The sequence below is a fragment of the Medicago sativa genome, chromosome 6 (assembly GCF_051527215.1).
Source record: "Medicago sativa cultivar Bolivia chromosome 6, Bolivia_mono, whole genome shotgun sequence".
Classification (NCBI taxonomy): domain Eukaryota; kingdom Viridiplantae; phylum Streptophyta; class Magnoliopsida; order Fabales; family Fabaceae; genus Medicago; species Medicago sativa.
In genome coordinates, this window is record NC_140754.1 from 39,912,641 (window position 1) to 40,056,819 (window position 144,179).

Sequence of the window (144,179 nt, forward strand, 5' to 3'; positions counted from 1 at the left end):
TGTCAGGCATGATTTTATAACTTTTCAAGCTAAGATTGGTATTAAGGAACTTGGGAACGATGCTTATTTTAAAAACATAGAGTTTTACATTATCAAAAAAATTGAAAAGGGTACGTCGTAAGCTTACTTAAGACGTACAAATTCAGGACCAACTCATTGTGGGCAAGTTTGGGGCGAGTTGTAAAATCTTTTTCAAAATATAGAGACTCGTCCTGTGGTTCTGTAATACTTTTATAAATTCGGTTTTGAAATGATGATTCTTTTAAGACATGTAACTATTCGCTCCAGGATCCCGTATACCAAAGTTTAAGAAGAAATTTTTTTTCTTAAAGCAATATGTTAGAAAACATATCGTTATCATTTAACAAGCAACGGTATTGGAAGGTATGCTCACGTTATGGAAACAACAATGTCCGTATGAAACCAATATCATACGGGATACATGAATTTGTGATTAAGAGTGTTCAATACAAGTGCAAATGGATTTAGTAAGAAGTGTCAAGAGTAAGTAAACCACAAAACGGGTTACTAGGTTGTCAGATGAATCGACATTGCTGATTTCACTTCTCCATGTCAAGTTATATGAGTTACCCTTTGATTTGGGTGCAACGAGAATGCAATGAGATCAGAAGATTTCCTAAGGCTCTGATAAGAGATAAGTGATTCGTGGAATCATCAGGAAGAGTAATGTAAGTAGATGTGTCTCAAGGTACAGTAAGTAAGATGATTTATGAACTATATGTTTACACAATAAGATGTTTTAAATGCAAGTGGGCATTGCAGGGCAAACCTGGTTTCCGGTAGGACTCCAGTTAAAAGGTAAATCCTGAGTGTTCAAGTTAACGATAAGTTATTCATATGAATGATTTAAGTTAAGTGGATAAGATATAAATCTTAGTCAGTAAGTTTACGGGTGGCAAGGTAAGTTCCAAATCACAATGTTCTGAGGTAACTCTAAATTGTGAGAAGGATACCAAGATTAAGAAGGCTATCTACATATGTATGTGAACTAAGAAACAAGACGAAGTACACGCTTTGATGAGAAAATTATGCAATGGACCCTTTGAGGATGTATGGCTTAGATCAAAGATGGTAAGATTTTGTTTTAATGATTGGTAAGTGATCTCTAAATTTCGAGGACGAAATTTTTGTTAAGGGGGGTAGAATGTAATATCCCGCCTGTCAGTATCAGATTTTTACCGGTTAAACGCGTCAGAGGACTAATGTTACTGAAAGTAAGTTAATGGAAATATATTTTTTGTTATGTCAGCTTAATACGGATAAAGTATCGGTGTCGTATTAAACACGTCTAAGGCAAAGGAAAAATGGTAAATGCACGGGAAAGGATATTTATTTGGTAAAGGCACCAAATATCTCATTATTCCTATCTTCTTTGTCTCTCTAAGTTGAAGAAATATTTCTCTCTTCCTTCTCTCTTCTTCTCCACTCCTCCTTCCTTTCTTCTCTCTACCAAACCTTTCCAAAACTTCTCCCTTCCTTGGCAAGCTTTGAGATTGTGTTTCCTCTTGATCTCCTTAGCTAAGAGAAGTTTGTTTTTGGTTTATTTCTCTACTTCTCATCTCAAGAAGAGATTCCAAGAGTTAGGGTTTTGGATTGAGCAAGAAGTTACAGCTTATGTTATGGTACTCTCAAGATCAAGGAACAAGTAGAAGCTTTATTTGAGCTTGTTTTCTAACTCTATCTTCACAAGGGAGAAATCATGAGATTAGGGTTTTGGTGAAAGAAGCTTTGGAATGGATTAGAGATGGGCTAGCAAAGATTATGATGCTATGGATTGCAAGAAAATAACAAGATTGAGAAGGTTTGAACAAAGAAAGCAAGTGGATCAAAACTAGGGTTTTGAAAGATGGAAAGTGGAATGATACTTGGAACTTGGAGATGCCACAAGAAACTTTCTAGGTGAGTTCCATAGATAGTACTCCCCACCTTTGGGATTATGTTTTATGCCTTGTAGAATAACATGAAATTCTAGGGTTAAAGTATGTGATTAGTTGCCCCTTTTCTTGCCATGCTTACTAAATGTGTTAATACTTGCCATATAAATGTTTTACAAGTTTTCTATGACCTTTAGAGTCATAACATGCATGGAGGCATTTGGTTTTGAGGTTTTTGGGTCAAAAATACCAATTATGCAGGTGCTGGACTGTCACAACTCGCCACGGCGAGTAAATAGCTCGCTAGGCGAGCTAGAAGGCAGAACAGGGGGTCCTGCTCGCCCCCAACTCGCCATGGCGAGCAGCTGCTCGCCTCCCACATGAAGTTACTCACCTAGGCCAGCAAGTGGTGCCATCTGGTACTGCTTGCTCGTTTCAGGCAGACTCGGTGTTTTCGTATCGGGTTTTCTTGTGCAGTCTTTTATAAAAGTAAACCCCTCAAACCAATGTCTTTAATGATGAACTTTCAAAAGAATTTTCTCAAGAATGAGGCAAGTATTCATCATGCTTAGTATTTCTTGGTACATGAGAGATTGTCATGATACGATACGTTTAAGGGTAGCAAATTATTCCTTAATCAAGGGAAAACTAAAACCTCGACATAGTAGTCGAGAACTAGCATGTTTAGCAAGAATCCCTAGAATGATAAGACGCGAAGTATGGTTCTTCGCCCATGAACAAGAATGATGTAGCAAGTATGTTAATTTGTGTATAGGATAGTTATCTCTCCACTATGATTATGTATGTACAAACATGAACAAGTATGAATTTACCGCTAATCGGATCGATCAAGGTCCCGAGGTAAACATGTAAGCATGATAAGTTTAACTTTCATGAACGACAAGACCATGACTAATAATGTAGGTGACATGTCTCTTGTTATCCACGTCAGGGGGATACAAGGGGTTCTCATGATGAGAACGATTCAAGCCGCAAGGGACCCGCATGTCACTGAGTAATCAAAATGTAGGTGTTCGTGTCTCTTGCTATCCACGCAAGGTTGGGATACAAGAGGTTCTCGACTCAAGGGGAACGATTCAAGCCGTAAGGGACCTGCACGACACCGAGGGAGTCCGATGTACGTACATCGGTCATGTATGGGATTGTTCTCGGGGTTAGTCCACCCGGGGCTCTCTGTAAAATGAATCAAGATAATGATTGTTTGTTCAACGCTAACTTAATGAATGAACTTATGTACGACCATGTATATCATGATTATGATTATGTTATGTTTATGCAAGAATGATTAAATGTATGATCAAGTTAAGAGCAAGAGCATTAGATTGCTATAAGACAAGTACAAATCATGTATAGAACAAGTAAAGAACATGATACTGATGATGATCTTAGGTTTCCCCTAATCGTCCGGTTTAGATTCGTGTCATGACATGTTATGCTCAGGCCTCGATACGTAGAGTGTATTCTTGGCAATGCGGTCCTAGATTTCCCCCTCGGCCGCCATGACACGTATAAGAAGTGAAGCCTATAACAAGTAAGATAAACCTATGACGGGTCTAGCATGCACTACCATCTTGGAAAACATGACCGCACACGTGTAATCAACCGTCAGGTTGTATTGTAGACACGTGGTGACCGTAGGTTTCCCCTGAGGTTACCTATAGCCTAGGATTTAGGGGAACTCACTGAGACATTATGTCTCATCCCAATCCTTATTTGTTTCAGATAAACAGGTTGGATGTCAAGGTAGTAGCCGGATGGATGTTGCAACAAGTGATCGTTCGTACCCGCAGCAGGATATTATGGATAATCAAGAACGTATTTGAATTACTTTAGAAAAGATGAGTTGTAATATTATTGTACGAACGCATGATGTTGTATAATTATTCATTCGAAGTTTTAGTGTTGTAAATTTTTTATGTATCCAGTACTAAACTAACGCACATGCTAGACTTTCTAGATACGTCTAGTATGTGTGTTACATCTCATGTACCTTTAATGCATCCCACAATACATCTCCCACTCCTACTGTTGTGATAAAACAATCAGCAGATGTTGAGAATGTTATCATAACAGAACCCCCAACTTCCTCAGACAACCAACCTCAAGCAATAGCTAAAATTTCATCCGAAGCTACTCAATCTACATTTTCCCCAACCAACACTAAAATCATCGTTCCTACAATGAACATATAACCTTTAACTAAAAATAAGCAACTCTCCAACCAAACCTTGGATCTGGTCTTAGTCAGAAATGGAGATGCTGACTCTGATTGTGATTATGACTCAACCAAACATTATCTTCAAACCAACCCTCACTTTCTTTCAAAACAAACTCCTTTTAAGAAAACTTTTGACATACACCTCCTCATCAACACCCTGCCCTAGACGGAGTCTTCAATAATACCTATACCAAGGTTAAGGAAATCTACTCTGAAGTATGATAGTAGTCTATTCAGAAGATCATACTACAAAATTGACTCAACTTGCCTATAGGAATATAGAAAAGAATCTCTATAAGTAGCTTCAGAATGTTAGAAAGGTTATGGACAGAACATATCTTAAAAGGAATGTCTTTAGACAATTGGAGTCTCCAAGACAACCTCTGGTAGATGACTTACCAGAGTTCTTCTCTCTTCCTCCTATAGCTAAAAGATTTGCCTTGCAACCGGAAGATCTTATTAATTTAAGAAAAATTGTTGAATATCCTGCAATAGAAGTTATGACGATTGAACTGGCAGAACAAAAGGCCACGCAAGTAGCTATGAAAGCTGAGCTGGTTAATCTTACTGCCAGTAATGCAGACTTGCATACACATGTAACAACAATAGTCTACAGACAAGTCAAGATGGAAGGTTGATTAGAAGACACCAATGTCAAGTTCGATGCCATCCTTCAATTGTTGAGAACTAAGCCTTAGGATTTTTCTATTTTTATTATTTTTCTCTTTATGCTTTGTACTTTCAATCTTATACTTTGGCTATTTAAGATTTTAATATATCTATTTATGTGTTTCTACATTATTTTGTGCATTCATTACTTTTTATTGATAACAAAAGGGGGTTGAAATATAAGTATTTAAGCTATGAGTCTTTAAGTAAAATCTCTAAAAGACTAAGGAACTAATGCAAACTAACTCAGTCTAATTAACTCTAATATGCTAAGTTTTCATATATTTTGATAAAAGTTAAGTATTCTTTGATACACAGTATACTATGATACATTTTAATCTGTTAAATTGTTAATTAGATTAACATCAATTGTTTTTAAATACTTGTGTTTGTCATCATCAAAATGAGAGAGATTGTTAGAACAAAATTGATTTGTACAATTCCTCTAAGGTTATGATGATAACAAATCATTAAAGAACAATTGGATATGCTAATACATGTTCAAGTGTTCAGGACCATAGATTGAAATTTAACAAGTCGGAACATGTATAAATTGCACCATAAGCACCAGAGAAGCTCAAAGACTATGGTAGAAGATTTGAAGAAAGGTCAATCAGAGGTCAACGCCTTGTATCAAAATAAAGGATGCTACTCAGAAGCTGAAGACTATCATCAAACTTTAAAGTTCATCGGTCTTAAAAGACCTCATGAGACTTGGAAGAGCTTCAGACTAAGAAGATCTTGAGGGACCTAGACTCCACGTTGGATTTTTCCTCTTTTGTAGCTGCCTCTATCAAAGTGTGATAGCACAGTTTGTCTTTTTCTGACTGCATGTATAAACAAACAAAGAACTTTAAGGACAACAAAAATGAATGGATAATTTCAGTTAATGCAAAGGAATTTCAAATGTCTAATCAAAAGAACTATCTATATCAGGAAAAGGGACAATGTTCTTAATTTGAATCTTCTCAACGACTCTTAATGTGCTAGCATTTGTTCTCCAACGTCTATCAAATCGTTGCTTATATAAGGAGCTGAAGACTTGACGAATAATAACAAGACTCTGCTAGTTTTACTATTCCATTACTCTTCCAAAATCAAATAGCGCAAAAGAACACTTAAGAATTTCTTATCAAAGTTTGTATCTTTGAAATTCTAAGTCTTAAGAGTATGTTTAGTTTTTTATTGTTTATACCTCTGATTGTATATCAAGTGTAAGAAAAAACATTGTTTATTTGTCAATATTTTCTCTTGCCTGTGTGCTTGAGTATTGGAAGTCTGTTTTAGTTGTGATTGAGTATTGTAAGTATTGTGCTTGTTTGCTTTAGCATTTGGAAGTCTCTTGGAAGTGTCCTTGAGCAATTAAAATCTAGTGAGATTATAGTGAAATCCCTTGGATGTGCAAGGGGACTGGACTACTCCTGCTTTGTAGGATAAACCAATATAAATTGCTCAGTGTCTGCTCTCTCTCTCTCTCTCTCTCTCTCTCTCTCTCTCTCTCTCTCTCTCTCTCTCTCTCTATATATATATATATATATATCGATCCATCTATCTATCTCTATCTATCTATCTTATCTTTGTGTTTGATATTTTCTATTGCATACAAACTCTGACCAGTTCTTAAACACTTAGAAAGTTTTTTTTTTTTGTTTAAAAAAAGCCAACACAATTTAACCCCTCCCCTTCTTGTGTTTTTCTCACCTCCCCCCCTCTCTTCTTGTGTTTTTCTCACCTTCTGGTGCATGTCAGAAACAACAAAAATATAGCAGAAAATTCTTCAAATGTAAACAGGTTAAAAGATGCAATGTCTATTTCTTGACGTCAAATGTATGTAAAAAAACCTTGTAGTCAACCTTCTTCAATGATTTGAGACAAATATTGGGGAAAAATTATATTGTAGGCATTTTTGTGGATGAGGTGAAAAAGTTGTTGAAGGAATAGTGAGGTAGAAGTAGGTCTGCTAGTTTTACGAAAATAATTTATTTGCAACGGTAGTTAACTACCATTTCAGAGGAGGCGAACTGCAATTAACTACCTTTGTGATTTTTTGAACGGTAGTTAGCTGTAGTAGGGGAACAACAAATTTTTGTTAATTTTTCAACATTGAGGGTCAAACTAAAAGGTAAAAAGGTTTCCACCCGTAACAGAAAAAGTTAAACAATTGGGGTTCAATTATGATTTTTAATCAGGGTTTGAATAATGATTTTTAATATAGTGCTTTGTCCCTATAAACTCTATTCTATGTTGGTTTATTGTAGCTCTTTTTGTAAATAAAAGCTACGATAGGTATATGATTTTTCTGCTTTCAAATATATGTATTGAGACTGTTATTTATCTAATAAAACTTTAATATATCATAAATTGTATGTAATTATTATATATAGTGTAGAAGCTATTATAAATGTATAACCACAATCTCTAAGAAGTTACAAATGATTAATTATCTCTAAGTTACAACTTAGTCAACATAAACATCAAAATCTTCTTAGGTAATATGAAATATTCCTCAAACAAATATTCATCTGTCTTATTGGTCGTCTCTGCCTTTTTGCCCAAAACAAGCGATAAAAGAACTTATACAAACAAAAATATAGCATGATACACTTCCATATTTTGGGAACTTCCTTCACCTGAAGAGAAAAAAATATATTCATTATAAATAACGCAGGTAATGCTTAGTAGGCATTATATTGGAATTTTTATTCAAAATAAATCTTAAAACACGAACATGTAAAACAAGCTCACTACTAAATCTTTAAACCATAAACACTAAGGGCCAACTTGATGGACATGATATGATATTGAGTTAGATAGAGACATTATATGATATGAACACAGTAAACATTAATCATATTATGTGTCTGATCTGATGTGCATATGATAACAAACAAGATATCATTATTTTATCATAATTAAAATATAAAATTACTCGTAATCAATTAATAATTTTAAAATGGCAAGAAATTAATTATAACAACAAACACAATATATCATTATTTTAAAAACAACATAATATCATGATCATAAATAAGGAATGAGAAACATAGAGCAAGCCATAAGAGAGCTACATCAAATGATTACACATCAAATGCAAGAAACATAGAGCAAGCCAATAGCCGACACCAAGTAATAGTTGTTACAACTTGCAACAGCCAACAACAGTAGCTCAATGTTGATGCTAAGGTGGGACTAAAATTGTATTAGACCATAGGTATAGAAAATGCTACAATAAGATGATGTAGAAGCAAAAATGAACCCTGTCACCTAATTGTAAGATCTAAACAGCCGCACAAAACTTCCACGGTCATGATGGTGAGCATAATACCACTATAATCCACTAGAGACCGAAAAATTAATAAAGAATAATAACCCAAAGTAAGCATGAACCAACTAAAAGCTAAAGGATCCAAAACTACAACAAAACAAGGTGATTCCAAAACATTGGGACCAAGGTTATCAAAATCGGGACTTTACTTCAAGTCGAACGGGAGTAGCAAGATCGGGACTCGTAAAATCGCAATCAAAATCGAAGGATTTTACTCAAGGACTTTAGTAGAATCGATATAGGATAGCAAAGTCGGGACTCGTAAAATCGCAATCAAAATCGAGGATTCTACCAAAACAAAAATAATGTTAAATATATGTTATAAATTGCATATAGTCATAAATGACTAAAGTTCAAAGTCCATAAAATACATATATATAGATGACTCAAAGCCTAGATGCAAATATTCTTTAGTAGTCATAATAATGTTACATAACCTAACAATGCTTAATAATCCCGTGTAACAATTGAGGAAGTGAAAGAATGAATTTTTTTGGCCTTCTGGGTATTTATAGAACTGGGTCATGGATTCAAATCGGGTCAATTTACGAACCGGGTCAAAAATTGACCCTTATCAAAAAATGTACAAAATCCTTCAAAATCCATCAAAATCGTGCGATTTTGAATGGATTTCACGATTTTGTGCGACTTTGTGCGATTTTGATAGGATTTTGCCTGTTTTTGGGACTTTGCTATGGATTTGAGTCGTTGAAGCTACGCAAAGTCGCAAAAACCAGGATTTTAGGACTTAAGTCGCGTTTTTGATAACAATGATTGGGACTACCTAAGATAAATAGATTCACCAAAATGTACATAAAATGCAAGAGTCTAGAAAGGCTTATATATTTACACAACAACAGTTCAGGTTCCAACATCAATGATAAAAAATTAAAAAAATATTGTAGTGTATAGTATAATCATTCACTACTAGCACATATAATTAGCACATGAAACTCACCATATCGAAAAAATATCATATAACTCTTAGGTCAAGCATGAACTGACACCATTCTTCCTTAATTTCTTCTAGTTTATCTTTAGAGTATGTTAAGAACCGGAAATCTTCAAAATACTGCATATATAGTATAAGATCAAAATGTGACTAAATTAAATTTAATTATATATATATATATATATTAAATATTAAACGTACCATCTCTCGAATCTCATCCAGATTTGAAGTGATAATCTCTTTCATAAACCTCATCACAAAGTACCCACCATCTTTACCATTTTGTTGGCGAGGACACTACAAAAGTAAAATATGTATTTATATCAATGAAATTATTTATATTCATACACAAAATTTTGGAGGTAGTTATATTATTAAACCTGTACTCGGATCCATGAAATGTTGTTAAATCTATGCTTTTGTATTTGAGCTTCACTTGAAAAGCGAAATACTTTCAGACATCTACAAAATATAAATGAATATTTAGAATAATCGTACACAAGCAGTCACACACACACAATTTTAATAAATCAATATACTTACGTATCAAATATTCCCTTCATTGTTGGGTAATTGCTATAATCATTATGTAATGGATCTAAATAATATATGATTTCTGACATGGCATCAATGACAATCAAAACCCAATGTCCCCTACAGAAATGTCCGATTAGATTATCATCAACAAAAAGTTAGAAAAATGTTCGAAAACAAAATTTTAACGAAAATCTTACCCAAACGTATGAATGTAAAATGGTAGAATAAACAACTTATGCATATCTTTGTATTTCATAAATTCCTGAATCATGTATTGTTTGACCAATTCTGGATCTGTTTCAATTAACACCAAGGATATGCGATGGGGAGATAAGAAGGAGAATTTCCTTGTTAAATCACGCTGGTACACCCATTTTTCATATAAGTGTCTACAATGAAGCAATAATATTAGATTCTATTAAATGTTTCCTTCATACAAGTAAAATAAATTATTCAGACATTTTAAAGTTATTTGGAGTACCTGATATATATGCAAATAACAGAGCCACCTATTCCTGCATCTTCGAAAAGCTCATTAATTTGCTCTTTAATCACTTCCTCTTCATAATACCTACCGAAAATACTTTCGTCCATAGGTATCTTACACGTATCTGTGTTCTTCATTGCAATTTCTACAAGTAACCAAAGCATAAACACAGCTTGAGACATAGGTGGACGACCCTTTCTAAGGGAAGGCTTTTGAAGTTTGGATATTGAAAGAATTTGTTTTGGTGTTGTGAATGGGTTATTGTTTGGTGCACCCTTCAAACGACTGTGTACTCTATGCGGCAGCTTATAAGAGAAAAAACAATTGCAGAGAGGAACTAGGTTAACTTTTACAATCTCTCATAATGTGGTAATGGGCTAGGCCCATTGGTCTAACCTAACAAACTTAACAAGATTAGTTTTTTTTTTTTTTTTTGCTAATGAAGCACTATAGGAATAAAATATCACATAGACCTTTAAATTAATGTTGGGTCTTTTCTCTTGCTACCACTTTTATTTTTATTTTTATCTCTATAAACTAACCAACCATCGCCTCACCGTTTTTCTCCTAATCCTCTCTAAAATCCAAAAGATTTTCAGCCAGATGTATATCGACATCAGGTGGAGCTCTCGTCGCTTCACGACGGCACCACCTCTCCATCCCATCGAATCCAAATTTTCTGTTTTCAACCCTTGTCATTGCTGAAGGGTGGATTTGTTATAATGTTCGTCTTTGTTGCCTTCTGGGTTTATGTTGCGAGGTTCATCACCGATTTCTGTCCGAGCAGCTGTCGTCTTGAGTGGCGGTTGCGTGCTTGGTTTTGAACGAGTATCGGTTTCAGATTTGTAGAGATTCATGATTCAAGACGCATCTGGAACTTAGGTTCTGGATTGTGTAGTTCCGGTTCTATTTCAAAACCCTTATAAGTGTGCTTAATTCTATTTCTCAGATATGGGTCGCTGTGTACGGGTCCCTTGGGCTCGAAAGTGCTGAAAATGCTTGCTGCGATCTGACGTAGGAGTTGTTGGTACATGAATCTTGTCCGTGTTGGCGGTCAGTTTAGAAACCATCCCTTAAAAAGATATGCTCTTGCTTGTCTCTGGCTACTTGGCTCGTTCAATGCTTGTGGTCGTTTATACATCATCTTTTTTTGCAATTTGGTTTTGAGTCCCGCGTTGGGCTTGCTGGTTTGTGCTTGGTGTATATTTTTCTACAAGGCATTTGGGTTCATCACTGGATTTAGGTCTATTTGGCTAGGTTATACCATTTTTTGAATTCTTGGTTATATTACCCTATCTGGATTGATTTGTGGTTGCTGGGTTAGGTCTATGTCCTCCAGCTTTGCTTGTACTTCTTTTTATTTGATATATTTTGTTTGCTTAAAAAATATACATTTATTTTATTTTTTTTAAAAAGACAAAATGAGATATATTAATAACGAAAAAATATTCTTTCCAGCACAAGACGTACCAGAAATAGAAAAACTAAGTACAAGCATTACAAAATCGAGGTTAAGGACAAATCACTCTTAACCTATAGAAAAAGAAAAATCTCATGAAACTCTTAACCAATACCCAAACAAGAAAAAAGACAAAACCACCGAAAAGATAACAGCTTGATTTTGTCCAAAAGCTTGTCTATACACTTTTATTGATTTTTAAAAAATTTGTTGTTCCTTTCTTTCTAAATTTCCTAGTTACACGAAAACCATGTAAACTACATGATTTAACATCGCATTCTGTATCTGCCTGTAAATGAATAAACTGAACAAAATGATCCAAAATACTAACCCAGCCCTACCTCCATCCACACCATAGTGTCATTGAAATAGATAAACATGGTTAATTTGGCCAGTTGTAATTTGAAAGTAACAAACAATTTTCTATACTCGTACTCAAATTTTCATAAAAAACATCGTTCATATTTTTCAAATGCTAGCGCAATAAAAAGAGCGGAAAGACGGGCATGTGCGTGCCCGTCCTTTCCCTATTCCTCGTAATGACAATGGTGAATACCACTCTTAGACTTGAAACCATTATGACCCCTAGATGTGGACTCAAGTGTTTTAATGTCATTCAAACGTTATCTGTAACAAGATAACAATAAAGTCATTTAATGGGCAGTTGAAGAATCATGCTGATGGACATAGGTGCTCTAGATGGGATTTCCTCCTCCTGCATAATAGGAGTTATATCTTTAGGCCTCTTGGTGAAATATGACTATAAAATTGCAAGGCCATGCCGAATTAAGTTGGTATGAGATATTGGACTTATTTGTTACCCATTATATTTTGGGATCAAGAAATATAAATATTGAATTATGCAAGGGTGACAGAATCTATGTGTTGTATTCAATACAGATATAAAGGGAAAAGGGGTAATTATACACATGAACATTATAATGGAAAATGTTTCGTCAGATCACTTGAAATTCTTGTCACTTGGATAACAGAGATGTGTGGGTAGAAACAGCTCCCTGTTTATAATATTAAGTATAGATTTAATATAACTGCCAACCCTTACAAGAACTTATGGGGTCCTACACATAAGGACAATGGACTTATAATATGGGGTGCAATTAGCATATGAAGTTAATTAGTTAGCAAAGGCAAATGAGTTAATGGACTTACAAAAGCCCAAATTGTGCATGTTTGACTTGCAAAGCACACAAGTAGTTCTATAAATAGAACCATTGTGCTGAAGCAATGACAAACTACTTTACAAAAATGCTAAAACCACAAACTAAACCCTAGTTCTCTCTGAAACTCTGATTGCTTGGCTAGCACGGGGAACTAGAGGATAGTTGTTCGTGTGGACGAGTAGAGGCGTTGCTACATTACATTTCTATGATTTTTTTTTTCACTTCAAGAGATAACAATTATATCACTGATTCATGTTAATTTTGTAATGATCCAAGGAAAGAAAATTAGAAAAATTAATTTTCGTTTCCTTTATGATCATGATTTCCCAATTACGAAACGAGAAATCAGATTGTTTTTTTTACTACTTTATGTTTTAATTTGATTAAACATATTAAATTTAAATAATAAAGAGAAATTAAAATTTGCATCGCACCATGTTTCTGTTTTGGATGTTCGATTTGTTTGAAGCTTAAGAATCGATATTGGTGAAGCGTCAATATATCGTTCATCCATATAGAGTGAAACATGTTGATTGATCTTATATATGTAGGATATGTATAATCTCTTTTTCGATCTTTGTTCTCCTAGGACTTCTTTTTTCAATCATCACAACCAAAGATATTCACGTCAATGCATATATTCACAAATCATTATGGAGACGATAACTAACTACTTTATTACTTGTTACGATTTGGTGCACTTGCCAATTTGTCCATCACTCAACCCTTTCTTCTGCTCCAAACCTATCACGGGCCTTCTAAGACCATGGTAGCCCCACCAAGACGTACATAAAAAGCGCCTCCATGCTACTTGAACCTTCCAAACCTGTCTTGTCCAAACTTTCCTGGTGTGATCACTTTTCGACTTCGTGACCTCACCGTTGACCATCCACCCACATCCCCCATGTATATATCACCTTGAGTGGACCTATTCCTCTCCTGGATGGACTCTCTTTGGGCGATGATGAACTCCGGTGTGACTGCCCTAGTGATAGCCTAAGATTATCGCCTCGCTCTACCTCTCTCTCTCTCTCTCTATCTCTCTCTCTCTCTCTCTCTCTCTCTCTCTCTCTCTCTCTCTCTCTCTCTCTCTCTCATGTTTTGATTAGTTTTACATTAACGATGCATACATATTAAACTCTTAAATCTATGCTATATATAAATAAAATACATGGGTTTGGGTTGGCTTTTTCATTACCTATTCTACCCTCCATTTAAACTATTTTAAATACTATTTTATCCTTTAATAATATTGTTTTAAATTTTAATTAAAACAATTAAATCCCATTAAAATAAGAAATATCGCACTACAAAAGGAACAATTTTATTTACACAATATATGAAGGAGATAGGGATTTTGGACTGAATTTTATAATTCCAATTATACCCTTAATAAAATTTTACTATATTAATGTTATATTTGCTGGTGGTATTAAAAAAGATAAGTATTTATATTATATTTGTTAAATCATTGTTGTCATTATAAAAGATAATTATAGTTTTTTGGGTTTGTTACAATTTAAAAGTCACAAATATTTTTATTTTATAATTCTAACCAGATTCAAAATTTCATATAAAACACCGTTCATAATTTACTCGTGTTAGCGCAATAAATAAAATGAAAAGAATGACTTGTGAGTGCCCGTCATTTAGATAATATTTTTATTGTACGAGGAGATCATGTTGAAAGTGTTAGATAATAGTTTATTTTTTTGACAAAAGATAATAGTTTATTATTAGGTTTATTTGGTTGTGCTGAATATTTTTTAGGGGTGTGGTTATGGTGCATAAGGAAAATCCTTATGCACCATGCATAAGGATTGCATAAGTCCAGCCCATTAACCTGTAGCCCAACAGAATTACTTCCTACACCCCCCACAAAAGGCAACATTTGGAGAATATTTGCATTGAGGCTTCTCATTGATAAGAGTGGGTAGATCGCATCTTTGTTGAGAAGAGACATACGAACCAGTAGCTTTCGGCTTTGGCTTGGGACCGGCTTCACTGCTACGACCATGAAGATCTTCTCCCATGGAAGGAACCACAATTTGTTTTGTGCAAGGAAGCAACGCATCTGCACATTTCTGCCAGTTTTACCATGTTGTCAAGCTCAACAATAAGAATCATCAACTACTTCTTCAGAAGTTGCTGTTTTACCATTTTCAACACTGCACTTAGTGATGAATCGAATTATGTTAAATTCAATATACTGAAAATTTATTGAACACATTCAATCCAAAATGCAAATAACAAACAATAGTAAAACCAAGATGCTAAGTTTGATGCTACCGAGCCTGGAAACTACCTAGCATTTTTTTCTTTCTTTCTTCAAAGTGATTTGTATGGAACTATTGTACAAATATAAATATGATGCAAAATCTTTTAAAATGTCTGCGAAACCATTGCTAATTTGCTATGACCACGATGGTAACATTAAAAATAGTTTTTTTTTTTTGAGTGAACATTAAAAATAGTTTAATAACATGAAATAGTTTAATAACATAAAAATAGTTTAATTACTGAAACCATAAGTATGGTTTAATGGTTTTGATTGTCATGTATGTGAAACCAAGATAATTGTGTAATGGTTTTTAATGAAATTATTATTGTTAGATGGTTTTGAATAATGATTAAGATGTTATACACTGAAATTATTACTGAAACCATAATTATGATTTAATGGTTTTGATAGTCTTCTATGAGAAACCAAAATAATTGTCTAATGGTTTTGCTATGGGTATGGTTTCTGTGAGTTGTACTTTGAAACCATTTTGCTGTGGAAATGGTTTCTGTGAGTTGTACTCCAAAACCATTTTACTGTGAGAATGGTTTCCAGCAAGAACAACATGAACAATATTTTTCAGCAATTCATTTTTTGATCAAAGGACCAAAGGACCTCAAATGTCAAAATATCATTCTCATTTCAATTATGAAACTTTATAAAAAAAAAAAATTGAGGGATGATAATTTATAGACAGCACAAATAAATCAAATAAAAATTTAAATTCAAATTTAAAACAAAACTCCGAAGTCAAATATGGTTACAAATCTATAAATAGCATCAATTATTCATACGAGAACTTAAATCAGAACTATAGTTTACACAAAAAGTTTGAAAAAGTAGATACTAATGAACAAATTCAATAAACCACTAAGAAACCTTTCAGAATATAAGCTTGAAGAAGCAAAGGATTAAGCTGAATCGCTCTATCACAATCCTTAATCACGTGCTTATGCAGCTCCAATTGACTGTAACAGAAAGCTCTGTTGCTTGCTGAAAAACAAGCATAAGAACAAAATTAAATAACGAATTAGCATAATTAACAACGATTAACAAAAAAAATTAATCGGATAGGGATGAAGATTGAACCAGATGTCTTGGGTAGTGGTGGATTGAGAAATGAGAGAATCGAGGATTCGAATTGCCTTGGACCAGTCTTTGGTGCTGCAGAGCTTCGCTAGCTCGGTTCGTTGCGAAGTTGCAGGTATCGCCATTGATGAAGACGATGAACGGATTGGAGTTTGTTACGATTGGTTTGGTTCAGCGGAGTTTGTTACGATTGGTTTGGTTCAGAGGTTCACCAGGATGAAGGTTCATCTCTTTTGTTCATTTGTTTTTTTGTTCTGTACAGTGTGATGCAAAACAATGGGAAAGAGCTGAAGCACAAGATTATAACACGTGTCCCTGATCTGATGGTTGTGATTAAATTATGCATGGTGCATAAGTTATGGCTTATTCACCATAACTTTTGCCATTTTTTAGTAGTTGTCTAACTTGCTGCTTTATTATTATCTTTGTAACCCTAATTTTCAGTGGCGGAGCCCTTCATAGGCCCACCCGAATAAATTTAAAAATCAACGATTATAGGTCTATTTTGCAAGATTTTTTATAATTTTGTGTCGGTTTTAGGTTTCAGTTGATCCAAATTCCCGCAAAGTGATGTAGTGGCCCACCCGAAAAATTTAAATAATTCAATTATAGGTCTATTTTGTGAGATTTTATACAATTTTATGTCGGTTTTAGGTTTCGGTTGATCCCAATTCCTGCAAAATGGTGTAGTGGCCCACCAAAAAATTTAAATAATTCAATTATAGATCTATTTTGCGATACTTTAAACAATTTTTCAACGGTTAATTTTAGTGACCCACCCCAACTTTTTTTCTGGCTCCGCCACTGCTTATTTTCAATCAAACTTTCTAGAAACCCGAACCCTATATTCTTGTCTTTCTCCTCTTTTGCTATCTATTTTGTTAACACAAGTAATCCCGAGTACGTGAATTAAAAAAACAAGCTCCATAGATATACTTTCACATACAATTACTATTTTATCTTCTCTTTTTTTTTCTGTTCATCTTCAGCAAAGTTATATGGCAATAACCATGAAAACGATGGCGTGTGGGGGAGTATCAGTTTTACGGTGTTTTTACATAGTTTTAATGGCAGCGGCACTACTTATAGGAGTTAGTGATGCAAAAGAGAGTGCATTTTTATCAGATGAACCACCATGCGATGAATTTTACATGGTTAAAGAAGGGGAAACCTTATTACTCCCTCCGTCCCAATTTAATTGACCTACTTTGGTTTTTCACACAGATTAAGAAAAGTGTATAAATAAAGGGGAAAGTGGAATATATTGTATTGGGAATGATAAAAGTAGTATTATTTAGTGATATATTGTATTGGGAATGATGAAAGTTGTATTGAAAATTGAAATGGGTCAGTTATTTTGGGACACTTTATTTAGAAAATGGGTCAGTTATTCCGGGACGGAGGGAGTATAGTATAGCCAGGGACGGACCCACGTGTATGATACTGTGGGCCTGGGCCCTCACTACTTAATTTTTTTTTTAAAAAAAATACCCCATATTCTCCTAATAATTCAATGGAAGTGTAGTCAACAAGAATAGTGGCCCACACTTACAATTTCCAAATCCCAAATTGAAACAAAAGCACACGACATAGAGAAGAAAAAACCCTCATTTTATCTCTTGCTTGCTACTGCATCTCTTGCTAGCTACTGCATCGATCTCCTTGAACACAACATAATCCACATGGTTTCAAAGACATAGGTACAAGCTCTTCTCATTTTATCTCTTTTTAGAAATTGAAATTGGAAATCCCTATTGCTCAACCTTTGTTTCTAGGTTTTGTTAATCCCTCTTTTGATTGGTCTTTCTGGGTTGTTGAATAGAATCTTTATAACCTCTATTAATCACTAAAGTAAGTTATTGTGAAATTTTAGGTTATAATGTTTATGTTAAATGTAATGTATTGGTTGTTAAATAGGGGTTTTTGTATTAGTTCATGTCATGTGTTGTGCGTGTAATTTTAGTTACAGGAGCAAACTTTATTGCTTTAAAACAATGGATTATTAGTTAATATAAGGATAAATATTTTATATACAAAAGTTTTGGTAGTGCTTTTGCTTATTTGAGTTTCTTGTTTCTATTTGCAGTAGTTAGCAATGGAAACGTTTTACAAAAGGAAGCCACCTTCCCCTTCGGAGGAATCGTCATCGAGCACTTGATGAATGTAGAAGTATAAAATTGGGTCCATCCTTGGAAAAAAAGTTTTTGGAATTTGATTTGGAAATGCTTCCTAGTGATCCTGGTTTAAGGCCAAAAATGGCAGATTATCATCCAAGTGATAGAGAAGAAATTAGGAGATATTATTTGCAAAAGGGTCCTTGTCAACCAAAAGAGATGAATTTTCCACTAAGAAAATGTGGGGAGCACTTTCGTAAGTTTAATCCGGATTGGTATTCAAAATTTGGCAATTGGTTGGAATATAGTCAAATGGAGGATGCAACATATTGCTTATATTGTTATCTTATGAGATCAGATGTTGAAGAACATAAAGGAAGTGGTGATGCCTTTATAACACAAGGTTTTACAAACTGGAAAAATAGTGACAGGTTTAGAGTTCATGTGGGAAGTTCAAATAGCTTTCATAATCAAGCATGGTTAAATTGTCAAGCTCTAATGAAAGAAAAGCAACATATTGAAGGTGTCTTGTGCAAACAGTCCCATCAAGTTAGAGAGGAATACCGAATTCATTTGACTGCCGTACTTGATTGCATTAGGTTTTTATTACGCCAAGGTGTAGCTTTCCGTGGTAATGATGAGGCGTTGTCATCAAGCAACAAGGGTAATTTTCTTGAACTTTTGGATTTTCTTGTTAACCACAATGAAATTATTTATAAAGTTTGGAAGAAAGCTCGTGGAAATTTAAAGTTAACAGCTCCTAAAATTCAAAAAGATATTGTTGAAGCTGCTGCTAAGGAAACCACTAAAGCTATACTTGATGATCTCGGAGATGATTTGTTTGCTATTTTGATTGATGAATCTCGGGATGTCTCAGTTAAGGAGCAAATGGTTGTGGTTTTACGTTATGTTAATAAGAAAGGGCAAGTTATTGAGCGTTTTCTTGGTATTGTTCGTGTTACCAATACAAGTGCTCTATTATTGAAATCTTCTTTGGAATCATTATTAGCAAAACATGGGTTAAGTTTGTCCAGAGTTCGTGGACAAGGCTATGATGGAGCAAGCAACATGAAAGGTAAATATAATGGCCTCATAAGCTTGATATTGAAAGAGAATTGTTCTGCGTTCTACATTCATTGTTTCGCCCATCAACTTCAATTAGCTCTGGTGACATTAGCGAAAAAGCATACTGAAATTGCATCATTTTTTAATTTCGTTGCTAGTTTGTCTAATGTTGTTGGAGGATCATCTAAGCGTCAAGATTTTCTTCGTAAAAGTCAAATTGCAAGGGTGGAAAAAGCATTGCAACAAGGAGACATCTCTAATGGACGTGGCAAGAATCAAGAATCTACAATTAAGAAGGTGGGAGATACTAGATGGAGCTCACATTATGGTACCTTACTTAGTATAGTTTCTCTATTCCCTTCCATAATTGATGTGCTCGACATGATTGAGGATGATGGACCAAGTTTAGAGCAACAAGGAGATGCAGTGCTTTTAATGAAGTATATGCAATCTTTTGAATTTATTTTCATCTTGCACTTGATGAAAAAAGTTTTAGGGATTACTCATCACTTATCTCAAGCATTACAAAGAAGTTATCAAGATATTGTAAATGCAATGAAATTAGTCAAAATGTCTAAACAAAGGTTACAAGCTATAAGGGATGATGGTTGGGATTCTTTGCTCAATGAGGTTTCATTATTTTGTGAACAACATGATGTTGTCATTCTAAATATGGATGATGCCTATATAACATACAAAAAGTCAAAGCGCAACTTGCCAAAAGTCTCTAATTTACATCGCTTTCAAGTTCAAGTGTTCTATGAAGTGATTGATCGCCAACTTCAAGAGTTGAATAATCGTTTTACGGAAGTGAGTACAGAATTGCTACTTTGTATAGCTTGTTTAAGCCCGAGAGATTCCTTTTCAGCATTTGATAAGGAGAGGTTGAATCGTTTAGCTCAATTTTACCCGTTAGAATTTTCTCCAGTGGAATTATTGGCACTAGATGATGAGCTTGATACCTATTTTGTAGATGTATGCTCTGATAGTGATTTTTTAGAATTAGAGGGGATTGGTGATCTTTCTTTAAAGCTGGTGGAGACCGGAATGTATCCATTGGTATATTTGCTTTTAAAGTTGTCTTTGATATTACCTGTTGCAACCGCCAGTGCTGAAAGAACTTTCTCTGCTATGAGTATTATCAAGAATCGGATGCGAAATCGCATGGGAGACGAATGGTTAAATAATTGTTTGGTTACTTATATTGAGGGTGATATTTTAGTTGGCATTGAAAATGAGAAAATTATTCAACGTTTCCAAAATATGAACAACCGTAGAGGAAAATTATGATCTATATGTAAGCTTTGGTTTGTTTCTTCTTGGCGAGGTCTTGGCCTAGTCCCCCTCCTTTTTTGTACTTGTTTTTTGTTGAATATATTTTGGTGATGTCTCTCTATTGGCCTACACTCCTAAAAATTCCTGGGTCCGTCCCTTAGTATAGCGGAGAAGTGTGATGATCAATCTATCTTGTTCTCCAATCCAGATGTCCATGATTCGGAAGATATCGTTCCTGGTGTCATACTTAGAATAAACCCTAAGTGGTGAACACTTTGATACATATGGAGTTTGATTGGGTATGTACCGTTTATCTAATTTTGGTTACGGTACCCAACCAAACTCGTAGGTAGCTATGAATTTTCAACATGATTAAGAATATTTTAGATATTTTTTAAGCAAATTTGGCTTATTCTATCAGTAACATTTTCTTCATAACTCCATTAATGAGTGTAGGGTTTTAACCTAATGATTTAATGTTGTTGACATTTAGAAGTGAATGAATTAATTACATGACGTGTGCTTCACCTCAATTTATATCCTGAGAATAATTCTTTTTTCTTCCCTCAAAAAAAAATAATCTTTTTTCTGTTCCTTTCTTAATTCTGGAATTGGATCACCTCCTGCACCATATCTGTCCGAGAGTTTCTTTTTTGACAAGGAATACTTCCAATTGACACATGGAAATGACCTTAATACCCCTGGCGGTATTAACAACCGCTGGTAAACACGCCGGTTGTTAACTACCGCTGAGTGTCAGCGGTTGTTAACAACCGCTAAGTTCTGTATGTTAAGAACGCAAACAGCTTCCAGTTTCTGGTTCAACTTCAAAACAACACAAAACCAACCCAAAACCAACTTCACCCCAACTTCAATTGCATGGATTTGAGGCAAATCTCTTCAAGTAATTAACAAGTAAGTACCTTTCTTCCTATTTACATGTAATGTAGGCTGTTTAGATTGTTAGTTTTCATAATTTTAGCAAAATGTTTAGGGTTTAGGTTAGGTTTAGGTTAGGTATGAAAATTGGAAATTATGATAGAATTAGATGTTGTTTAGGCTTGGTTATGATGGCATTGTTGTTTAGAGTAGGTTTATGTTCAATGTAGTTGAATTTGATGTTGAAATAACACTAATTGTGCTAGTATTTTAAAATGCACTTATGGTGTTTGATGAAATGCCTAAGTGAAATAATCTTGCTTTTTTTGTGATTTTTTTTCTTCCAAATATGTTAAATTTAATAATGTATATATGTATCTGGTATTATGGTTATGAATTGCGATTAGTATTGGTGTTGGTTATGAGTTGTTTATGAGTTGGCTATGAATTGAGATTAGCGTAAGTGTTGGTTATTAGTGTTGGTTATTAGTTATTTTTATAAAGAACTTAAAACTACTCTGAGTAATGCATGTATATGTACAATGTTCTGTTACGGATTCAATATATTATTAACTATGTGTATGTGTAAATATGAGATGTTTTAAAATATGTGTATGTGTACTTGTAAATTTTCTTTGAAGTACATGCATTCTCTAAATTGATAGAACTAATATTAATATATGTTTTTTAAAATTTGTTTTGTACAGATATGGCTAGGGATACGGATGAGCAGCAGCGGGTTATTAGAGAGGATAGGATGCGGAGAGGTAAAGAGACGAGTACCGCTAGTGCTCGGAGAGAAAGGAGGGCTGATGACCCGTATGTCCCTAAGCCTCGGAAGCGCAGGGACCCGAGGATTCATGGAGAGGGCTCACAGTCACAGGCACATGTGGATGACTCCTCCCAGGTGGTTGATCCGACACCAGCGCATGATTATGCTGGGTATGCGGATGAGGGTTTTGCTGGATATGATCGGATGGAGGAGGAGAGGATGTTTTATCAGCCGCCGCCGGAGGCCGAGGCACAGGATGAGGAGATGGGAGATGATGAGCGGGTGCCAGAGGATGTAGTGGCAGATTATATGGAGGCACATAATGTTATTCCCGAGGGTGAGCCTGAGCGTCAGCCTCGGCCACGACGAGGTGGTCGTGCTCGGCGGATACCACCCTATCCTGCTGGAGAAGCTCCCTTTCCTGGAGGACCTCAGACCTTGGCATTGTTGTCCGACTACGCGAGACACGTGGCGAACCCTCTTTGGGTGAACCACAATAATGTAAGTGTTTAAATTGTTTAAAATTCTTTAAATGTTTAATTAATTAATATAACGTAGTGTAAGTGATTTAATTAATTAATATAATGTAGCTTAAGTTGTTTAATTAATTAATATAACGTAGCGTAAGTGATTTAATTAATTAAAATTAGGTAGCGTAAGTTGTTTAATTAATTAATATAACGTAGCGTAAGTGATTTAATTAATTAATATAATGTAGCGTAAGTTGTTTAATTAATTAATATAACGTAGCGTAAGTTGTTTAATTAATTAATATAACGTAGCGTAAGTGATTTAATTAATTAAAATTAGGTAGCGTAAGTTGTTTAATTAATTAATATAACGTAGCGTAAGTGATTTAATTAATTAATATAACGTAACGTAAGTTGTTTAATTAATTAATATAACGTAGCGTAAGTTGATGGTAATATTTATCTTAATTTCTTTATGAATTTATTTTATAAATTTTATTATCATGTTAGACTATTTTATAATGTTTTAGATTTATTGAATATTTAACTCGAATAATTTATTTTGTTAGACTATTATTTATTTTGTTAGACTATTATTTATAATGTTAGACTATTATTTATTTTGTTGCAGGGATGGATTTTGGAGCATTTGCCAGGTCCTTACCCAAGGAGGCGTAACCCGGATTGGGACCCGCGGACACCATGTGTTGGGAGATGGCTCACTACCAAAGGCCATACGAGTGTGCACCATTACCGATCACGCATGGATCGCATGGAGGTGGATGACGTCAGGTTTTCTACCTATGGTGATCGCAGAGACGTCCACCCATTTCAGATGTTGTGCACTTACTCTGGATGGCTCATGTGCGGGAAGGAGAGGGTGTACCGTCATTTGCCTGAGCGGTGAAGAGGCAGTTCACCTTTGTGCAGGACATTCCCAGACATCCTTCAGCTGTCCCTCAGGTGCCTACACAGATGCTGACTACCGTGTTGATGGACACTACTGCATGGTTAGTAGGTGGTTGGGTAGATGGGTGTCAGACACCATGACATCATGTTCCTGGCTACATGGCTTGGTATGCCACAGTCTCTCACCCTCGCATTCTCCCACCTAATGAGGGATCCCCTCCCAGGCCGGCGAATGTGGAGCAGCTGATTGAGGAGGAGCATGCCAAGGAGATGCCTGACACACTGACCATCGTCCGAGATGTGGCTCACATAGCCCAAGATATTGCGGCCAGGCATGGCGAGATGACCAAAGAGGAGGTTGTCCAGGAGGTCCTGCGGATAGTTAGTGCTACTGAGCCCGTCCTTACTTATCAGATTTCCAGGCGGCGCAGGGGGCAGCAGAGGCAGGGTAGGCAGGGCTGATTAGTATTAGGATTTTTTTTGTATTTTTTTGACTATGATGATCATGATGTGTTATTATGACATGTTCGATACATTTTCCTATTTATATGACATATACGTACGTTTGTTAGTTTTATATTATTTCTTGCGTTTTAATTTTACCATGTTCCTGTTAAATATTGGATGAATATGTTTAGGTATTATTAGATGAAAATTTTAGAAGAATTTTCAATTGGTTATTTGATAAAAATTTTAGATGAAAATGAAAGTTAAAATTGGTTAGGAAGATGGAAATGAACTCCTGGAAAATGGGCAAGCACGTAGCGGCAGTTAACAACCGCTACATTCAGCTTCGGCGGTAGTTAACAACCGCTGGGTACCAGCGGCAGTTAACAACCGGCGTATTTACCAGCGGCAATTAACAACCGATGGGGGCATTAAGGTCATTTCCATGTGTCAATTGGAAGTATTCCTTGTCAGAAAAGCAACCTTCTATCTGTCCTGCCATCTTCCAGCCCATAATCCAACGGCTGAGAGACAAAGTAAATAAAAAAACAAAAAAAACAATTTTAAAGAAGAGAGAGAAACAAAAGGTGTGTTCTTTCTCTAAAAAAAAAAAAAAGGCGTGATCTTCTTCCTTTGCCTTGAGTACCATGACGGCTGTGTTTTCATTTTTCAAAGTTTGCCACACAAATTTGTATCCATATTCCATAGAACATATATCTTTAAAATTTCCTTTTAGAAACTTATGCCACAATAACTCCGTTTATCACCACCAATGGATTAGATTAAATAAAAAATCTTAAAATGATAGAAATTTTGAGAAATCTGTAATTGAATTGAATTGAATAGAGGGAAAAGATGAAGAATAAGTCGTTGTTTTATCATTAAAGAGCCTTCTGCGTTTTTTTCCCTGCAACACGAAATGCTCTCTGTTTTAACGAGCAAGATATTTTGCATGCGCTTAGCATAATTTGTTTCTCCACAGAAGGATAAGGATCTGATTGCTGGCATGCCGCCGTCATCGTCAAAACTCGCCTTCCACCATCGTGCAAAGGCCACCATCTCGTTGTCGTTGTGCGTGGTCACTGGATAATTAATTGAATATAGCTTTGTTGATTGTCAAAAAATTGAATATAGCTCTGTATTATATTTTATTTTTATTTTTATTTTTATTTTTCTCATTTTAACGGTTGGATTGATCGAACGGTGGAAAATGGCGCAGGAGAGATGGCTGGAGAGATTAAGCTGGAGAGAATCCGGATCCCTTAATTCTTATGTTATGGCTAGATCATGTGGTCCGTCAAAAAAAAAAATAGATCATGTGGTAAAGTTAGAGATTACATGGTTACTATTTGGCATTTGCAGTTTTGTTATTTAATGAATGTCATGAAGATTGTTATTTAAACATCAAAGTATCTTTTGGATCATCATCATACTTCTATAATTAGAATTAACATTCAAGTTTTGGATCATCAAATCACACATAAAGGTTTTAGAGATCTTTGCAGTGACATCACAAACACAATTGTAGCCCCATCGGCCGTATTTTCCCATCTTTTGATGCAGTAATAAGGTTCGTGGGCACTCGCAATCTAGAACCATGGTTATTGCATACTTACTTTTGGAATTTTCGAGAGGTCAAATTCATCAATTCACTCTTTTCAAGTTATGCACATTCTATTGTACAAACGTTCTATGAATTCTCAGCGAACAGAAAAATTAACAGCACAATATTTCATTTTTCATTGTAAATGGTCAAAGGGACCTTGGTCTGCTAGGTTATGGTTTTTTCGCTTTTTTCTTCAATTGATATATTTTGGTTGTGAAAAATAAATAACATTTATAAATGAGGGCCACGATTAACGGCTCTATGTATCACCGAAATTTCACATCGAAGACACATCTGTTGTACAATATGTGTCGGTGTACAAGATACTTCTCAAGATCAGAATGTGTGTTGTTTGATCTTGATCAACAATTGGTTTTGATGATTGATTGATTGCAAGAAATTAAAATCTGAATTAAATTCTAACAATACTAACAAGTATTTCAATAAACTTGAGTAAATTTATATTTCAATCCTTGAAGTTGTAAAGTACGTCAACCTCTCAAATTTAAGAAATATCAAATTAGTCTCTTAAATTAAAGAATCTCGATCAATTAAGTTTTTCCATCAAAATATATATTTGCTATATATTCATCAAATTCAATAAAAGAACTACATATCACTTAGTGTTCATGAGCTTGTAATCGTGCATTGGCACCTTAAAAATGTGTTAGCAACATAACTTTCAATTGGCTAAGCTATGATATATTTACAGAATGAATATTCAACATAATATTATATCCTAAGTAACTTAGAGAGTAAAGTGAAATATATTTACAGTGTAAATATGATTATTTACTTTATATTTATATATCAACAAGAGTTAGTTGAACTTGAAGGACATTTTATGGTGTGTTTATATTTACCTTATAATATTGCATTTGAACTTTTCTTCAAAAAAAAAATATTGCATTCGAACTTATATAATCAAGAGAAATGATATTTGTACAACCATTTTCTAACAACTTTTGTGACAACTTTCTCTTTCATATTCACAATATATTTTTACTTTCTCTCTCTATTGCTTTGGTTTTCGTGTAAATACATAATTTTCTTTGTAAAATCATGGTTGTCAATGTGGTTGTCAATTAAATTGATGTTCAAATAACATTTCTCTATAATCAATTCTTCAAAAATGTAAGAAGTGTTGTTTTCTAGTTAAAACTTGTTTTTTTTTTTTTTTGCTTCTTTAATCGGTGTCTAGGATAACGGTTAGCATGACCCTTATTTTAATTGAGAGATATCTTTAAAAACATATAATTTAGGTGGATTTAATTGAAAGATTTCAATTAACTTAAATTTATTCTTAACCATTAAATTAAATGAAGACCACAGTATTAGTATACTATCTGAACACTATATTTTTAACACTATCCACCACCAACCTCTCAAAGTCAAAATCCAGCTACCACCATGGTTTCCCTTCCATTAGCTTGAATCACCATTTTGCAAAACAAGAATATCTCTGATTCATCATTTCTAGCATTTGAACCTTGGATTTGTTCCCCTTTGCTGGAATTTTCTCACTTTCATAAAACAGAATTGCATATCTTCCTCGAGAAAAGTTATCTCCAAGACAAAGTTTGATTCGTTTCTGTTCTCATACCTGCGAAATGGCTGATGTTTTACTTGGAACCATGATTCAAAACCTTGGATCGTTTGTTCGACAGGAGCTTTCAACCTTTTTGGGTGTTGGAGGATTGACTGAGAAGCTATCTAGTAATCTCACTGCAATTCGGGCTGTCCTCAAAGATGCTGAAGAGAAGCAAGTAACAAGTCATGCTGTAAAAGATTGGCTGCAGAAGTTAACTGATGCATCGCATATTCTTGATGATATATTAGACGAATGTTCGATAAGAATAAGATCCAAAGCACATGGAGACGACAAATGGATCACTCGTTTCCATCCTAAGAAGATTTTGGCTCGCCGAGGTATTGGAAAGAGGATGAAAGAGGTTGCTAAAAAGATTGATGTTATTGCTGAAGACCGGATCAAGTTTGGATTACATGTGGGAGTCATGGAGCGTCTACCAGAAGATATGGAGTGGCGCCAAACTACTTCTGTCATCACTGAATCTGATGTATATGGAAGAGACAAAGATAAAGAACAAATTGTTGAGTATCTTCTAAGGGATGCAAGTAACAATGAAGATCTCTCTGTCTATTCAATTGTCGGCCACGGTGGATATGGAAAAACAACACTTGCTCAGCTGATCTACAACGATGAAAGCGTAACCACCCATTTTGACTTGAAAATATGGGTTTGTGTTTCCGATGATTTCAGTATAAAGAAAATCCTACATTCTATCATAGAATCTGAAACAGGACAAAATCCTAATCTCATGTCTTTGGAATCGATGCAAAAAAAAGTTCAAGAAGTTTTGCAAAGCAAAAGGTATTTACTTGTACTAGATGATGTGTGGAATGAAGACCGTGTTAAATGGGACAAGTTCAAGTTTTTGTTGCAATGTGGCATTACAAGGAAAGGGTCATCAATTTTAGTCACAACACGACTTGAGATTGTTGCATCCATCATGGGAACTCACCCTGCTCATCATTTGGTTGGTTTATATGATGAAGACATTTGGTCTTTGTTTAAACTACATGCTTTTGGACCTAATGGGGAAGAGCGTGCAGAGCTTGCAGCAATAGGCAAGGAGATAGTGAGAAAATGTGTGGGTTCACCTCTTGCTGCCAAGGTTTTGGGAAGCCTTTTGCGCTTTAAAAGTGAGGAACATCAATGGCTTTCTGTAAAGGAAAATGAGCTTTGGAATTTATCTGAGGATAACCCTATCATGTGTGCTTTGAAACTAAGCTACTTTAATTTGAAATTGTCCTTGAGGCCATGTTTTACTTTTTGTGCTGTTTTTCCTAGGGATTTTCAAATGGTGAAGGAAAGTCTCATTCAACTTTGGATGGCTAATGGACTTGTTACATCTAGAGGAAACTTACAGATGGAGCATGTTGGTAATGAGGTATGGAATGAATTATACCAAAGATCATTTTTTCAAGAAGTTAAATCAGATGTGGTAGGTAACATAACATTCAAAATGCATGATTTAGTCCATGATTTATCTCAGTCCATTATGGGAGAAGAATGTGTGGCTTCTGAGGTTTCAAGCTTGACCGACTTGTCAATTAGAACTCACCATATAAGTTGCTTTGATACTAAAGGAAAATTTGACTACAACATGATTCCCTTCAAAAAAGTTGAATCCTTGCGAACCTTCCTTGAGTTCAAACCAACCTGCAAAATTTCATATGTGTTTCCATCGATCACTCCTCTCCGAGCTTTACGTACAAGTTCTTTTCAACTCTCAGGATTGAAGAACATGATTCATTTGAGGTACTTGGAACTTTACGAAAGTAAGATCACAACCTTGCCTGAATCTGTTTGCAGGCTGCAGAAATTGCAAACCTTAAAACTTGAACGTTGTGATTCTCTTTCTAGTTTTCCAAAAAAATTGACACAATTGAAAGACCTTAGACATCTTATCATTAAAGATTGTAAGTCATTAGTATCAAGTCCATTTAAAATCAGGGAGTTAACTTGTCTGAAAACATTGACCATTTTCATTGTTTGCTCGGAAATTGGGTTTCGTTTATCTGAGCTGCAGAACTTACAATTAGGAGGAAAACTACACATCAGAGGCCTTCAGAATGTGTCAAACGAAGAGGATGCTAAAGAAGCTAATTTGATTGGAAAGAAAGACTTAAATCACTTATATTTGTCATGGGGTGATTATCCTAATTCACAAGTTAGACGTGTTGATGCTGAGCAAGTACTGGAAGCTCTTGAGCCCCATTCAGGTCTTAAGAGATTTGGGATGAAGGATTACGAGGGAATAAATTTGCCTCCTTGGATGAGAAATACTTCTCTTCTAAAAAGCTTAGTTTGTATTATTCTCTATGATTGTAAAAACTGCAAGCAACTTCCCCCACTTGGTAAATTACCATGTTTAACTACTCTCTTTTTATCTGGAATGAGAAATTTAAAGTACATTGAAGATGGCTTATATGAACCTGCAGCCGAGAAGGCTTTTACGTCATTGAAAAAATTGACGTTGCGTAACTTACCAAATTTAGAGAGGGTGTTGGAAGCCGAAGGAGTGGAGATGCTACCCCAACTTTCATTCTTAAGTATAGAATGTGTCCCGAAACTTGCATTGTCGTCCCTCCCATCTGTTGAGTTTCTTTTTGTTACCGGAGGAAATGAAGAGTTATTGAAGTCCATTTTTAACAACAATTGCAATGAATATGCGACTTCGTCCCCACAAGGAATTGCTGGTAATAATATTTATAATCTTAAGTTACTTTACATATCAGACTTTGCCACACTCAAGGAGTTACCTGATGAACTCGGCACTCTAAGTACCTTAGAAGTTCTTCACATTCAATGTTGTGATGAAATTGAGTCATTTTCAGAGCACTTGTTGCAATGTTTGGGTTCTCTTCGGACTTTGTGCATTCATTCATGCCATGGATTTAAGTCTCTGTCTGAGGTTACAAGACACCTAACTTGTCTCGAGGGACTTGAAATTATTGACTGCCCACGGTTCATTTTTCCACATAACATGAACAGTCTAACTTCCCTTCATCGACTAAAAGTCTCGGGACAAAATGCCAACATACTAGATGGCATAGAAGGCAACCTCTCGGTGAAAAATTTGTCTCTAACTAATTTTCCTTCTCTGACATCCTTGCCAGACTGGTTGGGTGCCATGACTTCTCTTCAAAGATTAAAAATCAGTGGGTTTCCGAAGTTAAGGTCACTTCCAGACAGCTTTCAGCAACTCCGAAACTTGCAAAGGTTAAGTATTGTTAGTTGCTCTATGTTGGAGAAGCGATGCAAGAGAGGAATAGGAGAAGATTGGGATAAGATAGCTCACATACCTGAAGTTGAATTGGAATCTAAATTTGATGCAAAACCAACATTTTGTGGTAATATAATTTACTCCCTTTTCTCCCTTTCTCTTTTTTGCGCTACTGTGTTTGGTTGATCTTTTCACCAAATGTGCAATGATTTTTGGCATATATATTGAACAATGGGTGCAGAGAATATCATATCAACATGGAAGATGGGGAAGCATACCTCGAGTGAATTTGACCAGATGATTGATATTCTCTAAGTGAAGAGCATATATCTTCATCTTTCTGTGTAAGAATCTCATCCTATATATATGCAGAACAACTTTGGTCATCAACTTAATAACTTAAGTACCGTAATAGGACTTAATCATGCCTCCCTTCCTATTAAAGGAAACACTTCTATGTTTTATGCTTCAGTTGTTTGGTTATGAATCTGAAATTCCAACTACATTTTGAAGATGTGTCCTATTTATTCTTGTAATTACAAATATGTGTGCGCACTTTTTCAGATTTTGTATCAATGATACCAGTTTTTAATAGCCTACAGAAAAGTGGAAGTTGTTAAGTTCTGTTAGTTTCTTGGTTAGAATTTTCTTTGGCAGATAGTTAACTTGATTTGGTATTATATTATGATTGAGTTGGATATGGAATTTCTTCAACAGTCCAACTGTTCAATTTATATGAGCGACGAAATTTCTTTATGGGGTTTTTAATTGTTCCTTAGACTTCTTCCTTCATTCCCTTCCTTTGCATCTTTGTTTGACATTCTAAATTTTAAATCTGAGTCTTTTTTTTTTACTAATCTTGAGTCAAAGTTAGATCTTCAACAGCAGTTGCACGATGCAGAAGTTCCAGTCTATATAAACGAAGCAGTTTCTAATGCTACAAACAGTCATAATAATTATCATCGGGCAAACAAGAAGATTACAAAAAATCACAACCAGCAATTCTCACAAGCAAAACGAAAACCAAAGAGAAATTTGCTTGGAACAAACAGGTGCAGTTACTCGTGATCAACACGGAAAGGTAATAGCAGCAACTACGTGGCGAGAAGAAGCTAACAAGATATCAATCCTCGAAGTTCTAAAGGACGCCAGTCTCTCAAATTTATGAAATATTAAATTAGTATCTTCAATTAAAGAATTCCAATCAGTTATGTTTTTCCATCAAAATATATATTTGCTACATATTCATCAAAACAATTAAAAGAACTACATATCACTTGAATGTGCTACAAACGTTCATAAGCTCGTAATCATGCAATTGATGAGGTAGGAGATGGAGTACAAAAGAAGTTACATTGAGCTCATGAGAAATTTTGTCAAAAGGCACCTTAAAACTGTGTTAAAAACATAACTTCCAATAAGGTGTATTGTGTATATATCAAAACATCAAAAATGATAATTTCTACAAGTGTTTTAGAACCATTAATCCAAAACCAATACCTAAAAAAGTTGCAATTGAAACACCAAAAATGCCAGTAAGGATTCCAGGAACAACTAAAGATTCCCAGCCTTTAGCCTTAGCCATTCCACAAGCTGTTGTAGGGCCTCCAATATTAGCATTTGATGCTAAAAGTAATAGCTTCAAATCAAGCTTAAATAACTTTCCTAATCCAAGAACAATAAGAAGATGGATAGTTACTTGAACCAGTGCAAACATGAATATACTTGGGGCAGTTTGGATAACATTCAATATGCTTCCACTAGCTCCAACGACCACAAAAAATACCTGCAAACGAAATGGATCGTATGTTAAACATCTTAGGTCACATGATCCTTAAATTTTTACAAGAGTACCATACCAATCGGTACATATGGTGTCGTGTGATCCATGTAATTAATTAGAAGGTGTAACTTCTTAGAAAGAAGTTATAATTTAGAGTGCTTTGAAAGAGAGTAAAGTTTTGTATATAGTAAATTTGGTCCTTCAATATGTCTTTTGTTTGTAAATTTGGTCCTCAAATATTAATTTCATTACTTAATTTGGTCCCGCTTGTGTCTTCGATTAGTTAATTTAGTTCATAATACACACACATCGGGATGATTATGTAATTTCAATGCTGACATAAAGCGACCACTCAAAATAGAATCAACAAAGTTTTTCTGTTACCTGTATCAAGACCAAGGCAACAGTATGACCAGCAGGTATAAGGGGACTAATCAGCTTCGGTGCAAGAGTGGCTAAAACGACGATGATTGCAGTTACTCCTGGAAGAGTTCCTCCTTGTATACCATATAATTTTGTGAAGTATGTGGCAGCTCTACATATTAAAAATGATGTAGCAACTGCAGTAGCTGTCTGCAGCACTGGCATATTGCCCTGATTTTCTGACTTTATAAGCATTTCTTCATCTGTCAACATTACTCGTTAAATCAAGCTAAAATTTCCATTCAAGATGAACAAACACACAATTTTTCAAAGACATATATAGTCAAAAAAAATGAATGACTTCATTCATCGTAACCATAGTTTTAAATTGCAGTCTGCAGTCGCAATTGCAGCAGCAATATGGGTTTCAGATGTCTCTGCAACCACTATTGTGGCCACATTTGCCCACGTCTTGCCTTAATAACAAATTTTGCAGCGTAACTGCAACTGCGCCCTCAATTTAGAACTATAATGATGATTCCATCGGTTTCCCATTAAATTATTCAATCTTATAACTTTTCTTTAATTCTATCACATTTCATAACTAATACTGGAAACAATCAACATATGTAGATGTTAGTGTATTCATTATATCAATCCGGTAATAAAAAAACTATTCATTCCAAAAATTCTGGCCCAAACACAGAAAATGCAACAAGAAACAGCTTAAAAATTGGAATACTGATATAGTAAAAATAGTACCAGTGGTTGGTGGTGCAGTCTCTGCGGGTATATTAGAAGCCAATGCAAACAACACCATGAAATAAACAGCACAGATAACATTATCTGCTGCCACTCCTGCAGCTAAAACTGATGCTGACAAACCAAGCGCCTCTGAAATGGCAACATAATTAACAGCTACACAACAATCAACAAGGAAGAGTCAAAGGAAATTCATTCAAGTTTTACCGTTGTAAAATCCATCAACATGTTTCAAATAATATACCAAGAAACCAAAACTAGCTAGCGACTCATCATGTTAATTGAAAAGATATACAAAACCCAATTTTTAATTGCATCAAGTATTCATTCAATGGTATATATATGCTTCATCCCTATGCAATTTTTAATGGAATCAAGTATTCATTCAACGTTATCGACATTGTGTCCGACTAGCCCCTTCCACTAGACTCGACTCCTGTTAGTGACTGCAGGGAGTTTAGATCCCCTAATTTTGAAGCAAAGAGTTTATTGAAGAAAGTTTGCTGCATATATTTTGTCTTTTGCTTAACCAAGCTAGTGTTTTGTCACAAACATATTGGTTATTATAGACATGTAATATATGAAGAAACCTCTGGATGTATCTAGCATTTAAATTTGTCTTAAAGTTGCAGATATAGTTCAAAATTGCGGTCTGCAACTGCAATTTAAAGATTTTAGAGATCTTAACAACCACCGTTGTGGCCACACCGACCTCATTTGCTGCATAATTTAGCCAGAATGTCAAGGTTCACAGTGTAACTGCTACCGAGACCACAACTGTAATTTAGAACTACGGTTATAGATATACAATAGTACATTAGTTCTATAACTATGCAGAAGATAAAGTCAAACAAAATATAAATCAAAAGTACTGTTTAATTCGAGTTGATTATTGTTATAATAAATACAACAGTGAATTCAAATATACATTATTTTAAGAAGTTCACCATAATTAAGCATGGAGCAACTTCTTTAAGCACTTACATCCACCAATATAGCTACCCATTAGAGCTGCTGCAACTTTCCAGTTATCAGGACCAAGAGATCTCATAGGCACTATAAGAAATGCCACTAGAGTACCAATTATAGTGGCAACTGCAATCCACAACATCAAAATCAGTTTCACAAGACATGTTAAAAATCTCATACAGTACCTTCATAAACTATGAAACACTGACACAGAAACAGACACCACGACACTAGTAATAATTTGAGAAAATTAAATAATTAAATGCAATTGCACGTGTCGGTGTCAGACATCAACGCATGTTGGACACCAAACACGCTTTCAATCGTAATTCAGCCATTTTGTATAGATAAATAGAATCACCTGACCCAAGTAAGAAAGCCACTAGAAGCGTTCCAGTTGAACGAACTACTTGTAGTAAATTTGCTCCAAACAATAGCAATGGAATAGTAAGAGGTAACAGAAACTCCAAGACAATTGAATATGCAGGTGCATCATGTGGAAGAATTCCAAGATTACTTGCAGCAAGTCCGACTAATGTGCTCACTAAAGCGGCACTCACCATGCTCCCAATTTTAGTCTTCTCCGACCTTGTATTTCACAACAACAAATACATGAATTTCAAGCGCATCTAAATCTCTATTTACAGAACAAACTAACACTATTATAGTGGGTAAATACTATAGTGGCATAGTGGTGCCACTTTATATAGTTGTACAAATTTAAAAGTTACTTCATGCTGCAATGCACGTTGCAACAAGCACAATGACTGCAATCGCAAGGACAACAACTGAATCCGCGGCCGCAGTTTAAAACTAATTGAATCATACCCTTATGCTTTGTTTGGGAAAAAATAGTGGATAGCTGATAAACTATCTTATAGCGAATGACTTATAAGCTGACTTATAGCTGATAGCAGATAAGCTATCTGATTGAATTTGCAGTGTTTGATAAAATTAACGGTTGAAGTAGCTTTTTTTCTACAGAGGTTGAAGTAGCTGAAATGTTATAAGCTACTTGAATTAGTTTATCACAAACTGTTATAAGTTCTTGAGAGTGTGACAGTTACCAAACAGATATTTTTTAGTCAAATGAACTTATTACAAACATAAGTTATAAGTTATAAGCTAAAAAACAGAATATTTATTGAAACATTATTATCCTATTTCTCAACAAACCATAAAGAAATGGAATTAGGAAAATCAATGAGACCAAATTACAGAAAATGAATAGATAAAAGAGAGAAATGAATGAATGAATAAAATTACCAAATCCCAAAAGCACCAATGCTGAAGATAGCAGACCAAACACCCCAATGATCATCAGGAGATATGATAGGATATCTCAGCTGTGACTTCACTGCAACAACACTTCGACTTATACGAGGTTCCTTTGACAGGTACGAGGTAATTGTCGTGGTCGTGTGTTGAGGTTGTAGTCCGAGGTTCGGACATGAATTGAGGATGTTGGAGAATCTAGCATGGAGAGAATGTCGGAATGATACGTGGCGTGATGGGATTGGTTTTGATGGAGAAAGAACAGTGACAGGTGGGTGTTTGAGGAGAGACATTGGTGTCTGTGAGTGTGAGTGGTGATTATGAAATGATAGAAGTTGAACGAAATCTGATCATGTATTTATAGGATGTCTGCATTTTCAAAAAGAAACAAAAAGAGTATATTTTAACATGTGCATTGCACGTGATAATGGGGAAAAAATATATATTTGGGTTTTCCGTCTCGATTCTCGGAGGGATGAGACTCTGATAATTAGAAGTTCGATCTAAAAGGTAATTAAAATCGAATCAATAAGTGTTTTACCTAAGAATCTAATTTGGTTTCTTACAAACAAAATCATACTAAGAAAAGTTTTCCATCATTTGAATACATTTACTTGATTTGGTGGAAATAGTTTTTTTTAGGGAAATTAGTCACTTTAGTCCCTGAATCGGAAGGGATTCGTCACTTTAGTCCATGAATGCAGATAAATTGCAAAATAGTCCCTGAATGTAGACTTTGTTAGTCAATTTAGTCCCTGAATGCAAACTTCGTTAGTCAATTTAGTCCCTGAATGTAGACTCCGTTAGTCACTTTAGTCCTTGAAATTGACCATGCAGGGACTGTTTTGCAATTTCTCTTCATTCAGGGACTAAAGTGACGAATCATCTCCCATTCAGGGACTAAAGTGACTAATTCCCCTTTTTTTTAAGGAGAGTTGGAATATATGTTAAACAAATATTTTTTAGAAAAGGTTGGGTAAAAAAAAAATTTCAGAAAAGGATGTGAAAGTTTAAGTCAAAATGGATAAATTGGAAAATTTAGGTCAAAGAATATTAAAATTGACATAAATTTAATTAATTTATTGACAAAAAATTTTTTGGACATTAATCAAAATATTGATGTACATTCATTTTTATCCAACTTTGTATCATAAAAAATCAAGAATAAAGATTGGTAGACATCCATAATATGTACACCTCTTTATACTACTTTCGAAAAGTTCAGTTAACCAAATATATGATTTGTGACCACATTTTTTCAGTTGCGAGACCATTATTTATAAGCTGAAAAATGTGGTCACGCAACAAAATGTGCGTGACCACTATTTTTCCACTTAGTTAACCAAATAAATTCTGGAAAAATAGTGGTCACGCAACTAAAAAAAATTTGGTCACATAGACCATACATTCGGTTAACTGAAATCTTTAGGAATGATACAAAGGGGTGTATTCATTAAGGGCGTCTACCTATCATTGTAGACATGTAAAAAAATCTGAAAACAGATGTTGTAGAACATGTAAAAAAAATCCCCTAAAATAACATAAAATAAATAAATATATATATATAGAAAGAAAGATACAAAAACGAACATAGAGTTAAAGCTCTTTTCAGCTAGAAAAAGATAAACGGATAAAAACAAAGTAACATTTTTGTAAAGGAGTAAAAGAAGCAACATTCTACGTTATTATGAATTTATGATCGTCAAACTAACGCAGGAGTTTATTACAATTAAGGAAAACAAGGCTCTGCAAGTTTCTGAAACGTTGAAGTTATTTTGTTAAATTAAAAAATAGTAATAGTAAAAGGCTAGTACACAAACTCTTTGAAGAATTTAATCGGTATACTCACCAAGTTCAATTCAATGAGAAACCACCTGTTTCAATGTCCCACTACTAATTAATCAAACATTTTTTTTAGAAATATTTGAAATGTGATTAATGTTATGAAAACTCACACACACAAGTAGATGATTATGAGAGTTCTAACCTGGGTCACAACATTCAAACAAACAATTTTGATATTTATTTGTCACTTGAGTTGAGTTATTTGTCACTTGAGTTGAGTTGGGACTTATAAATTACTTGAGTTGATATTAATCGAACTTCTAATTACTTTCATAATTGTTGGTAGATGATAATAAACTTTCGTTGGATGCTAACGTAAGATTGTTTCCCATTGATAGTACATGTCCTTTAAAAACAATTAAAATTAGCTTGAGAACGAAGGTGTCCAAACACATACACATTTGATAACTTAGAAAACTTGACAACTTGAAATTTTAATATAACTTCAACACTCGTCACCACACCTAGTGTGGATTCTAGATCCAATTTCTATATGAGGAGTGATATTTGTACAACCATATGTGACAACTTTGATGACAACTTTTATTTGCTCTCTTCCTATTAGTCCAAAACAATAGAGAGAGAAAAAAGAAAAGGGAGATTAAGAATATAATGTGAGTATGAGAGAGAAAGTTGTCAAAAAGTTGTCATAAAGTAGATGTACAAATATCATTTCCCTTTCCATATTGTAATCCTTAACCTAATTGACCTAATATCATGCCAAATAGATCTTTCCTAAAAGCTAGTTCATAAAATAGGTGAGTGGATAGAGTGTCACATCATCATCACAATTCTAGCTTAAGCCACATTGTGGTTGGTCAATTTCACATGACATTGACACCCCAATGTCACCCAAGCGCTACCCGAATAATAGAGAGTAGGAAGTTTTTCTAAAAGTGTCGCGTCTTTACAATTCTAGCTTAAAATTAGTTTTTTTTTTTTTTTTGTGGTGGTCGGGATTTGAACCCTGGACCTTGCATATTTTATGCATTGTCCAAACCAATTGAGCTAAGCTCACGAAGACAAATGTATAGATAGATTGCACAATCCAAAAACATCGACAACGTGGAACTCAAATACTTTATATAAAAGCCTACTCAATCTAGATTAATTTTAATATTTTTATGGTTTTCTAGACTACAGTTAAATCTAATTTCCTAAATTTACCATTTTCTTAACAAAAATTTCAAACATGAAAACTGAATTAAAAAAAAAAATGAATTGTTCTTAACTGTTATTTGAAATGTCAATTTGAGAAAAGAAAACTGAACACAAACTGGCCACCACTGAACTCTTAGCTCAGTTAAATCCTTGCACTTGTTTTTACAATCAGAAAACAATAGTCCATTCCATTAAGAATTAAGATTCCAGTTTCCACCTCAAATTAGAGAAAACTTGACCAATACATAATGTTAAGGTAAAACATATTTCCCAAGCAGTTAAAATCTTGGCTTTAGATCTAAATTGGAAAAAATAACCATAGCTCAATGAAATATATAAACTACAATTTAATTTAATGGTGTTACAAACAACTGAATCACATTCAATTTATATGCCACAGAATATTCCCCTGATTATACAGATTTTACTATAACATTATTGATTCAAGATATATTGTCACTCAGCTTCTGTTTCTTGATCTTCGAGTTATCCTCGTCTAAAGACTTCAACTTGTTCTTTATTGCAGCTATTTTTGCACTTCGACTCGTCTGTCCCATGCCACCACCGGTGAGATGCAACTTGTGCCCTTCACTTACTGCTTTTGTAGAGCTATCTGCCTTTTCCAGGGCGTACCTCTCACCCGCTAGGCGAACAACCAATGGCCGGCTGCAAGCTAACCTCCCGTGCATTTTCTCCTTGGCCAATATTGCTTCCTGCATTCTCACTTTAAGAATGGAAATCAGAAATTGCTTGAATGTGAAATCAACAAAAGTATGCTATCAACGTACCTCATTTATTTCTATGGACGGATAAAAAAAAAACGTACCTCTTTTGTGCTGTACTGGATGAAAGCGAAACCGCGTGGCTCCCCACGTTTTGGGCCACGTGTGTGCCACAAGAAGTCCTCAGACACGATCTTTCCATAAGGAGAAAACATTTTGAGCAGAGCAGCTCTGGAAAATGATGGAAACAGAGAAAGAGGATAAGAATATGCATATAGTACAAGGAAAAGAAACCGAACAGGTGTGCCACAAAATCTAGGTTTTTGATGTATTCGTGACCATGATTGAGGTCGAACCAGTCATATCATGATGCAATTGCAATTGTTACGCGATTTTAAAAACTTGATTCCTGCGACCGTTTGTCATGGCAATAGTTATTGCAAGTTTGGATTTCTGATCTGAGGAACTCAAACCTATATTTGAATCTCTCTTGGCTGATCAAGTCAAACATAAGTTCGAGTATTTAAGCTGTTTCAATTGAAATCCAAACATGCTTTAAGAAATCGAGAAACAAAAAGTGTTAATTTAAAAAACAGCACTTAATACATTGGTAACTTAAAAAGCCTATACTTTTCAATGCACACTTTCCATCTTTGATTCCTTAACAAGCCTTCACAAGTAATATTAGCGTTTGCCAAAAATATATAAAAAAATAAGCCATGTTGAGGAGTCAGCGAGTCTCACTCTGTAATTTTGAGATCGAGATTGCCAACGTAGAGTCTATTTTCACACTTATCATCAACAGAACCATTAGGATCCTGCATTCAGTAATACATCAAAATAAGTTCCACAATACATTGAGATGGGAAATATCAATATCCACTGGATCAATTTAGATACTGCCATGTTAAGTTAATGCTATCAATTTCTAAATATGAATTTATCTATGGGATGAAATTTACTCTCGTGATGTTGCTGTATTGTTAATGATGGTATTCTGTCATTCTTTTTGCAAACATTTTCCAGTCCAAATCCAATATAGGTTTTTCTACGTATACTTTTGAAAGAATTCACAGAAATACAAAGATATACACACAACACTTAGACAAGGAAAATCATATTGACAGATCAAAAACAGCACAAAAGTGTGCCCACTCGGACACGTAAACTATTCATAGTATTAGACGGGATCTCTTTACTGGTCGTAAAGAGAAGGATGACAAAATTCCTAACACTAAAAATTGAAATCAAACATCATATTGACAAAATATATAGTTAAAGTAAAGTTGTCAACTGCGAATTGTGGAAAGAAGCGGTTTGTTCAAGTTTTGCTTTACTACAATGCCACAGTGCGGAAATAGCCACCAACACTTTGTAGTTTACCCTACAAGTAAACCAGCAAGTTGGTCCCTGTCTTTGTAAGAAATTCTCAAATTAGTCCCTGACTTTATTAATATTTCAAATTAGTCCTTGTCTTTGTCAAAAGTATTTCAATTAGGTCACTCGTCATGGACAAAACATAAAGACAAAGACCTAATTGAGAAACTTTTGACAAAGACAGATTAATTTGAGAATTGCTTACAAAGACAAGGACTAATTTGATAGCTTACAAAGACAGAATTCCTAACATAGTGCATTGTGGAACAATAGCGATTTGTTCAAATTACGCTACACTATAACACTACTCGAGCTTCTATTTGACAGCACTAAGGTAAAGAGATTGAACATACCATGACAGAAAACCAGGCGAGTGAAACTTCAAGTAAAACTCTGAAGCATCAAATAAGCATCACCCTGTAAATGAAAGATCAATCATAAAAATCAAGTCTTTACATCTTATTCAAAGAGGTTACATACATACAGCCAAAAAATGCAGTATCACAGTGTACAATCCTAAGTTGCACCGACACATCTGATGAAAATAGTGTCATACCAGACACGTGTTGGTGTCTGCCTGACACCAACATGACACATGTTACATTCAACCACTTCAATTTTTTGAATTATTACCAGAGTCCATGTGTCAGTGTCGCCGTGTATGTGTATGTGTCAGTGCTTGATTCCTGTACAACTATATCACATAGCCAACAAAAGATCATCATTCAAATTCACAAGATCACAAAATCAAACCACATTCACCAAAAATAAATAAAAAATAAAAAACAAATTACTTGACTTTAACTTATTGATAATAAAAAAAAAAAAAAAAATTGGAAGTGATCAAATTTTCAATTTTGCAAAATAAGTTTTTTATTTCAAGAACAATATCACACCCAAAATAAAATTTCAAAACAAAAAAAAAAATTTCATTTAAACCCAATACAATTAAACAAAATGAGAAACTACACAAAGAATTCACAAATAATTACCGAATTTAAGAAGATTGAAGAATTGAAACGTTGGTTGGCTGAACAAAGGAATTAGGGTTTTACTTTCTTTTCTGTTCTGTTTTGTTCTGTGTGTGTTTGTGTTTGTCTCGCGCAAACGAAAGGACAAAGAAACAAAACAAGGATAAGTTCAACTTTGTCTTTGATATTTCAACGGTTGAGATTTGTCATTTGATACCAGTTAGGGAGTTTTAAGGATTAAGTATCATTAAAAAAAAAATAGGGTTAATTAAGTTTTTAGTCTCTATAAATAGTCTCTATAAATATTTATAGTTTTTTTTTGACAAAATTTACATTTTTGTTTTTAGTCCTATAAAATAAAATCACACTTTTTAGTCTCTGCGACATTTTTCTTAAGCATTTTAGGGACCAAAAATCTTGATGAAATTTTTTTATAAGGACTAAAAATGTTAATGGAAAAATTTTATAGGGACTAAAAATACTGATGGAAAATTTTATAAGGATTAAAAAGTGTGATTTTATTTTATAGGGACTAAAAACAAAATTCTAAATATTTACGGTGTTCATTTACTTAATTAACCAAAAAAATATCATCATCATTTTTTTATATCTATTTTTAAGTTAACTAAATTCTGAATATTTACAGTTAACCAAAAAAATATCATCACCATTTTTTTATATCTATTTTTAAGTTAACTTAGATATAATTTTGTATTTTTGAATGAAATTTTGCGTGATTGTTTATATATTATAATAATTTTTTAAAAATTATTTGAATTTTTTACAAAATATGAATCAAATATAAATGTTTATGACGCTTAAATATTTATATATCTATTTTTTGTAGAGATTGTTATATTATTCTTCACATTTATACAAAATTTCACTTAAAAATATGAAGGCTACACATGAGTTGAAGACCAATAACACGTAGACAGGTGATGAGTCACAGATAGTATTAATTATTGCCTTATTTAGTTTAGTTTTATTTTAGATTTGATTTTATTTTATTGCATTTTATTTTAGTTTAGAATATTTTACTTCAAATTGTCTTTTATTTTATTTTAGGAATAAATATATGGTGGAAGGTGCCTTGGAGCAAAAGAAAGAGGACTGAAGCAAAATACAGCGCAAGAATACGAAGATACGGGGCAAAAATATATTCCCCCAACTCAGAAGCTTGGCACGGCCCGTGCCAACATGTGGCACGGCCGTGCCCGTCCCAGAAACCACTTTTGCTGCTTTTTCTTCAAGGCCAAGTTACCCTGTTGCGGCTTTACCGTTTTATCCTTTTAGTTGCTTAGTTTCTAAGTCAATTGTAAAGCTATAAATAGAGTAGCTCTCCACCATAAACAATCATGCTTTACTTTGTTTATTTCAATTGCTATTTTAATAAAAGTCTTTATTTTCCCTTTTACTTTCCTTGCAATTTATTTTACCGTATTTCTCTCTTCTTCCTCCATGTCTACGATGAACATGAGTGAGTAGACTTCTTAGTCTTAGGATTGTTGGGGAGTCTAATGACTCAATCCTAAACAAAACATGTCTAAACCCTAATTTCTATGTAACCCTAATTTCTAATCTAGATTCACCGTCTTAACGTGGATTAACAATTATCAAACTGTGGAAGCGAAAGCGGAGGGTTTGATAATCGTTAATCCATCATCCCAAACATCAATTCATAAAGCGAGAGCGGAGTCTTGATGTTGGAACAAGTGAATCTAGACAATAATTGCAAAACAGTGAAATAGTCTTTGCAATTATTGAGACAAAAAGTAGTTTCAATCCTCTATGCATCTTCTAGTAATCATGTCAGTGAAATAGGCTTGGTTGCTAGAAGTAAACTCTCACCGGACTTTCATCGGAAAGGTGAGGGGCTAAGGGAAACCGGTCTTTAGAAATTAGTGTGTAAATCATGAAATTAGATGTTTAGGTTTTGTCTAGTGAAGGATTAGTTATTAAGATGAACCAATGATCCTAAGGCCCTTTATTATTATTGTTTTTACCTTCAGCAATCAAACTCTCCCTTATCAACTTTCTCTCCTCTAATCATTCATTAAAAGTTAATTAAGTTGAACAACTCCCTAGCGGAACGATACTCTACTTACTACTATTACTTCGATAGGCCGTGCACTTGCGGTTTGGCTCTATCAAGTTTTTGGCGCCGTTGCCGGGGAGTTAACTAATTTAATTAGCTTTTTCTTAGTGATTAGAATTCTATCTTCTTCTCTTTCTTTTTCTGTTTTTATTTTTATTTTTCTGTTATCACTAACTTCTTGGGTTCTCAAATTCTTATGCGAAAAACCAGAAATCGAGTTGTAATAATCAACGAGATCGAAAGGTATTTGCATAGACGAAGGAGAGACGCACAAAATAACACCGCCATGGCCAATCGCACTCTCAAAGAGTACGCAACGCCGTCTACGGCTGAGCCACAAGCTGTTATTGTGTACCCAACGGTTGAGGATGACAATTTCGAAATAAAGCCTGCCCTACTTAACTTGGTGCAGCAAAACCAATTCTCGGGATCCCCCACTGAGGATCCCAATCTTCACATCTCTGTTTTCCTACGAATTAGTGGAACCATGAAGGAGAACCAAGAAGCCGTAAGACTTCATCTCTTTCCCTTTTCCTTAAGGGATAGAGCTAGCGCTTGGTTCCATTCCCTCGAAGTCGGTTCCATTACTTCATGGGATCAGATGAGGCAAGCATTCCTTGCCCGCTTCTTCCCACCATCTAAAACCGCTAAACTTAGAGACCAAATCACGCGGTTCAACCAAAAAGATGGGGAATCTCTCTATGAGGCGTGGGAGCGTTTCAAAGAAATGCTAAGACTTTGTCCCCACCATGGCCTAGAGAAGTGGCTTATAGTCCACACTTTTTATAATGGCTTGTCTTATACCACTAAGATGTCTGTTGATGCAGCTGCAGGTGGAGCACTTATGAACAAGAATTACACGGAGGCGTATGCCTTGATCGAAGACATGGCTCAAAATCACTACAAGTGGACCGACGAGAGAGCCATCACTAGTTCTTCACCCTCCAAAAAGGAGGCAGGTATACACGAAGTCTCTAACTATGACCACCTTGCTTCTAAAATTGATACACTAACTGAAAAACTCGAAAAACTCAACGTTAGTGCTATCAATTCTGCTTCTACTCTTTCTTGTGAAATATGTGGTATAACTGGTCATGCTGGTGTTGATTGCCAACTAGGTAGTGCTATTAACGGTGTTGAGCAAATGAATTATGCTCAATACAACCAAGGGATGAGACAAAATCAAAATTTTTACAAAAACCAAAATCCCTATGGACAAGTAGCACCACCCGGTTATGCAAACAACCAAAGATTCACTCAGAAGTCCAATTTGGAAATTTTGTTGGAAAATTCTATTGCCAACCAAAACAAACAACTTCAAGAACTTAAAAACCAAACTGGATTTCTGAATGACTCTCTTTCCAAGCTCAATACCAAGGTTGATTCTATTGCTACTCACTCTAAAATGCTTGAAACTCAAATCGCTCAAATAGCCCAACAAGTGGCTACCTCTTCCCAAACACCGGGAGTCTTTCCTGGTCAAACCGAAGCCAATCCCAAAGCCCAAGTTAATGTCATATCTTTTGGGGGTAGTAAGTTAGGCGAAGCTTTTGCTAAGGTTAAAAACATTGGGAAAGAAAGTGTCAAGCCTTTAGGTGATAAAATTGTGATAGAAGAAGCAAAACCGCTTGAAGAAAACAAAACTCCATCCCCCTTAAATCTTGATAAGCTTAAACTAGAGGGTAAGTTTGAAAAATTTGTTAACATACTTAGGAAGATTTGCATTAAACTTCCCTTTGCTGAAGCTTTGTCTAGGATGCCTCTATATGCCAAGTTTTTAAAGGAAATTTTTTCAAAGAAAAGGGCTATAGAGCATAATGAGACAATAGCCTTGGCCAAGGAAACTAGTGCAATCATCCAAGAAGCACCCCCTAAGCTTAGAGATCCAGGTAGCTTTGCCATACCATGTGAAATTGGGAATGAATCCATAAACAAAGCCTTATGTGACTTAGGAGCTAGTGTTAGTTTGCTGCCTTTGTCTCTTCTTAAAAGGATAGGGATAGGAGAGTTGAAACCTACCGAGATGGAATTAAAAATAGCTGATCGTTCTACCATGAAACTTGTAGGATTTGTCGAGGACATACCTGTTAAGATAGAGGGGATATACATCCCCACTGATTTTGTAGTCGTTGACATTGAAGAGGACGATGACGTCCCTATAATCCTAGGTAGACCTTTCCTTGCAACTGCAGGAGCTCTCATTGATGTTAAACTTGGTAGGATAGTCTTTCAAGTGAGTGATAAGATGGTAGGATTTGAGTTGGAAAACGTTATGAAAGGTCCCGCTCTTTACTCTTGTTGCATGCTTAACGATCATGTTGTAAAAGAACGTTTTATAGCGTCATCTACACAATATGATACCTTTGATCCATTCTAAGGACTCTTTCTAACCGTCAAGCTAATGACATTAAAAGAGCGCTTCGTGGGAGGCAACCCACGCATTTTACTGCTTTTGTTTTGTTTTTCTTTGTTTTAAGATGTTTTGTAGGTAATTGTCCGAGTTGATTCGAAAAGATGGAAAAATTTTGAAGCCCCAGGACCAGAAAGGTGGCACGGCCCGTGCTAAGTATGGCACGGCCGTGCCAAGTTTTTAAAACAAATTTTGAATATTGAAGTCAGGAAGATGGCACGGCCCGTGCCAAGGATGGCACGGCCGTGCCCGTGTTCTAGCCAATATAAACATAATTTTTCTTCTTCTTCTCCATTCATTCTCAAACCACAAACCTCTCTCTACCTTCAAACTTCCCTCTAAACCTCCATAACCTTCAAACCTTCAAAACTCCCTATCTCACTCAAATCTTAACCAAACCACTTAATTCTTTCACCAATCAACCACAAACTTCATCCAAAACAAGAACCACCAATCAAAAACACCCTTCATCCATTCAAACCCATAATTCACCAAAACCCTAATCTTTAAAAACCTAACCCAAACACCACAAAACCTTAACCAATCTCCATATCCAAACCAACAAACCTTCCCTAAGCATCAACCCCAAACCTAAACCAATCCTTTCCACCAAAAATCTTCCCAAACCCTAAAACTTCAAAACCAATTCCAACAAGGGTCAATGGCTTCAAGAAGAAGTGGTAAAGAACCAGCAAGCTCTCAAGGAGGACCTCCCCCAAAGAAGCAAGCCCAAGTGAAAAATCATGGGATCCAGTTCAAAAACAACAAGCAACGGGACAGGTATAAAATTCTAATCTCTAAACACTTGCATCCTTCTCGTTATCCTGATCCCAATACTTTAGATGTGCTAGAACTGTTTGATGATGTCTCTAGGTTGATAGGAAAGTTAGGTTGGACTGATTTGCTGAAACCTATGAGGGGTTATGAAAACTTCACTTATGAATTCTTAAGCTCAATTGTTTTCACTAAAGATAAGTTGAATTTTGATAACCCTAACCATAGAGTTGTTTTCCGGTTAATGAATATCGATTATGACATGTCACTTCAGCACTTTTGTGAAGCCTTAGGTTTTGCAAATGAAGGATATATTCATGATCATTGGGATCCTAGCCTAAAACCGGATAACTATGACCCAGCTGCCTTTTGGACACGCATCACCGGCGTTTCCAACTATGTTCCTAGAGCCAACAAAGCTAGCAACATCCACAACCCCGTACTTAGGTACCTCCAAAGGGTAATGGCTTGCACTATTTGGGGTAGAACCGAGCTAGGAAACACTAGAACCGATGAATTGTTCATGCTATGGGCAATGCTCCACAACCACCCCGTCAATACTTGCTTTTATTTGATTGATTACCTAGACTTTGTCGGTACTAGACCGGCCGGTAGAGGAGACATAGTGGTGGGTGGCATCATTACATATATAGCTAGGTGTTTTGGAGTGGGTGAAGATGAGGGGATCAAACCAATTGAGGGAAACAATAGGCTTAACATAGAAACCCTTATTGCTATGAATTTCATCAAACATCATCCACCGCTCCATTACCAACTTAAGCTAAATATGCCAATCGTGTTTTTATTGCCTAACCCATCTCGGACTACCACCGAGGTGGAAGAAAATTGGTTGTATGTTAATGATGTGCAGGTTCTTGGTGAGCAAGATGATGAAGAGGGAGAAGGTGCTAACTTGCACCATGATGAAGGAGAAGGTGCTAACTTGCACCAAGAGGGGCACCATGGCCATGAAACCGGTGAGCTTAATGAGAATCAAAGATGGACATGGATTCACAATGAAATTGAGAGGATGAGCACCGAGCAACAAAGGCAAGGTGTTGAGATCTCCGGCCTTCGCAATGAAGTTCAAAGGGGCAACCGTGTCAATGATGAAAATAATGAGATGCTCCGTCGGATGATACAACACCTCCAACTTCAAGGTCCTCCTTACGGACCTCAATAAACAAATGTGAGCTTTCCTCTTCCTCTCTTCCCTTCTTCTTCTTCCTATCTCTCTCATTCTTCTTCTACTCATCTCTTTTTCCTATCTCTCTCATCCTTCTACTCCTTCTTTCTTCTACCTCTTCTCTTTTAATTTCTTTTTCTTTTGAATCATTGAGGACAATGCTTCCCCTAAGTGTGGGGGGGGGGGCCTAATAAAGTGTCTAGAGTCGTAGTGTTCCCAAACTCCCTTGAACTTTATTCTTTTGTTTTGTTTTTATAGCAAGAGGCATAACTAAAGTAGCTTGTTTTTAATGTAAATATGGCATGAAAATTTTTGTTCTGTCTTTTCCTTAGGTTGCTTCTTGTACATGAAAGTAGTTTCTAGTGTTTCTTGTGTTCTTGCTATACCCATATCTTGTTTTAATGTGAAAATTCTCCAATGAGAAAAGCACCCGGTTGCAATCCTTGAGTAAATGTATGAATAAGTATTTTAAGGAACACGTTCTATCTTTAGTGTTAACTTAGACCCTTTAAAGTCTTAAGAGTAAAAGTAGTATAAGTTTGTGTGGGACAATTAATCAAATTGTTCTTAATTGTTATATTCTTATTAATTTGTTAATGTTAAAAGGGGCGGGAGGATGGCACCAACATGTGGGGGAAAGGACAATCCCTGACTTCCTAATTGTGGTGGTGACTCCCTAATTTGAACTTAATGTGAAACAAATCCATCAATGCTAGGGGGAAAGGACAATTACATCCAAAAAGACTTCCTACGCGGAGATGAAACAAATAATAATTTTGCAGCACTGCTTAGGGTGATTTTGAATCTAGGGGGAAAGGACAATTACATCCGAGAAGACTTCCTACGAGGATCGATAACCCCTAAGCATCTGCAGCCCCTTGTGCTTAATCGTTAAATTAATTCAATCTTAACTTTAATTCCCATCACTCTTATATGAAATGAAGAAAGGACTTTTCTCGGTTACTTTAGCACTAAGGATAGAACCTGTTCCTCATAATATCTGTCTTATACAGGAGCAAGAAAAGGGTTGGACTGCACACACACACACTCACTTGAGACTTGATGTTGGGTAGAATAGGTTCATGAGAAGTGTTTGAAGTTGTAATTAGTGTACTTGAAGCAAAGCCTTTCTTTTGAGACACATTGTTCTTAATATTGCCATAATCAAACTTTTGTTGCTGCTATGTTTGCTGCCTTTTGCTTGAGGACAAGCAAAGATTCAAGTGTGGGGGAGTTTGATGAGTCATAGATAGTATTAATTATTGCCTTATTTAGTTTAGTTTTATTTTAGATTTGATTTTATTTTATTGCATTTTATTTTAGTTTAGAATATTTTACTTCAAATTGTCTTTTATTTTATTTTAGGAATAAATATATGGTGGAAGGTGCCTTGGAGCAAAAGAAAGAGGACTGGAGCAAAATACAGCGCAAGAATACGAAGATACGGGGCAAAAATATATTCCCCCAACTCAGAAGCTTGGCACGGCCCGTGCCAACATGTGGCACGGCCGTGCCCGTCCCAGAAACCACTTTTGCTGCTTTTTCTTCAAGGCCAAGTTACCCTGTTGCGGCTTTACCGTTTTATCCTTTTAGTTGCTTAGTTTCTAAGTCAATTGTAAAGCTATAAATAGAGTAGCTCTCCACCATAAACAATCATGCTTTACTTTGTTTATTTCAATTGCTATTTTAATAAAAGTCTTTATTTTCCCTTTTACTTTCCTTGCAATTTATTTTACCGTATTTCTCTCTTCTTCCTCCATGTCTACGATGAACATGAGTGAGTAGACTTCTTAGTCTTAGGATTGTTGGGGAGTCTAATGACTCAATCCTAAACAAAACATGTCTAAACCCTAATTTCTATGTAACCCTAATTTCTAATCTAGATTCACCGTCTTAACGTGGATTAACAATTATCAAACTGTGGAAGCGAAAGCGGAGGGTTTGATAATCGTTAATCCATCATCCCAAACATCAATTCATAAAGCGAGAGCGGAGTCTTGATGTTGGAACAAGTGAATCTAGACAATAATTGCAAAACAGTGAAATAGTCTTTGCAATTATTGAGACAAAGAGTAGTTTCAATCCTCTATGCATCTTCTAGTAATCATGTCAGTGAAATAGGCTTGGTTGCTAGAAGTAAACTCTCACCGGACTTTCATCGGAAAGGTGAGGGGCTAAGGGAAACCGGTCTTTAGAAATTAGTGTGTAAATCATGAAATTAGATGTTTAGGTTTTGTCTAGTGAAGGATTAGTTATTAAGATGAACCAATGATCCTAAGGCCCTTTATTATTATTGTTTTTACCTTCAGCAATCAAACTCTCCCTTATCAACTTTCTCTCCTCTAATCATTCATTAAAAGTTAATTAAGTTGAACAACTCCCTAGCGGAACGATACTCTACTTACTACTATTACTTCGATAGGCCATGCACTTGCGGTTTGGCTCTATCAACAGGTAGCATAACTTACACCGCCTTACGGCTTTGCACCTAAGCGAACACGTCGACTCAAGTGCACCGTGCCACATATGAGCACGCCTCTGCGCTAGGATCACGCCACACGTGTCCTCTAACTACCCTAATCACACGCCACGAAACTCGGAGACGGTTAGGCTCAATGCGTGCCTATATAATGGTGAACTTGTTTCACCTCAAGGGTTGATTCACTTTTCCCAACACTTTCTGCACTCTTTCTCAGTTCTATTACTGACTTGAGTGTTGGAGTGCTAACGTGTCTGCAGACGCATATCGTTCCACTGCGAAGACTCGTCGCAACCGTGCCGGAAACTATCATTGTCACACCGGAGCGCATTCCACCACCGTTGCCACTCATCCGTTCTTACTGAACATATCGAGTTGACTTAAAAATGCGACCCAAAGTAGCGGTAGAAAATTTTTGTGGGGCTAAAAGTTGAAGAAAAAATTGAAAGGGATAAAATGAAAAATTGATATATTTAAAGGGACAAAAAAATTATTTTACCCAAAAAAAATGATATGATTGCTTGCTTTAACCGATTAGGATAAAACCGATGTAACTGAAAAATTATAATTTTTTTTTATCTCTTTTGGATTTAGGTTCGTTTAAAAACTGAATCAAAAGAAACCGAACAAAATTGGTTAAGTTATTGATTTTTAATTTTGAAATCCAATAAATCGAATAATTTTACAGATATGGAGTCCAACTCATGAATTTCATGTTGAAAAAGGTCCTCGACAAGGTGACCATATTTCTCCTTTTTTGTTTCTATTAGCGGCTGAAGGCCTAAATGTCATGATGAAAGCATTAGTTTAGATTTACTAGTTATGGTGTGGGGGCGCAATCTACCATGTCATTATCTCATCTTCATTTTGCAGATGAACCTTATTGGTTGAGGTTAAAAGTTGGGCCAATGTTAGAGCTTTGAAGGTGGTATTAATTTTGTTTGAAGAGTTATCTTGTTTAAAAATCAATTTTCACAAAAGCATTAATGTTAATGTAGCGGAATCATGGTTACATGAGACTGCTGTGGTATTGAATTGTAGACATGGTTGTCTTCTTTTCGTGTTTTGGGACGGCCTATCGGTGGAGATCCTAGAAAACTTAGTTTTTGGCATCCCTTGGTGGATCGTATCCGTAGTAGATTGTCTGGTTGGAATAGCAATAATCTTTTTTTGGAGGTCGACTGATTTTCCATAAATCTGTATTTTCCTCCATTAAAAAATAGGGCGCGCGAAAATAACATAGGGTGAAAAAAATAATAGTCCAAACAAAGTTATGATTGGTTATGGCTATGCTTATGTGCCTAGCCCAACCCATGAGTTGAACCTACACTTAGAATTATCCTCTTTACCCAACAAAAATTGTTCATTCCCAACTGAAATGGCTATAGTGCCCCAGCGTGAGTTAACTCACGCTAGTGTAAATCTTTGTAAAAATCTCTGCATGAGTTAACTCACGTAGTGTATGTGAGTTAAGTCACGCAAATTTAACACCAGCATGAGTTAACTCACGCATGTGTATTTTTGGAATTTCAGTTGGAAATAAGCAAAATGGGTTGGGTAAAGAGCAAAATTCCTACCTAGCCCAACCCATGAGCTGAACCTACAGATCCATGAGTTTAAATTCTCACACAATCTCTTTTTGTCTGGCAAATCGATTCTCTCATTGCTGTGTGCCCTAACTTCAAGTAAGTTTTGTTCATCACCTCCTTTGTACTGTGATTTAGGGTTTTACTTTCTATTTCATCTTGAACCTACACTGTTACTTTTTCTTTCTTCATCTTTTCATCATTTTCAACCAAAATCATCATCTGGGTTGATGTTTCCTTTTCCTTAATGCAAATGGGTTGTTGAAAAACTTGTTTTTTATTTACTTATTTATTTATTTTAATGGGTTTTCAGAACCACCCTTGATTTATTTTTCTGTTTTATTTGATTTCTTTCATTTGGGTGTTTCCAAAGTTTTGGTTTTTATAGATATATGCTATGCTTTGTTCATGAAAACTGTGTTGTTTCTGTGTTTTCAGTTTGAATATGTGTTTTTTTTTTTTTAAACCTTTTTACTCAATTTTGTTTAGAGTTTTTGTTCACGTTTGATTGAAATGAGTTGATTTCATGTTTAGTGTTCCTTTGACTACTTCAAATTATCATTTTAACTCTTGATGTTTCTTAATGTGCAGAGGAATTATTATGAATATTTTAGGTTTGAATGTCACACGGATTACTTGGTTTGGAAACAGGTTGGGGTTGATTCGGTTAGGACCAGGGGAAAGTATTACTCAGTCAGGACCATCAGAGTCCATACGCCCGTTTGTTCTTAGGTATAATCCAGTTGTGATGGGATTGGTGGATACAAGACGTTCGAAGCTCACTGAGGAAACGGTTAAAGGATGTTTGAAGAAGGAAGACAATTTAAGCTGGGTAGATGTTCCAAAATCATTTTTCAAAGACAAGAAAAGTGGGGGAATCATGTTCGCGTGGAATGAACTTTATTTTACGATATCAAAAACTTTACCAAAGAAGAGATGGCTCTTGGTTGAAGGTAATTTGATAAAAGAACGTATTGATGTGTCTTTTCTTTTGGTTTCTGAACCAAGTTGTCGTAAAGAGAGAGATAATTTACGGAGTGATTTGCTGAACTTAAGGAAGACAATTTCAAATCCTTTGGTGGTGATGGGTAAGTTTTATGATGGTGTACCATCCGAAGAAAAAGAAGCCGATTTTGAGTATTTTGTAGACCATAAATTTTCAAAGCATTTTAAGGTTCGGAAATGGTTGGGATCAGGGAGAGTCCGCTCAGGTCAGTGCCCTTTAGTGCTTCATTGTAATGAACAAGATGATATTTGATATGGTGGAACTTAGAAGTGAAGATGAGCACCCACATATGTAGAAGTATGATTTTGATTACTTTTAGATCTTTATTTTGTCATTTTGCTAGGATGTCCTTTTGATTACATTTACAACTTATTTTGATGGGAAATGGCAAAGTTGAAAGTTGATTATAATTATTCTGTATGATCGTCTCTTTAATAGCGTGCATTTAACCCTCTTGGGTTGGTCTGCGTGTGTTCTTCTATTGTGTTTTATTCTTCACAATAATGGTCATCCTGCAATCCGCCATACCACTATGGTAATTTTGTGGTTCCGCGCATTCCGCTATCCACAATATAGCTATAGTATTTTTGTTGTTTAGCGTGTAGATATGATTGACAATAGGAATTAACTTGCCTTATGCACCAAATATTACTTGAGATTTTATTTGCCTGAGCTTCGAGTAAACTTGTGTTTTGTGCTGTGTTTTGTGATCTTCATGCTTTATTGTCTGTCATCTGATGTAGTTCTTGGTTACTCTTATGCACATGCTTATGATTTGAAAAAACTCCTCCGACATGAGTCCTAGTCGTTGCACTGCAGTCTGTTTCCCGGCTTCGCTTGCGCGATTTTTTGCACTTTTTTTTTACTCTTTTTTGTTTAATCCATCCCCGACCCTAATGAATCGAGTATGTATGAAGGGGTCAGCCAAGCGGTTCGGGTTCTCGGTCGGTTCCCGTTCGCCTGCTCCCCTCGTAGTCCATTAGTGGGTAAGGTGGGCAACTTAGAGGGCGCCTCCTCTTCAGACGTGTGGCGTTTGTTCGGTCTTCGCTTTTTTTTTTGGAGGCGGGAGTGCTTGGTCGCTGGGGTTTCCTTTTCCTCAACCAATTCGGTTGTGTATTGACTTCAGATCTAAAAGTAGGTAGGTTAGGTAAGAATGTCATGCAAATATGATGGAATTTCAATGATTGTTATTGGAGGATGTCATAGTCTTCTTTCAGTTTGGTGCTATAAGATTTATTTGCAATTATGTTTTATTGTTCTCTAGGCTTTATATATTGCTGAATCACCGCTCAATAAATAAAAATACTGCCGAATCTTTGAGGCCAGGTAAATAGTTTCAGTAATTAATCGTATAACTAGTGTTCAGTTCTGAACGCAAATTAACCATTATGTAAACTGTATCAAGCAGTGCAGCAACCAATATGACAGTAATTGTATGAAGCACATTTCAAGGCTTTCTTCAGGATTTTGAAATATTGTATTCCTATTCCTTATGGCATAGAGTGTTAGATGTAGTAAATACAAATTCTGCTGAGAATCAAGATGTGCGATAGGTTTTTTATGTAACTGTCTTATTGCCAAGTCCTCTAAGGAAAATCTTTCTGAAATTATCCTTTTGATTTTGACGTCTTTTACGATTGTTCTTGATGTGTTTTTTTTTGAGGTTGATGAAATATGAATACCATTTATGTTTGACGTTTCATTGTTAATGTTTCAAACCATACAGAGGTCAGAATTTGAATTAGAAAATTTTGATTTCTCGGATCTTTTTTATCGACCCAGTTGCAATATTTAGAGGTTATTGTCAAAGTTATAGCTTTCTCAATGGTTTGGTGCAATATTTAGTGAAGCATTAATGTTTTTATCGCATGACAAATGTTTTGTTGACTTGCATTTTGCACCTACTATTACTTGAGCTTTTATTTTGCTGATTTTTTAGAGTTAAACTATGCCTTGACTCTATTTTGTTTCTCATGCTTTGTTGGTTATATTCAAATGTAGTTCTTGGTTACTTTGATGTAATTATGCAAATGGTAATGATTTGAAACATGTGAACCTGATAATGGTTGGTTTGGAGAAAAACTAATTGAATGATTTCCTCTTGATTCATGTTTAGAATATAGTTCATGTTAAACATTATCTCTTTGAAACTTCATGAAATTTCTGTGCATATGTATGCTTGGCCAATCCATAGAAAAATTTCTATGAAACAAATGTTTTCGAATGTACACTTTCGGACAACATATTTCGTTTAGATTATACTTCTGAACGGCATAAAATCAGATTTTTTTAGATGTGTACGATCAAAGTGATATAGAGGGTGTGAAATGTTATTCCCTAACATCTGTTGTTAGTTATTGATAGAAGAGAAGGTGGTTATGAAGAACTTATATTAAAGACAAATTATTAGTACATCAACACATGATAATGAATTAGTACTTGATCATAATAGTTTTGGGTTAGGACACATATGAACACATGGCATCTGATGGTCTTCTTACAATAAGTCATACTGAGTAAAATGAATTAATATTTGATCATAAGCCTTTCATTTTGATGCTGTAAGATTCAGTTGCATTGGTGGTATATTGTTATCTAGGCTTTTATGTATACTGATGAATCACTAAGGTCTAGTAAATAGTTTCAGTAATAAATTAATTGTAAAACTAGTGTTTACCTCTGGATGCAAATTAATCGGTAACAAGCAAACTAGTATGTAAACTTTTTTACTTTTTTAAGGACAAATGTTGGTAATTAAATCCCCTAAAAAAATGTAGTTGGAATATGTGTGGAAATTGAGTTAAAAGATTAAGCACAAATTCTCATGTTGGGTAGAACTAGTGTTGTGTGAATTGAAAAAAGTGGAAGTCCTATATCGGATGAAACACATTAGTAGTGTTTATATAGTGGGGGTGTGCCTCTAAGAGGTACATAATTATGTGAATGAACTACGCACTAGAGAAAAAAAATATATTGATTATATATATATATATATAGGACATATCAAGTGAGAGGGGTTTTTATTGTGAGAGATGAGAGACTTTAATATTGACCCTTGGATCAATCTTTACGGTAGTAGTTATTTTTTATAATTGTAGCGTAGCATCTTTTCACCCTCTTCTTCTATCCAGCATTTCTTCTGCGTATTCTCTCCACATCCAGCAAAAATTGCAGAATTCCTTTTTTTAGATCTAATTCAACATCCATCATCCCTTTTGGAAGGTTGTAGTGTGGTATTAATCCATCTTTTTTTCATAAAAGAATCACAGTTTTAGCATCAAACTACCAAAGAATGAATCAAAAAATTATCATAGAGAAGTTGGGATAGAATTTGTATACTGTTAATGTTTTAGTTATATTCAACGTGAAATTGCAATTCGAAACCTGTAACGATTACTCAAACACAAATCAGAAACATGAAGAACATAAAAAAGAAGGATGGTTGAATCCCTAATTAAAATGGTGAAATAATTTTGGAAAATCAACAAATTGTCTTGAGTCTCCTAATGGTTGCACTGATATAATCAATAGAAGAAGCCACGAAGGGGATGAGAATTATTTTTCACTCATATGAGTTGCGATGTGATGAAGGTGAAAAAAGCAGATCGATAATTGGAATTGGGAGAAAGGGAGAAAGAAGAACGCTCGCCTACAGAAAGGAGAGAATTGTACAAATTAGATCTGATCTGTTAATATTAATCTAAGGGTCATAATTTAGTCCTCTCATCTCTCATTTTAAATGTCCTCTCACTTGATATGCCCTCTATATATATATATATAATCAAAGTTTAAACCCCTCTGGTCTAGATTCCTGGCAACGCCTCGTGGAGCATACCTAATTTATGCCAAATAAAAAAACTGATCTGAGTCTCTGTATTCAAAATGTTTGAATTGAATGGTTTTCCTAGTTTTATGGATCAATGTAAGTATTTTAAAGAGTCATTAATACTATCTAATAGGTTTATGCCATCTGTAATTGCCATTAGGCAATAGAATTCAATCACTTGATAAATAGGTCTCACTGTACTGAATGAGAAGCTACGAAATAATTTGATCCATCTATCTTTCTCTCTCTCTCTAGGCTTTCCTAGTAACTGAGAATTCCAAAATGGAGGAAGCAACTTCTTTTATCTTGGATGCAGAATCACTTGATAAAAATGAAGGCAGAACCAAGATGAAGCAATTGACAACCACTTTCATTAGAACCCTAATTTCATTCATACCTACACTCTTCCTCTCCTCCGACCCACCGCCGCCGCTGCCCACTTTGCCGTTGGATCTCATTTCTGAGATTCTATGCAGGCTCCCCGTCAATCTTCTCCTTGAACATCGATGTCTCAGCAAAACCGTAAATATGCTAATCTATGATGCTCAATTTGCCAAGAAACACCTTCGCATGTCAACAACGCGCCACCACCTCATCTTAATTGACCAATCTGATTTGGATGCGATAAAGGCAATATCTTACCCACTTCACTCCTTTTTTAACCCAAAAACCATTAAACCCACACAGCTAAACTATCCTTACCAACACCATCCTCTTTTAGAAGTTGGCTCTTGCAATGGAATCCTTTGTTTGAGGGTTAGAATGAGACATCCCGAGGAACCCAGTTATATCCTTTTATGGAACCCTTCCTTTAGAAAATTCAAAATATTGCATGCTCCAAAATATTCACACGAATACAGTCCTACCGTGTATGGTTTTGGCTATGATCATGTAAACAATGTTTACAAGGTGATTTCTATTTCTTTTGATGATGGTTTAGATTCACAGGATAGGATTTTCGAAACTCAAGTAAGGATTCATACATTGGGTACCAATTCTTGGAGAATGATTCACGGGGAGTTAATTCTTCCAACTAATCGTCATGAAGTGCTGGTATTCATCAGTGGTGCACTCAATTGATTTACTTATACGAATAAGTATAATAGTGAACTTTGTGTTGTTTCTTTTGATTTGGTGAACGAGTCGTGTAGAAAACTTTTGCTGCCTAATTATGGAGGGGAATATGTCAACGTGTACTTGGGTGTTTTGAGGGATTGTTTGCATATCCTTGTGGATCATTTTGATTTTTCTAGTGTTTGGTTGATGAAGGAATATGGAAATGAAGGCTCTTGGATTGAATTGTTTCGTTTTCATGCCACGGAATCTATCTCTCATTCTATCCAACCAATATGGATTTATGAGGATGACCTAGTGCTAATGAGAGATATTTCATCGCTACATCAAAGGAGTTGGACTGTCTATGATTTCAAAAATGGTACGTTTAAGTATCCAATGATTCAAGGGTGCAATTCTCATATGACCTATGTAGTTTGCGATGAAAGTTTGATATCACCTTGTTTCTGACATGAGGATGTCAATGTGGTGCTATCTGGCTTAAACTTTACTCTTATTTTCAACTTATATGTTAATTTCTTTTTATGTTACTTATTTTATATTTGTTCTAGTTACTGGTGACTTTATTTATCATTGTTAATTAATGGGCGATTTAGTATGTAGCTTGGGAAATTTTTATAAATAAGTTCACAACTATGGGTTGCTTTGGATGATTTGTGATTTGATATTCTTGAAGTAGAATTAAATTTAGGTATTAAACTAAGCTGAATCATGCACGTGGTTCTTAGTAAATTGGTATAGAATTTTGTTTTTTAATGATTAAATGCTAAATTTATAATTGATGCAATGATTTTGTGATCATTGCATTGATTCATTAAGCTAATTTCTAGTAATAATTTATTGGTTGTGTTGTGTCATGAGAGTTAATGTAATAATAGTTTATCTTGGATGAGTAGCTGAAAATGAAGTTAGAAATGTTACAAGATCAAACCACTGAATCAGAAAAGACTTTCTTTTGTTCCATGTTAGCTCAATAGGGTTACTGTTTTCTCATTCTTGTATCTATCTATAGTTTTAGAATTTTGGGTTGGACACCTAAGTCAACCCTATGAAAGCAGCTGGTAAGATAAGGATTGTTCCAACTTATCAAGTTATATTCGGGCCATATTTACTACATTCGGCAAGAAAAAAAAACGCATTGATCTAATTGAAAGGTAGTGTCGGTTCATCGGTTTCAGTTGCTGACTGTAGCTTTCTCTCTAATTCATCTATGGATCATTCCATATGGTCAAAAAGGAGCTTTTTATTTGAGTGAGATGAAATGAGCATTCCCCAAACATTTCTCCATATATGGTCTATCAACGCCACATTCGTCCAAACATTTCTCGAATAATATGCCACAGCGCTGCTAAATACAAGTCCCGGAACTTTCCATCAAGATAAGGATCAATAATATCTTTTCTGAAATTTCTTCGCAAAATATAAGAGTCCAAACATTCCAAACATTTCTCTTCGAGGTTCTGTGTGTCACCAAATTTTTTTCAATAATGTTCCAACGTACCATTCTTCTGCCATTTAAGAGCCCATTCTACTAAATTCACCTGTTCCCTATCAAATTTTGGATTAACAGAAGGACTAACACAGAGAACCTCGAAGAGCAGGTGACTCCCTCTAAAAACATGTAAAGGTGTCCATCCTACTGTCCTTTGTTTTGGTATCTTCTTCCTCAGGTTCATACAAACTAGAAAAACAGAAATAACAAAAAGTAAAACAACATTTCCTCCAACAATTGAACCAACCAAAACCAACAGCTTTTTCTTCCTAGGAATTGGGAAGCAAAAATTAAATTATAATCCCTCTCCTGAGCAGTCAAATAAACGCTATCCGTTGCGATCTGTCGATTCACGCCTCCTTTCTATTCATGACTAGTTTCTAAAACCAAATGTAGCAACAAATCTTGCTCCATAATCTACCACAAAAGTACCATTGACAAAACCAAATCAGAATTGCTAACAGGTTTAAACACAATTTCAAGCATACTCAGACTCTATTTTCGTCAACCCTAAATACTAAATTTTCCTTCCATTAGATCAGAACTTGAGTCTAAAAAGGGTAGCATTGGTATTTGATCCACAGTTGAGAAGGTAGTTAATTATCTGTAGCCTGTAAGAATGAAAGAAGATGATGGAAAGGGAATGAAAACGAGAAGAATGAAATGCAAAAACTGAAGGTTAGAAACTGAAGAGATTTGCAAGGAAGATTAATAATGAGTGAAACAAAGAGATTAAATATTGACATTACTTTCATTTTATTAGTGGCAATGCTTAATAACAAACATTTTGAATGCTTCACATGAAGTGTGTCTTCTATTTTGATGCATAAGTACAAAATGGCCATCACTCAATAATAATTATCTTATATTACAATAAGTCAAGTTCTTGATTCGATAATTGTGATGAGGTCTCACCGCATCTTCAGATATGCTGTATGACAGATTTGCCTTGGCTGCACATGCTTTTGATTCGATAATTGGTTATTTCTGCTCTGCCATAATTCCGCAATCAACATCAGTGCATGACCTGCTGTACCATTGTCTTCCCGGCTAAAATCTTGTTATGCAGAAAGTTGTTCCAACTTATAAAAAAGATCTTTGCACACATGGGATTAATCTTCGAGGACATGGTGATGTCAGAATCTTAGTCGCATTTAGCAAATGGAGCACAGTCAGTTGTGTAAGTGTAATTCTGAACAACTATAATTTTTTTTATCATTGTTGTAATTCTGCAAAGTTGCTTTGCAAAAGGCTTAAGTTAATCTAGAGTATTAACCCATGCGATGATCGGGTTTTCAAATGAATCCAAAAAGGATATGATCGGGTTTTTAAATAAAAGTAAATAAGTTATTCAGAGTCCATAGAAGTCAAGTAAATACAACAGATATGAACATAACAATCATCAATTATTTCTATTATGAATTATTTACAGTTTTCTTTCAAGCAAATTTAACCAAATTTTATGTTATTATACCATTGATTATGGTACACATTGCTTATGTTATACTTAGATAGAGTGAACTTGTGTGCGCAACATATATGCATCGAAACTTCTGATAGCAAGGGAAAGTCTATACCTCGAAAGGGTCAAGATCAAACAGTGAGATGTACCTTATCAAAACCTCCAAAATTATGCATCGTATCAAAATCATAAGAAAAGAATAACTGAAGTAGCAAAAGTTGGATGAGAAATCCAATCTGATTCATTAATAATAACAATAACTAAATTTAATTCTTTGAAATCCAACTTAGAGATATGCAAGTTCATTATTCAAACATACAAGCAGCAAAGATAACGATATTTGCACAATAACTCCATAGATAAAACAGAATATATGGAGTTTCTCCAATTTAAAATTCACATTGAAAGCAACCCATCTACAAATCATATTCAAATTATATACTGATTTTTAACAACACGCACGCACATTAAATTGCTCACATTAAAATCAAATCACAAAGCAACACTTAGTTGTCAACTATGTAATAGGTAATGCATGAATGGAGAATCAACGTAACGAATCTAATTATCTGATAATTAAGAACAACATAGCAAGTTCTCAAGCTACAAATTCAATCGATCATTAATTAACAATGATAAATAAAAGCTATTACTAATTAGAACAAAAATAAGATATACAACATAAACGCAGATTAACTTATAAGTGGCAACTGAGTCTAAAGTTCAAGCAACACAACACGAAAATGACATTCTCACATTAAAAACAAGGTGAAATCAAACTCTCAATGCAAATTTCAGGAGTAGCCACACAATTGATGTTTTCAATATTTGAAAACTTAAATGTACTATTTTTGAAATCATAAACGGCCAAAAGTTTCAGTGTCCTACCCCGCAATAATGTAGACACTAGCACTTGGTCATCTTTGGAAAGCCATAGGGGGCGGGTGCCAAAAGGATCTTGTTCCATGTGAGGAACACGAAACAACTTAGCCCAAGACCCTTCATTTCCATACTCCTTCATCTACCAAACATCATAAAAAGTTTTTCTACTTGCAAAGATACATAAACAATCCCTGAAGACATCCAATATCACTTTATAAACATCTTCCGCTCCATAGTTAGGCTGCAAAAGACTATGAGTATAATTCTTCTCATATGGAATCCAGTTAAGCGCACCACCCACAAATTTCAGCAATTGATATTCATATGGAGGAGGTAAGTCCTCGTTAATCAACCTCCAATAATTAGTACCCAAAGTATGTACCATTCTTTGGATTTTGAAATAAAAAAATGCAAGCACCTTGTAAACGTCAGATACATGATCATATCCAAAGCCAAATATACTGTAGTTGTCTCCTAGAGTTTCTTCGAAAGAAGGCAATAATTTGAATTTTTTAATGGAAGGGTTCCACAAAAGGACATGAGATGGTTTAGTTGAATTGAGTTGTTTCATTGCTAAACAGAGGATTCCATTGCAAGAGCCGCAATTAACAATGTATTCTTTGTAGAAAGGGAATTCTAACTCGGTGGGTTTAACGATGGAGTTAAAAATGGAGTACCGTGAGTAGAAAATGGAGTGAAGTGGGTAAGAGATTACCCTTGAGCTTGAGCTTGAGCTTAACCTATTAACTATTTTGGTTAAGATGATGCGGTGGCGGTCCATGGTTAAGGTTGACATGACAAGGTGTTTCCTAGCAAACTGGGGATCAGAAATTAGAGTATTGAAGGACTTACTTTGGCATCGAAGCTGAAAGAGGAGCTTGACGGGAAGCCTACAAAGAATTTCTTCCACGAGTTCCAATGGGAGTGAGGGAAGCGATGGTAAGTCGGAGGAGAGAAATAGTGATTTTAGGGTTCCGATGAAGGTGAGAAAGAGTGATTTTAGATTTATGATGAAGGCGACGAATGTTTCTTTCATAGTTGAACGATCAGAAGAAGCACCTTTGGGTGGCTAACAAAAGAAACCGGTGATAGCTTGAGAGACTTGACAACAGAAACAACAAAACTGTAAAATTAAAACAAACTTCCCCAAAATTATTGCAAAATAATAACAAACTTGCACGTAATAACTCATTTCTCGCTCCCAATAAATCTTATATTCTCTGCTTATAAAAGTTAATGACCAGCAAAAATAGAATTTTTGTCAATCCTAGTCATTTGACACATCATGTTCTTACACTTTTGTGTCTTTTGTAAATAAGATTCCTACTAGAGGAGAGATAAAATAACTATGAAAATATCGACATGATTTTCTAACAAAAAATTCATTTTAGATAGTTGTATCAAAACAAACTAAATTATTTTAAAAAATTAATTTTATTACGATAAACAAAAACGAAATAGATTTTGATTTTTTTTTTATAAATCTCTAAAACAATTAATCTTAAAATTATTGATTGTCAAAATCATTTTTACTTTGATCTATAACAAAGGTCCCTATGAGGTTGTTTGTCATAACTCAAAAAAAAAAAAATTAAAACACTTTTTTTTTTGAGAGAAAAAATAAAAGCACTTTAAAGAGCATAATATCTTTTTTTGAAAGGAAAGAGCATAATATCTATTTGTCTTTTTTATTTTTTAACCATGATCTAGAAAAAAATATAAAAACAACTTAAAATAAAAAATTGTATTGGATGATGGTTTTGAAAGGTTTATATGAATCTTTCAAATTCAATTTATGTTTTTGTAATATTGTTAAAATAAAAAATATATTAATCATAAGCATTAATTTATCATTCTTCAAAAAAACACTCTTTTAAATTTTTTGAAAGATTTTTCATTTTTCCCCAAAACCCTTTTTTCTCCTTCCCTTCCATCTTCCAAACAAATCTTTGAGAGAAAATGAGGGAAAATGAGAAAATCTTCTCATTTTCTGAAAGAGTAATCTTGTAGAGAAGAATAAGTTAATGCTTATGATTAAGTTTTTTTTTTAATCTTACGAATATCATAACAACATAGATTAAATTTGAATAATTCATATAAACCCTCTAAAACTCCCTCCAATATAATTTTCGAGTTTCCCAAACGAGGAGAGTTTTGTATTACTAAGAAAAATTAACCTTCAAAACCCTCTCCTACCATTTTCCACTATTTCTTCCACTTGTTCATTCTTTTTTTCCTAAGTCCTCCCCTCTAAACTCCGAAACTAAGCCTTAGTGTATAGTTTGGTAGGCCTCTTTCCTTCAAGTGGTTGAAAAATGAAAGTGAACAGAAATAATTGGAAATCTCATAACAATGAAATCCAAGAAAGAAAATAACTGAGTGCAGTATTGGAATTATAATTATTAGGGAAAACCCAAGTCCACATCGGATAAAAATAGGACTCAAAGATAAAATGAAGGAGATTTTATACACCCTAACATGTGCAATCCTTTTATCCAAACCATCTTCCAATGCAGTTCAAGTTTCAGAATTGAAAACATATACCAAGAATATAAAGATTACAGTAAAATTAATAATCACATCCACTTCTTAATGCCTTGTTGTTTTATAAATTAGTTCAGAGAGGAATTTTCTTGCATTATACTTGTATAGCGGTTATGTGAAACTTTTTGACTAATGACCAAACCATTCTTGGCGCACAAGTGAACTATATGCAGGTATAACACATAAGCCATGTGTACCACAGTTCTTGGTATAATCACATAAATTTGATTAAATTTGCTAGAATTTAAACGGTAAATGATTACCAAGTGGTTTATTAAATAATTGTAGAAAGAAATAATATAGGCAACAAAATCTGAAAAAACTAAGGAATATTTAAAGAACCACTTGATAGCTATGAAGAACTGACACGCAACAGACAAGACCCTGACACAGACGTTGTATCCATGTGGGACACAGACACATGTCGGACACCATACATGCCTTTCATCTAAGTTTCAATGCTAGTACAACAGAGCTTGATAGTCATTACAGGAAGAATTTCATATTATGATACGGCGAAAAGACTCACTGCGAATTCAATTGGAAACTCTTTGAAGATGACTTATAATGAATGATAAGAATATCATGAAAAGAGTTTCTCGTGCATATTCTGGAATGTAAACTATTGTGAGAAAGCATATATAAACATTTTATAAGTTGGAATGATATCACTCTTCACATATTAGCAATTTTCGCGGATATTTTCCAGCAGAAAAAGAGGCAGGAAAAACGCAAGTGGGTGTACGGTAGAAGAAACTTCCATCCTTGAGAAGCCATACAATACAATTTGCTGAGAAACCAAATGTATAGAGAGTAATCATGTTAATATATTTTGTTCTAAGATCAACTCTGTCTCATCTGACATTCTACTAAGAAAACTCCCTCCAAACACACGTAGCAGCGTCCCTCCTACACTTCCTACCGTCCCTTGTTTTGGTATCTTCTTCCCGCATTTCTGACAAACTAGAAAAACAGCAATAACTAAAAGTAAAACAACATTGAAAGGAATTATTAAAAGTTATGTTGCATTCGGAGCAAGAATGGAATTATGACCCCTAATCCCTATTCATCTCCTGATCAGTAATCAAATAAACACTATCCAGCGCGATCTCTCGATTCACGCCTCCTTTCTGCATCATTAAAAGGAGTTATTTTAAAACCTCCAACATTATACCTATGAATAGTTTCTAAAACATTGTAAGAAAGGTTCTTGTATTCCCTAAAACCAAACCAAAAGTACCAACAAATCTTGCTCCATAATCTATTACAAAATCTTCAGTAGCAGAAATCAAAAGCACCATTGACAAAACAAAATCAGAATTGCTAAGATGTTTAAACACGATTTCAAGCATATTTGACTCAACTTTCAAAATAAACTCTTTAATATATGAAAAATTACTCGGACTCAATTTTCCTCAACCCAAGATACTAAATTTTCCTTCCATTTCAAAACTTGAGTCTATAAAGGGAAGTATTGGCATTTGATCCACAGTTGAGAAGGTAGTTATCTGTAGGAATGAAAGAAGATAATGAAACGGGAATGAAAATGTGTAGAATGAAATGTAAAAACTGAAGTGATTTGCAGTGAAGAGTATTAATGATTGAATCAAAGAAACAAAACATTTTGAATGCTTCACGTGAAGTGTGTCTTCTGTTTTGATGCATCTATATTTAGTTCTACTAGATTCAGGTTGGTATTAATGTTGCTGTTTGTTTGGCCAAGAAAAAATCAATCACAACAGGTTGGTCTCAAATAACATGCCGGAAACCCAACACTCAACCAACCTTTGCCTAAACATCCTTCACGTTAAATTCTGCACTCTCTGTGGTACTCTCGCATTGCATATATTATTTCTGCCACCTTCATAACGAACCTCTCACCCATTTCTCTTTAAACACAATTCCTCTCCTCATTTGAAAGAATCGTGTCAGCGTGAACAGATGGTAGCAGCGACTTTGACAAACCATTATGGGCCAACTAAGCTAGGAACATCGCGATCTTATTATAATCCCATCTTCTTAAATCATCAAATTATTAACAACTAACTATGGTTTATTCACTAATACATATTGTGAACTTCTAAGAGTTGAGGTAAATGAATCCACGCTGAACCTTCTCCAAAAATCCACAGATCTTTCATGGTTAACCAAAACTTAAACCAAAAATAAAAAATTTGGGAGAAAAATGGTACAAATTCTTGTAATGAACAATATAGGTATCAATTTTTGATGGAATTTTGTCAATTTGGATTTAAACATTAATTTCTGGAATAAGCTAACATTATGTAAACTGACAAAATCGTGAAAGCTATTGCAACAATTTGTTGGATTATCAATTTTTTAAGTAAAATCTTGATATGCTTAAAGTTGTTCCAACTTATAAAAAAACATTTTTCACGCATGGTGGTGTCAGAATCAGTGGTGGTTGTACCGCCAGGTTGGGGTGGCAGTGGTGCAATCTTAATTGTATTTAGCAAATGAAGCGTAGTCAGTGGTGTGAGTGTAATTCTGAACATTTATGATTCATTTATCATTGTTGTAATCTGACAGAAACATAACATGCAAAAACAGTCATCAATTATTTCTACTATGAATCATTTACAGTTTTCTTTCAAAAAAATTTAACCAAATTTATGTGATTATACCGTTGATTGTTGTACACATTGCTTATGTTAGTGCACTTGTGTGTGCAGCATATGTGTGTCGTATAGAGGGGACCGTGTGAGGGAAGGAGTGAGACAAGAATAGTTTAGTCATTACTGTGCTGCTGAAGTAACAAAACACTTCTGATGCAAGGGAGAGTCTATACCTCAATAAGGTCAGAAAGCTCGAAAAGTGATTATTTATGCCTCCAAATGGCCAACAAATTTTTTTCTCAAAAAGTTCAAGTTACAAAATTGATAGCAAGGGAAAGTCTAAACCTCAAAATGGTTTAACAATAAATTTGTCAAAAATCACAAAAGTTGAAAGTAAAGGAGAAGATTATCATTAGACTTAAACTTCATCAGAAGCCAAACAGGAGTCTAAGCCTAAAAGGGGTCAAGATCAAGGAACTGTATGACTTTTATAATAAGAAAACTGTTTACCAGGTGAGATGTTCCTTATCACAACCTCCAAAATTATGCATCATAACAAAATAATAAGAAAAGATATTAGTTTTCAAGCAGCAAAAGTTGGATGAGAAATCCAATCTAATTCATTAATAATAACAAAAACTAATTTTCAATCTTTGAAAACCAACTTAGAGATATGCAAGTTCATACAAGCATACAAACATCAGATATAATTAACATAATGATCTTTAACTTCCAGTATCAAATATAACACGCACACGCATTTTACTTATGCTTTGATTGAGAAATTAAAATTGACAAATGCATATGTTGCTCACGTTAAATTCGAATCACAGACCATACAAAGCAAGCCAGTTGCGAACTAGATAAACGGTAATGCAAAAATCAAAGAATCTAGTTGTATAATAACTGAGAATAACATAGCAATTTCTCAAGCTAGCAATTCAATCGACCATTAATTAACAACGATAAATAAAGTCATTTCTATTTGAAACAAATATAAAATAAATAACATAAACGGAAATTAACATATCAGTTGCAATTGAGTCTAAAGTTCAAGTCACACAACAACACATTATTGATGCCATCACATTAGAAACAAGGTGATATCAAACTCTCAACGCAAACTTCAAGGGTAACCCCATTCCAACTTTTGATGTTATGAATCTTTGGAAACTTAAAAGTACCATTTTTGAAATCATAAACGGACAAATAATTCCATTCACTTTGCACCGATAATGTATGATCCATTAGCACTTGGTCTTCTTCGGAAAGCCACAGCGGGTAGGTGTTATATTTAGAAGCGAAAGGATCTTCTTCCAAGTAAGGAACACGAAACAATTTAGTCCAAGACCCTTCATTTCCATACTCCTTCATCAGCCAAACATCAGAAAACCTTCGTCTACTAGCAAAGATACGCAAACAATCCCTCGAGACATCCAAGATCACTTTATACACATCTTCCGCTCCATAGTTAGGCTGCAAAAGTCTTTTATACGACTCAGTCACCAAATCAAAGGAAACAACACTGTGAGTATAATTCTTCTCATATGGAATCCAATTAAGCGCACCCCTCATGAATTTCAAATCATAATCATATGGAAGAGGGAACTCCCCATTAATCAATCTCCATGAATCAGTACCCAAAGTATAAACCATTCCTTGAGTGTTGGAAAAGATAACAAGCACCTTGTAAACATCAAACACATGATCATATCCAAAGCCAAATATAGGATCACGATCATAGTTGTTTACTGGAGTTTTTTTCAAAGAAGGCAATAATTTGAATTTTTTAACGGAAGGGTTCCACAAAAGGACATCATTTACTTTAGCACCATTGTGTTGTTTCAGAGCTAAACAAAGGATTCCATTGCAAGAGCCACAATTAATAATAAATTCTTTGTCGAAAGGATATTCTAATCTGGTGTGTTCAAGAATCGAGTTGAAAATGGAGTAGCATGGGTAGAAAATGGAGTGAAGTGGGTAAGAGATTACCCTCGACCCTCCTGGGCTTAAGCCTAACTTATAATCTGAGTAGCTTACGACGAGGTGGTGACTGTGCATGGTTGACATGCTAAGGTGTTTTCTAGCAAATTTAGGATCAGAAATTAGGGTATTGAAAGACTTACTTAGACATCGAAGTTGTGAGAGGAGCTTGACGGGAAGCCTACACAGAATTTCTTCCACGAGATCCATCGGGAGAGAGGGAAGCGATGGTGGGTTGGAGGAGACAAATAGTGATTTTAGGGTTATGATGAAGGCGAAAAAGAGTGATTTCAGAATTCTGATGAAGGCGAAAAAGAGTGATTTCAGGATTCTGATTAAGGTGACGGATGTTTGTTTCATCATTGAATGATTAGTGTGGTTTCAGAATTCAGATGAAGCAGCCTTGATAGCTAACAACAAAAATCAAAGAGTGGTTTCAGGATTCTGATTTTACTATTAGAGCCTGTATCGCCTAGAAACTTAATCCAAATGGAAATGCTGTATATTAGGAATGCGAAACACACAACTGAACGTCTGAACCAGCTGATTTCCATGCAAATCAATGTTTATATTACTTCTGTTCCAATTGCACATAGCCACGTTTAAATATTATTTATTTTATTTAAAAACCAATTGCACATAGCCACGTTTAGATTCTTCTGTTCCAACCATGGTAATGATATGCCTCGTTTAAGGGAACAATGCAGCGATTCTCTTACAACACCGGTCCTTAAGGAAGAGGTGAGGAGCGCCGTTTTTAGTATGGAGTCCTATAAAGCTCTGGGCCCTGATGGCTTCCAACCCATATTTTTAAAACATTTTTGGGATAGAATTGGTGATGACATATGGTGTCTCGTGCATACGGCTTTCAATATGGGTACTATTAATGCTTCAATTGCATATACATTAATTGTTCTAATACCCAAAGAGAGTAATCCCCAAAGGTTAAAGAATTTTAGACCAATCAGTCTTTGTAATGTAATTTTTAAGGTAATCACAAAAGTTTTGGTTAGTCGCTTGCGACCGTTTCTTGTTGACCTGATAAGCCCTCTTCAAAGTAGCTTCATCCCCGATCGAGGTACTACTGATAATGCCATCCTGGCCCAGGAGGTTGTTCATTTCATACATCATTCTCATGCAAAAAAGGGCTCTATTGCATTCAAAATTGATCTTGAAAAGGCATATGATAGGCTTAATTGGGACTTCTTGGAACTCACTCTCCATGATTTTAGTTTCCCTCCGGCAACTATATCTCTCATCATGAGTTGTGTTCAATCTAGCAATTTGAGTGTTCTTTGGAATGGTGCCAAAACTGATCATTTTACTCCTTCAACAGAAAGTCCTAAGTGGGATATGGAAACCTATGCAGGTATCTAAGGGTGGGCCACCATTATCTCATATTCTTTTTGCTGATGATTTTATGTTGTTTTGTGAAGCTAGTACTGAACAAGTCAAAGTGGTTATGGATACCTTAGAGGAGTTTTGTTCAGCTTCAACATTAAGGATTAATACCCTAAAATCCAAAGTTATGTGTTCTAGGATGGTTCAAGGGGAAAGAAAGCGTGAGCGACAGGATATTTCAACTATTAGATTTGTGGCGGATTTGGGTCATTACCTTGGGTTTCCTCTTGTCAAAGGTCGAATTTCTCGAGATGTATATAATTTCGTTGTTGACAAAGTTTTAAAAAGGCTAGCTACTTGGAAAGGAAATATCTTGAATAAAGCAGGACGAGCCTGCCTAGTGAAGTCTGTCACAACAGTAATTCCCGTTTATACCATGCAACTTCACTATCTTCCTACTTATATTTGCAACAGGTTAGATAAAATGTCAAGGAGTTTCCTTTGGGGGGCGATGAGCTCTCTCGAACTTGGAATCATGTTAATTGGAATATGATTACAACCCATTAAACGTTTTGGCGGCCTAGGTATTCGTGAAGCTAGACTTACTAATTTAGCTCTGCTTGGTAAGTTAGTTTGGAACATGCTTCATAATAAAGATAAATTGTGGGTGAAAGTTCTTTCCCATAAATACATGGGCAACACGTCTTTATGGATGAATAAGAAACATAATAAACCATCAATCACTTGGCGTGGTATTCAACATGCCATTACAAATTTTGCTGCAGGGTATAGTTTTCGTGTAGGCTACGGAAACTCATCGATTTGGAATATTGACTGGACGCAACTCTGTCCCCTCTGCCAATTGGTCCTATTTGTTAACATCAGTGATTCAGTTATGTGTTTGAAGGACGTGTGGGAGGATGGTAATTGGAACTTGCAAGATCTTGCCACTATGATACCAACCGATATTGTTCACTATATTCATCAGCTTCCAAGAGTATGGTATGCTTGGTGTTGGAGAAACATTGAGGTGCGAAATGTTGGAATATTTTATTATTTAATAATATTCCAATAATATTATGTGGGTAAATATCGTAACAATAATTATATTAGCTATTTATCATTTGTGGGCCTTAGTTGATTAGTGATCAAATTAAGTAATAAGGCTATTAGATTTCTAATTGGATAATTAAATAAATATTTAATTAGTTGATATGGACTCAATGAGTGGATGTCTGGATGGCCCATTAACGGAATAATGGGAAACCCTAATGACCATCCAATATAAAAGAGGCTATGGTCCCCAATATACCGTACATGGCGAACTCTCTCTTCTCCCCATCTGAAGAGAACTTGAGGCATAAAGGTACCGGTTGAGGAAGAACCAAATCAGCCGCCGCTAACCTTGCTGTTTGTTTTAGATCACCTCCTTTCTTTATCGTTGCTGTTGAGAAGGTTATCATGAAAGCTTTATCCAGGTATTCCTAATACCCTAATTCTTAATATCCTTGATAAATCAAACATGTCGTAGATCCGATCATCATGTCGTAGATCCGATCATGATCATGTTCAATATTTTATTTGCTTCCGCTATTGATTCATAATTGATGAACATGTTTTATGTTTTATGAGATCTGTTTTTTATTAAGACCTAAATTTCCAACAAGTGGTATCAGAGCGGTCTTCATGTTTGATTTGTTAAGATCGGTTGGGTTTATGTTTATTTTTGCAAGTACGTGAACCCTAAAATATAAATTTGGCCGTGGTTTCGTTTCTGTTTGATTCCGTGCCCATAATGGTTGAGTTTCGATTAATTTTCCTTTTAAATTGAAATTGAAAATCAAATCCTTTACATAGTTGGGAAATATATGCTCTAGTTTTCAATTTCAATTTTGCTGCACGGGTACATATGTTGTATTATTTGTCACGAAAGGTTGCGAGTTTAATTAGATTATTGTTTTATTTTTGGTTTCAAAATATTTTATAATAATCTTATAAACAGAAGTGAAACGATTGTTGCGGTTATTTTGTTTTCCGTTTGGTACAAACGATTTTTTGTTTTATCCTGCAACAAAGATCAGTTTTGTTAAGGCACTGGTCACTTGTATCAGACTATGCTATCGAGTCTAAGAATTAAGTTTAGCATGATTAATATATTATCTATGTGATTTTCTTCATCGGAAGTTTCATGTACATTGACAGTGGACTTTTGTCATCCTTTTAGAATTTCTAAACTATTCTTACTTCTCTTTTGTTTTTTGAAGGGTAAACAATTCTTACCTGTTTCTTACTTAATTTGTTCTTATTTGCTGGCCATAGTTTTTTTTTTTATTGGTAAAGTTGGTCATAAGTTCTAGAACCGATTTAGAAATAAGGACAGTCAATTGACTGGATTGTTTTTTAAATCAAACAAATTTGGATATATATGGTTTCATATTCTTTTCAATCAAATATGTGAATTTGAAACATACTTCATATAATCATATTCCCTTTATTCGTTTTGGAAAAACATACAAAGTCTATTGGATTCATGTCAAATTTATATTTTGGAATTCTTTAAACAAATCTTTCTGTTTGACTTATTTATAAAGTTTTTGTGTTATTATATCTATTCGGTCTTTGATATATCAAATACAAATATATTGTTAATAAATAAGTGTTTGAATTTGATTTGTTTTAAAAATTTGTTTTGAGATAATTTTTTTTTTTAAATACCATTATCATATCTTCCAGCTTAATTTCTCTTTGAAATTAGTTTTGATTCACATAGATTCAGTACTTAAAAGTTTATTTTGAGATATTAGGCAATTTTTTGATATATATTTGGTTCTCATATATTATTTATAAAATTTATTGTCTCTTTTGAATAGTGTTTAACAACACATCTCAAAATATTATGAAGAAATTGTATTACATGATTTAAAGATCTGATTCTTCTAACTTTGGAAAATATGGAGTCTAGAGCTGTTTGTTTATTTTTTAAGCATATAAAGATTTGTTTTCTTTATGTTGGAAATAATTGGTTCTAGAATTATTTGTTCCTTTATTTAAAGAATCATTAAGTGTATATGTGAATCAATTATGACATGAATATTTTTGGCATATAAGATTCAATTTTCTTTTGACTTAAAATTGAATATTTGGTTTATAGCATGATTGTGATGTTTGAGTTTATTGTTATTAAGTTTTCTACAATAATATTTTTGATCATGCAAAGTTTCGATTTTTATTTGGATTGAAATTGAATATTTGGTTATAGCATGATTATCATATTTGAGTTTATTGTTATTAAGTTTTCTACAATAATACTTTGTCTTTATCATGCATTTTAAATATATTTCATGCTATGTTTGTCGTTGCTTTTATGCGATATATGTAAATGTATTGTCATACACACGTTGGTGTGATTTGTGACTTGCATCTTCTTTCAAATTCGTGAGTTTGTCTTCACACTTAAGTATTGTCATACACACATTGGTGTGATTTGTGACTTTCATCTTCTTTCAAATTCGTGAATTTGTCTTCACACTTAAGGGTTGTCGAGTGACTTTATGGTTACTTGGCAACATAATGGACTAATTCAGCCTACATTATGTCTGTAATGCCTTGTAAATTTAAGACCAATCCCATTTAATTTACTGTGAAATGTCTAGTAATTGCGGTTGTTTTGGTTGAAACAACATGTTGCCAAAGTAACCTCTGTTGCGTAGATTTGATTCAACTGAACTTACAAAAGGCGTAGTATGAAATTATCCATGTGAGTTGTCGTCGGCCTCAAGGAAGGCACAACTTGACCGGATAGTTACATACATATGATAGTAAAAGTGTGGTGATTATAAAGTAATTTTCCATGTGAATAATAGGATACCTGAAGGTGACTATTATTTGACAGGATTTATCACCCCGTTTAATATATATTAAAATTGTCTAGTAAAATTAGTTGAGTCAATTGAAACAATAATGTTGCCCAAGTAACCTCTGTTGTGTAAATTGATTTCAATTAAGCTTACAAAAGATGTAGTGTGTAATTATTCATGCGAGTTGTTGTCGGCCCCAAGGAAGGCACAACTTGGCCGGATAATTACATACCTGTGATGGTAAATATGTGGTGATTATAACGTAATTATCCATGTGGATAATAGGATGCCCAAAGGTGACTATTATTTGACAGGACTTATCACCAATGTTTGATCATTACATTGAGAGTACCGCTTGCAGTTAATTCTTAGCAATCCAAAGATTGTGTTTTAATGGTGCGCTTGGTATCTTGTTAAGGTCCTTTATTTACAAATAAAGAAGCACGTTTCTTTAATATTTTGCTGACATGTGTGATGATGTTGTGTTAGTGTAAACTTATTTAAATATTTAAGAGTTTACATTCACATAAATTATGATAAACATATGACAATTATAAGAATTTATTCTTTGTCAAAGTAAATTGTCATTGTTTGATCAATATTGTAAAATACCGCTAGCAATTGATATTATCGTTTAAAGACTTGATATTGATGGTGCACTAGGTATTTTGGTGAGTACTTTAACTACTCTTGTTCTCTTTAAACTAATATAGTTTATGTATCTGCTAATTTGAGTTAAATTTTAATATAGGATTTAAAGAATAACATTGATATTATTCTTGGATCTAGACCTTAGATAAGGATGGTAAAACTCACATTCTCTCACAAATTCAGTACTCAATGTGAGAATCAAGTTTGACAAGTGAGTATACACCAAATTCTATAGGTCACATGTGATCATAAAGCTAAGATATCATATATATTTGAGGTGTTATTTAAGAAGACATATTTTTGTCATATTTTCTTTGCTTAAACTAAAGTGCTTTTAAAGCAATATAGAGAAAGACAAGCTCTCATTGGAGAGTGGGTATTTCATGAAGATTATTAGGCAAAGAAAATGTAAGAAGCACATTATGTAAATATTTAATCTTGCTAAGACACCATAATTTCGACTATCTATGACTTGTTCGAAAATTCAGTAATTTCGACTATCATGTGACTTGTTCGAGAATTCAATATTTAGTATTCTCTTTGCACAATTAAGTTTATAACTATTTCAGTTAGAAATGATCATTTAAATGATCAATTCATAAAGTGTGCAAATAAGGAAAAGTTGAAGCAAGAGAAAATAAAATAGTGCTCATTCAGAAAATACCTCAAAAAGATAAGGGCAAATAAAGAAAAGTAGTCTTGACTGACTTATGTCTGATGATGTTGAAAGATATATCAATTTAGAATGGACAAAGTCGATAAAGATTGCTTTATTCATTTTTGAACTTTTTTTTTTATTGTCATTAATGGATTATTTTTGTATTTAAAAGACTATTTGGTGAATCATTGCTTGGATTTTTTTTTTTTTTTTAATTTCGCTCTTTGAATGAATCAAGATATTTTAAGTTTTTATTTTATGATGATTCAATGTGTCTTTTAAGTTCAATTATTAGAGTCAATTCAGTTATGACTTGTGACATTCTATATTGTTTAAGGTTTTAAATACTATGAGTTTTCGTCCCACAAATTAAGAAAATTTTGAGACATAAATTGTTAAGTTTTCTTGAGGATATTGAGTTTGGGGGAGAGATATGGTAATAGAACAAAATTAAATGAGGAAGAATTAGTTCTAAACTAATTCATATAGTTACTATTATTATTATAGTATATTTGGATCTTCATGAGGACATTATTGTTCTTCCTCTCAATCAAGTTAAGAAACTATTTCATATAGATCAAACTCAACACCCTCAAGAACTAGGGATTCTAGTGTCATTAAGAATTGACTGAAAAGAGAAATTCTATTTAGTATATTTGAAAGACTCTATTAAGACAGTCATGATACTAGTTTGCTTATTATAATTATGGAGCTGCATAAGATGGATTTAAATATAGTGTTTCTTAATGGTGACATTAATGATACAATATGGTGCAGCCGAATAAAACTTTTGTGTCAATTGATACAGAGTAAATGGTTTGCAAAGTCATGATCCACTTATATGTTAAGAAATTTGTCTCTTTAGTGTTACCACAAATTCTCATAAAGTAATTGTCTCATTTGGTTTTGAGATAATATTATGGAGAATTGTGGATTTAGCAAATTCAGTGGGAGTAAGTCTATATTCATAGTTTAATATGTCAATTTTATTTTATTTAGTTAACAATGATATATGTTTGTTATGTGAAACCAAGGAAATCTCTAACAAAAGTTAGTGATGAAAGATCCTGGGGACACCTCTTTTGTATTAGGCATTTCAATACTTAGAGATTCTTCTCAAGGTATTATTCGGATATCACAAAAGAGTTATATCAATAAAGTTGAAAATAAAATGACATAATTTTTGGACGACTTTTCAGTCTCAAATATTGCCCATTAGGAAATTTATGAATTCAGAAATTTAAGTATTTTCCTACACTTTGCCTATAGGATTTTTATGTATGATTTTATTATACACATTTGGAAATAACGTATATAATAAGATTGTTTGGCAGATACTGGAGCAATTCAAAGTTTGAATTGTTGAAAAGGCAACCATAAGGATTATTAAAGAGAACAGGAGAGTTATTACTCACATTAGAAATCTGACAATTTGGAGATCATTAACGTGTCAGACTCTTGCTTTTGGATGTTTGTATATAATACACATCCAACTAAGGAAATTACTGTAAGTATTTATGTCACTTGGTTGTATATTGTTAAAGGTATTGAAAGACCACTCAAGTTATATAGTGACATAATTCAGTTGTATTTGATAACAAAGTTTATAAGGTTCATTACCTTTGTTGTTGAATGATAGAACATGCATGTAGAGACAAACTTTATGCTAGCTATACCACTAATCAAAGACATGACACCTAAGGTCTTTTCATATGGTTGTTGTCATTAAGGATGTCTTGGATTAGTGGGAGTCTCCTTTATTTTATGTTCTATACTTTTGTTTTTTGGTATTGATACAGACTTTATGCTATGATTTTCTGCAGAAGTAAAGTTCATGAGGTTATGTTTATTATAACCATTACTGTATCATTTTGTGCAAATATTAAATTTGCAAACTTCAGTTTGATCTCACTAAAGTTTTCAGTTGGATCAGTTGGAAATAGGCATGATTTAGAGATCACATTACATGAAATTTCCATGCCACTCATCCATATCAATCTATGTCATCAAGTGCATTGATATGGTGGTCGTCGGGGTTCCGTTACGTTATATGCCAGTGACGACAGCCGCGGTGGTCCCATTATTAATGTATGAGGTGGACCAGATTGTAAGGTTGAAATCTAAAGATAAATAGCATTCAGTTGCACGCTTAAAGAATTCTGATATAATTATTAAGATATGTAGCCCAAGTGGGAGATTGTTGGAATATTTTATTATTTAATAATATTCCAATAATATTATGTGGGTAAATATCGTAACAATAATTATATTAGCTATTTATCATTTGTGGGCCTTAGTTGATTAGTGATCAAATTAAGTAATAAGGCTATTAGATTTCTAATTGGATAATTAAATAAATATTTAATTAGTTGATATGGACTCAATGAGTGGATGTCTGGATGGCCCATTAACGGAATAATGGGAAACCCTAATGACCATCCAATATAAAAGAGGCTATGGTCCCCAATATACCGTACATGGCGAACTCTCTCTTCTCCCCATCTGAAGAGAACTTGAGGCATAAAGGTACCGGTTGAGGAAGAACCAAATCAGCCGCCGCTAACCTTGCTGTTTGTTTTAGATCAACTCCTTTCTTTATGGTTGCTGTTGAGAAGGTTATCATGAAAGCTTTATCCAGGTATTCCTAATACCCTAATTCTTAATATCCTTGATAAATCAAACATGTCGTAGATCCGATCATCATGTCGTAGATCCGATCATGATCATGTTCAATATTTTATTTGCTTCCGCTATTGATTCATAATTGATGAACATGTTTTATGTTTTATGAGATCTGTTTTTTATTAAGACCTAAATTTCCAACACGAAAGGTACACTCAAACTCAATGTTGATGGCAGCTTTCTAGAAGATTTTGGTTGTATAGGTGTTGGTGGTGTTGTTCGCAACAACGATGGAGATTGGATAACTGGTTTTTCCCACTATGAAGTTGGAGGTGATGCGTTATTAGATGAGTTACGTGCTATCCAGATAGGTCTTGATTTTTGTAGTAAAAAAGGTTATGTCAATATTATTTGTGAGAGTGATTGTCTAGTTAACCGGATTATTGATGGTCATGATCATACATTGCACACTTATGCTACTTACATCATTCATATTAGATATGGTTTACATCAAAATAGAAATACAACATTGGTGCATGTTCTTAGGGAAAAAAACATATGTGCAGATTTTATGGTTAAGGAAGGATCACATGCAAGATGCTCTGCTCATTGAAACTACCCTGCACCTGCACCTGACATGAAATCTCTCATCCTGAGAGATAAGCTTGAAACTTAATTTCCTCTCTTTCTTTTCTTTTTCTTTTTTTTTTTTTTATTTCTATTCCGTGTTGTTTTCTCACCGTAACAAATAGCACAGCTCTATCAAAATAACAAACTTTGCCTACAAAAAATATTCATTTTAATCTAAGAAGAAAAAAATGTGGCACCACAATTTTTTTTTCGAAGAACTATGAAACTTAATTATTTTGCATCCTTCTACGTATTTACCAACTCACCAATATATTTTTTTTTAAGGAACCAACTCACCAATATTATTTCCTTTTGTTTGTCAAAATGAATAAATAAAAAATTATACCGTTATGTTTTTTTTCTCTTTCAACTTCCATTAATTATCTACATGTTCATAATTTGAGTTTTCCTAAAAATGTTTCAATTAAAATATTTTTTTTAATAATAACTTACTTCTCACTTCTAAATACATTTTAAAAATTAAATAAGGTAACGCTAAGTTGTGCCTTTAATTTTTTAACTTTTAATTAGTTGAATGCACAACAATTTATTTTGAAATATCAAAAGTCAAATTCAATATACATACAAACAAAAAACAATATTCACATGCAAAATAAACACATTAATTGCACTAACAATTATTATTATTTTTTTTACGAAAAAAGTTGGTAGCAAAGAGCTAACCAACCCATAATATATTAAAAGAGCAGATAATTACAAGGATGGGACCAAGCCAAAACTCCTAATAAAAAGACACAAATATGAAATAAGGGTAACCTGACCAATCTTTCCCAATAGGATCTCAAATACAATCCGGCATGTGTGAGATTGTGAAATGCATCTGAGTAAAAATTGTGAAAAAAGTAAAGAGGGCTTATACATGGGGGATATGTTATCTATACAATATATAAAGAAAATATGATTATCATTAACTATTTTATTTTATATTTTTCCTTTAATAATGTTATTTTAAATTTTCATTAAAAAAAATTAAATCCCATTAAAATAGAAAAATATCTCAATGCAATTGAAACAATATTATATATAAAGGGGATTGGGATTTTGGGCCGAATTTTTTTTATAATTCCAATCATACCCACTAACATCTTTTTCTATATTATTGTTATACTGTTGGTGGTATTAAAAAATATAATGATTTATATTATATTTGTTAAACTAATGTGTGGGTCTTTTGACAAACTCTTTTTATAAGTGTTTATAAAAACTTGATCAGAATCTGATGTTGCAGATTCTGACTCAGAGTCTGAATGCAGCGAAAATATAGAACACAAAGATAAAAGATAAAAACTCAGATATAGAAGACAAACACAAAGCAATTTAAACTGGTTCTTCCCACAACACTGGAGTAGTTTAGTCATCTTGCACTTCCAAGGGCTTCCACTATAATCACTCTTGATTACAACTTTCTCAAGGACACACACAAGAGACTTCTTAATGCTCATGCACAACTGCAAGAAACTTCTATGCTTTAAGACTTATATCTTCAAACACACCTGCAAGAGACTTCCATTGCTTAAGCACAACAGCTTAAGACTTTACTTTGCTCAATCACAACAGACTGAGACTTCCTCGGTGCTCAGGGCTTAGCCAAGAGACTTATATGGTCAAGCACACAGGCACAAGACTTTTTAAAATGTTTGCCCCAAATGCAAACAAGGTAATTTGTTCATACATTTTTTCTAACTAGTAAGTGTAAATTGAACAACTGAACAGACTCACTCCTTTGGATATCTAAGATATAAACTTAAAAAATAATCCTAAGTGTCTTGCATTATTTAATTTAACATTGTTTTGGCACAAAAAAATAGCAGAGTTTGTTACTTCTTCTTCAGGTCTCCAACTCCTTATATAGGTAGTTGATTTGAGAGACGTTGAAGAAGAGTGTTAGCGCAAATAGAGTCATTGAGAAACTTTGATCAAGAACGTTGGCCCTTTACCTTATATGGATAGTTCTATTGGAAAGTCCTTTGAATTTTCATTGCTGAAAGTAGAATTATTTGTTGCTTTTAAGGGTGGGCAAAAATAACCAAATACCAAATCGAACTGGTTAAGCGAACCAAACCGTATAAAAATTAATTGAACCATTTCACCACTTCTCGAACCAAACCATTATTTTGATAACAATTCGCTAACCGAGTTGAACCGTTAATAACCTTAATTATCTGAACCATTAACCATATCTATTCTATACAAAACAACTTAGTACGATCTCTTTTTAAGTAACAACTTATTCAAAACAACTTATTTTAAGCAAAACAATTTATTTCGATATCTTTTTAAAAAAATAGCTTATTCAAAACAACTTATATTATGCAAAACAACTTATTACGACCTCTTTTTTAAAAAATAACTTATTCAAAACAGCTTATTTTATTCAAAACAACTTATTATGATCTCCTTTCAAAACAACTTATTTTATGTAAAAAAAACTTATGACGATCTCTTTTTAAAAAACAACTTATTTTTTTGCAAAACAGCTTACTATGATCTAACAAAATAGCTTATTCAAAAAATATTTGTTTAATTTTTTATTTTAATTTGCTATTTTTAATTAATAAAAGTGGTTTTATTCCTTGGATAAATTTTTTATTTTTTTTTGGTTTGGTTCGGATTGATTCATAGGTAAGCAAATGGTTAACCGAACGATAACTTTGGTTCAGTTTGGTTACTTTCAAACTTTAAACGGTTCGTTTCAGTTTTTCCGAACCATTTCAGCAATTTGGTTCCGTTTGGTTTGGTTTTGTGGTTGACCAAACCATGACCACCACTACTTGCTTTATTTATTCTTGATATCTTTTGTCTGTTTGCACACATAGACAAAAGAGGATAAAAAGAACTGCTCTATCAGATGCTAAGATAAAGACGGCTCACAGAATAAGACAAAAACTTACGTGGAATCAGGATCCATCAGATCCAAATAGCTTGGTCAGATTCTGAGTCTGATGTCCACACGGAATCTGTTGATGTCACTCTCAAGTTTCTGTGAGGCATCCTTCTTCTAAAGACGTTGACTTCTGATTGACCTTCCACCATAATCTTCTAAGCTTCCTAATCCTTTTCTGATGCTCTTCATATGTTCCTTCTTCATGGTAGACAGATCCTGCACAGTTGAACATATGTTAGTATGCCAATTGTTCTTCAATACTTTGTTATCATCAAAACCCAAGAGGATTTGTATGAATCATTCTTGTTCTAACTATTTAAATCAAAATCAAAATTTCATATGAAATACCGTTCATAATTTAGACGCGTTAGCAATAAAAAAAGCGAAAAGACATGCAAGGGGAATGTCGGTCTTTTCGCTAGTTATATATAAAGAAAATAAGTTTAAAATACATGAGTTTGGGCTGGTTATTTCATTACCTATTTTACCCTTTATTTAAATTATTTTATTTACTATGTTATCCTTTGATAATATTATTTTCAATTTAATTAAAAAATTAAATCTCATTAAAATAGAAAATATCACACTACAATAAGAACAACATTATCAATATTATATATTAAGGGGATTGAGATTTTGGGATGAACTTTTTCTAATTCTAATTATACACCTTTAATCAAATTTTCTATATTAATGTTATATTGTTGGTTGTATTAAAAAAGATAAGAAGTTATATTATATTTGTTAAATTACTATATTAATTTTTTGGTTTTGTTACATATATTTGTACTTATGATTTTAATCAAAATCAAAATTTCATATAAAATACGGTTCATAATTTACACGTGCCCATCTTTTCGCTAGTATGAATAAAGGTTGGACATATTTCAATTCAAAAATGGCGCAAACAATATTCCTTAAGAATAAATTAATATTGTAGATGTGTGAACAAAGTTTTATGCATTGGATAGTGAAAAATTAAAATTGACTAATTTCAAAAACAAATTGGAATGATGGATTCTAGGGTGAGGGTTTAATTAAGTCCCTCACCGGTGAAGCACCACGAAAATGCCATAAGATTACATTAATGGTTATGATTTATCAAAAATAAAAACGAAAACATCTGCACTTTCTCGCATACAGTCTTACTCCATTTCTCTCTCATTTTTGTGTGCATAGTGTCCAACCCTACCTCAACCTTTATTTTTTTATTTTGAATAGTGTAACAGCCCAGGTGGGTCCCGGCTAGGCACTGTACCCCGCGGCACTGTTACTCACAAGCTTAATCACTACCCCCTCCCCCTATAGTAGTATTTTTGCCTTCCGTGGGAATCGAACATAGTATCTGGGGTTAAGTACTACTTCAATGCATTCCCACTACCAATTGAGCTAGTAGCCGAATGGATGTTTCAGCAAGTGTTCGTTCGTACCCGCTGCAGGATGATATGGATATCCAAGGATGCATTTATTATACTTTAGAAAAGTTGAATTGTGATTTTATGGTACGAACGCATATTGTTGTAAAGATATTCATTCGAAGTTTTATTGTTGTAAATTTTTAATGTATCCAGTACTAAACTAATGCACATGCTAGGCTTTCTAGATACGTCTAGTATGAGTGTTACATTTGTAGCTCAATTGGTAGTGGGAATGCATTGAAGTAGTACTTAACCCTAGGTACTATGTTCGATTCCCACGGAAGGCAAAAACACTACTATAGGGGGGGGGGGGGGGTAGTGATTAAGCTTGTGAGTAACAGTGCCCGGGGGGTACAGTGCCTAGCCAGGACCCACCTGAGCTGTTACAAATAGCAAAATATTATATATATATATATATATATATATATATATATATATATATATATATATATATATATAGGGGATTAAATCCCAAGTATTACACCAATAAGAAAATAAAAGCCCCCAAAACACCCAGCGAAAAAACAACAACACAACAATTTTCCGACACCACCTACAAAGATCAATAAAGTAGCCGACAATGATTAGTTGCTTCAAACGATCAGACGCGACCACCACTCAACTTCCGGTAAGACGGAGGATCCACCGACAAATCCTAAAAGAACCTGAGTCAAAAAACTAGCTTCCAATCTCGAATCAAAAGTGATCGGCCCACTAGACTCCCGACATAAATCATAAAGGCACCCCTCAACTCACGAACCACCAGAGCAAAAACAAACCTATCCAAAAACTCGGCCCACCGAAATCCATATGCCAAATTCAAGACAGAAACGGTAGAATAGTAGTGCAAATCGATCCATCTCGAACAGAAACAAACCAAAACAAGCCACAAATTCAACTACCACATGCACTGCCACGAACATCGTTTCAGCAGCACCCTCTGTGTAACACCCCGTTTTCCCAACATAAAAATTTCCCATATAAATCAGAGTCATTCAATATAAACGGAATGCTACACTTCTTAAAAATCATAAATGGAATAAATAACAATTCATCCTTCATAAATTGGTCAACATAAATATTCAAAAACTTCGCAGCGGATTTTAATTCAATAACATAATTAGTCTTGGCACGAAGGCCTCATCAAAACATCTCGTAATAATCGAAAAGCTAAATCATAGTCATGTTAAATCATAAGCAATACGTAAGGAATAGAAAATAGCCACAAAAGTTCCCATCCCGTTACGTATCAGAGCACCTAAAGACACAGTGAGAGATAGCCACTCACGACATCAATCAACAACTACTTATTCTCGATCACCTGCAAGTTACTCATACGAAGAGCAACATTTCCAAGCAAAAGGGGTGAGATTCACAAACAATAATATTAAGCATATAATTCATCAATTATATTTAACAACATAAACATCATCAACATATCATAGCAATGGTCATGTAGCATCATTATCATCATCATAATCAACTTCATAATCAACATCAATATCAACTTCATAAATCAACTTAACAACTTGACTCGACAATGCAACTTAAATCGACTATGCAACTCTATCATTTTACTCATACATGTGGTACCATTCTAGGGCATAAGCCCTCGTCGCTTTTGAGCATAAGTATACTCCTAGGGCATGAGCCCTCGTCGCTATTGAGGAAAAGCTCCTAGGGGATGAGCCCTCGTCTTTATTGAGCAAAAGCTCCTAAGGCATGAGCCCTCGTCTTTAGGAGTGAATGACTAGCATTCCAGGGCATGAGCCCTCTTCTCTGACAATGATGATGCATGGACTCAACAACAATACTTGACGACCAACGACTTCGACGACATCGACAAACAACTTACAACTTTAACGACATCGACAAACAACTTACAACTTTAACGACATTGACGACAACAATGGTGATGACAACGACAACGAAGAGAATACTTCCTTTGAGAGATAGCAATTCCTAACTTTGATTGTGCTACTTCAATACAAAGAAAATAACGAAGAGGACCCAAGTCTTTATTCTGGAAGTTTTGAAATAAGTGTTGTTTTAATGCATTGATACCCTCATTATCATCACCTGTAATCACAATGTCATCAACATAAACCACTAGGTAGATATATTTATTCGAGGAAGAACATTTCATAAAAACAGAGTGATCATCCTCACAACGGATCATCCCAAACTGTTGAAGGACTCTACTAAATCTTCCAAACCATGCCCGAGGAGATTTTTTTTAAGCCATACAAAGACTTATGTAATTTTCATACCAGATCACACTCCCCCTGAGCAACAAACCCAGTGTTGAGGCAAAATCCCTAATTAATTTTAAAGATAATAAACCATTATGATTAAAGAATTAATGGAATATGATTAATTCCTTGGTATTTAACTTGTGCTCTTGAGTGTTTTACTAAGACATGAACAAGGTTTAAATCATACCAAGAATTAAGAAATCAAAGGACATTTGAATTCATGATCTAACACTGAGGTCAGAAAGTTAGATCAGAATGTTGCTCAGAGATCAGAATGTTCAATCAGAGATCAGAAGGTTGTTTTTATACAAGCCAGAAATCTCAAGAACATTGATCAAGGTCATGAAAGACACATGTGACATGGATAAATGTCCAGGAAAGTACATTTGCATAGATCAATCAAGCAATAAAGGCATATAGAAGGAATATGTCAAAAAGGAAATTCAATGTTCATTTAAGACTATGAACATTGAAGTACTAGGAATATTCCAAAAGGGAATATCATCCTAGATGTTAAAATAACTGCTCTTCATTGTTGTTTCACTATTAGGATTTGATTACATCAAATGGTAGTCTTACAAATCATCCTAAGTGAAAAAAAAGGAACATTCTGATGGTCAGAATGTTCAGCTCTGCACATGCTTACATTATGAACAATACAATAGGTGAAAAAGCAAAAAGCAAAGCAAAGCAAATTTGTCCTGCACAATCATAGATAGACACGCTTCGGAGTTGGTACAGTAAATGGACCACACAATCCCTCAAAGCATAGACATGAAGATGCAGAATCCACTTTATCTCTCCTGCACCAGTCCCGAAGCAAATCTGGGAAAGCAACTTTCTGATGTATGTGGAAAAGCCACTACTCTTGGATATTGCCCAGAAATTCATTTGAAACGCCATGTGTTGGAACAAAATGTGTTTAACAATGAACCTTAAGAGTTTTGATGATAACAAGGTATTAAAATTTTTCAATTGGACTAGCTAATATTTGTTCAAGTGTACAGGACCATAGACAAATTTGACATCTTAATAGGTTCTGGATGAACAAAAGAGAGCAAAAGTATCAACAAAAAGGAAGCTTAAAGCGTCTGAAGAGAAGTGCTCCTGAAGTCAAAAGTGCTCCTGAAGACAAAGCGCTTCTGAAGTGATGAAGTCATTAGAAGCAAGTTCATCAGAAGCATCTCATCAGAAGTTAAAGATCACCAGAAGCTGAAGTTCATCAGAAGATGCAAGACTTAAAGCTTCAAGGGCTGTTTAATGGTTTTAAACTCGTCTAAGCATTGCAGAAGACTGGAAATGTAAATCAACGGTCATTTTGAATGGACTTGAAGGCATTGGATGCTTATCTTCAAAAAGCATTGACAAAAGTACAATTATACGAAGTGTACAACCACTACCTCCACTACTCTTCTTTGTCCCTGCTACAAGACAAGAAAAACAGCTCTTCCTGCATCGATGTTCCTTCACAATGGGAATGTATTTCAAATTGATCCTTCATAGGACAACTACCATATCAAGCAAAAGATCGTTGGTGATTGATCAAAGCTTCAAACGACTCTTTTTGATGTGCTGGCAATTTCACAACGTCTCTTTCACACCTCTATATAAAGGAGTGAAGACTTAGAGATTGGTAAAGACTCAACAACAATTTACAAGTGCCAAAACTCTGTTGAAATTGTTTTGCATTCAAAATTCTCTTAGAATTTCTGTTTCAAAGTTCATATCTTAGAAATTCTAGAGTCTTAAGAGTCTGTATCTGATTTGTATTGTGAACACCACTGATTGTATATCAAGTGTTCAATCTCAAACATTTTTCTTTGTAATTCTGTTTGATTAGAAGTCTCTTGAAGTTGTGCTTGAGCATTAGAAGTCTCTTGATTGTGTTCAGGAGCATAGGAAGTCTCTTGCAGTTGTGCTTGAGCAATTTGAAGTCTCTTGCTAGTTGTAGCAGTGAGCAGTTGTAATCAGATATTTACATTTTTTAGTGAACTCTCCTTGGAAGTGCAAGGGGGACAGGACTACTTCTGGTTTGTGGAAGGAACCTATAAAATTGTTTTGTCTTTCTTCACTCTCTCTCTGTTTTTATCCGCTGCAAGTTAGTTCTGAACATCACTTCAGAAGCACTCTCTATTTGCTTATGGCCAGTGAGTTTCAGCTTAGGAGAATACGAAGAAAAATCTAATACAATTCAACCCCCCTTCTTGTGTTTTTCTCACCTTCATCAACATGAACCCAAATCATCAAGAACACAACAACATTCTGATGTTCATCCTTGATCAGAATGTTTACCCTGAAATTCAAGTAAAAGCTTGTGGGACCCATGATAGATGGCATAACACCATTGGACATCCTACAACGGCTATATGAGCCCATAAAATCTATAAATAGAGATCAAAGGCTCAACATTACTTGCACCATTGCAAAGCATACAAGAAAACTGTTGGGTATTTGTATTGGCTGCATTATTTCTAAAACAAACACCCTTGATGTGTAAGTTGGAAAGAATGTTCCAACATGTGGTTAGACATCTCTCTAAGATGTTGGATACGATGTTCCAACATCCTGGCACAGTTCAGTGTGCCTGGGTTCATGCCTATTTGTACGTGCGCCCTTTATTGTTTAAGGAAACAATATTTCCTAATCTAATTGACTAAGGAACACACATATCTTTACAGAATCAGCTGTGGAATATTTCTAAAGTAGTATTTATATTTTAGGAAATATTTGTTATTGGTTGGAACGATCCGAAAGATGTTCCGACATTTTAGGACTTTCCATATTTGTTTCAGATTTCTGTTATGCAGATTAGCTGAACCGATCTGCTTTGTTCTGAAGCCCCACTAAGTATTTGGCCCAAGCTGCTTCAGTATATAAAGAAGACTTCAAGACCTAATTGATCATTCAAGTCGTCATACTAAAAATTTTAGATTTTTAGGGATGTAAGTCTACATGTGCTCTACTCTTGTATCGTTTGTGATGCAAGTTTAGAACCTATATTGTGAGCCTTACTTGTATCCTTTGTGACACTTGTTTAGGTCTGTTTGTGTGAGTTTGATATTCTTGTGTACTACACCAAAGTTGTGAAACAAGGTGTTAGTTGTTTGTGTTTGAAGGTAACTTCATCTTCATGTTTGTGTTTAGGTCTGATAGGTCACAGGGGTTGTGACTGACCATTAGGATAGTGAGATGAGATCTCAGATCTAGGAGTTCCTAGGTTGAAGTCTATACGGGTAGGTCCTAGGTCATAAAATGTAAACAAGAAGTTTGCTGAGAGCTTTTGAATAAGGACTACACTAGTCGATTTCCTTCCTAGCTTGGTAGCCCCTAGAGTAGGTGTGTTTGTCACCGAACTGGGTCTCAACAAACTCATTGTGATCTTTACTTTCCTGTCATTTATTTTCTTATTTTTATTTCTATTCATTTCGTGATGTTGGAACATTGAACGGAACATTGCAAACGTTAAAACATCTGACAGAACATATTAAAACAAGTGCGCTAGAATTTTAATTGGCATCAGAGAAGGCACCCTGTCTGTTTTAGGGTGAGCTCCAAGGAAGTTTCATTCTAGCATTATGGACAAGGAAGATGGATTTGTAAACAGACCTCCTTTGTTGGATGACTCAAACTATGATTACTGAAATCATGCATGAGTGCTTTTCTCAAAACCATAGACAGCAAAACCTGGAAGGCAGTTCTGAAAGGTTGGGAACATCCTGTGACACTTGATGCTGATGGTAATAGGACTGATGTTCTGAAACCAGAAGAAGAATGGACTGCTGCTGAAAATGAACTAGCTCTTGGAAACTCAAAGGCATTGGATGCTCTGTTCAATGGTGTAGACAAGAACATGTTCAGATTGATCAAACAATGCATTGTGGCTAAGGATGCTTGGGAGATTCTCAAAACTGCACATGAAGGTACTACCAAGGTAAAAAGTGCTAAAATCCAAATTCTTACTACTAAATTTGAGAATCTGAAAATGTTGGAAGATGAGAGCATTTAGGACTACCACTTGAATATTCTAGATATCGCAAATTCTTTTAAGTCTCTTGGAGAGAAAATTTCTAATGAAAAACTTGTTAGAAAAATTCTCAGATCTCTATCTAAGAGGTTTGACATGAAAGTAACTGAAATTGAGGAGGCTCAAGATATATCTAGTTTAAAGGTTGTTGAATTAATAGGATCTCTGCAAAACTTTGAAATAACTGTCAACAGCAAGACTGATTATAAGGGAAATGGTATTGCCTTTACTTCTAGTATGGATTCTGATGAGACACAGGGAAATCATGAAGATGATGAAGATATGTCAGAGTCACTAGCACTTCTTGGGAGACAGCTCAAGAAGATTTTCAGACGGTTTGATAGAAGGTCCATGCCAAATGGTCAGAACATCAGAACCAACATTGATAATCAACCTGGTAAAGAGAAGATGACAAGATCTGATGAAATGAACTCTCATTACAAAGGAGTTCAAAGTCATGAATGTGAAGGATATGGTCATATCAGGACAGAATGGAGATGGCTCAAATGAGAGATAAAGAAATAGAAGAAGAGTTTAGTTGTGTCTTGGTCAGATGGAGATGGCTCAGATGATGAAGTAAAAGCTGAATCTGCAAATCATGTCTCTGCCCTAACTGGTAGAATTATGTCACTGAGTCTTGTGAAGAGGAGAGGACTTATGATGAGCTTGCTATATCCTACTATTACCTGATGGCTAAAAATACTGAATTAACCCAAAAGGTTGAGGAACAGGTAAAAGAGATTGCACAACTGCAGGATAAAAGGTTTGATAATCTAGCTCATATCTTAGAACTCAATGATGAGTTATTAAAATTGAACTCCCAACTCGAGCAGATGAAGGAACACGCTGGAATGATGACCGCAGATTCAATGTTTAAACATTAAGAGGAACATCATACCAAGAAGAAACCAAAGTCTTGGGTTCGTGATCACTGTAAAGGGAAGGGACACATTAGACCTTATTGCTTCAAGCTACATGGTGAGTCCAATCATTTTCAGCAGAAACCCTACAAGAAAGGATGGAACCCCAGAAGTATCAACACTGGGTTAATTGCGCACATATCTCTTAGAGCATTGTTATACCCTAATTTTGGACCTAAAAATACTAGCTCAATTCTTCTTTTCTTGCATTTTAAGTCATTTGAAATTGTTTCTGATCAATTGCATCTTTCTCTGCATCTTATTTCAATATTATTTGCAAAAATTCATGAAAAAGGGTATTTTAGTCATTTCCTGTATCCAACCTCGTTTTAGTCCTTAAAAATTGTTTGAGTCTTTTCAATTGGTTTGAATAAGTCTTTATTTCAATTCCATGTCAAAATCCATTTCAAAAAATTGCATTTGAAGTCATTTTGAGTCAGTTTAGCCCCTAGGAACATTTTAGTCTTTTCATGTGTTAAAACTCTGCTTAATTTCCAAAAATTGTCTCTGGGTCTTTTCAATGTGCTTGTATAGATTTTTGCTTAAATTCCTTGTTAAAAATCATTTTAAAATTGCATCTGAGTCATTTTAAGTCGTTTTGGTTCCTAGGGGCATTTTGGTCATTTCACACAAAATTTTGACAGAGAGAGATTACTTTGAAGTACCTCATTTAAGTAGTTGGTTCGTTTTAGTCCGTTTTGTTATTTTTAATTGTTTCACTTTACGTTTTGTTCATTTTACCAATTTTAGTCCAATTTTATTATTATTTTTCATTTTTGGTCCTTTTACTTTCAGAAATTGCATTTAAGTCCTTTTGGTCTTAAATTTGTTTTTTTTGGTCTTTTTTTTGTAGAATGGTCCCTATTAGTGTCAAGTTTTTTTTAGTCCATTTGTCTCAATTGCAGATTGATCCTTTAATTTCAAAGAATTGCAGAAAGGTCCCTTTTGTCCAAATCAGCATTCTGCGCCACATGTCAGCAAGCTATTCGTCCAGAGGCCACTTGGCAGCCTATAAAAGGCCACCTAAGCCCAGAACAGAAAAATCACCATTCATTCAGTGACAACTCATCAGAAACACCTTACAGATTCTCTCTCCACCAAAAAACAAATCAAATCATCAAGATTCATATGAACTCGATGAATCTCATCAAGAACATATGAATCTCAAACCCTAACAAACTCAAAATTCGTCCCAAAAACAACACAAATTTCCAGAATTCACCAATATTCATCATCAACATTCAACCATAATCCAAAATTCCAGAGAAACAAACACAATCTGAGTTAGTTACGAATTGTAAAAAACCCTAATCCATTCAATCTTCCGTCAAAATCCATAAACCAAAACCCTAATTTCCAGAATCAAGAAGCAATAATCAATTGCGACAAATTTGAGTGTGGATTCTCAGAGATTCAACTGAATCATTATCATCGAATACCAGCCACTGCAATTCAAGCACAGATCGTACGATCACAGTGAGAAAGAGAAGAAGAAGGATCGAAGTGGTTTCGAATCGGAGAAGAAGAGTTTTCATTCCAGTGAGAAAGAGGAAGCAAAATCAGCATCGAAAGAGAAGTTTCACCGATTTATTTTCGGTGAAAAAGAGATTCGAAGCAACTCACCGGTTCGAAGAAGGTTCTAAGACCTCCAGCGAGCGTATTCTTGAAAGATGTTATGCCCAGAACCTGAAGTATTCTTTTATCTATGCATTAGAAGTTTGTATCTTTTAATATGCATGTATTCTGGTGGAGTAATAGAATATTCATGTAAGTAGTCATTCATAGGTTCTTATATTCAGGGGGAGTGATACTTCTATGTGTGCTTGTGCTAGTCCAAGCTGGTTGACGGGATGTTAAGTCAGATGTTTAGACATCCATGTCTGTCACGTGTAAGTATGGGAATTCATTTTTTTCCTTGCTTATTTATGTGGTTGGTGACAGTACTCTGTAGACATCCATGTTTGTCACTTGTAAGTATGGGAATTTTTTTTTTTGTGCAATAGTTGGTTGGTGACAGTACTCTGTAGGTATGGGTAATTTAAGTATTCTTTTATCTATGCAATAGAAGTTTATATCTTTTAATATGCATGTATTCCGGTGGAGTAATAGAATATTCATGTAAGTAGTCACTCATAGGTTCTTATATTTAGGGGGAGTGATACTTCTATGTGTGCTTGTGCTAGTCCAAGCTGGTTGACGGGATGTTAAGTCAAATGTTTAGACATCCATGTCTGTCACATGTAAGTATGGGAATTCATTTTTTTCCTTGCTTCTTTATGTGGTTGGTGACAGTACTCTGTAGACATCCATGTTTGTCACTTGTAAGTATGGGAAATTATTTTTCTGTGCAATGGTTGGTTGGTGACAGTACTCTGTAGGTATGGGTAACTTATTTTTCCCTTGCCTCTATGTGTGGCAGGTACTCCTGTCTGATGTTATGAAGGATGTTGAAAGATTCTATTGTGTGGGAATTCTCTTTCCCTAATTGTAGCATAGGAACTTATTTTTCCTCTGTTCTTGAGAGAATTTGCTTCTCTCTATTTTTGTGTGGGAATTTGTTTTCCCTGACTTTAGCATAGGAATTTATTTTCCCTCTGCTCTATGTGGTGAAGGATGTTGGAACATCCGATGTGTAGGGAACTTATGTTTCCTAGTTGTAGCATAAGAATTTATTTTTCCTCTGCTCTTGTGAGACTATGCTATTTATCTGATCCACTGCTGCATGTCTCTGATAAAGTGTAATGCCTCTACAGCTGAAGCTGTGATTGAAGATTATGTGAGGTATTCTTGGATGCTAGTGATTCGGCCTGCTACTTCTTCTTCTAGAATATGTGTTCGTGAAGAATTGAGGAAGTGTATCTAAGGTATCTCTTTGTATTATGTGTGCTAGTTGTTTCTTCATAGGTATGTGTTCATGCTCTTGGAAAAGTGGTTGTGCTCTGTATCCCTCTTTATTCTTTGGATTTGGCTTTAATTTGTTTTAGCCAAAAGTTTGCCAAAGGAGGAGATTGTTGGGTATTTGTATTGGTTGCATTATTGCTAAAACAAATATCCTTGATGTGTAAGTTGGAACCAATGTTCCAAGATGTGGTTAGACATCTCTATAAGATGTTGGATACGATGTTCCAACATCCTGGCACGGTTCAGTGTGCCTGGGTTCATGCCTATTTGTACGCACGCCCTTTATTGTTTAAGGAAACAATATTTCCTTATCTTATTGACCAAGCAACGCGCATATCTTTACAGAATCAGCTGTGGAATATTTCTAAAGTAGTATTTATATTTTAGGAAATATGTATTATTGGTTAAAACGATCCTAAAGATGTTCTGACAATTTAGGATTTTCCATATTTGTTTCTGATTTTTATTTTGCAGATTTGCTGAACCGATCTACTTTGTTCTAAAGCCCAACTAAGTATTTGGCCAAAGCTGGTTCAGTATATAAAGAAGACTTCAAGACCTAATTGATCATTCAAGCCGTCATACTAAAATGTTTAGATTTTTAGGGTTTTAAGTCTACATGTTCTCTACTCTTATATCGTTTGTGATGCAAGTTTAGAACCTATATTGTGAGCCTTTCCTGTATCGTTTGTGATACTTGTTTAGGTTTATTTGTGTGAGTTTGATACTCTTGTGTACTGCACCGAAGTTGTGAAACAAGGTGTTAGTTGTTTGTGTTTGAAGGTAACTTCATCTTTGTGTTTGTGTTTAGGTCTGATAGGTCAAAGGGGTTGTGATTGACCATTAGGATAGTGAGATGGGATCTCAGATCTTGGAGTTCCTAGATTGAAGTCTATACGGGTAGGTCCTAGGTCATAAAGTGTAAACGAGGAGTTTGCTGAGAGCTTTTGAATAAGGATTACACAAGTGGATTTCCTTCCTGGCTTTGTAGCCCCCAGAGTAGGTGTGTTTACCGAACTGGGTCAACAAACTCACATTGTTCTTTACTTTCTTGTCATTTATTTTCTTGTTTTTATTTCTGTTTATTTCGTGATGTTGGAATATTGAACAGAACATCGCAAACGTTAAAACATTGCACATAACATATTAAAACAAGTGGACTAGAATTTTAAAAACATTTGAAACGTGTTTGAAGGTCTTGCAATTTGAATTGATCATCACTGAAGACTCTTTCTATCTTCTTTGTGGTGTAAATATATTCTCTCCGTTATCTCTTTTAAAGATAACTTCTTCCATTCCTCTTAGTTTGTTTTCAAACATCCAACCTCCATACAAATTGCAAACAAAGTCTCATACAACTTTAGGGGTACTAAATTGTTAGTTTGAGCAAAGATTGTAAAAGTCTAAGTAGGTAACTTAGCAACAAGGTGCAACCTTCTGAGGTTTAGAGAATACAGAGTTGTAATTTTTCATGTGAACAAAGATTGTAAGGTGCAGGATTTGAGAAGTTATTTCAAGCATCATAGTGGAAACTCTCACAAGATTGTGAGGAGTGAACTAGCCCACATTGGGTGAACCACTGTAAAGGGTCACAATTCAAACCCCCCCCCCCCCCCCCCCCCCCGCCCCCCCTTCCTTGTGACTATTTTATTTACTTCACCTAGGAGGTTGCTCCATGTAAATATCTTCCTCCAAGTCACCATGGAAGAATGCATTCTTGATATCCAACTGAAAAAGAGACCAACGTTTCATTGTAGCCCTGCCAGAAAGAGTCGAACAGATGCCATTTTTACAACTAGAGAAAAAGAATCATTATAATCTTGACCATGGACTTGAGTATCTCCCCTCACCACTAGGCGAGCTTTCAACCGATCTACCTATCCATCAGGGCCAACCTTAACATTAAATATCCACCTGCAACCAACAATAGATTTCCTAAAAGGAAGTGGAACAAGCTCCCAAGTACGATTAGATTCTAAAGCTGACATTTCATCAAGTATGGCTTGCCTCTACTTTGGATGGGACAATGTTTCCTAAATTGTCTTAGGAATAGAAACAGATGAAAGTGCAGAAACAAAAGCACAATAGGTGGGAGATAAATGATGGTAAGACAAGAAATTATAAATAGGATACGGGTTACGGGTTGAACGATTACCTTTGCGGATGGCAATGGGAAAATCAGGAGATGCAGGTGGATCTGGAGCACGGGTGGAGACACTTGAAGTAGGAACTGAAGCATGTGGTCCAAACCTTCTCTCATAAGTGATGCCATACCGATTTAAAGGTGGTGGAGAATCAGTTGACGAGGTCGTATCTGGTACGACTGGTGGGACAGAAGATATATGAATTATGTTAGTTTATGTGCTAGGAGAATTAGTACCCCTTTTGCCATTAATCATTGAAATTATGTTGTTTGTTTCCATGTAATTGTTCTAAACTGTTTTCTATGTGTTCTTGGTGTCTTGTGTGCATTGGAAACTTAATTTTGAGGTTTAGAGGTCAAAAACACGAATTTTGCAGGTCTGGTACTGAAGAACCTCGCTTAAGCGAGAAAATCTCGCTCAAGCGAAATCAATGTCGAATCAAATTTAAATCTCGCTTGGCATCTCTCTTGGAGCTCGCTCAAGCGAGAATCTCGCTTGGCATCTCCCTTGGATCTCGCTCATGCGAGATTCCACAGCATAGCACTTTTTTGAAAACTTTATGTGATGCAGAGGTTTCGAAGAGGCTTTTCCTTGCAGATTCTTATAACTTTTAAAAACCCCTCAAAGTTAAGTATTCATTGTACATTACACCTAAAGATATTGGTAATGAAATACATGAACAACGTCAACAATTTCAATGAAGAATAGCACATGAGATATTATGACACGATCCTGGATGCTGGTAGGATATAACACTAAGTATGGAAGAAAGCATAGAGCCTCGACTTAGAAAGTCAAGAACTAGAATGTTAAACATGAAACTTACGTATGTTAAGACGTGAAGCGATTAGTTTAATCTATTCACTAAGAATGTATAAGCAAGACGTAGGTGTCGTGTCTCTTGTGATCCATGTTAGGTTGGATCTCGAGGGGCTTCCACTAGGTGAAACGGGATAAGCTTCGTAAGGGGGTCCCGCATGACACTGAGGGAGTCCTATGTACCTTAGATAGGTTTTCATTGGTTATGTATGGGATTGTGCTCGGGTTTACTCCACCCCGGGGATCTCCGTAAAATGAACTCAGATAATGTTATTGTTCAACGCTAACCTCTTACTAAAAATGAATGTGACTATGTATGATACGATATGTTATGATATGATAATAGACAAGAGCAAGTTTATGAAGTTTTACCGACGACGATCTTAGGTTTTCCTAATCGTCCGGTTTAGATTCGTGTCATGAATATGTTATGTTTCGGCCTTGATGTGTTTAGCATATCTCGGTATAGCTGTCTTAGTTTCCCTTGATCGCCATGACATGTAAGATGTAAGCTAAACCTTTGTCAAATATGATGAACCTATGACGGATCTAGCATGCACTATCATCTAGGCAAGCATAACCACTCACGTATAATCAACCGTTAGGTTGTATTGTAGACACCTGGTAATCGTAGGTTTTCCCCGAGGTTACCTATAGCCTAGGATTAGGTAGAACTCACTGAGACATTATGTCTCATCCCTTTCCTTCTTTGTTCAGGTTCACAGGTTTCTCGTGGCAAAAGTAAGGAGAAAGCTTTGGATTGATCGTGCTTTCGTGGAACCAACTTTGTAACTGATTTTTTGTAACTGATTTTTTGTAACTGATTTTCTCGTGGCAAATGTAACATAGGACTCAAGCTGGTTTTTTGTAACTGATTTCCCGACTGATGTCGTTTCAGTATTGTATAATTAATGTATCCAATATCAGTTTTAACGCACTTGTTGGAAATTCTAGACACTTTCAATTTGGGCGTTACATTAGCCCATGATTTTTCAGCAATAATTAAGGTATCATCGGCAAATTGTAAGTGAGATACAACCGTAGGAACAGGAGAACCCACCTTGTAACCGTGAAAGAGATGAGTATCGGACAACGATTTCATCAAAATATTGAAACCCTCTGCGGCCAAGAGAAAAAGGAAAGGGGAAAGCGGATCGCCTTGCCTCAACCCCCTCTTCATAGGAAACTCGTCCGTTTGGGACCCATTAACTAACACTGATGCCTTAGCCATGCCTATGCATTCTTTTATCCATTTCTGCCACAAAACTGGGAAACCCATCTTGCACATCACCTCATCTAAATAACTCCAGTCTATAGAATCATAAGCTTTCTCGAAATCTACTTTAAAGAGAAGCAATTCCATTTTACATCTGCGAGCGTCGTCGACTACCTCATTAGCCACCAGGATACCATTTAGAATTTGACGACCTTTAACAAAAGCAGATTGAGAATCCGAGATAACCGACCCAATAATAGAGCAAAGTCGATTAGCCAGGACCTTCGCATGAATTTTATACATACTGCCCACCAAAGAATCGGACGAAAATCATTAAACCGTTGCGGACTCTCAACCTTAGGAATAACAGCAATGAAAGTACTATTGATGCCTTTGGTCAGCCTCCAATTCCTATGGAATTCAACAAGAAATCGCAAAACATCATCCCATAGAATATCCTAAAAATCCTAAATGAAGCCAAAAGTAATACCATCAGAGCCCAGACATTTATAATTATCACAATCTCACACCGCGGCCTTTACCTGTTCCATATAAAATGGTTTAACCAAACTTGCACCCTCTCCATGAGACATCGACGAAAATTGAAGGCCCTCGATGCTAGGACATTGAACATTACTCGCATGGAAATGAGCAGAAAAATGAGAAAAACTGCCCTCTGACATTGTCAACACCCTCAATCAAAACACCATTGACAAGAAAACAAGACACAACATTACCTCTCCTTCTGCTTGACATGATTCCATGAAAAAAATTTGAACTGGCGTCCCCTTCCCTCAACCAATGAGCCTGACATTGTTGCCAACATATACTAGCATGGGACCGAGATAAAGAGAACAAATCCTCAGTTAAACCATGATACTCTTCGAGCTGACTCTCCAAAAGATCCTCTATCTCACCTTTCAAATCAAACGATGTGATCTTATCCTTCAACAATAAAATTTTTGCAGGTAAATTCTGAGAGTGCCTAAGGTGCCAATCTTTCAAAGCCAATTTCAACAACTTGAGTTTTTCTTTCAAAACATAGCCACCCCATCCATCCAGCTGAAAGGAGTGCCACTGATCTCAAACAAACATTTTATAACCTGGATAATTTTCCCAACATTTCAACAACCGTAACGGTCTAGGCCCCCAATTTTCCTCATCAATCGATAGCAATAACAGACAGTGATCCGACAACCTTCTTGTCGTAGCGAGCTGAAAACAATTAGGCCAAGACAAGCACCACTTTTCAGATAATAAAAACCGGTCTATTCGACTCATAGACTTGCTGTCACCCTTGAATCAAGTAAAACTGCGACCCCGACGAGGTAAATCGATCAACAAATAACCATCAATGAACTGATTAAGATATGCCATCCCTAAATGACGTTGAATAGACCCCACACTTCACCTTTCTGACACACTACAAATCGCATTGAAATCACCACAGATACAAACATATTTATTAGCATAAGTACCCAATTTGTTGGTAATATTAACCCAAAGAGAGTGTTGACGAGAAACATCACAAGGTGCATAAATATTGAGCACAACAAATTGCTCATTTGACTTGTAAAAATGACCAGTTATCAGCAAGATATGATCAAAAGAAGTAGTCGACCATACTTCAACCTGTGAACTATCCCATAGAGTTACTAAACCGCCGGAGGCACCTAGAGAAGGCTGAAAAGAATAACCAACATTTGCATCGCCCAAAATAGATTTACATAACATATCATCAAACATAACACACTTTGTTTCCTGAATACATAGAATAAAAGGACTTTTCTCCGTCACCAGTTGTCTCACCTCTCTCCTCTTCTCAAGACCTCCCAAGCCCTGTACGTTCGATGAAATGAGCATCACTTAAAAAAATCTAAACCCACTCCACCACCAAAAATCGACCTACCTCCACTCCCATGCCCCCTCAACTCACTTCCCCTTCCCAACACCCTCTTTATTTTTTCGTCTCACACTAGACAAAACATCAAACATATTATTATTATCTCCGCCAAAATTTGGCCCAATCTCCTTTCCTATCCCCGTAACATCCTCTTGTGCCACTCAATCAATACCATGAAGCACCAACTAATTCTCCCAGTCATTATTAACAGATGACTGAGAAACACTTTGTTGTGCCCTTTGTCTTTTGAGATAGCTTGAACTTGAGTGTCACCACCTGGCCTCATCCTCTTTTTAATATTTCTTTTCAGAGCACGTAAAACATCTTCACGATCTTTTTTTAATATTGCTTATATTTATTGTGGATTGCTAATATAATAAAAATAATTGAAATTAAAGGATAAAATGGGAAGAAAAAACTTGTCCAAAATGGTGTATTTCTGTATATATTTTTAAGTTGAAGATGTTTACAGCATCAGTTTTAGTGAATGGTTGTGCGACCAATGAGTTCAAATTTGAAACAGGGTTTCGTCAAGGATGTAATTAGCTAGAATTATTTTAATTATTTATTACATGTATTTATGTGTGTTTATATGTGCTTATTTGCTTATGTGTACAATTGTGTTGGGATTAGTGGATTTTTAGCCTAGAAGAGTATTTTAATCATTTTAAAACTAAGGTGTATTTTAGTCATTTGGTGAGTAAGACTAAATTAATAATTTTATTGGGAAGATATTTAGTGAGGATAGATATTTTTACTAAGTTACTAGTGAGTCGAGATAATTATCTCTAGATAGTAATTATCTGATGTTTTAGCGAGTTAATTAGTAGTAACTTTTTAGAATTTGTTAGTATGAGTTTTAAGCCGATTGTGAATATTAGAAACCTAGCTCATTGGAGAGTAGTATATATGTAACACCCCGAAATTTATTTTTAATTGATGAATGAGGATGGTTAGAGCAAATTCTTGATTTTATTATATTGATGTTATGATGCTTAGTGTTGTTATGGTACTTAAAATTTTTCCAAATAATTTTTTGTTTAGATAAAAATAATATTGAGATTCAATAATTTAATAATTTTTCCAAATTTTTATACAAAAATCATATTCTATTTTGTGTTTTCTTATCGTAATTTTTTTTTTAAAAAATAATTTTAGCTTGTTTAGATACATTAATATAAAAGATTTTTTTTTTTTTTACAAAATGACATCAATCTTTTGAAAGTTATTTAAATATATGTTGAGGTTTCAAAATATTAAGATGGGGCAAAATTTTGTTTTTGCTGGTCTTTAACTTTCATAATTAGAGAGTGATAATAGAGTGTTAATTGTTTTTAACCTTTTAGGTATTTAGAAGTTGAATTATATGAAAATTTGTTTTGATTGGGATGAAAATTAAGTTTGTTTGTTCTTTAAAAAAAGATTAAATTTGTGTGTTTTATCGAGTGAATTTGTTTTAATTTGTTTTTAAGAGAGAAAATATAGGGGGAGGTTGAAGCAAAAGACAAAAAAAGATATAATTTTGATGAAGTGTCAAAAAATTAATAAGAGGTAAGATTGTACTTTTACAAGACATTAAGTTTCAAGAAATAGAGAATAGAAGATTAACTTTGTTTGTTCATTAAAAAAAGATTAAGTTAATGTGTTTTATGAAGTGAGTTTGTTTTAATTTGTTTTTAAGAGAGAAAAAATAGTGGAAGGTTGAAGCAAAATAAAATTCGATAACGTATCTAAAAAATTAAGAAGAGGGTAAGATTGTATTTTTGGTAAAAATTATGTTTCATAATTAGAGAAAAGAGTCCATTTTAGATTGTTAACAAAAAATTAGACAAAAGAGAAATGATTAAGTTTCATTAATCGGAGAAATATGAAAGTTGAGAGATTTTTAATTTAATAATTTGTTTATAGAAAAACTCTCACTTGTTTAAACTTAAGAGAATAGTCCTCGTGAGCTTAGCTCAGTTGGTTGGACAATTGCATAATTGCATAAAAATATGTAAGGTCCGGGGTTCAAACCACGGCCACTACCAAAAAACTTAAAGAATAGATATAGACTGGAGCCTCTACTGAATAGTTCTAAATAACTACTCTAGCGAACTGTACGTAAAATTATAGCAATCAATATTATTTAATCGAATGAAATCACTTAATAAATAAGAATTCAATTATTGAAGTCATTGTACGCGAACAAGTAATCACCAAGATGAAGCAATTGATCACCATCTTTATCAGAACTCTGATATCATTCATACGTTCACTCTTCTTTGATCCACCGCCGCCACCGCCCACTCTGCCCACTCTGCCGTTCGATCTGATTGAAGAGATTCTGTGCAGGCTCCCCGTTAGTCATCTCCTTCAACTTCGATGTCAGAGCAAAACCCTAAACACTCTAATCTCTGATCCTGAATTTGCCAAGAAACACCTTCGCATGTCAACAAAGCGCCTCTACTTCATCCCAATGGACTCATCTGATTTGGATTCGATAAAGGTAATCTCTTACCCACTTCACTCCTTTTTTAACCCAAAAACATTCAAACCAACCCGACTACGATATCCTCCTTACCAACACGACAATTCTATAATCATTAAACCCACCCAGCTACAGTCAAAGGAGGTTTCCACAGTTGGCTCATGCAATGGAATCCTTTGTTTGACTGTTGGAAAAAGATATAGTGATAAACCCGATGATATCCTTTTATGGAACCCTTCCATTAGAAAATTTAAAATATTGCATGCTCCAAAATATTCACAAGAATACAATCCTACTACTCTTTATGGCTTTGGCTATGATCATGTAAACAATGTTTACAAGGTGCTTTCAATTTCTTTCGATGATTATTTAGATTTAGAGGATAGGATCTTCAAAAGTCAAGTAAGTATTCATACTTTGGGTACTGATTCTTGGAGGATGATTCGCGGGGAGTTCCCTCTTCCAACTCATCGTATGCTGGTATTCATTGGTGGTGCACTTAACTGGTTTACATATACGGATAGTAAGGATGATCTTTGTGTTGCTTCTTTTGATTTGGTGAATGAGTCGTGTAGAAAACTTTTGCAGCCTAATTATGGAGAAGAATACGTCAATGACAACGTGTTCTTGGGTGTATTGAGGGATTCTTTGTGTATCATTGCACATCATCGTGATTTTTCTGGTGTTTGGTTGATGAAGGAATATGGAATTGAAGAGTCTTGGACTGAATTGTTTCGTTTTCATGAGACGGATCATTATATCAGACCACTATGGATTTATGAGGATGACCTAGTACTAATGAGACGTATAACCGAACAGCACAGGAATAAAAATTGGACAGTTTATGATTTCAAAAATGACACTTTTAAGTTTCCTTTTAAGTTTTCAAAGATTCAAATGTGCGATATTCCGTTTACCTATGATGTTTGCGTTGAAAGTTTGATATCACCGTGTTTCTGATGTGAGGATATCAATGTGGTGCTATTTGGCTTAAACTTGCTTGATTGCAGCTTATATGTTAATTTCTATTTATGTTACTTATTTTATATTTGTTTGAATTACACTTACTTTATATTTGTTCTTAATGGGCGATTGTTTACGAGCTTGAGAAATTTATCATTGCTTTGGATGATTTGTGATTTGATATTCTTAAATTATTATTAAATTTAGCTATTACACCAAGCCACCAGTAAATGATTAGGAAAACTTGAAACTTTAGTGGTGCTATTTTCTCATTCTTGTATCTATTTATAGTCTTAAAAATTTGGGTTGAACCTAACTCAACCCTTTGAAAACGGCTTATAATGTTATATTCGTCTCATATCTGCTTCAGTCGCTTATGGCATTAAATTTGAGTTGCAGACTGTTGTTTTTGCTGCAGTTTTGGGGCTGTTGCAGAGTCGGTATTCAGTTCGTAGCAGTTTCTCTGTTTTTCTTGATCCATAGTTATTTTTGATGTGAATTGATTTAATCTGTGTATCAGTTAGTGTAGCTTTTATTTGGAAGTTTTTCTTGTCCCCTTTTGCTTGTTATTGTTTGCCTTTTGTCATCTTGTAATTAGTTCAAGTGCTATAATATATTTTGCCGATTCAAAAAAAATATGACTCAAAAATACAAATGAGTTTTTCTTAAATTATAATAACTATTTATTTGGAGTCTTGCTTATGACTGAAAAATATTTACACATTCGAATAATCTAACAGTCCTAACTTATATTTTGAAAATATCTTACATTCATCATTCTATATACCTTTTAAAAAAAGTAATTTTGACTTAATTATCATGAAAATAATCTTCTCTTTAAGTTAGCCATGTAGCCTTCTCTCTAATTCATCTATGGAACATTCATATGGTCCAACCCTAGCACATATCAATTTCCCCAATCAGAAAGATGGAAACAAGATTAATGAAGAAAAATAATATAATGGAAACAAATTAAAAGCAAATAAAAATTATGAAAGCACAGGTACTGCGTAGTATCTTTATTTCCCATGTCAAGCATTTTACTACATAAGCAAGACTGGAATCGGAATTTTGTTTTGTTTCGACGTCAAATAGTCAAACAATAGAACGAAAATTTTGTTACATTATTTCCACACTATTTCATTTTATTTCATTCCCATTCTTCTCATTTTAAAATATCTAAGCAGATCCTAATAGAGTTTCTATCTCTATCTTCACTGCTTGATATCAACGCCGTATTCCCCATAGATGGTCTATCAACGTCGTTTTCATCCAAACATTTCTCTGTTGTTTCACCAATTTTTTCCAATGAGCTCTCCTTGATAGTTCCAACATACCCTTCTTCTGCCATCTAAGAGCCCATTATGCTAAATTCATCTGTTCCCTATCAAGTTGAACAGAAAGAACCTCGAAGAAGACAACTCCAAACAAATAAACATTGATTTATTTGTAACTTGTTGCCTTCGAAAATACTCCAGATCAAGGTAACCAAAACTACCATTCGCATTAGTTCTCACATGAGTTTCATCAATACAAGGCCCGGATCTTGAAAGTCCGAAATCAGCAACCTTAGCATTAGCAACCTAATTTTTTCGAGCAAACTGTTGGTAGATTTAATGTTGCGATGGATGATTCCTTGTGTGAAACCAGTTTGAAGATAGTGTAGACCTCGACCTGCACCGATGCATATCTCGAGAAGCTGCTTCAGAGACAAAGGTTGAAGTCCTTCTGAACCATATATATGATCTTTGAGTGGATCTTTTTCGACATACTCATAGAAAAGTATCATTTGTCAAATTTCTTCGCAAAATATAATTAGCAAAACAAGATGCCGATGTCGAATATTGGATAAAAATGATATTTCACTTTGGAATGCCCCTCTTGACAGTATCACTTAACACTCTTTTGTAAACCATACCAAATCCATCAGATCCTATAACTAGAATTTCATCAATATTGTTAGTTGCTAATTGTATATCAGAAAAGGAAATTTTCAAGACGAAATATCAACATGAACCAGCAGACGGATAAGCAGTCCCTTCTGACATTCTACTAAGCGAACTCCCTCAAAACACGCGTAAAGGCATCCATCCTACACTTCCTACTGTCCTTGGTCATGGTATCTTCTTCCTGCATTCCTGACAAACTAGAAAAACAGCAATAACTAAAAGTAAAACAACATTTCCTCCAACAATTGAACCAACCAACACCAACAGCTTTTTCTTCCTAGGAGTTACATTCACCTAGGAATAAGCACTAACTATATATGCGGAACATTTTTATATGAAAAACATCGATTGATATAAATGTCAAAGAATAGCAAATTTTGAAAAGGACTAGCTATATCACAAATATGCAACCGAACTAAGTATCAAACACCAATCGAAGCCACTGAAATATTCCATGTTATGTTGAATAGGGACGCAGTGAAATAAACACTAACCGGTGCGATCTGTTGATTCATGCCTTCTTTCTGCATCATTGAAAGGAGTTATTTTCAAACCTCCAACATTAATCCAATGAATAGTTTCTAAAACATTGCAAAAAAGGTTCTTAAATTCCCTAAAACGAAAAGTACCATCAAATCTTGCTCCATAATCTACTACAAAATCTTCAGGAGCAGAAATTAAAAGTACCATTGACAAAAGCAAAATCAGAATTAATCAAAAGTATCATCAAATTATTCACAGCCATATTGTGAACCTCTAAGGGTTGAGGCGAATGAACCCATGCTGAACTTCTTCAAGAATCCACAGATCTTTCATGGTTAACCAAAACTTAAACCAAAAATAAAAAATTTGGGAGAAAAATGGTACAAATCCTTCTTATGAACAATATAGGTATCCTGCGTCATTCATGTTATAGATCTCATTGTTCTGATGGAATTTTGTCAATTTGAATTTGAATTTTAAAATTACTTTCTGAAATAAGCTAACATTATGTCAACTAACAAAATTGTGAAAGTTGGCGCAACAATTTGTTGGATTATCAATTTTTTAAGTAAAATCTTGATATGCTGAAAGTTGTTCCAACTTATAAAGAACATCTTTTCACGCATGGTGATGTCAGAATCAGTGGCGGTGCACCGCCAGGTTGAAGTGGCAGTGGTGCAATCTTAGTCGGATTTAGCAAATGGAGCATAGTCAGTGGTGTGAGTGTAATTCTGAACAATTATCACTGTTGTAATTCTGCAATGTTGTTTCGCAAAAGGCTTAAGTTAATCTAGAGAAAAAACCCATGCGATAATCGGGTTAAGCTTTCAAATGAAATCCAAAAAAGAAAACTTTTCATTGATGGAACGAAATGTTTGAAAAGTAAAAGTAATAGCATAGACAAATATTGATTCACTACATAAAATAATTGGAAACCTTTGAACAATGAAATCCAAGAATGAGAATAATTGAGAGCAGAATTGGAGTTATTTCAACAATCCATGGATCAAAATTCATGAATGGTTGAATAATGCAGCAACAACACAGAAAAGCCATTGCTAAATACGTTATTCCGAGTCAATAGAAGTCAAGTAAACAATCATCAATTATTTCTATTATGAATCATTAACTGTTTTCTTACAAGCAAATTTAACCAAGTTTATGTGATTATACCATTGATGGTGGTACACATTGCTTATGTTATACTTAGATTGAGTGCACTTGTGCGCGCAACATATGTGTGTCGTATAGAGGGGACCAAGCAGCAAAGATAATGATCTTTGCACAATAATTCCACAGATAAAACAGAATATAAGGAGTTTCTCAGATTTAAAATTCACATTCAAAGCAACCCATCTACAAATCATTTTCAAACGACATACTGATCTAACACGCACACCCATTTTACTTCGGCTTTGAGTGAGAAATAAAAACTAAAAAAATGAATAACTTGATCACATTAAAATCAAATCACAAATCATCCAAAGCAACACACAGTTGTGAAGTATATAATCGGTAATTGAAAATCAATAAATCGAATGTCTAATAATTGAGAATAACATCGCAAGTTCTCAAGCTACGAATTCAATCAACCATTAATTAACAATGATAAATAAAGTTACTACTGAGTCTAAAGTTCATGCCACACAACACCACATTGACTTTCGCACATTAGAAACAAGGTGATATCAAACTCTCAACGTAAATTTCAGCGCTAGCCACACGATTGATGTTTTGAATCTTTGGAAACTTAAAAGTACCATTTTTGAAATCATAAACGGCCAAAAGTTTCCGCCAAATTGTATATTCCACTAGCACTTGGTCATCTTCGGAAAGCCATAATGTGTGGGTGGTAGTTGCACTAAAGAATTTATTGTCTTTGATGTTTGGAACACGAAACAACTTAGTCCAAGATCCTTCATTTCCGTACTCCTTCATCATCCAGACATCAGAAAACTTTAGTCTACTTGCAAAGATACACAAACAATCCCTCAAGACATCCAAGATCACTTCATATACTTCTTCCACTCCATAGTTAGGCTGCAAAATACTTTTATACGACTCAGTCACCAAATCAAAAGAAACAACACTATGAGTATAATTCTTCTCATGTGGAATCCAATTGAGCGCACCATTCACGAATTTCAGCGATTGATAGTAATATGGAGGAGGAAACTCCCCGTTAATCGATCTCCAAGAATCAGTACCCAACGTATGAACCATTCCTTGAATTTTGAGAAATCCATTAAATGAAAAAAAAATTGCAACCGCCTTGTAAACGTCAAATACATGATCATATCCAAAGCCAAATAAACCGTAGTAGTCTCCTATAATTTCTTCGAAAGAAGGCAATAATTTGAATTTTTTAATAGTAGGGTTCCACAAGAGGACATCAGTTGTTTCAGGAGGATAGTATTGTTCCATAGCTAAACAAATGATTCCATTGCAAGAGCCACAATTAACAATGTATTCTTTGTCGAAAGGATATTCTAATTCAATGGGTTTAACGATGGAGTTAAAAATGGAGTAACGTGGGTAGAAAATGGAGTGAAGTGGGTAAGAGATTACCCTTGGGCTTGAGCTTAACCTATGATTTGAGTCGATTAAGACGAGGCGGTGGCGGTCCATGGCTATGCTTGACATGCTAAGGTGTTTCCTAGCAAATTCCGGATTAGAAATTAGAGTATTGAAGGACTTACTTTGGCATCGAAGTTGAATGAGGAGCTTGACAGGAAGCCTACAAAGAATTTCTTCCACGAGATGGAACGGGAGAAAGGGAAGCGATGGTGGGTCGGAGGAGATAAGTAGTGATTTTAGGGTTCTGATGATTATGATGATCATGAGAAAGAGTGATTTTAGAGCTCTGATAAAGTTGACAAATGTTTCTTTCATCGTTACAAAGAAGCACACGGTGGATGGCTCTAACAAAAGAAACTATGGGAGACAATCGTGAAGAACAACAAACAATCGTGAAAAACAAACAAACTTTACTTAATTCACTTTTAAAACAAAATTATCCACATAACAAAAACTGTTTTTCGAGAAAAATAACTTCGCTGTACATAGCACTAGCAGTGCCTAAAAATGATTCCTTTTAATTAAAAAATGAAAAAACGTGGCACCAAACTTTCTTTGAGAAGAACTACGAAACTATGCATCCTTGTAATTATTTAACAACTTACCAATATTTAACTCTTTTGTTTCTCAAAAGAAAAAAAAAAGCATTCTACCCTTTTGAGTTTTTTATTTCTTCCATCCATTGTCTCTATGTTTATAATTTGAATTTTCCTAAAAAAAGTGTCAATTAAAACAAACTTTTTCATATTAACTCACTTTTCACACCTAAATATCAAAGATCTTGAAACAACAAAAAAAACAAGCTTACCCAAGTATTCAAAGAGCCAGAAACAACAAAACTGTAGATTATTAATTTTTTTTGCTAAGCCAGAGCAAGGACATGCATCAAGGGAAGCAACAACATCTCAACTAGATTGACACTTCGAAGAACCCATCCTCTGCTGCTAAACTCAAATAAATTTTATTAATAAAGGGGGAAAAAATATACAAGAGGGGGACTAAGCCAAAACCCTTAAAGCAGATCAGATAAAGCAAAAAGCAAAAAAACGTAAACAGTTTAATATTGAATCATGATAACTCATTTCTCGCTCCCAAATAATCTTTTATTCTATACTTATGAATTTTAATAGCCAACAAAAATAAAATTTTGGTCAATCATAATCATTTGACACCTTAATATATTTTTACACTTTTGCGTCTTTTGTAATAGAAGATCTTAATTAGAGGGGAGATAAAATAACTATCAAAAGATTTAGATGATTTTTTAACGAAGAATTCATTTTATTTTATTTTTAGGGAAAAAAATCATATTATTTAGTTGTATATAAACAAACTAATTTTTTTTTTAAAAAAATTGATTTTATTTCAATAAACAAACACAAAATAAATTTTAATCTCAAAATAGCCAAATAGATTCTAATTTTTTTTTTTATAAAATCTCTAAAACTAATAATCTCAAAATTAATACTGGTTTCAAGTAATAATGGTTTTAAAACTCCAAGAATGATTATGGGTACTAATTCTTGGAGAACGATTCGTGGGGAGTTACCTCTCCCAGATGGTATTGATGAATCACTAAAATTTGTGAGTGGTTCGCTTAATTGGATTCCATCGAGGGATAATACTCATAATATTGTTTCTTTTGAATTGGCGAATGACTGTTCGTGTATATTTAAGCATAATCTTAAGTTTTCTAGTGTTTGGCTGATGAAGGATTATGGAAAAGAAGAGTCTTGGACTAAGTTGTTTTGTTTTTATTACACGGAAGATTCTTTACGTTGTCCAAATATCAAGCCACTATGGATCTCTGAGGATGACCAAGTGTTAATGGGATATGCGTCACCGCAACAAAGAAATAGAAATTTGACTATTTATGATTTGAAAAATGGTACTTTGAAGGGTCCAATGATTCAAAATGTCGATGGTTGGGTTACCCCTGAAATTTGCATCGAGACTTTGATATCACCTTGTTTCTAAATTGAGGATGTCAATATGGTGATATGTGGCTTGACCTTTAGACTCTATTGATGCTAATTTTCGTTTATGCTACTTATTTAATATTTGTCTTATTACTAGTGATTTTATTTAGATAGTTATATTTGTTCATTCTCCAATCATGCCTTACCGTTTATATAGTTCTTGTTGTAAATTTAGGCATAAATTATCTCTACAAATAAATATAAGAATCAATTTGTGTGTTAATAAGAATAATCAAGGAAGAATTCAAAGTAAACTTATCTGTTTTGATGTTGTTGTATAATTATGTCACCGACACAACTCTATCAACCTTTCTGACAACCAAATCAAACCAAATCAAATAAACACCTGCAAAACGAACAAACCATGAATAGTCTGAGACGCGCTGATCGCGCTGTCCTTAAGGATTTTTCACGTAATTATACGCTAACCCCCCAGGATTTAACAGACCCTTCTCGATTAAAATCGAGGATACATAACTAACAAGAATATATTTTCAGGAAGATGATAACCCCGAGTTGTGTGTGAGACTCTGAAAAATTAAAAGGTTAATATGTGAGTTGAAGAATAAAAAGGGGATTTTCCTTTTATGTGGTACAGATGAGTAAACAATGAAAAAGAGAGTTTTCTCCTGTTTGTTATAAACTTCTGCGCTACTCACAATAACAAGAACGTGCATCATAGTTTTTTACATTTTTTACCAGTCAAAAATTGACTTTGTCATGCCAAATATAAAACCTTAATAATAATAGCTTTCAAGTTGGGAACGTTTGGAATAAAATGTAACAGCCTTTGACTCAGTAAACAAAGTTAAATGAGCATAAAAAAATATTTAATTGCATTAACTTTTGAAATATATCTTATAAAAATACAACAGTTCTCAACTATGGATTTGCTTTGGATGATTTGTTTTGTGATTTGATATTCTAAAATTAGAATTAAAATTTAGTTATTAAACCAAGGCATTGGTTACTGTTCTCTCATTTCTTTTTCTTTTTTTTGAAGGATGTTCTCTCATTTTTGTATCTATAGTCTTAGAATTTTGGGTTGGACCTCACTCAACCTTATGAAATTGGATTATAAGATAAGGATTGTCCCCACTTATCAAGTACTTATGCTCGAACCATATTTCTGCTGTCGTTTTGGCATTAAATTTAGTTATTAAAAAAACTTAGCATTATGATAACTAAAAGGTAGTGTCGGTTCATTGGTTTGAGTTGCAAACTGTTGTTTTTGCTGCAAATTTGTGGTGGTTTTGGGATAGTTGCAGAATTGGTGTTCAGTTCCTAGCGGTTTCTCATTTTTTATTGATTCAAAGTTTATTATTCTGGTTTTCGCCTGCTGTTTGGTCTCGGTGGTTTATTTTTTAAGCAAATTAATTTAATCTGTGTATCAGTTATTGTAGTTTTCTGCATTTTGGAGCTTTTTTCTATAGTATTGTTTGTGCTCTGCAGCTGTTGTGTTTGTTTCCCTTGTCTGCAGGCCTTCTGCATTGTCTATTGATGTTTTGGCCTATATTTCTCGACTTGTGTTTAGTTCAAGTGCTATAATATATTTTTCCGATCCAAAAAAAAAATATATGGCTGAAAAATAAAACTGAGGTTTTTCTTCAACAACAACAATAATAATAATAATGTCGCGGTGGATGATTCCTTGTGTGAAACCAGTTTGAAGATAGTGTAGACCTCGAGCTGCACCGATCTTTGAGTGGATCTTTTTTGACATACTCATAGAAAACTAGACTTTCATCAAAATTGTTAGTTGCTAATTGTATATCAGAAAAAGCAATTTTCAAGACAAAATATCCACACAAACCGGAAGACGGATTAGCTGTCCCTTCAGACATTCTACTAAGCGACTCCCCCCAAACATGCGTAAAGATATCTTCTTCCCGTATTTCTGACAAACTAGAAAAACAACAATAACTAAAAGGATATTTCTTCAACAATAACTACCGTCTTAGCAGCGTTCTTAAAAACCAGAAAATCCTTATCAGGAATCCATGTTCTCTAAAGGGTATCATTAAAAGGAGTTAATTTCACACCTCCAACATTAATCTACAAAAATAGCTGCGTTCTTAAAAACCAGAAAATCCTTATCAGGAATCCATGTTCTCTAAAACATTAGAAAGATTCTTGTATTCCCTAACACCAAAAGGACCAACAAAAATAGCTCCATAATCTACAACATAATCTTCAGGAGCAGATAACACTTCAATACCATTGACAAAACCAAAACCAGAATAACTAACAGGAGTCTATACACGTTTTCAAGCAAATTTGACTCACATTTGAGAAGGTAGTTATCTGTTTGTATGAAAGAAGATACTTAAAACTGAAAAATTTATGGTTAAGAATGAATTCAAATGAAGTTATTTACACAGAAAATTTCATGGTTACAACTCTGCATCTAGTTTTGCATAAAGCATGTTTAGTTTCACATTAAATTATATTAGAATAGATTTTCTCTCATATAGTGTGCTGCTGAGCAGTATAAGAAAAATATTTGTGTTCTAATAGCAAACTTTGGATTAGAAATCCAATCATATTATAATAACAAAAAATATTCTTGTTTAGAGATATGCAAGTTCATACTATAGAAACTTACAAGCAGCAGAAATATAAATCATACATTTTAGGAACATACAAGCAAGAATCAATTTTGGTTCAGTATCAAATATAACACGAACACACATTTTACTTCTGCTTTGAATGAGAAAATAAAACTGGAAAAATGCATAACTTGCTCACATTAAAATCATATCACAAACCATCCAAGTCAACACATAGTTATAAACGATAATGCAATGGAGAATCAATGAATCTAATTGTCTAATAATTGAGAATAACATAGCAACTTCTCAAGCTACATATTCAATCGACCATCAATAAACAATGATAAATAAAGTTACTACTAATTAGAACAAAAATAAAATAAATAACATAGACGGAAATTTACATATAAATGAAATCGAGTCTAAAGTTCAAGCCACCCAACACCACATTGACGTCCTCATATTAGAAACAAGGTGATATCAAACTCTCAACACAAACTGTAAGATTATCCCGCATCCCCGGAATGTATATTTCATTAGCACCATTAATATTTTGAATCTTTGGAAACTTAAAAGTACCATTTTTGAAATCATAAATGGCCAAACATCCATGGGATGTATATTCCATTAACACTTGGTCATCATCGGAAATCCATATTGGGCGGGTGGTAGATACATTACAGAAAGGATCTACTTCAATGTAAGAAACACAAAACAATTTAGTCCAAGACCCTTCGTTTCCGTACTCCTTCATCAGCCAAGCATCAAAAAATGTTTGTGCACATGCAAAGATACACAAACAATCCCTCGAGACACCCAAATACACTTTATCAACATCTTCCACTCCATAGTTGGGCTGCAAAAGTGTTTTATACGACTCGGTGACCAAATCAAAAGAAACAACACTACGAGTATAATCATGCTTATATGGTATCCAATGAAGCGCACCACTCACGAATCTCAGTGTTCCATTATATTTATGTGGACGAGGGAACTCCCCGTTAATTAATCTCCAGCAATTAGTACCAACAGTATGAACCATTCCCCGAGGTTTTAAAACCCCAACACCAGAATTAAAAACAGCAAGTACCTTGTAAACTTTAAATACATGATCATATCCAAAGCCAAATATAGGAGCATATATGTCTCTTGGAGTGTAATTGAAGGAAGGCAATAATTTAAATTTTTTAATTAAAGGGTTCCACAAAAGGACATCAGTTAGTTTAGCATCGGGGTGTGGTTTCTTAGCTAAACAAAGAATTCCATTGCAAGCACCACAAGTAATAGTGTATTCTTTGTTGAAAGGGTATTCTAATTCAGTGGGTTTAACGATGAAGTTAAAAATGGAGTAACGTGGGTAGAAAATGGAGTGAAATGGGTAAGAGATTACCCTTGATTCTGATCGTGTTTCATGTGAGTACGTTAAAATGAAATGGTTGGAGTACATGTTTGACATGGAAAGGTGTTTCCCAGCGAATTTCGAATTAGAAATTAGGGTATTGAAGGACTTACTTTGGCATCGAAGTTGAAAGAGGAGCTTGACGGGAAGCCTACACAAAATTTCTTCCACGAGATCCATCGGGAGAGAGGGAAGCGATGGTGGGTCGGAGGAGACAAATAGTGATTTTAGGGTTATGATGAAGGTGAAAAAGAGTGATTTCAGGATTCTGATGAAGGTTACCCATGTTTGTTTCATCATTGAACGATCAGATGAAGCAGCCTCGATAGCTAATAACAAAAATCAACGAAAGGTAACGAAATAATGACTTAGCTAGCCACGTTTGGATTCTGTTTCGTGTTGTTTTCTCGTCGTAAGCTCTATCAAAATAACAAACTTTGCCTACCAAAAATTTTCATTTTAATATAGGAAGAGAAAAACGTGGCACCAGAATTTTTTTAGAAGACCTATTTTTATTTTTTTAGCAAAGGCAAGATTAATTCATTTCGGTAAAAAATAGCGGAGACAAATAGTCAGGTATATTATGGAAAAGGTTGGGGCTAGGATGAGATAAGGAAGTTCTAGCTATGTTATGAGCTACCCTATTTGCTTGCCTCCTGACATAAAGCACAAAATAATTATTGTGGGATGCTAATAAGGTCTTACATCTAGAGATTATATATCCAAACTCATTAAGAGGAGTAGAGGTGGAAATAATATATAGCATCAACAACTAGCTTACAATCAGACTCAAATATGATAGACTCCATGCCATGATTGTCGGCGAAGGTTAAGGCTTCAAGAAGGCTTAGAGCCTTGGCTTCTGAACGGAAAGAAGTATATAGAGAATACTTAGATAATCCAAAACGTAAGGCCCCTGAAGAGTCTCAAAAGCAGATCTCGAGCCCTGTCATGGTATTGTTGTTGAAGAGAGTGCATTCTACATTGCATTTTAAACTAGAAGGAGGGGGTTTAATCCAGAGCTCATCCTGATGTATATTCTGGTTGGGCTGTCTTGCTCTTTGTAAACAACGCCATTCATGAAGTGAATTATGCGCTCGTTGAACGATCGATGATGAGGGAGTGTCATTGCCTTCCCATAATTTAGAGTTTCTACTTTTCCACATACTCCATAGAATCATAGATGTCATTGCCTGGGTGCGTGTTTGCAACCTGCTGAAGAAATCAAAAAGGAGGGATGTGAAATCATTAGCATCACGCAGCAACTTTCGGATAATACCATCCAATTAGACTTCCTCCCAACAATTCCATAGAATCATAGATTGGAGGGAAAATGCGAAAAGACAGCAACTTTTCGCGAGAAAGGTGACCCTATGGTAAAACCACCTCGCCCATGACGGAGAAACCCCTTTCCGGTGGCAACAGATCAAAAGCTTATGAACTAAGGTACAACCTATCGTTGACGGTTTCTCCCCAAGGACACAATAAAAAACAGACTCTAAGTCTTAGAACTTCTCATACACAGTGGTAACCACCAGAACGAACGGCGAAAGCCATGAAGATAAGATTGCTTATTGCTTTGGTTTATGTTTTGATGATGTCTAAGATGGCTAGGTTATTTGATGATGATATTGCTTATTTCTTTAGTTTATGTTTTGATGGTGTTTAGATAGCTAGGTTGTTTATTGTTGTTCATTATCTTGATTAGTTCTAGCTTAGAAATTTGTTAAAGCACCTAGCAAACCTTGTCTCATTGAGTCATGTGATCCCTTAATGTCTTGTGCGGTGTCTTGTATAGAAAACTTCATTTTTGTGTGTCAGAATCCTCCTTTGTGATGATTGAATCGATTCAAATTATTTTGATTAGATTCATAAACCTTCTTGACTTTGGTTGAATCTATTCAAATTTTCATGACTAGCATCACAGTGAATAGATTCAAATTATTTTGAATCGATTAAAAACCTCTCTGACTTTGGTTGAACAGATTCAAATTTTTATGACTAGCATCAGAGTGAATAGATTCAAATTATTTTGAATCGATTCAAAAACCTCTATGACTTTGGTTGAATAGATTCAAAATAATTTGAATAGTATCAATCTTCATCTGGGCATTTTTAAATCTATTCAAATTATGTCTGATGCGTATCAATCTTCATCCGGGGATTTTTGAATCTATTCAAATCCTGTCTAAATCTATTCAATCTCTATAGCTCATCTACCTTGTCACTTAATCGTCTGAGTCGATTCACACATTAAGTGAATCGATTCAATATGTTATTTTTGGCCGAAATTTTGCTCTTGCCACCCTTTTCTATATATACTCACTACCTCATAACACCCAATTCATTGAATCATTTGCAACTATTCTCTCTAGGTCTCAAAAACTCATTGTTCATACATTCTTCAAGATTAAACACTTTTTTCTTAGAATCACTTTGTACATTGACTCGCATTGATTTGCTATGGTGCTAGTAGGGATTGTAAGTTGGTTCTCTCAAGAAGATTGATTGGGCTTAATCAAGGCTTCAAAGGAAGTGAATAATCTCATTCCACCTCCAAAGGACTGGGGGGTCTTTCTAACCGTTTTTGAAGTCGAAGGGGGTTCATTTACCAGATGTAGCATCAAAGACTTGAGTGAAGAGTTCGAAGGGGTGCACGGGTAATCAAGGATCCATAGATTCAAGGAGCACCAAATTCAAGGGTTACTTGGAGTATGGGGGAGTGTTTGCATAGGGGTTGAAGAATTGGGTTTAATTTCAAGGAACTAGTTAGCCTATATTTTTAAGGCTATCTTAAATGTAGTCAAACTAAGGTTGATATTTTTAAGAATAAAAATATATTTTGATATTCAATTATTTATAGATTATTTTCATTCAGAAAAAAATCATTTAGAGATCATTTTTTAGAGATTTTTTTAAAAAAGCATAATCAATTTTGTGTTTGTCTATCGTAATAACAAAAACTTCTTTGAAATAATTTTTTTTTTGGATACAACTATATAAAAGGGGTTTTTTGTTACAAAATTATTTTCATTTTTTTATACTTATTTTCTCCCTCTCTTATATTTTTTCAAAAGTTTCTATAATCTCTTTTCATTTAAAGATGCTTTTAGATTTTTTTTTGTTGGACCTGATTTTTTTAAAACATTATCATAAACGAATACAATGTTCTTTAAAAAATTTTCTAAAGTTGTAACGAACCCCGTAGGGCTTGTTTGTTACGAATGAAAATAAAATAATATTAAAATTCAATAATTTAATAATTTTTTAAAATCTATACTATATATAAAGAAAACAACTCCTTTCAGCTCTTTTGGTCTGACTTTTTCTATTTCCAAAAATTCCCTCAATTTTCAATACTAACGTGTAACAAATTGATAAGAATAAATTTAAATATTAAAATAATGTAACAAACACTATAGTTCAGTTTTCTCCTTTATCATTTAAAAAGTGTAACAAACTAGATGAATATATCTATATTTACTTTCTCATCATCATAGTTATACCCTTAAACAACAAATTTTAATATAATAAATATTGTTGTTGGTGTCATTTAAAAAATAAGAATCATGGTTAGTTTCATTTGTTATAACTAGCAACAGACCCGTGCTAAGCATGGGGCCCGTGCTCCGCACGAGCTGATCCTTAAATCACGATTTATGCGTCAAAACGCATTTGCAATACTATTTTCATTGAGAAATATGAACAAATTAATGATAAAGATGAAGATAAAAATAAAAACATTGAAATAGTTGTTATTAAATATTATAAAGTGGTAAACTAAATATATGTGAAAATATTATAAATAATAAAATCACAATAATGATAACGGGAACTTTAATAAGCCCCATGATTTTTATATATCATTGAAAAATATTTGTAATTTTTTTATCATTTTTTTATTTTTATATGAATTTATAAAATGTATATCGTGCAAGATTCTTATATCAAATTATAATTAGTATATTATAATTAATCTCACTATTGTTTAGAATATACAATTAGGCATGGCAATGGGGCGGGTGCGGACAACGTTTACCTTCCCCATCCCCATACCCTACTAGCATATACTTACCCGCTATCTTACCCATACCCAACGTGGATAAGAAATCGAATCTCATCGATTGCTCCGACAGTTTCGGGTATCCCCGTCCCATCCCCGCAATGGATAATTTCTTTTTTTAATAAAATAGAAGTATTTTTCTACCTCATATGCAATGTTGCAATGCATTATCCTGCAAAGAAATGACGATGAAAGATCATGGCTAAGGTGATGGAGAATAGAGAGAACTCTGAGAAGTGATAGTCATCTGATTGACTAAGACTCTGATTGTGTGACTGAAATGATATATGGTTTGAGTTTCTTTTTATATAAAAGGGGGCAATAAAATGATTTTCTACATTCGGGACGAGTTTGGGTACGGGTTCGGGGAGGGTATACCTATATCTCTGTAACTCATCTCGTGCCCGTGTTTTGAAATCGGGAAAAACTCAAACCGAGTCAAAGCCGGGAAAAACCCGTTAAATTGAGTTTGATTCAGATGGGTACTCGGGCATGGGTTTTGCTGCCATGCCTAGATACAATACATAAAAAAAACAATTTAACTAATTAATATGTAACTGATTGTTGTCCCATGTATGATTTGTACGACAATATTAGTTAGTGTCTAACTAATTAGAGAGTAACGTTTGTCTTGTGTTTTTTTTATAACCATTCTTTGAAAGGATATAATGATTAATAATGAATAACGATTAAAAATAATAATTTTATAATATGACATTAAGATAAACCAAAAAACATATGAACATCATTTATACAAAAGAAGTAATCTTGAAGGTGTGTAATTTTATGTAAAGTAGTTGTATTTCTCATAATAAATACTAACCCCGTGTATAATTTATAAATGAGAAAGATTTTGTAACTCTCCTAAAGTTATGTTATTTGTGATCATTCAATTGGATATAATTGAATAAATTTGGATGTAAAAATATGTATCAGTGAGAAATAGTCTTGTGCTTTTTTCTTTTTTATTTACTCCTTTTTTCCCTGTGTTTTTTTAAGTATCAGTATAATATGTCTCTCCTATATTTTTTATATTATTCATAAGTGAAATGTATTTATCAATGTTTTTTTATTAGAAACACATGATCAGATAAAATCACATGTACGTCATAAAGTTTAATTTTAGTAAATGTAAATTTGTTACGAATTAAAAAAACGACTTCAATAATTTATAGATTTTTTTATCATGACCACCTCTTTTAAAAACCACCTCTTTTAAAAATAATAATTCATGGCCCGTTTTGTTACAAATTAAAATAAAAGTGATTTTGATATCTTTTAATTAAGAGAATTTATAAAACAAATCATGATTTATTTTGTTTGGTAATTGTAATTAAAATCACATGTTTTAACGCAATGGATAATTTCTTTTTTTAATAAAATAGAAGTATTTTTCTACCTCATATGCAATGTTGCAATGCATTATCCTGCAAAGAAATGACGATGAAAGATCATGGCTAAGGTGATGGAGAATAGAGAGAACTCTGAGAAGTGATAGTCATCTGATTGACTAAGACTCTGATTGTGTGACTGAAATGATATATGGTTTGAGTTTCTTTTTATATAAAAGGGGGCAATAAAATGATTTTCTACATTCGGGACGAGTTTGGGTACGGGTTCGGGGAGGGTATACCTATATCTCTGTAACTCATCTCGTGCCCGTGTTTTGAAATCGGGAAAAACTCAAACCGAGTCAAAGCCGGGAAAAACCCGTTAAATTGAGTTTGATTCAGATGGGTACTCGGGCATGGGTTTTGCTGCCATGCCTAGATACAATACATAAAAAAAACAATTTAACTAATTAATATGTAACTGATTGTTGTCCCATGTATGATTTGTACGACAATATTAGTTAGTGTCTAACTAATTAGAGAGTAACGTTTGTCTTGTGTTTTTTTTATAACCATTCTTTGAAAGGATATAATGATTAATAATGAATAACGATTAAAAATAATAATTTTATAATATGACATTAAGATAAACCAAAAAACATATGAACATCATTTATACAAAAGAAGTAATCTTGAAGGTGTGTAATTTTATGTAAAGTAGTTGTATTTCTCATAATAAATACTAACCCCGTGTATAATTTATAAATGAGAAAGATTTTGTAACTCTCCTAAAGTTATGTTATTTGTGATCATTCAATTGGATATAATTGAATAAATTTGGATGTAAAAATATGTATCAGTGAGAAATAGTCTTGTGCTTTTTTCTTTTATATTTACTCCTTTTTTCCCTGTGTTTTTTTAAGTATCGGTATAATATGTCTCTCCTATATTTTTTATATTATTCATAAGTGAAATGTATTTATCAATGTTTTTTATTAGAAACACATGATCAGATAAAATCACATGTACGTCATAAAGTTTAATTTTAGTAAATGTAAATTTGTTACGAATTAAAAAAACGACTTCAATAATTTATAGATTTTTTTATCATGACCACCTCTTTTAAAAACCACCTCTTTTAAAAATAATAATTCATGGCCCGTTTTGTTACAAATTAAAATAAAAGTGATTTTGATATCTTTTAATTAAGAGAATTTATAAAACAAATCATGATTTATTTTGTTTGGTAATTGTAATTAAAATCACATGTTTTAAATAATTTAATTTGTTTGGATACAACTATAAAAAAATTGGATTTTTTGTTACAAAATTACATCAACTTTATAATTAGAGAAAGATTAACTTTAATAATTAGAGAAAGATAATAGATTGTAAATTGTTTTTAACTTTTAGATATTTAGAAGTTTGATTATAGAAAAATTTATTTTGATTGGGATTAAGATTAAGTTTGTTTGCTCTTTAGAAAAAGATTAAGTTAGAGTGTTTTATCAAGTGAGTTTGTTTTAATTTGTTTTTAAGAGAGAAAATATAGGGGGAGGTTGAAGCAAAAGACACAAAATGATATAATTTTGATGACGACTCAAAAAGTTAAGAAGGGGTAAGATTGTATTTTTGGTACACATTAATTAGAGAATAAATGATTAGAAAATAAAAGATTATGTTTGATTATTATTTATAAAAAAAGATTAAGTCCCTTAAATAAAATTAAGTTAGTGCGATTTATCGAATGAGTTTGTTTTAATTTGTTTTTAAAAGAGAAGAATTAGAGGGAGGTTGAAGCAAAAGACACAAAAGCATATAATTTTGATGACGTGTCAAAATATTAAGAAGGGGTAAGATTGTATTTTTGGTAGACATTAAATTTCATAGATAGAGAATAGATTAGAGAATAGAAGATTAACTTTGTTTGTTCATTAAAAAAAGATTAAGTTAATGTGTTTTATGGATTGAGTTTGTTTTAATTTGTTTTTAAGAGAACAAATTAATGGCGGAGTTAGTTACGGAGTGGTCTGCATTGTTGTGTCCTATTGTTTTGCAGGATCATGTTCTTGACAGGTGGCGTTGGATTCTGGATCCTATTAACGGTTACTCCGTTAAGGGGGCTTATGAGTCTCTAACTCTTTCTGACACACCTCAAGAGCGCGGTCTTTATGATGTTGCGCAGTCTACATCCTGACGACATTTATTGCATAGGTAGCTGTGGTGTCCCGGAATCAACATGTCATCTCCTTTTCCGTTGTGTCGTTTTTGGCAGTGTGTGGCACATGGTTTATCAGTGGCTTGGTATTTCATTCATCTCTCCAGACTCTGTCCTTGATCATCTCGACCAGTTTGGTCACATGGCGGTGTTACCACGTTATACACATTCTTTCTTCAAAGTTATCTGGCATGCATGCTTGCGTTTGGACTGTTTGGAAGGAAAGAAACAACAGGATTTTCAAAGACAAAGCAGAAGATTTGGCCCAACTTTTAGATAAAGTGAAGTTCGTGTCTTTTTCTTACCTAAAGGCTAATAGGCTAACTTCAGCTTTCAGTTATGATGATTGGTGGCGGCACCCTTTAATTTGTATGGGTGTTATGGAGTAGTGTTTCTTTTCTTCTTTTTTGTGTTTGTTTTGTCCGACAACATACAACTCGAATTTGTATTCTTTTGAGGAGTGATTCTCTTTGCACACGCGAGATGAGTTGCTCTTGGTGATTACTAATCTCATTTTGACTTCTTCAAAAAAAAAATGTTTTTAAGAGAGAAAAAATAGTGGGAGGTTGAAGCAATATAAAATTTCGATAACGTGTCAAAAAATTAAGAAGAGGGTAAGATTGTATTTTTAGTAAAAATTATGTTTGTTAAAAGAAAATTAGAGAATGATAAATGATTAAGGGGGGTGTATTGGATTAGGATTTTGAAGGACAATTTTTGCTTAAAAAAGTCTCAAAGATTTTAAAAGATTTTGTAGGATTGTAATGACTTTCATGATTTTAAAAGACAACCAAGATTTTCAATTTGGATTTCAATGGATTTACATCATAAGATTTTAAAGGATTTTAAAGGATTTTATGGATTTATAAGATGTCAAAAGATTTTATGAATTTTAAGGACTCATTGAAAAGAAATGATTACAACACACTCTCTATCATAATATGAAAAGAAATGATTACAACACACTCTCTATCATAATATTTTGAATACATACTCTTATTTTTTATTTTATTTTTATGAGAGATAGAGAGAGGGGGAAGAGAGGAGGGAGAGAAGGGAGAAAAGAGATGAGATAGAGGGAGATATATATATATATATATATATATATATATATATATATATATATATATAGAGAGAGAGAGAGAGAGAGAGAGAGAGAGAGAGAGAGAAGGGAGAGAGGGGAGAAAAGAGAGGGGAGAGAGAGCGAGAGAGAGAGAAGAAGAGAGAGAGACGAAGAGAGAAGGGAGAGAGAGAGGAAAGGAGGGAGAAAAGAGAGGAGAGAGGGAAGGGAGAAGAGAGAAGGAAGAAGGGATAAGAAAGAGAAAGTAAAAACTTTTAAAGGAAAACAATCCCAAGAAATCTTATGTCTTCATGAAAGACATTTTTAAAATGACAAAGAATCTTGATTGAATACCACAAGACTTTTTTTAAATTGCATAGAGTCTTGATTGAATACCACAAAACTTTTTCATAATTAAAAAGTCTTTTAAAATCCCTTAGAATCCTAATCCAATACATCCCCCTAAGTTTCATTAATTAGAGAAAGATGAAAGTTGAGAGATTTTTAATTTAATAATTTTTTTTTAGAAAAACTCTCTCACTTCTTTATACTTAAGATAGATATAGACTGGAGCCTCTAGAATTTTCAAACTTATAACTGCTCTAGCGAACTGTACGTAAAATTAGCAATAAATATTATTTAATCAATTATTGAAGTCATTATACGCGAACAAGTAATTTGATCCAATTATCTCTCTCTCTAGGCTTACCATTAACAAATCGGAGGCAGCACCAAGATGAAGCAATTGATCACCACCTTTATCAGACCTCTAATATCATTCATACGTTCCCTCTTCTTTGATCCACCGCCGCCGCTGCCAACTCTGCCGTTCGATCTGATTGAAGAGATTCGGTGCAGGCTCCCCGTCAATCTTCTCCTTCAACTTCGATGTCAGAGCAAAACCCTAAATTCTCTAATCTCTAATCCTGAATTTGCCAAGAAACACCTTCACATGTCAACAACGCGCCACCACCTCATCTCAATTGACTCATCTGATTTGGATGCAATAAAGGTAATCTCTTATCCACTTCACTCCTTTTTTAACCCAAAAACCATTAAACCCACCCAGCTACACTATCCTCTTTACCAGCACGACAATTCTAAAATCATGAAACCCACCCAACTATCGAATGTCGTTTACACAATTGGCTCATGCAATGGAATCCTTTGTTTGACTGTTGGAAAAAGATATGGTGACAAACCCGATGATATCCTTGTTAGTTTAGTGATAATTCAAGTTGTAGTTTGTTTACAGTTTGCAATAAGCCATAGGCCTATTTACGGTTTGCTTAGGCAATTTATGGTGTGAAAAGAGCCATTTACGGTTTTGAAAAGTTTGTTACAAGGGTTATAGTTTGTTACTTGTGCTTCAAGTACTTTGTATAAAAACCCATCCTTTGTATATTTTCATTAAGTATCAATAATACAATTTCTATTCTCCAATCACATAATCTTTTTTCTTTCTTCTCATTCTCTCTCAAAATCACTCAAAACCAAAAACCCTAACAAACTCCAAAACTGTGTCTGTTTTGTGTTGCTTGGTGTTCAAGCTTCCATTGTTGCGCTAACAAATTGGTATCATGAGCTTTTGGTTTCGTTCTAAGGGTTAAACAAGATCTTCAATCACGCATTTTGTAGGAAGAAACTCTGAAGGAATCACCATGAACGGTAGCAGCAGTTTCAATACGCATCTTCCAATTCTTGAAGCATGTAATTGGGAAAGATGGAGTGCAGTGATGAAGAACCTGTTTGGAGCACAAGATTTGCTTGAAATTATGAAGAATGGTGTAGCTGATTTAGCAGCGAATGCGACAGAAGTGCAAAGGAACGCACACAAAGATCTGAAGAAGAAAGATTGCAAGGCTCTGTTCTTAATTCAACAAAGTCTTGATGAAGCCAACTTTGAAAGAATCTCAAAAACTCTTAGTTCCAAGGAAGCTTGCGATATTCTTTCAAAGTACCATGAAGGTGATGACAAGGTGAAGTTGATTAAGCTTCAATCACTAAGGAGAAAGTTTGAGTTGATGCAGATGGATGATGATCAGAAAATTTCTGAATACATCTCCAAACTCATCAATCTTGTGAATCAGATGAAGGCTTGTGGAGAAGCCATGACAGATCAACAGATTGTTGAGAAGATCATGAGGACTTTATCTCCAAGATTTGATTTCATTGTGGTGGCAATTCAGGAATCAAAAGATGTTAAGACATTGAAGATTGATGAGTTGCAGAGTTCTTTAGAAGCTCATGAATTGATGGTTTCAGAAAGGAGCAGTGAAAGATCAATTCAACAAGCCCTGCAAGTTCAAACTATCAAGAAGGATGAATATGATAGGAAGAATTCCAAGAAAGGGAGCAAAAACTCTAAGGGAGGAAATGGATCTAAAGGCAAGAACAATGGATCTGAAAAAGGTGAATCTTCAAAGGAAGGTAATTCTAATCAGAAGAAGAAAACTGATAAGAAGAAGATTCAATGCTTCAAATGTGAGAAATTTGGGCACTATGCTTCAGAGTGTTAGTCTGGTAAAGGAAAGAAATCAAAGAATGATGAAGAGGAAGCAAAAATTTCACAAGATGATTCAGATTCAGAGTCATTATTCATGATGGTTACAACAACTAGTAATGAGAGCTGCAATTCAGAAAGTTGGTTCTTAGATACTGGTTGTTCTAATCACATGACTGGTAACAAGACATGGTTAAGACAAGTGGATCCTGGAAGGAATACAAAAGTGAAGCTTGCAGATCATAGAGTCTTGGTTGCAGAAGGAATGTGGAATATTGCCATTGAACGAAAGAATGGAAAAATGGCAATAATTGAAGAAGTTCTTTATGTCCCTGGAATGCAGTGCAATTTAATGAGTGTTGGTCAATTCATTCAGAAAGGATACTCAGTAATTATGAAGGAAAACATCTTCAAGATGTTTGATAAAAATCAAAGGTTAGTATTGAAGACTCCTCTTGCAAAGAATAGAACTTTTCAGACCAATATGACAGCTGTGGAATTGAATTGCTTATCAGCTATGGTGAAAGATGAAGATAGCTGGCTATGGCATTATAGTTATGGGCATCTTAATTTTAGAGGTCTTAATCAATTGGTTGATAAAGAAATGATACTTGGTGTACCTAAAATTGAGATTCCAAACACAGAGTGTGATACTTGCTTGTTGGGCAAGCTACCTAGAAATGCATTCAGTTCAAGTGTTGCTAGTAGATCAAAGGAGCTGCTCAATGTTGTGTATTCAGATGTGTGTGGCCCTTTAGAGGTTCCTTCATTAGGGGGCAACAAATACTTCATCAGGTTTGTTGATGAGTTCAGCAGAAAACTCTGGTTATATCTGATCAAGGCCAAAAGTGAAGCATTTGAAATGTTTCAGAAGTTTAAAATCTTGGTAGAAAAGCAAAGTGGAAAGTCTATTAAGGTTTTAAGAACTAATGGTGGTGGAGAGTATACCTCAAAAGTGTTTGAGAAGTTTTGTGAAGACAATGGTATTGTGCATGAAGTCACTGCTCCATACACTCCACGACATAATGGTTTGGCTGAGAGAAGGAATAGAAGCCTGCTTGACATGACTAGAAGTATGCTCAAGTTGAAGAAGATGCCTAACACCTTTTGGGGTGAAGCAGTAAGAACTGCAGCCTACATCTTGAACAGTCAGTAAAACACTTAAGAGTGTTTGGTTCATTATGCTATATGCATATCCCTGATGCAAAGAGAAGAAAGCTAGGGGACAAGAGTGAGCCTATGATATTGGTTGGTTATCATGAAACAGGTGCATACATGTTATATCATCCTCTAAATCATTCAATAGTGATTAGCAGAGATGTTAAAATCTGTGAAAATGAAGCATGGGATTGGAATAAGAAAGAGAAGAGTTCCAGTCACACAATTCCCACTGTAATTGCAGAAGATGATCAAGTTGAACAAGTTCAACTTGATACTGAAGTTCAACCTGAAGTGCAAGTTGAAGAAAATCCAGTCATAAGAACTTCAACTAGACAGAGATTTGCTTCAACTAGATTAGCTGGTCCTGAAGTCACTCCAGATAATTTAGTTAATGAAGATGGGGAATTTGTGCATTTTGCACTACTAGCAGATGCAGAACCAATCAATTATGAAGTAGCATTAAATGAAGATGTCTGGAAGAATGCAATGATTGAAGAGTTGAATTCAATCAACAGATACAACACATGGGAACTGACTGAACTGCCTGCAAGCAAGAAACCAATTGATGTGAAGTGGATTTTCAAGTTAAAACTGAAGCCAAATGGTGAAGTAGACAAGCACAAAGCAAGACTAGTGGCTAGGGGATTCATGCAGAAGGCTGGTATGGACTACTTTGAAGTGTATGCTCCAGTAGCAAGACTGGAGACTGTTAGATTGATAGTTGCTATAGCTTGTGGCAGGAACTGGCCAATGCATCATTTGGATGTAAAATCTGCTTTTCTAAATGGTCCCTTAGATGAAGAAGTGTATGTGACGCAGCCACCAGGTTTCAAAATCAAAGGGAAGGAGAATATGGTGTATAAATTACACAAAGCTCTCTATGGATTGAAACAGGCACCAAGAGCTTGGAACAAGAGAATTGACGGTTTTCTTGTGCAGCAAGAATTTGTCAAATGCAAGTCTGAATATGGTGTTTATGTGAAGAAAGGAACTGAAGGTAAACAACTACTCATTTGTCTATATGTTGATGACTTGATAGTGACTGGTAGTTGTTATACCCTAATTTTGGACCTAAAAATACTTGCTCAAAATATTTTTCCATCTCTGTTATATGTCTATTACTCTTGAAAGATTGCCAATTTGCTATTGTTCTACACTGATATTTTGCTCTGCTTTATCTTCCAATTTAGCTTTAAAAATCTTTTCATCTGTGCATTTGTCTATGTTTTCTTGCATTTCAAGTCATCCAAAAATATTTTTCTTGCATTTCAAGTCTTTTGAGTTGGTCTCTGATCAATTGCATATCTCCCTGCATTTTATTTCAATGTTATTTGCAAAAATTCATAAAAAGGGGCATTTTAGTCATTTCATGTGTCCAGTTTCATCTTTAATCCCTAAAAATTGTCTTTGAGTCATTTCAAGTTGTTTGTATAAGTCCTTGATTTGATTCATGTCAAAATCCCTTTCAAAAAATTGCATCTGAGACATTTTGAGTCAGTTTAGTCCTCAAAGGGTATTTTAGTCATTTCCAGTGTTAAAATTCTGTTTAATCTCTAAAAAAATTGTCTATGAGTTTTTTAATTTGCTTGAATAAACTCTTGCCTTAATTCCCTGTTAAAAACCATTTTAAAATTGCATTTGAACCATTTTGAGTCATTTTAGTCCCCAGGGGCATTTTGGTCATTTCACACAAAATTTTGGCAGAGAGAGGTTACTTTGAAGTACCTCATTTATGTAGTTGGCTCATTTTAGTCCTTTTTGTGTTTTTTACTTGTTTCATTTTACGTTATTTTTAATTTACCAATTTTAACCAATTTTATTTTTTTAATTTCATTTTAGTCCCTCAAGATTTTAAAAATAGCACTTTAGTCCTTCTTTCCATTTTTATTTTTTCTTTAAAGGTCTTTTTTTCAATTTACATTTTGGTCCTTAGTATTAAAAATTGCAGTCCAGTCCTTTTTCGTTAATTGCAGGTTAGTCCCCAAAACTTCAATATTTGCAGAAAGGTCCTTAGGTGCCAAACTCAGCAAGGCCGAGCCAAACAAGTTCTAGTCCACATGTCAGCAAGTTATTGGTCAAGGCAATACACATGTCAGCTATAAATAGGCCACATCACCAATGCACAGGGGGATACCATTCATTCGCCGCCACATCACACAAACACCTTTACTTTTTCTCTCTCCCAAATCAATGAATCAAAACCCAGAAAAATTTTTAAGAACAACGATGAAGGTTTGAAGAATCTTCTAACCCTAACCGTCCCAGAACATCAATATTCATCATCACCAAACCCTAACCGACTCAATTTCCTATCAAACTCATCATCAAACACGCCAAATCAACACAAGCTTTTAGAAAACCGAAATCAAAACTGTTTCAATTCGAAAAATCTTCGTCAAATTCAGTTAAATTCACATTTGTTCTCAGTGATTTTCTACGAAAATCATCATCATCGAACTGTTTCTTTCCTCTTCTTGCAATTCAAGTTTAAAACGATCACAAGAAGAAGATTCGAGGAAGAGAAGAAGAGAAATCAAAGAGGAATTGAACCGGTGAAGAAGAAGAAGAGGATCAAGAACCGATTTATTTTCGGTTTTCGAAGCTTACCAGAAGCATCAAGAACATATCCAGGACTCAAGTTTTCCGAAGATCCTCATCTGAAGTCTCCGATAAAACTCTCAGGTAACACTCAAACATCATTTTCCTTTTTCAAGAACAGTTACAAGAACGAATCAACGTAGATCTTCAGAGTCTCGAAGAGTTTCTTTCGAAAAGATTGGAAACCTAAAAATATTTTAAAAACCGTAGAAAAATCTTTAGATCTACGTTGATTCAAGCTTTATTTGTGAAAACCAGTGTTAGATTCGTGTTTAGGGTTAGAAAACGAGTTGATTGATGTAAGAATCATAGATTTTTGGTGAGATTGAGACTCGCCGGAATCTGGAATTCACGGCGGAGTCGATGAAGATTCCGATGAATCTTCATCTTCTCCGGCCGTCTCCTTCCAGAAACCGGCGGAAGAGGTTGAGAGAAGATGAGAGAAGATGAGAGAAGAACGAATGAAGAGAGAGAAAGAGAAGAGGCAAATGATTAAATCGGTGTAGGCATCTATATATAGGCCAGTGAACCGGACCGGTTCAAGACTGGTCCATTTCCCTTCATTCCTGGCCGTTTGATCTAGGGTTTGATTCCCTGGATCAATCCTGTGGTCCCTGCGCATCCAGGCCTTTGGGTGTTGGGCTCAGGCTTTTTTTTTGTTTCTTTCTGCATTCTTGCTATTTTCTTGCTGTTCACACCTTGCTTTCTTGCTGTTTAAACCCCTGTTTGTTCAATTTTTCTCTCAAAATTCCTAAAAAATTTGTTCAATATTTTCTTGTTTTTTCCATTGGTTTTTAATGTGTTTTTACACATTAATCTTGATAAGAAATACATGAAAATAATTTGTTCCTTGTTGATTCAATTCTTTTTTCATTTCTTGATAAAAATCTTGTTAAAAAACTTCTAAAAATTTGTGAATCTCCTTGCAAGTAGTTTTGACACTTAAGACTTGTTACTTAGGATATTTTGACATATAAAATTGGATAAGTGATGATGTGTTATGTGTTGCTTTATTTCTTGGATTTTAGGTTAAGAACTTGTGAGAATATGCTTAGTGTTGATTCTAATTTTTGGTGTGTGCTTGTGAATTGTGATGTGTGAATTGGGAGTTGATTTGTCACTATTTGGATGTGTTTCTTTCTGTATGTGAATATGTGTGGTTAATTACTTGCTTTACAAGGCAACTTAATGTTTGTTTATGAAGATAAAGTGCCAAATATGTCTAAATATATCATGATTCTTGACTTGCATGTGTTCTTATAATTCTCATATCATTGATTGTAATAAAGCCTTTAGAAAATTGTCATGATGTGAGGATTATAGGTCATATAATTGCTTTGATGTTATGGTAAGCTTTAGGCATATTTTGCTACTTTTAGGTTAAGGATTTTATCACTTTTTGTCAAGATTTTAGTGTTTCTTGTGCTTTTAATTTCCATTCTATCATGTCTTATGCTACTAACCACTTTACTCCATGTTTCATACATTCCATAAGCATCTCATCCTCCATCTTATATTCTTGGTCTTTATTTTCTTACACTTTAAAGTTCATGCAAAAGTTAGAATGTAAAACCTAGGAATTCTTGTACTTTACTTTATGCTTTTAAATTCTTTCAAGACCATAGCATGTATCTAGGCCAATGATGTAAAGGACAGTGGACTCTAATGATGTACACCGACACAAGCACCGACACATGCACACACATCACATGGTTACTTTAGATGTATGCTCAGGGAATGTATGTTTAGATGTATGCTTAGGAATCGCGATACTTAGAAAAATTCTCTTTTCCAAAAAAAAATATGAACAACATCACTCAAATCATTTTCTAAATAAACCTTGGGATCAAATCCCATTGGATTTTCCTTTTCTTTTCTTAAATAAATGAATTTTAATCATACTTAGACTTCTTTTGCGAAATAACTAATTCCACCTCATATTTTCCCAAATCTTTTGCCTTTGAGGCCTCTCTCTCTTATTCTTCAAAATTCCATTTTCAAGCTTAAAATCAACCAACAAAAATAAAAACATTTTTTGGAAGAAAACTATGGTGGATTTGATCCCTTAAAAGGGTACGTAGGCAAGGAACCAATATTCCTTCAATTCAAATAAAATAAAAATTCAAACATCTTCTTCTCCCTCCAATTCTTCACTTAGTAAACTCTTAAGTGTAAATATCATTTTTCAAATAGCATTTAAAACTAAAGCGCGCGTAGAAAGTAAAGACGGTTCCTATAGGATACTATAGTCGTTATGGGTGCCTAACACCTTCCCGTAGCGAAAACAACTCCCGGACCTCGATTCTCAAGGGTTTTTCTTATTTTTTCCCTTCCCAAGAAAAAATGAGATATCAAAGCTTAAAAAGGTTCAAACGCAATCAATGTTTGACACCCGAAAACCAAGATAAAACAGCTGGCGACTTCACTGGGGAGATTCGAGAGTTACGCCTTGTCTTTATTTCCACGCTTGCGCTTTCGTTTTTACTTGCTTCTTTTACTTGCTTCCTTATGTGAATAAATACTTAAATTCTTGCAAACGTGTGGGGTGAGAATATCAAAAGTCCTACACCCGGGCTGAGTGAACTTAGGGTTTAGGGGGGATATAATTGACAATTCATTCCGAGGGTTGCCTCGTGTATTGGATTATGCGATCAATCCCACATAGCTGAGGCATTTTGGGGGTGATGTTGTCGGCGCGTGTTGTCGCGTTTAGGCACTTTACTTCTAATTGTTTTATGACGCTATGAACCGTAGATAACCAAACCCATCCATGGCCATTTGTTAGGATGTAGTGCGGAGGCTAAACCGAGTGTTGTCTCGAATTTTAGTCGTCACGCGATGCTACACTCAAGTTAGACCTTCTTACGCATAATCATGGAGCGAGTGTTTGTCTCGTGACACCATGATATACGTCGGAGAGGTTGCAACTTGGGAACCTTTTAGAACCCGGTTACTATCTCCTAAAGCCCTAGATTCACCGGACACCGTGTCCACCCATGACTCCTTGAGTTTGAATTTCAACCCACCATGTTTTCTCCGTACTTGAACATAATCATGCATACATGCATACATGCATAAATTCTTCTTCCATGCATTTATCGAAGGGCTTAGACGAATTGAATTTGTAAACATTGTAGGAATGGGGAAGACCAAGTCTTACAAGTTCAAGGAAGTGGATTTGGCTAGTTTGAAAGATTTGGCACTCAAGATCGAGGATCCGACTGGTTTCCGACACCGTTATGGGGATTTACTCACTATTCTCCGGACTAATGTGGATGAGAAACTTGTGCACACTCTAGTGCAATTCTATGATCGGGACTATCGGTGCTTCACTTTTCCCGACTTTCAGTTGGTGCCCACACTCGAGGCTTATTCTTGCTTGATGGATCTATCTATTGCTAAGGGGGTATGCTTCGCGGGACTTGAGAATCCTCCTACTCCATTGGTTATTGCTAAAGATCTCTATCTCAAGACCACCGACGTCTCCAAGAATCTTGTCACTAAGGCTCACATCCGAGGGTTCACTTTGGAGTATTTACTCGAGAAAGCCAACCTCAAAACCACTTGTCAGGACACTCTCGAGGCTATTCTTGCACTACTCATCTATGGGCTTATTCTCTTTCCGAATCTTGATGGCTTCGTGGACATGAATGATATTATGATCTTCCACTCCAAGAATCCGGTTCCTACTTTGCTAGCTGACACATACCATGCTATTCACGATCGATCCGGCAAGGGTCGTGGATACATTCTTTGTTGTGTACCTCTCCTCTATAGGTGGTTTATTTCACACCTTCCGAAGTCTTTCCATGATAATCTAGAGAATTGGACTATTTCACAGAGGATCATGGCTCTCACCCCTAATGAAGTGGTTTGGCTCACTCCCGCTGCTAGAGTCCAAGAAATTATCCTTGGTGGTGGAAAGTTTCTTAATGTACCTCTTCTTGGTACCCGGGGTGGAATCAACTATAACCCGGAGCTCGCCTTGCGACAATTTGGTTTCCCGATGAAAGAAAAACCCATCAATCTTGCTACATCTCCTTACTTCTTCCATTACTCCAATGCACCCACAGGAATAAGAGAAGATTTCATAAAGGCTTGGTCTAAGCTTCGGAAGAAAGAGGTGAAGCATATGGGTGTGAGGTCCGGTATTGCTCATGAGGCCTATACTCAGTGGGTGATAAACTAGGCTGAGAAGATTGGCATGCCTTACCCCGCCATGAGATATGTGTCTGCATCTATTCCAACCATGCCTTTGCCTCTACTCCCACCTACTCAGGAGATGTATCAGGAGCATCTAGCTATGGAGAGCCGAGAGAAGCATCAGTGGAGGGCTAGATACTATGAGGCTGAGAACTTGATCATGACTTTGGATGGAAAGGATGAGGAGAAGACTCATGAGGTTTTGACACTGAAGAAAGAGTTCGCTAAAGCTAGGAAAGAAATTGAAGAAAAGGATAGGTTGCTTATGAGAGATTCCAAGAGGGCTAGAGGCGCCCGTAACTTCTATGCCCGATACTGCAGCTATGAGTCTGAGTCTGAGGATGATACTTCCACTTCCTATGCTTGAAGACTTCTGTTTCTGTTGTTATGTTTAGTTGTTATTTCAAAGCCTATCCCTTGGCTTAGTATTTCAAAGGGAGTTATCTTGTGAGACCTTGTAATGTTTGAATGTTTCGGTGTGTTTAGTAATGTTCACAAATTTCTAATTTGTCTAAAACCCTTCGATAACATAAAAAGAGTCTTTTTGCATATGCATTTACACATCCCATGCATCATATGCATTCATTGGTCACAAAAGTTTTCCCTCGTGCTCATTGCCTCCTGGTTCTTCTGCCGCAGTCTGAAAAGTGGCTCGTGCTCGAAAGGTTTACCAACCAGATAGAGTTCATCAAACAAGATTGTATAAGAGAAGAAACATGGCTAACTTTGAAGAAGAAAATGCTCAGCTCCGTGCCGAATTGGCTGCTATGAAAGAAGACTTGGCTAAGGCTCATGACGCTATGTCTGTCCCAGCTTCTACTGAAATGATTCCCTATATCCCACTGTCTACTGTGGTCTCTGATGCTCGGTTTGTTATGCCCAATGGACGCCCTTATGAACTCTCAGCTTTCTATACTCCTAATACTGCGGATGGTATTTCTGGTATTGGCAATCAAAGACAGATTCCTGGGACAACTTTTACTCCTACGTCTACCTCTATGCCTCAAGTGACTACTGTTGTTACCGATCCTATTGTACACACTGTGCAATAGGTAATCGATGTTGACACTCCGCTTGGACAAGACCCTATAATGGAGGCTATGAGGAAACAGTTAAGGGAGTTAGCTGGAGAACTCCGCGAGGTCAAAGCTAGCCGTGGGAACGACGTTTCTGCTAAGGCTCGTGATCTATGCCTAGTATCCCGATTTGAGGTTCCTAAGAAGTTCAAAGTGCCAGACTTTGACAAATACAATGGACCTTCTTGTCTGCATAGCCATGTCATTCGGTACGTCCGAAAGATGGCCAACTACGCAGATAATGATGCACTGATGATCCACTGCTTCCAGGATAGCTTGATGGAAGATGTGGCAGACTGGTACATTGGTTTAAGCAAAGACAATAGCCATACTTTTGAGGAACTCGCTGCTGCTTTTGAAAATCACTATGAATTTAACACCCACTTGAAGCCAAATAGGGATTCTCTTAAGTCCTTGTCTCAGAAGTCAGATGAAACCTTCCGTGAATACGCTCAGAGATGGAGAGGGGCAGCTGCCCGTGTTTCTCCTCGGCTTGATGAGGAAGAACTGACACAGACATTCCTGAAAACTTTGAAGAAGGAATATGTTGAAAGGATAATAGTCTCTTCTCCAAATAATTTCTCCGACATGGTTACTATGGGAACTCGTCTAGAAGAGGCCGTCAGAGAAGGTATCATTGTTCTTGAAAAGGGGGAATCTTCAGCTAGTGCACCTAAGAAGTATGGTAATGGCCACCATAAGAAGAAAGAATCTGAAGTAGGGATGGTATCTGGTAACCAGCCTACAGCTGCTGCTCAGTTACCTCTACCCTACCAATATATGCAATACTCTCAACATCCTTTCTTCCCACCATTTTACCAGCAATATCCTCTGCCATCGGGTCAACCACCAGTGCCCGTTAATGCCATTGCTCAGCAAGTACAACATCAGCCTCTTGCTCAACAGCAACAGCAACAACAACAACAGGGTCCTCGGCCCAAGACTTATTTCCCACCAATACCAATGCAGTATGCTGATCTGCTCCCAACTCTACTTGCTAAAGGTCACTGCGTCACCAGACCAGGCAACCCTCCGCCTACACCATTGCCTCCCAGGTTCCGGCAGGATCTCACATGTGAATTCCATCAGGGCGCTCAAGGCCACGATGTCGAGGGTTCCTATGCTCTGAAATATGTGGTGAAAGACCTGATAGACCGAGGACGGTTGACTTTTGAAAATAGTGTTCCTCATGTTCTTGACAACCCACTTCCATACCATGCTGCCGTTAACATGATCGAGGCTTTCGAAGGAGTTCGGGTTCCTAGAGAGGCTCCCATTTTAGATGTCCGTGATGTTGCTACTCCTTTGATACCGCTACATGTCAAACTTTGCCAAGCTTCTTTGTTTAATCACGATCATGCTTCTTGTTCAGAATGTCTTCAAAATCCCATGGGTTGTTGTGTGGTGCAAGATGATATACAGAGCCTAATGGATGATAAACACTTGATTGCCAGTGATGTTTGTGTGATTGTGCCAGTGTTTCATGATTCTCCTGCTGAAAGTGCATCTCAGACAAGGAATGTTGAACCCTTAGTGATCAGGTTACTTGGTCCAGTATCTTACGCCTCTACTAAGGCAATCCCTTACAAGTATGATGCAACTATGATTGAGAATGGGGTGGAAGTGCCTCTGGTATCACCAGCTACGGTTGATAACGTTACTGGAGAAGTTACAACTCTGAGAAGCGGAAAAGTCCGTCCACCTTTGTTCCAAAAGAAGGTGGTTACACCTATTGCCACAATAACTCCACCAGTTGCTCCTCTTATTGACAAGAATGTCGGCCCATCAGGCCAATCTATTGACGAGTCTAATCTGGACGAAATTCTGAGGCTTATCAAAAAGAGCGATTATAAGATTGTAGACCAGCTGCTGCAAACTCCGTTAAAAATATCCATCTTGTCTCTGCTCCTAAGCTCAGAAGCTCACAAGAAAGTGTTAACAGGCCTATGTTGATCATGAAGTCTCCGTGGATCAGTTCAATGGAATAGTGGGTAACATTACTGCCTGCAATAACTTGGCGTTTGGTGACGATGAGCTCCCCGAAGCAGGAAATCACCACAACTTAGCTCTGCATATCTCAGTACACTGTAAGTCTGACATGATATCCAATGTGCTGGTGGACACTGGATCATCCTTAAATGTAATGTCTGAGTCTACACTGAGACAGTTGAGTCATCATGGACTTTCTCTAAGGGGAAGTAGTTATTTGGTTAAGGCTTTTGACGGATCTCGCAAAGATGTTCTTGGAGAAGTAGATTTGCCGATTACCACTGGTCCTGAGACATTCCAGATCACTTTCCAGGTCATGGACATCAATGCTTCTTACAGTTGTCTCCTCGGAAGACCGTGGATTCACGACGCTGGGGCAGTAACTTCTACTCTGCACCAGAAGCTCAAGTTTGTGAGGAATGGTAAGCTTGTCACTGTACATGGTGAAGAAGCGTATCTGGTTAGCCAAGTGTCATCTTTCTTTTGTGTTGAAGCAGGGTCCGCTGAAGGGACGTCATTTCAAGGCTTGACTGTTGAAGGTGCAGAGCCCCGGAGAGCTAGTGCTAGTATGGCTTCATTGAAAGACGCCCAGAAAGCTGTTCAGGAGGGGCAAGCTACTGGCTGGGGCAAAGTGATACAGATTTTGGAGAACAAGCGTAAAGAGGGCCTTGGGTTCTCCCCGACCTCAGGCGTTTCAACAGGAACCTTCTATAGTGCTGGGTTCATTAATGCTATTACTGAAGATGCTGTTGAAAGTAGTTATGTGCCTACGTTTGTTGTACCAGGAGGCACTGTGAGAAATTGGGAGGCCATTGATATTCCTTTAGTCATGCATGCTTCCATGTAATGTGTCTTGTTGCTCATGTCTTTCTTTGTTTTCAAAATAACAATCCTTTCGTTCTGCCCAAGGCGAAAGTGATATCCTTGTAAGGGCATGTTTGTTTCGGTATTGCCGTTATCAATAAAAGTTGTCGTCTTTTCCGCGACTCTTTGTTTTGTACTTTTTAATGCCTTTTTCTTGGAAATAATGGTAATGCCAGAAAAAACCAAAACATCTGTATTTTCTTATTAATTTCAAAAATCTGCATGAAAAAACATTTTTCTAAAATCATCCCAATCATATTATGCAGATTAAACCATAATAAACCCGTTGAACACAGTAACCCTATGGTTCCTCCAAATTTTGAATTCCCCGTATGTGAAGCTGAAGATGAGGAGGATGATGAAGAGATACCGTATGAGATCACTCGACTGCTTAAGCAAGAAAGAAGAGCCATTCAGCCTCACCAGGAAGAAATTGAGCTTATCAACCTGGGTACTGAAGAGAACAAGCGAGAGATCAAGATTGGTGCTGCAGTTGAGCCAGAGGTGAAAAAGAAGATTACTCAGCTTCTCCGTGATTATCCAGATGTCTTTGCATGGTCCTATGAAGATATGCCGGGTCTAGATCCCAAGATTGTGGAACATCGGATACCGACAAGACCTGAATGTCCTCCTGTCAAACAGAAGTTGAGAAGGTCTCGTCCAGACATGGCTCTTAAGATCAAGGCTGAGGTGCAGAAACAAATTGATGCGGGTTTCCTCATGACAGCTGAATATCCCGAGTGGATTGCCAACATTGTACCAGTACCAAAGAAAGATGGGAAAGTTCGAATGTGTGTTGATTACAGAGATTTGAATAAAGCCAGTCCGAAAGATAACTTCCCATTGCCTCATATTGATGTGCTTGTTGACAGTACTGCCCAATCCAAAGTGTTCTCCTTTATGGATGGTTTCTCTGGCTATAACCAAATACGGATGTCACCTGAAGATAGAGAAAAGACGTCCTTTATCACTCCGTGGGGAACGTTCTATTATAAAGTGATGCCGTTTGGCTTGATAAATGCTGGTGCTACCTATCAAAGGGGTATGACTACTCTGTTTCATGATATGATTCACAAAGAAATTGAAGTATATGTTGATGACATGATTGTGAAATCAAGTGATGAAGAGCAACATGTCGTGTATTTGAAAAAGATGTTTGAAAGATTGAGAAAGTACAAGCTGCGGTTGAATCCCAACAAGTGCACATTTGGTGTAAGATCTGGAAAGTTGCTAGGCTTCATTGTCAGCCAAAGAGGCATTGAAGTTGATCCTGATAAAGTCCGGGCCATCAGAGAGATGCCGGCCCCTCAAACTGAAAAGCAAGTCAGAGGTTTCCTCGGTCGCCTGAATTATATTTCAAGATTTATATCTCACATGACTACTACCTGTGGACCAATTTTCAAATTGCTCAGAAAGAATCAGCCTGTTGTATGGAATGATGAATGCCAGGAAGCTTTTGATAGCATTAAAGAATACTTGTTGGAACCACCTATCCTTGTCCCGCCAGTGGAAGGAAGGCCTTTGATTATGTACCTGTCAGTGTTAGATGATTCCGTGGGTTGTGTTCTCGGTCAACAAGACGAGACTGGAAAGAAAGAACATGCTATCTACTATCTGAGCAAGAAATTCACCGACTGTGAGACTCGGTATACAATGCTTGAAAAGACTTGTTGTGCTTTAGCTTGGGCTGCCAAACGCCTGCGTCATTATATGGTGAACCATACAACTTGGTTGATATCCCGAATGGATCTAATCAAGTACATCTTTGAAAAGCCTGCTGTTACTGGAAAGATTGCATGTTGGCAAATTTTGTTGTCTGAATATGATATTGTGTACAAAGCTCAGAAAGCAATCAAAGGAAGTATCCTTGCCGAGCATCTTGCTTGTCAACCTCTTGATGATTACCAGCCAATTAAGTTTGATTTCCCAGATGAAGAAATTATGTATCTGAAAGCAAAGGACTGTGAAGAACCACTGATTAATGAAGGGCCAGATCCCAATAGCAAGTGGGGATTAGTCTTTGATGGTGTTGTCAATGCTTATGGTAAAGGGATTGGGGCCATTATTGTAACTCCGCAGGGGCACCACATTCCTTTCACTGCTCGAATAACTTTTGAATGCACGAACAATGTGGCTGAATATGAAGCATGCATCTTGGGCATTGAAGAAGCCATTGATATGAGAATCAAGCATCTTGACATCTGTGGAGATTCTGCACTTGTTATTAATCAGATAAAGGGTGAATGGGAGACTCATCATGAGAAGTTGATCCCTTACCGTGACTATGCAAAACGTCTGTTGACATACTTTGCAAAGGTTGAGCTGCACCATATCCCTCGGGATGAGAATCAGATGGCTGATGCTCTTGCTACTTTGTCTTCCATGTTTCGTGTGAATCACTGGAATGACGTGCCCGTAATTAAAGTACAGCGTCTTGATAGACCTGCTCACGTGTTTACTATTGAAAATATGCCAGATCAGGCTGATGGAGATGTGAATGATGGAAAACCTTAGTATTATAATATCAAACAGTTCTTGAAGAATCATGAATATCCACCTGGTGCCTCCAGTAGGGATAAAAAGACCCTGAGGAGATGGGCTAGCAGATTCCTTCTGGATGGAGAAATCCTATACAAGAGGAACTATGACATGGTCTTGTTGAGATGTGTTGACAAACAAGAAGCTGAGAAATTGATGCATGATGTACATGACGACACCTTTAGGACCCATGCTACAGGTCACACTATGTCAAGAAAACTGTTAAGAGCCGGCTATTACTGGATAACCATGGAGCGTGACTGCCACAGACATGCCAAGAGATGCCACAAATGTCAAATATATGCTGACAAGATTCATGTGCCTCCACATGATCTCAATGTTATATCTTCCCCATGGCCTTTCTCTATGTGGGGCATTGATATGATCGGAAGAATTGAACCAAAAACTTCTAACGGACATCGTTTCATTCTGGTGGCAATTGATTATTTCACCAAGTGGGTTGAAGCTGCTTCCTATGCAAACGTGACCAAGCAAGTGGTAGTGAAGTTTATCAAGAATAACATCATCTGTCGATATGGTGTTCCCAACAAGATCATCACTGACAATGGTTCCAATCTGAACAATAGCATGATGCAAGCTTTATGTGAAGAATTCAAGATCGAACATCACAACTCTTCTCCTTATAGACCTCAGATGAATGGTGCAGTTGAGGCCGCTAACAAGAATATCAAGAAGATTGTTCAGAAGATGGTCACTACTTACAAAGACTGGCATGAGATGCTACCGTTTGCCTTGCATGGTTACCGTACTATAGTGCGCAGTTCAACCGGGGCAACTCCCTTTTCTCTGGTATATGGCATGGAAGTGGTTCTCCCTCTGGAAGTGGAGATTCCATCTCTTCGAGTGATTATGGAAGCAAAATTAACTGAGGCTGAATGGTGTCAAAGTCGGTATGATCAGTTGAATTTGATAGAAGAGAAACGTATGGATGTCATGGCTCATGGACAGTTGTATCAAGTGCGAATGAAGAATGCATTTGACAAGAAAGTCCGACCTCGTGAATTCAAGGAGGGCAAACTTGTATTGAAAAGAAGGATAAGTCAGCAACCCGACCCAAGGGGCAAATGGACACCTAACTATGAAGGTCCTTATGTTGTCAAGAAGGCTTTCTTTGGTGGTGCCTTGATCCTCACACATATGGACGGTGTTGAACTTTCGAATCCTGTCAATGCCGATATAGTAAAGAAATACTTTGTCTAAAAAGAAAAGAACAGCGTGGTAGGTCGAAAACCCGAAAGGGCGGCCTAGGCAAAAATGCGCTTCCCGGTGGATCGAAAACCCGAAAGGGCGATCCAGGCAAAAGTTAGGGACGAAAAATGAAAATGATGAGCTCGTTGAGATTGTACGCAACTCAGGCAAAAATGAGCGTCTCGATGAGCCGAAAACCCGAAAGGGCGGTTCATGCAAAAATGAGATTGATAATAAAAGACAAGTAACTATATCTGACAAATCACCACCACCCTTTTGGCCATCTGCGACTGTCAATGATCGTCTTCATCAGAAGCTTCTGTACTTGTGAATTCAAAATTTCTATGAAATGTAGCGGTCATCGTGTTCAATGTACCACCAACCAATAAAATTACCATTTTCCAAGCTTTGTAAATCCGTGGAGTTATGCCTTTGGCTGACTTTCACTCTTCTACAATAATTTGAGCCTGCGCTGTTATTCGAAATTCTATTTCCTTTCTATTTTCAAATGCTGTATACAAAATATTTTCTTTTTATTTGATAATGTCAATATCCGAAACAAACATTTTTGAAAATTGAAAATCTTTCCAGTCTATTTTGAAAACAAACATGAGCAATAAGGTACATTCCAGTGAAACATGCATGAATAAATGAGTGTCAATGTCTATTCCAATATGTGTTACAAACAGGTTGTTCCCCTGGATGATTTGTGGTCAATGGAAAGAATGAAAAAACAGAATGAAAATTTGAAAAAAATGCAAATGAAAAGCTCGCTAAGATGAAAACCCGAAAGGGCGGCTTAGGCAAAAATGAGCACCCCGCTGATTGACAACCTATGAAGGCAATTCAGGCAAAAATGGGGCAATGAAAAGAATTTATTCCCGGTGAATCGAAAACCCGAAAGGGCGGTTCAGGCAAAAATGGGATTGAAGAATGAAAATGATACGAAAAGCATTGACCACAGATGCGAACATCCAATGTTTACCCAGCACTGACACGCCTAACAACGGCAACCTGTATCAAAGAATCTTCCAGGGTTCCTTCTTCTGCAAGTTTTGTATGTGATATGATATTTTACCCTCAGCCATGGTTTCGATACGTCTCCCAACGACGGTCTCTCCAAAGAGGATTTCCATGTGAATATGTTATGGTACGAGCCACTACGTGCCCAATCTTCCAATGTTTTGTTGGTCTCTGTGAAACTTCTCTGACAAACTACAAACCAATCATGCATTTCAAGCATTCATACATGCATAATCATGCATTTTATGTGCTCATACATTTAATAACCTTGTTATACCATACGTACATGTTGCATTTCCAATCTCAACTTTCAATTCAACTCAATCTTCACTTTCAATTCAACTCAATTTCAATTTCCAATTCAACTCAATTTCAACTCTCCAATTCAATGTCTACGTCTCTGTTAAACTCTCAATTCAATTCAATGTCTATGTCTATGTCTTTGTCTATACCTCTGATTATTTTCAACTTTCAATGTCTCTTTCAACATCAACTTTCAATGCAATTCAATGTCTCAATCAATGATAATCCATTCTCAATTTGCTCTTGGGCCAACAATAATGGTCATGTCTATCTTCAAATCAGGTCAATATCAACTTACCCTCAATTGGTATCTTATTAAATCAAACTTCTAATTTATATCTTGCTATATGTCTTGTTATTTGTCAAGTGGCTAGTTCGATCCAAAGAACAGCTTGTACCTGCTTACATGCCTATGTTTCCGGTCAAACGACAAGTTCGATCCAAAGAACAGTTTACACCGATCTACATGTTGTGATATTGATCAAGCCGCAAGTTCGATCCAAAGAACAGCTTGTACCTATCCTGTATTTCTATTCCCAGTCAAGTGGCAAGTTTGATCCAAAGAACAGCTTGTATCTACTTGTATGTCTATGTTTCCGGCCAAGTAGCAAGTTCGATCCAAAGAACAGCTTGTACCTGTCTTATACCTCTATCCCCAGTCAAGCAGCAAGTTCGATCCAAAGAACAGCTTGTACTCATCTCTTGTTTGTATTACATGGTCAAGTGGCGAGTTCGATCCGAAGAACAGCTTGTATCTACCTATATGTCTATGTTTCCGGTCAAGTGACAAGTTCGATCCAAAGAACAGCTTGCACCTGTCTTATATTTCTATTCCCAGCCAAGTAGCAAGTTCTATCCAAAGAACAGCTTGTGCTCACCTTCTGTTTGTATTATTGGGTCAAGCGGCTAGTTCGATCCAAAGAACAGCTTGTACCTATCTTTGTCCCCTGGTTTGTCTACCCTGTCAATGTCTACCTAAATCCCCGGTGATATGACATGCTCTGTAGACTCCAGTTGTTTGTCTTGCATTCATAATCAAAGTGTTGCATGGCATTCATGTTTTTGAAAATCTGAGAGCGTATTTTTATGTCCAAAAACAGTGCAAATGTCAATATTTAAGTATCTTCGTCCCGTCAAATCAAAGACTTCGTCTCTTGACCCTCCGGACAAAGAAACTTAAATAGGGGCAGCTGTTATACCCTAATTTTGGATGTAAAAATACTTGCTCAAAATATTTTTTCATCTTTGATATATGTCTATTACTCTTGAAAGATTGTCAATTTGCTATTGTTCTACACTGATATTTTGCTCTGCTTTATCTTCCAATTTAGCTTTAAAAATCTTTTTATCTGTGCATTTGTCTCTGTTTTCTTGCATTTCAAGTCATCCAAAAATATTTTTCTTGCATTTCAAGTCTTTTGAGTTGGTCTCTGATCAATTGCATATCTCCCTGCATTTTGTTTCAATGTTATTTGCAAAAATTCATAAAAAGGGGCATTTTAGTCGTTTCATGTGTCCAGTTTCATCTTTAATCCCTGAAAATTGTCTTTGAGTCATTTCAAGTTGTTTGTATAAGTCCTTGATTTAATTCATGTCAAAATCCCTTTCAAAAAATTGCATCTGAGACATTTTGAGTAAGTTTAGTCCTCAAAGGGTATTTTAGTCATTTCCAGTGTTAAAATTCTGTTTAATCACTAAAAAATTTGTCTCTGAGTCTTTTAATTTGCTTGGATAAACTCTTGCCTTAATTCCCTGTTAAAAACCATTTTAAAATTGCATTTGAACCATTTTGAGTCATTTTAGTCCCCAGGGGCATTTTGGTCATTTCACACAAAATTTTGGCAGAGAGAGGTTACTTTGAAGTACCTCATTTATGTAGTTGGCTCATTTTAGTCCTTTTTGTGTTTTTTACTTGTTTCACTTTACGTTATTTTCAATTTACCAATTTTAACCAATTTTATTTTTTTAATTTCATTTTAGTCCCTCAAGATTTTAAAAATAGCACTTTAGTCCTTCTTTCCATTTTTATTTTTTCTTTAAAGGTCTTTTTTTCAATTTACATTTTGGTCCTTAGTATTAAAAATTGCAGTCCAGTCCTTTTTCGTTAATTGCAGGTTAGTCCCCATAACTTCAATAATTGCAGAAAGGTCCTTAGGTGCCAAACTCAGCAAGGCCGAGCCAAACAAGTTCAAGTCCACATGTCAACAAGTTATTGGTCAAGGCAATACACATGTCAGCTATAAATAGGCCACATCACCAATGCACAGGGGGATACCATTCATTCACCGCCACATCACACAAACACCTTTACTTTTTCTCTCTCCCAAATCAATGAA

At 35.1% G+C, this 144,179-nt stretch overlaps 13 protein-coding genes, 1 long non-coding RNA gene, 1 other non-coding gene and 2 pseudogenes across 17 annotated transcripts; 7 read left to right on the top strand and 10 right to left on the bottom strand.

Annotated features, from left to right (window-relative positions):
• Positions 1 to 7,164: 7,164 nt before the first annotated feature.
• On the bottom strand, positions 7,165 to 11,485 carry LOC146915085 (uncharacterized). The gene is made up of 7 exons (XM_085716278.1): positions 10,099 to 11,485; positions 9,815 to 10,006; positions 9,624 to 9,734; positions 9,461 to 9,542; positions 9,282 to 9,377; positions 9,087 to 9,200; positions 7,165 to 7,433 (listed from the first exon to the last, which is right to left on the bottom strand). Exons 1-6 carry the CDS (start codon positions 10,284 to 10,286, stop codon positions 9,102 to 9,104), a joined length of 768 nt encoding a protein of 255 aa, XP_085572404.1. The 5' UTR covers positions 10,287 to 11,485; the 3' UTR covers positions 7,165 to 7,433; positions 9,087 to 9,101.
• A 3,118-nt stretch (positions 11,486 to 14,603) lies between these two features.
• Positions 14,604 to 16,323, bottom strand: LOC146915086 (uncharacterized). Its single transcript, XM_085721233.1, has 3 exons — positions 16,115 to 16,323; positions 15,894 to 16,014; positions 14,604 to 14,828 (listed from the first exon to the last, which is right to left on the bottom strand). The coding sequence occupies exons 1-3, from the start codon at positions 16,237 to 16,239 to the stop codon at positions 14,604 to 14,606; spliced, it is 471 nt and encodes a 156-aa protein (XP_085577359.1). The 5' UTR covers positions 16,240 to 16,323.
• Positions 16,324 to 17,619: 1,296 nt separating this feature from the next.
• On the top strand, positions 17,620 to 20,689 carry LOC146915087 (uncharacterized). Of its 2 annotated transcripts, XM_085717656.1 has the most exons (3): positions 17,620 to 17,814; positions 17,890 to 17,965; positions 18,201 to 20,689. In XM_085717656.1, the coding sequence occupies exon 3, from the start codon at positions 18,337 to 18,339 to the stop codon at positions 20,581 to 20,583; it is 2,247 nt and encodes a 748-aa protein (XP_085573782.1). In that variant the 5' UTR covers positions 17,620 to 17,814; positions 17,890 to 17,965; positions 18,201 to 18,336; the 3' UTR covers positions 20,584 to 20,689. The 2 variants fall into 2 exon arrangements, with proteins under 2 accessions (XP_085573782.1, XP_085573781.1); XM_085717655.1 differs by lacking the exon at positions 17,890 to 17,965.
• A 3,068-nt stretch (positions 20,690 to 23,757) lies between these two features.
• Positions 23,758 to 24,060, top strand: LOC146915088 (uncharacterized). The gene has a single exon (XM_085721235.1). It carries the CDS (start codon positions 23,758 to 23,760, stop codon positions 24,058 to 24,060), a length of 303 nt encoding a protein of 100 aa, XP_085577361.1.
• A 3,019-nt stretch (positions 24,061 to 27,079) lies between these two features.
• On the top strand, positions 27,080 to 30,932 carry LOC146915089 (disease resistance protein RGA2-like). The gene is made up of 3 exons (XM_085717657.1): positions 27,080 to 30,589; positions 30,704 to 30,786; positions 30,823 to 30,932. The coding sequence occupies exons 1-2, from the start codon at positions 27,262 to 27,264 to the stop codon at positions 30,775 to 30,777; spliced, it is 3,402 nt and encodes a 1,133-aa protein (XP_085573783.1). The 5' UTR covers positions 27,080 to 27,261; the 3' UTR covers positions 30,778 to 30,786; positions 30,823 to 30,932.
• Positions 30,933 to 31,796: 864 nt separating this feature from the next.
• Positions 31,797 to 35,986, bottom strand: LOC146915090 (uncharacterized). Its single transcript, XM_085717658.1, has 6 exons — positions 35,606 to 35,986; positions 34,701 to 34,927; positions 34,355 to 34,465; positions 33,371 to 33,526; positions 32,630 to 32,871; positions 31,797 to 32,248 (listed from the first exon to the last, which is right to left on the bottom strand). The coding sequence occupies exons 1-6, from the start codon at positions 35,905 to 35,907 to the stop codon at positions 31,925 to 31,927; spliced, it is 1,362 nt and encodes a 453-aa protein (XP_085573784.1). The 5' UTR covers positions 35,908 to 35,986; the 3' UTR covers positions 31,797 to 31,924.
• A 2,956-nt stretch (positions 35,987 to 38,942) lies between these two features.
• LOC146915091 (RNA-binding protein-like RNA recognition motif protein) lies at positions 38,943 to 41,873 on the bottom strand. Of its 2 annotated transcripts, XM_085717659.1 has the most exons (5): positions 41,712 to 41,873; positions 41,073 to 41,136; positions 40,087 to 40,160; positions 39,447 to 39,573; positions 38,943 to 39,333 (listed from the first exon to the last, which is right to left on the bottom strand). In XM_085717659.1, the coding sequence occupies exons 2-5, from the start codon at positions 41,073 to 41,075 to the stop codon at positions 39,064 to 39,066; spliced, it is 474 nt and encodes a 157-aa protein (XP_085573785.1). In that variant the 5' UTR covers positions 41,076 to 41,136; positions 41,712 to 41,873; the 3' UTR covers positions 38,943 to 39,063. The 2 variants fall into 2 exon arrangements, with proteins under 2 accessions (XP_085573785.1, XP_085573786.1); XM_085717660.1 differs by lacking the exons at positions 41,073 to 41,136; positions 41,712 to 41,873 and having other exon boundaries at positions 38,943 to 39,344; positions 40,087 to 40,140.
• A 2,564-nt stretch (positions 41,874 to 44,437) lies between these two features.
• On the bottom strand, positions 44,438 to 44,544 carry LOC146915092 (small nucleolar RNA R71). The gene has a single exon (XR_015017049.1). It is a non-coding gene; the product is annotated as a small nucleolar RNA R71 (small nucleolar RNA).
• A 7,639-nt stretch (positions 44,545 to 52,183) lies between these two features.
• LOC146915093 (uncharacterized) lies at positions 52,184 to 53,639 on the top strand. The gene is made up of 2 exons (XR_015014477.1): positions 52,184 to 52,322; positions 52,815 to 53,639. It is a non-coding gene; the product is annotated as an uncharacterized LOC146915093 (long non-coding RNA).
• Positions 53,640 to 57,337: 3,698 nt separating this feature from the next.
• LOC146915094 (putative F-box protein At1g47790) lies at positions 57,338 to 58,135 on the top strand. Its single transcript, XM_085721236.1, has one exon. It carries the CDS (start codon positions 57,338 to 57,340, stop codon positions 58,133 to 58,135), a length of 798 nt encoding a protein of 265 aa, XP_085577362.1.
• A 1,475-nt stretch (positions 58,136 to 59,610) lies between these two features.
• Positions 59,611 to 105,459, bottom strand: LOC146915095 (putative receptor-like protein kinase At5g24010; annotated as a pseudogene).
• LOC146915096 (F-box/kelch-repeat protein At3g23880-like) lies at positions 61,841 to 63,001 on the bottom strand (annotated as a pseudogene).
• On the bottom strand, positions 68,175 to 69,428 carry LOC146915097 (F-box/kelch-repeat protein At3g23880-like). Its single transcript, XM_085717771.1, has one exon. The coding sequence runs from the start codon at positions 69,426 to 69,428 to the stop codon at positions 68,175 to 68,177; it is 1,254 nt and encodes a 417-aa protein (XP_085573897.1).
• LOC146915098 (F-box/kelch-repeat protein At3g23880-like) lies at positions 101,451 to 102,965 on the top strand. Its single transcript, XM_085717662.1, has one exon. The coding sequence runs from the start codon at positions 101,536 to 101,538 to the stop codon at positions 102,760 to 102,762; it is 1,227 nt and encodes a 408-aa protein (XP_085573788.1). The 5' UTR covers positions 101,451 to 101,535; the 3' UTR covers positions 102,763 to 102,965.
• A 1,262-nt stretch (positions 105,460 to 106,721) lies between the features above and the next one.
• Positions 106,722 to 108,089, bottom strand: LOC146915099 (F-box/kelch-repeat protein At3g23880-like). The gene has a single exon (XM_085717663.1). The coding sequence runs from the start codon at positions 108,087 to 108,089 to the stop codon at positions 106,869 to 106,871; it is 1,221 nt and encodes a 406-aa protein (XP_085573789.1). The 3' UTR covers positions 106,722 to 106,868.
• Positions 108,090 to 109,283: 1,194 nt separating this feature from the next.
• On the top strand, positions 109,284 to 109,751 carry LOC146915100 (F-box/kelch-repeat protein At3g23880-like). The gene has a single exon (XM_085721237.1). The coding sequence runs from the start codon at positions 109,284 to 109,286 to the stop codon at positions 109,749 to 109,751; it is 468 nt and encodes a 155-aa protein (XP_085577363.1).
• Positions 109,752 to 112,552: 2,801 nt separating this feature from the next.
• Positions 112,553 to 114,004, bottom strand: LOC146915101 (F-box/kelch-repeat protein At3g23880-like). Its single transcript, XM_085717661.1, has one exon. The coding sequence runs from the start codon at positions 114,002 to 114,004 to the stop codon at positions 112,769 to 112,771; it is 1,236 nt and encodes a 411-aa protein (XP_085573787.1). The 3' UTR covers positions 112,553 to 112,768.
• Positions 114,005 to 144,179: the final 30,175 nt, after the last annotated feature.

Excerpts from the sequence above, each read along its gene's own strand:
- LOC146915099 (XM_085717663.1), bottom strand. The coding sequence starts at position 108,089 with ATGAAAGAAACATTTGTCAACTTTATCAGAGCTCTAAAATCACTCTTT.
- LOC146915097 (XM_085717771.1), bottom strand. The coding sequence starts at position 69,428 with ATGAAACAAACATCCGTCACCTTAATCAGAATCCTGAAATCACTCTTT.
- LOC146915094 (XM_085721236.1), top strand. The coding sequence starts at position 57,338 with ATGGAGGAAGCAACTTCTTTTATCTTGGATGCAGAATCACTTGATAAA.
- LOC146915098 (XM_085717662.1), top strand. The coding sequence starts at position 101,536 with ATGAAGCAATTGATCACCATCTTTATCAGAACTCTGATATCATTCATA.
- LOC146915090 (XM_085717658.1), bottom strand. The coding sequence starts at position 35,907 with ATGTCTCTCCTCAAACACCCACCTGTCACTGTTCTTTCTCCATCAAAA. Across the intron at positions 34,466-34,700 it reads GGCTTTCTTACTTGGGTCAG|TTGCCACTATAATTGGTACT; the intron begins GTGATTCTATTT and ends TGTGGATTGCAG. Across the intron at positions 32,872-33,370 it reads GACTGCACCACCAACCACTG|ATGAAGAAATGCTTATAAAG; the intron begins GTACTATTTTTA and ends TAATGTTGACAG.
- LOC146915088 (XM_085721235.1), top strand. The coding sequence starts at position 23,758 with ATGGCTTGGTATGCCACAGTCTCTCACCCTCGCATTCTCCCACCTAAT.
- LOC146915101 (XM_085717661.1), bottom strand. The coding sequence starts at position 114,004 with ATGATGAAACAAACATGGGTAACCTTCATCAGAATCCTGAAATCACTC.
- LOC146915085 (XM_085716278.1), bottom strand. The coding sequence starts at position 10,286 with ATGTCTCAAGCTGTGTTTATGCTTTGGTTACTTGTAGAAATTGCAATG. Across the intron at positions 10,007-10,098 it reads GTTATTTGCATATATATCAG|ACACTTATATGAAAAATGGG; the intron begins GTACTCCAAATA and ends GCTTCATTGTAG. Across the intron at positions 9,378-9,460 it reads TTTCATGGATCCGAGTACAG|TGTCCTCGCCAACAAAATGG; the intron begins GTTTAATAATAT and ends TTACTTTTGTAG.
- LOC146915087 (XM_085717656.1), top strand. The coding sequence starts at position 18,337 with ATGCTTCCTAGTGATCCTGGTTTAAGGCCAAAAATGGCAGATTATCAT.
- LOC146915091 (XM_085717659.1), bottom strand. Across the intron at positions 39,574-40,086 it reads CTCGATCTCAAAATTACAGA|AGCTGCTCTGCTCAAAATGT; the intron begins GTGAGACTCGCT and ends ATCATTTTCCAG. Across the intron at positions 39,334-39,446 it reads TCCAGTACAGCACAAAAGAG|GAAGCAATATTGGCCAAGGA; the intron begins GTACGTTTTTTT and ends GTGAGAATGCAG.
- LOC146915100 (XM_085721237.1), top strand. The coding sequence starts at position 109,284 with ATGGGTACTAATTCTTGGAGAACGATTCGTGGGGAGTTACCTCTCCCA.
- LOC146915086 (XM_085721233.1), bottom strand. The coding sequence starts at position 16,239 with ATGGCGATACCTGCAACTTCGCAACGAACCGAGCTAGCGAAGCTCTGC. Across the intron at positions 16,015-16,114 it reads ACCACTACCCAAGACATCTG|CAACAGAGCTTTCTGTTACA; the intron begins GTTCAATCTTCA and ends TTTTTCAGCAAG. Across the intron at positions 14,829-15,893 it reads TTCTGAAAGGTTTCTTAGTG|AAATGTGCAGATGCGTTGCT; the intron begins GTTTATTGAATT and ends TAAAACTGGCAG.
- LOC146915089 (XM_085717657.1), top strand. The coding sequence starts at position 27,262 with ATGGCTGATGTTTTACTTGGAACCATGATTCAAAACCTTGGATCGTTT. Across the intron at positions 30,590-30,703 it reads TGCAAAACCAACATTTTGTG|AGAATATCATATCAACATGG; the intron begins GTAATATAATTT and ends CAATGGGTGCAG.